At 41.0% G+C, this 144,179-nt stretch overlaps 1 protein-coding gene and 1 pseudogene across 8 annotated transcripts; one reads left to right on the top strand and one right to left on the bottom strand.

Moving 5' to 3' along the window:
• Positions 1 to 30,113: 30,113 nt before the first annotated feature.
• LOC147621876 (vacuolar iron transporter homolog 2.1 pseudogene) lies at positions 30,114 to 31,756 on the bottom strand (annotated as a pseudogene).
• Positions 31,757 to 93,382: 61,626 nt separating this feature from the next.
• LOC147621875 (uncharacterized) lies at positions 93,383 to 143,976 on the top strand. Of its 8 annotated transcripts, none has more exons than XM_086822899.1 (9): positions 93,383 to 93,564; positions 93,679 to 93,764; positions 117,873 to 117,951; positions 118,739 to 118,818; positions 120,695 to 120,761; positions 141,093 to 141,164; positions 141,362 to 141,610; positions 141,767 to 141,953; positions 142,110 to 142,690. In XM_086822899.1, the coding sequence occupies exons 1-8, from the start codon at positions 93,533 to 93,535 to the stop codon at positions 141,951 to 141,953; spliced, it is 852 nt and encodes a 283-aa protein (XP_086679025.1). In that variant the 5' UTR covers positions 93,383 to 93,532; the 3' UTR covers positions 142,110 to 142,690. The 8 variants fall into 8 exon arrangements, 6 of the variants coding, with proteins under 6 accessions (XP_086679025.1, XP_086679024.1, XP_086679023.1 ...); XR_015269613.1 differs by having other exon boundaries at positions 93,389 to 93,564; positions 141,362 to 141,646; positions 141,767 to 142,026; positions 142,171 to 142,690; XR_015269612.1 differs by having other exon boundaries at positions 93,389 to 93,564; positions 141,362 to 141,646; positions 141,767 to 142,026.
• Positions 143,977 to 144,179: the final 203 nt, after the last annotated feature.

The raw sequence follows: 144,179 nt of genomic DNA, 5'->3' as shown, positions 1-144,179 counted from the left end.
TGAATGATATCAAAATAAAAATTTAATAATATATAAATTTTTGGCAGAATCATGAGACGAGAAAATCATGGCCATCAGCCAGACCCTCTCTCTGAAGATGACGAGCTTGACCCTGATGTTCGCAAGGCTCTGCATAGGACTCAGCCAGGACCCTTCAAAGGAGAAGGGGAGAACCTGGGCGAGGCTATGGAGAAATAGGCCATGGAAGAATATTTTGACATCACAGGCTACAATGAACGAAACAAAATGGCTCTTGCCCGGCTAAAAATAGTGGAAACAGCCAGGGTAGCATGGAGGAACCACTGTGACACCAACAGTCTAGACAAAAATACTCAGTCCTGGAAGGACCTAAAAACCTATTTAAGAAAGAGATTTTGTCTCCCTGGATTTTTGGAAATCAAAATGAACGAATTCTTAGAGCTAAAGCAAGAGAGCAAAACCATCAAGGAATATCACCAGGCCTTTGCTCTTCTACTCAAATATTCACCACCTCTAGATGAAGAACAACTCATGGCCAAGTTCATTCGGGGAATGAACGAACCCTTGGACACACTGGTCAAAAATGCCAAGCCAATGTCCATGGCTGAAGCAGTAAGAATGGCAAAGGATTTTGCCAAAGCCTTTGTAGTAAAGGTCCTGCCAAAGCTTACACCCTCTAACTTTAAAAGATTCCAAGCCCATGGAAGTACTTCAGACTTTCCACCCCCGAAGAGGCAGCAAGGCCCGAATCAGAATCAGGATGCAGGAAGATTCCGAAGTGAAGGAAGACCCTTCCCCCGTAATACTTTCTCAGGAGCCCCACCTCTTTCAAGAAATCAGAGGGATGAGCTCAAAAGTGAAAACTGATGTTTTGGATGCCAAGGTTTTGGTCACCAACTGAAAGACTGCCCGACTCCTGCCATGTCAAGGGGACAAGAAAGTCAAGGACCCCGAATTCAGAGACCAACCCCTTCATACCAGTCTAATCAGGATCCGTCTCGCCCAAGCCAGGGAAACCCCAGAAGAACTCCAGCTCAGCCACCATCTGTCTCTGTCCAGAGTAACCTCAAAACTGCTTCCCAGACCTGGGGCAACCAAAGAGAAAGAGTTTCACCTCAGACTTCAGCAGCCAGAGCAGTCACAATTTCAGATGTAGTAGAAGAGGAAAGAGGGCAGATCTATGCTGCAATTGAAAACCAAGGACCTAACCGCCATCAGTTCTCAGTCATCCATACTCCAGGAGAATATCAGGGTAAGCCTTTTAAGCTTTTGATTGATTCAGGTAGTTCTCATTCATTCATTTCCCCTGGATGCTTGTGTAAGCTAGTCTTAGAACAGAAATTAGGGAAACCTATGCAAGTTGAATTGGCCAGTGGGAAGACTCTTTTCACTCACCATGAGACAGATCTTATCCAGTTCAATCTAGATGGTAATGTAACCAACTGTCAGTTCAAAGTCTTACCTCTGGGAGTTTTTGACGCGATCCTTGGAATGGATTGGCTCCACAAAAATCAAGCTGACATACACTGTCACAATGGAACCATTTCCTTCCTTGACCTTCACGGGAACAAAGTTCAAGGAAATAGAGTTTTCGGATCCCCAGACCTTCAGTTAGTAAAAGCTTCTAGGTTGCTCAAAGGACTTAGAAAGAAGCAGCAAATTTATGTTGTCAAAATGAACCGAGTAGACTCAAAGCTTAAGGTTAAAGAACCAGAATGGTTAAATGAATTTGATGATCTATTCCCAACAGAACTAACTGAAATGCCTCCAATTCGGGATGTAGATCATGTGATTGACCCCCGGAGCTCAGCCAGTAGCCCTGCGCATGTACAAAATGCTAGTTCTTGAAGCATCGAACTCAAGGAACAGTTTAGACAACTGTTAGAACAAGGGTTTGTAAGACCCAGTGTTTCACCTTGGGGTGCGCCAGTTCTCTTTCAGAAAAAGAAAGATGGAACGCTTAGACTCTGTGTGGACTATAGAGGCCTAAATCATAGTTAAGAATAAGTATCCTATCCCAAGAATTGATGAGCTTCTGGACAAGCTAAATGAAGCCCAGATCTTCACAAAGATAGATCTCAAATCCAGGTATTACCAGATCAGGATCAATGATCAAGATATACCGAAAACAGCCATCAATACTCGCTATGGGCATTATGAATTTACTATCATGCCGTTCGGATTAACTAATGCCCCAGCTACATTCAATCGCCTAATTCAAGACATCCTCAGAGAATACTTGGATGATTTTGTTCTAGTTTTCTTTGATGACATTTTGATTTACTCAAAGAATGCAGCTGACCATGGGACTCATGTCCGAAAAGTTCTTGAGATTCTAAGGAAGCACCAACTCTTTTCCAAAAAGAGCAAATGCACTTTCTCTGCCAACCACTTTGAATACTTGGGCTTTCTGGTATCCAAAGATGGAATCTCCAGATTCCGTAAAAGTCCAAGCAGTCATAGATTGGCCTGAACCAAAGACAGTGAAAGAAGCCAGAGGATTCTTGGGATTGACTTGTTGGTATAGAATTTTTATAGCTCTCATAGCTTCCCCCTGACTAACCTTCTCAAAAAGAATACCCCATTTTAGTGGTCTGCCAAGTGCCAGAGTGCTTTTGATAAGCTGAAGACCGCCTTGGTAACCAGTCCCGTTCTGAAGCTTCCAAATTTCTCTCTACCCTTTGAGGTAGTAATTGATGCAAGTGGTTTTGCCCTGGGAGGTGCACTCATGCAGGAAGGTCATGCAGTGGCCTATGAATCCCGAAAGCTCAAAACGCATGAGAGGAATTATGCTGTCCCCCCACGACCTGGAATTACTTTCAGTAGTCTGTGCCTTAAAGTTGTGGAGACATTACCTACTACTGGGAAAAAAATTCACTTTGATGATAGACCATCAGAGTTTAAAGTGGATCTTCACTCAGAAGGACCTCAACATGCGCCAAAGAAGGTGGATGCAGACCTTATAGGAGTTTGATTTTGAAATCAAGTACCACCCAGGCAAAGAAAATGTGGTAGCAGATGCCCTCAGAGCAGAAAAGCCTCCTTGCTTGCAATTACTGTAGTATCAAATCCTTTGATTATTGAAGCAAGAGAGAAGATCATGGAGGATAGATTCTTTGGCCCTATTGCTACCCTACTTGTGCAGGAAAGCAAAACTCCTCAAGAGTTGAACAGAGTTCAAGAGTACAGCCTGGATGATGGCATTATGTATTATAATCGCAGGCTATACATTCCCAATGATGAGGGAACCAAGGGTCAAATTTTGAATGAAGCCCATGATAGCCTTATAGCAGGACATCCAGGTTTCATCAAAACCTACATGTCTGTAAAGAAAAGCTTCTTTTGGCCTGGTCTGAAAAAGGATGTACTGAATCATGTACGTCAATGTTTGACATGCCAAAAGTCAAAGCTGAAAGAGTAACAATGCCTAGGAAGTTACATCCATTGGACATCCCCCAGATGAAGTGGGAATGTATCAGTATGGACTTTATTACTGGATTACCTTCAGTGCAATCAGGTTACAACTCCATCTTCGTGTGGTAGTTGACAGACTAACCAAAGTTGCCCATCTGATTCCAGTAAAAGAAACCTACACTGCAGTGGATGTGGCCAGAGTGTTCCTCAAAGAAATCTTTAGATTGCATGGCCTACCCAGGCGAATAGTAAGTGATCGAGATCCCAAGTTTACTTCAAGGTTCTGGACTGCATTTTTCGAAGCAGTGGAAACTTTCTTGGATTTCAGCACAGCTTATCACCCTGAGACCGATGGTCAAACTAAAAGGGTAAACCAAGTAATCGAAGATATACTTCAGTCATGATGTGGCACGGAACCCAAGAAGTGGCTAAGCTATCTGCACCTAGTCGAGTTCGCCTACAATGCTTCTTATCACCGAAGTATCAGGATGAGCCCTTTTAAAGCTCTATATGGACAAGATTGCTTAACTCCATTAACTTGGTCCGACCCATTGATAAGGGTCGAGATGTTCAGACAGATGCTTGACAACATGGAGCAGCACATGCAGTCAATTCGTAAAGATATTAAAGCTGCCCAGGATCAACAGAAGCAGTATGAAAATAAGAAGAGGACAGGCAAAAAGTTTGAAGAAGCAGATATGGTCTTCATTAGAGTATGGCCCAAAAGAAGTTCTCTATCTCTTGGGAAGTACAAGAAATTATCCCCCAGATATTGTGGGCCATATCTGATTACAAAAAAAGTAGGTGACTTAGCCTATGAGCTTCTTCTGCCTCCTCATCTCAAAGTTCATAATGTATTTCATGTAAGCCTTCTAAAGAAATATGTGCCAAGCCCAAATCATGTGCTTGATAATGAAATCCTAACCTCTTCAACCCAAGGACAGATGGAACAACCTAAAGAAATTCTTGATGTTTGAGAAAAGATTCTCAGGAACAGAATTCTCAGAGAATTATTGGTAAAATGGAAGTTCTATCCTTTTGAAGATGCCACCTGGGAGAATGAAGCCGATCTGTTGTTGCGGGATTATCCCCAGTTTGCGAGATGAGGGCATCTCGCGTTTTTCAAGTGGGAGAGAATGTAAGATTCCTCCCTAGCCTTTCAAGATGTCCAGCATCTTCCCCTGTAATCAAATCCCTCTTCAGAAATATAAAAGATCTTGTTTCTACCAGTTTTGGCCTAGAGAGAGAAAATCTTCTAGAGAGTGATAATTCAGTTTTTAAATATTTTTGGATGGAAAAATATCTCATCTTATTAAAATAAGTTCCCTTGAAATAGAAGCTCAAAAAGATTTTCAGAAGGTGCATTAGAAATTAAGTATAATCTGTTCAAGAGGCATTATCCTAGGGGTCAAGATTTTTTTAAAATTTTAAATTAAGGTTCCTATGGACCAATAAGATTCATCCAAATGTAGGGAGGAGATAAATGGAGAAATAAAAGGACAATCTCCCAAAAATGAGTAAATACTCACATAAGATGAAGAGTTGACTAAGGACAAGGTTAATAGTTAAAAAAGAGAGATATTTAGATGAAATGATGCATTCTTGACACCTCAGTATGGGGGAATTCCCCTCATGAAGGAGGTGCCTATTTCACATGTGTGGGAGAGTTTTAAACTCCCAAATAATGAGATATTTTTATCTCTCCTCTCTCCTGTTTCAACTAGATCCAAAAAGTGGACTAAACTGACCCAAAAATGGTCAAATATTGTGACCAAACTGATTTGGAAAATTCTAGAATCAGTTGGCTTGGTTAGAAGCTCACTTTTTCCTATAAATAGAAGCCTTCCCCTTTGTTGAAGCTTAATAGTGTTTTTGCACTATTACCCTACTTCTCCCAAGAGCCAGAAAACTGTGAATTTAATCATAATTCATTAGTTTTTTGACCTTCCCTCTTCTAAAGATTGGTGGCCACTCTTGTTTCAAACAAGAGTAGAACCCTCAAACCATCAAGCCAAAGGAAAGCTCTCAAATCCCTTCGTAAGTTGGAAATTCTCTCTTTTTTCTATTCATTTTATGGTTTTTTATGATTTTTGTCTTCTCTAAATTGAATATGATGTTATGCCTCATTGAAAAAAGGCATTCCCCTCTCTTCTTTAGCAAATCCAACCATTCTATATCCTAGATGAATGATTAATGGATAAAATCAAGTTTTTTATAATGTTTCTCTTTGATAAAGTAGAAAATGTTTATAATAGAATGATTTAACTACTCTTGGTGAACTCTAATTAATTTTAGAGAGTTAAAAATTGAAAAATGGTCAGCCATACAAAGGAGATTATGGGAAATTTTTTCTAAAATTGTGAAAAATAAGTTTTGATTTTTTATTCAAAAAAAGTAATTCCCATCGTATATGTATTCTTAAAGTGTTATTTTTCATCCTAGGTATAGAAAAATGCATACTAAAAATATTTTATTAAAAAAATGTTACTTTCTTTAGAATTAAATTCTATGTATAGAAGGAAGCATATTGAAATTTTTATTCTGATTATAAAAGTGTTATTTTCATCATAAATGATTTTTATGCATAAATATATGCATTAAAAAATTATCAAAAGAGTTATTTTCATCATAAATGATTTGTATGCATAAACATATGCATAAAAGATATTTTTTTATATTAAAAGTGTGATTTTCATCATAAATGATTTTTATGCATAAATGGATGCATAAAAGAAATTCTTTTATATTAAAAGAGTGATTTTTATCATAAATTATTTTTATGCATAAATGGATGCATAAAAGAAATTCTTTTATATTAAAAGAGTGATTTTTATCATAAATGAATTGTATGCATAAACCTATGCATAAAAGATATTTTTTTTATATTAAAAGTGTGATTTTCATCATAAATTATTTTTATGCATAAATGGATGCATAAAAGAAATTCTTTTATACTAAAAGAGTGATTTTCATCATAAATGATTTGTATGCATAAACATATGCATAAAAGATATTTTTTTATATTAAAAGTGTGATTTTCATCATAAATGATTTTTATGCATAAATGGATGCATAAAAGAAATTCTTTTATATTAAAAGAGTGATTTTCATCATAAATGATTTGTATGCGTAAACATATGCATAAAAGATATTCTTTTATATTAAAAGTGTGATTTTCATCATAAATGATTTTTATGCATAAATGGATGCATAAAAGAAATTCTTTTATATTAAAAGAGTGATTTTCATCATAAATGATTTGTATGCATAAACATATGCATAAAAGATATTTTTTATATTAAAAGTGTTATTTTCATCATAAATGATTTTTATGCATAAATGGATGCATAAAAGAAATTCTTTTATATTAAAAGAGTGATTTTCATCATAAATTATTTTTATGCATAAATGGATGCATAAAAGAAATTCTTTCATATTAAAAGAGTGATTTTCATCATAAAGGATTTTTATGATGATAAAAGTGTGACTTTGATCAGAATTAGATTTTATGCATAAATAGATACATACAGAATTTTTATATTTAAATAAGGGTTCTCTTAATCCTGTGTTTAATTTTCGTAAAAATTGGAAAAACGAATAAGTAGATAATCTGTGAGAAGAAATGCTACCGTTTCATATTCACTAAGATCGTAATGAGAAAATTCAATTAAACTATCAAAGTCGGAGATCGAGATAAATGATTATTTTATTCCTCATGGAAAATTCATGTTTTAGAAATCTGTAAGCAAATATTCGACAGACGAAATTTAGAAAAAGAGAAATTGAAATATTACCTTTCGAGAAAGATAGTTTAGGAAGAACCTTTCCAGATCCAAACTCTAATTCAGACTATTGACCAAGACCTAATTCCTTCGCCGTCGTCAGTTCCAATCAATGACGATGTGCCCAGTTCAAGAAGAATACACTCAAATCCCCCACAAAATCTGAAACTCAGTTAAGACTTTTGATTTTGATCTAAGGATCAAGTTAACAGAATTCGAGGAATTCTGTTTGGAATTCAGACCTGGATCTAGAAGTATTGGGATACGGATTTAAGATTTATTCATGGTATTCAAACAAAATCAAAACTGAAAACTTGCATAGAAACATTGTTTTCTTAAAGGACTGTCTTACGCCAGAATGGTGGAGGGAGCATTTGGCATATGTGTTTAACTAAGGGAAGTTTGGTTGCAACAGCTGGCGAGGAGTGTTCAAGGGACAACTCACGCGGCAAAAACCTACCCAGGTCTTGACCAGCCTGGGTATGGTGAAAAATGGTGTGCTTCCGGTACGATGGGCGAGAGCCGACGAAGCGGTCCCTAAGTGAAGTACCAGGATACCTAAGGAGGATCCTGGAGGGTTCTGACCAGGCGATGCACGGGCTCGTGGTGCTTAGGACACCCATGTGTATGTCGTGGAAGATATATATATATGTATGTTGACAAAGTGATTATTGTAATCTGTTACTGGATCTCGTTGTTGACGAGCTGGTCCCAACGGAGAGTCCAGAGTGGTACTGTTTTTGTGAAACAAGGGATTGAATGGAAATTTTGAATTATGAAATCTGTGATCATATCTGTTTTGTCAATGGATTATTTTTATATTAAAGTTTTAAAGAGGAGTGTGTGCGTATCTGTTTTCTAAAGCTAAAGTTAAGAAAGGCATTTCAATTATGGGTGGGTAAGTACTTGTTTGGTTCTACCGATTCCAGTGGTACGGTGGTGGCTAACCCATGGGCCGGATGGGGTTAGGCTAGAATCAGTGGAGTTTTAATAATCAAACTGAAAAATCTTAGGATTACGCTAGGATTCAAGTAGTTAGTTAATTCCCTGATAATTTTCTCAATTGAGTGGATCAATGGCTGTGCCTAATCTTGATTAGGAAAAAGGCGTTGAAATCGCTCAGATGATCAAATTATATTAGTGATAGTTTCCTTCTATCTGGTTTATTCAGGTGAAGGATAGTTTAGATTTGATCTCGTTAGAAAAATTCGTTAAGAAAATTCAAAAAGGTGGAATCGTCCCCGCTTTCCGGGCATGGAAAACTTTCCCAATTTTGGTTTTCGGAGTGACCACCAGCCTAGTCTCATGCCCAGACATTCGAGGGCGAGGCCCCGAGTGAGAAACCCTGCCTCGCGCATGACGGGGCTACTTCCGCTGTGTCAGCTACTACCAGGAGTCCAGTGCGCGGAGGGGGCAGAGGGATCTCACATCAAGGGTGAAACTTCTAAAGTTGAATTCCAAGGGATTGAGCTTCGAGAAAAGGACATTTCTTCCATTCTGGGACTTCCCATATCCTGGGCTTGTTGACCCTTATATCTCTTAGATGGTGGAAGGTTGGAATCACCTTCTGGGCTAAAAATCTTTTGAAAGGTGATGGTACTGGCCTCGGTGGGAGCTTGACATCAAAGGCCTTGGTGAAATCTTTCGCCATCCGCACTGCTTCGGCAATGGAAACTGGCTTGGCATTCTTCACTAGGATATTCAAAGGTTCGTTCAGTCCCCAAATGAACCTGGCCACTATCAGCTGTTCTTCATTAAGCGGTGGCGAGTATTTGAGGAGGAGAGTGAACGCTTGGTGATATACTTCAATAGTTCTGCTCCCCTGGGTTAACTCTAAGAATTCGTTCATCTTTGTTTCCAAAAAGTCGGGAGGACAGAATCTCTTCCTTAGGTAAATTTTGAGATCATTTCATGTCTGAGTGTTTTGATCCACACGGTTTGTCTCGCAGTGGTTTCTCCATGCTACTCTGGCTGTTTCTACTATCTTCAGCCTTGCAAAAGCCATTTTGCTCTTCTCATTGTACCCGGTGACATCATCGAATTACTCTTCCATTGCTTTGATCCACTTCTCCATAAGTCTCGCCCAAGTTTTTCCCTTCACCCTTAAAGGTCCAGACTGCGACGATCTATGAAGTGTTTTACGAACATCCAAGTCGAGCTCTTCCTCATCGAGTTGGGGGTTATCATTACTACCACGACGACCTCAATCCATGATCCTATCAATACAAAAATTCTTGTTAAGTCCTTTTATTTACAATTCAAATCCGACTTTAGATCCAACTGATTCTGGGGTTCTTTAGATTGGTCAGCTCTCCACAGAATCATGGGATAAAGATTCCTTATATAGAACTCATTATCGGATAACAATTCATTCAGAACATATCATTCATATTCTTAACACAATAATGGTCCATCAGATCAAAAATTCCATCTGAACATTCCTCCATGGAAGTGTCAGTTAAGCAGGTTCTTACTTTGTCATCCCTTAACTAGATCCACTAGGTCAAGTGTTAACAGTAGCAATCTGTTAGCACAATCCACTAATCTCGTAGTGATTTACTGAAGTCATTATCATCATTCAAGTCACAAACATCATCACATCGACTCGTCCCATTCATCCTCATTGTGGCTTTGTTCAACTGATCGCTTTTCAACCAAAATTAAGGAATCATCTTTTTTCAAATCAGAATCCAAATCAACTCATCAATTCTCAACCAAAATTCTAAAATCATATCAACCACATTCGAATTCATCATCTGGATAGCATTTTTACTTATAATTTCAAGGTCTTAGATTTACTCGTATATACTGCCAGTAAAGATCTGCAATTATACCCTCGGTATATACGAGTAGTCACGGTCCTTGGAATTATAAGGTAAATCATGACTAGGCCTCAAGCAAGTCAAGGATTTCCATACAATTGCGGTACTTCATCTGAAGTCCCACTTTCAAATTTATGAATCTTTATTCTGAATATCAATTTATATGAATTTCATCACACAATTACAACCTTTTACTGTTACTTCACAAATTTTTCACATTTTTGGCTTTTCAGTTGATCCACTTTAGTCAATTCGCTCTAATACCAGCTAAAAGATCCCTGCTTTCTTCACAGAATGAATTCAAGGGGTGCTAGCAGCGGAAGTAGAACTTCTTGCGCAGGGCAGGATCCCTCACTCGAGGCCTCGCCCACGGATATCTGGACAAGAGACTAATCCCTTGGTTCTTCAAAAACCGAACCCGAAAAAACTTCTCCCTACCAGAAAGCACGGCCGAGTCCTCCAGGATATTTGTACTCTAACATAGTCAGAGTCATTACTGACCAAACTGATCCGACCGAACCTGTGAGTCACTTGGTCAGATGGAAGAAACTTGCACTTGGATCATAGAAACCAACGCTTTTCTCCCCATCGAGAGGCACAGCTGTTGATTCTTTTTCCATAGAACAATTACTATCTGGGATTCACTTCATCTATCGTACTATAACAAAATTGAGTCTCATTTTACGGATCCATCAGTCCAGCCTAACCCCATCTAGTCCCATGGGTTGGCCAACCAGCCCAACCACTGTAGTGATGGGATCCAATTAGGAATTTGGTTAGGTTTTGTCCCGGGCACCAGGGAAAAGAGTTCCCAGGTCCCCTAGCCAGATATTCATGCAAATTTAACGCCAGTCACACCACTTACATACCCACCAATATGATATTGCCTTTTTCACAGATTCAGCTATCTTTAAAACAATCATTTAATGAAACCATAGTGTCACTAATCATAATCCTCCAAAATATCCAGTTGAATCCTGATTTTCAGTCATCAGTGTATCTATGGCATCATTGGCAACCAGAATGCTCACCACGTGTCTACTCAGGAGCCTTTTTGATAGTTCCTTGCTCATAGTACCCGGCAATATATTCACTTATAAAAATCAAGATGGAATCTTCGTTGAAGATCAGCAAGATCAACCAACAGATCCATATAAAAGAGCCATGGACTCATCCGTTGAGGACCAGCAAGGTCAATCAACTAGATCCATGCCCGGTTTCAGAAAACAACTCTTACTCCTTGTTCCAATATCTTCCATCACGTACGTGTGGGTATCTTTGACGACCCATAGCCCGAGCACCGTATGGTCAGCACCCTCTAGGATCCTTCACAGGTGACCTAGCGCTTCACTCATAGGCCACTTCCTTGCTCCCTCATCCACCGTACCAAAAGCTCACCATTTAAATCAAACCGAGGCTGGTCAAGACCTTGGCCGACCTTGCTACGCGAGACGTCCTCCGTTGACTCTCCGTCAAAACTGCTGCAACTTTATCAATTAGGTCTCTACGACCTAATTCTCAAGTCGGTCAAAATACTTCTCCAGCATTATTGACATAAAACAGTCATTTAAAAACAGGTCATAAATACAGTTTCTATAATGAACTCTCGTCTTTCACATTGTTCCACATTGTCCACCTTACTTAATCCATATCCAATTCATATGTATTCCTATTCTCATCCAATCACATCATTTTTCATCTCATCACATCTTTCCTAATTTATCCTCATCACATCTAATCCATTCACATCACATCTCATCCATTCACATTCCATATCATTCATTTACATCCAATTCACATGACATCACATCTCATTCATTCACATCCTGATTCACATCACATTACATCTCATCCATTCACTCACATCAACATCACATCCTTTCACATACACATCCACATCCATTCTTCCACATCCACATACACATCCACATCCACATCCATTCTTTCACATACACATCCACATCCATTCTTCCACATACACAACCATATCCATTCTTCCACATCCATTCTTCCACATACACATCCACATCCATTCTTTCACATACACATCCACATTCATTCTTTCACATGCACATCCACATCCATTCTTCCACACACACATCCACATCCATTCTTCCACACACACATCCACATCCATTCTTTCACATACACATCCACATCCATTCTTTCACATACTATTCCCATTTAGTCGCTTTTTCTAGTTTGATTACGATAATGGGACTTTTTCTAAATTTCTACCAATTGCTTGGCCTAATTAAATGTTCCTTTTCTCGAACGAATATTTTTATATTCCTTCTCAATTCCTCAATTGAATTATATTCAATATTCCTCTTTTGAATAAAAGAATTCATGGGATTTACAGAAATCAATTCTACCCATATTTTCACTTTTGATAAATAATCATAAATTGAATTATACTAAAAATTTCTCTTCTTTCCATTTAATTTCTTGGATCTCAAATACCATGAAAATTTCTCTTTTTTGCATTCCAATGTCATGGGAATTTCTCTTTTATCATCAATATTTCTCATAATAAAATTTCCATTCATTCAATATGCTAGGAATTTCTCTTTTCCCATCTAAATGATGGAATTCCAAATGTCGTAGGAATTCCTCGTTTACCATTTAAATATTTCTCATAGATAAAATAAATTTATATAAAATTTATCTTTGAATTTAAATAAAATACCCATTAATTTCAATATGCTAGGAATTTCTCTTTTCCCATCTAAATGATGGAATTCCAAATGTCATAGGAATTCCTCTTTTACCATTTAAATATTTCTCATAGATAAAATAAATTTATCTAAAATTTATCTTTGAATTTAAATAAAATACCCATTAATTTCAATATGCTAAAAATTATCTCATAATATTACCATAATTTTCAAGCATATAAGTATAAAAATCCATTTTCTTATCCTCTAGCTTTACAAGCCTAGAGTTTGATTTGTGAATTGAGAATTTCTCCATGAGAAGCATCAATTGAATAGAGAATTGTTCATAGGAATTACCATTCTTTGGGGGAGAGAGAGATAAACATAAAAGCATCCTAATTTAAGCATAAATGTAAACTTTTCTTAATTATTCATTACAACTCTTAAGAAAAGCTTGATTTGCATTATAAACACTTAATTAAGAAACTTCCCAAGCTTGAGAGGGGTTGAGAAGTGAAAACATTGAGAATAATATAGAAAAAACCATAAAGTTACACTTTACCTCTTGTTTTTGCTTGCATCTCTATCATGGAAGAAGCCCCCAACCAATCAATTGGTTTATGTGTTGAAAGGAAAGTTCCAAGGATGGTTGAGAGAGAGAGAGGATCCACTCTCTCCAAAAGTAGAGGATTTTTAAGGGATAATAAAAAATATCATTATTTTAATATAATAATGGCATGGTATAGTTCACAGATTTTTTTACAAAAGACTAAGGAACTATTTATAGGTGAGGGAGGCCAACTAGGTTCTAGAATTTTCCAGGTTCAATTTGGCTAAATTTGGACAAGATTTGGACCTAGTTTGGCTCCCTTTTGATTTGGTTTGAACCAGAGAGATGTAAGATTCCTCCCTCCAGCTTTTGAGGTGTACAGGTGTAAGAACCTCCCCTTCTGATCTTATAATAATAAATAAGAACCTCCCCTTTTGATCTTATAATTATTCCCCTCTGAAATAAAAGAAAGATCCTGTTTTACCCTGTTTTGGCCTGTTGAGAGAAAATGTCTAGAGGGAGGTAATCCAAAATTAAGATATTTTTGGATATAAAAATCCTCCTAGTGTCTAAAATGGTTTTCCCTTAAACAGAAATTCAAAAAGAATTTTCTAAAGTGCAATTGGAATTAATTGAAAATAGGTATAAAGGACCTTAGCCTAAGGGTCTAGATTTTTAAAAAAAAATTATATTATGGTCCAATTAAGGTTCCTATGGGCCAATAAGATCAATCCAAGTTTGGGGAGGAGATAAATCCAATTTATAAAAGATAAATGCCCAAAAAATGAGTAAATGCCCACATAAGATGAAGAGTTGACTGAGTACAAGGTTTATTAGTAAAAAAACTATGAATATTACATTAAAAAATGAGATATTTTGGGTATAATGATACATTTTTGACACCTTGGTAAGGATAAGGGGCCTCTTCAAGGAGGTACCTATTTCACATGTGTGGGGAGTTTTAAACTCAAAAATAATAAGATATTTTTATCTCTCCTCTCTCGTGGATCAAACCAAATCAAAAAGGGAGCCAAACTGGTCCAAATCTTGTCCAAATTTAGCCAAACTGAACCTGGAAAATTCTAGAACCTAGTTGGACTTGGTTAGAGGCCTCCCTCACCTATAAATAGATCCTTAGTCTTTTGTAAAAAAATATGTGAACTATACCATGCCAGTATTATACTATAATAACGATATTTTCTATTATCCTCTAAAAATCCTCTACAATTTGGAGAGAATGAAGTTTCTCTCTCTTCAACCTTCTTCGGAGTCTTCATCAATATACTAAACCAATTGATTGGTTGGGGGCCTCTCCTTAGACTAAAGAATCAAGCAAAATAAGAGGTAAAGTGTGATTTATGGTCTTTATAAATCTCGAAATGTTTCTCACTTCTCAACCCCTCTCAAGCTTGAGAAGTATTCAATTGAATGGCTCTTTATTGCAATTGAAGCTCTCTAATGGATTTTAGTGATTAAACACATAAAGTTTTCATTTATGCTTAAATTAAAATATTTTTTTTTAGCATATCTCTCTCTCCCCCAAAGAATGGTCATTCCTATGACCTATTCTATATTCAATTAATGCTTCTTATGGAGGAATTCTCTATTAACAAATCAAACTCTAGGCTTGTGAAGCTAGAGGTTTAAGAAAATGGGTTTTATACTTATATGCTTGAAAAATATGGTAATATTATGGGATAAATCCATAAATTGGATTTAATGCTAAACAATAGTTATATTATCATAATTATTTTACTATCTCTTATTCTTTTCATAAAAATTAAAAATTACCAGTAATAGCAACGGAGCTATGGTAAAATTTTTAAGAAATTGATGCATAATTCATTCTTATGCATAACGTGAAAAGAGGACTTCCTATCATATTCTAGGATTGAATATCCTAGGTTAAAAGAATGGTTTTTGTCACATTCAATGGAAAACTAATTTTTAAGTTTATGTGTAATTAAATAATTAAGAAATGAGAAAATTATGGTAATTATATTTAATTATAAAAGAGAAATTTCTATGACAATTGAAATTCAATCATTTAGATGGAAAAAGAGAAATTCCTAGCATATTGAAATCATTGGATATTTTATTTAAATTCAAAGATGAATTTTAGATAAATTTATTTTATCTATGAGAAATATTTAAATGGTAAAAGAGGAATTTTTGTAACATTTAAAATTCAATCATTTAGATGGAAAAAGAGAAATTCATAGCATATTAGAATTAATGGATATTTTATTTAAATTAAAAGATAAATTTATTTTATCTATGAGAAATATTTAAATGGTAAAAGAGGTATTCCTATGACATTTGGAATTCAATCATTTAAATGGGAAAAGAGAAATTCCTAGCATATTGAATTAATGGGTATTTTATTTTAGATGAATTTTTTTATGAGAAATATTTGATGATAAAAGGAGAATTCCCATGACATTGGAATGAAAATAATTAAATGCAAAAAGAGGAATTCCCATGGTAATTGAGATCCAAGAAATTAAATGGGAAGAAGAGGAATTTTTAGTATAATTCAATTTATGCTTATTTAACAGAAGTGGAAATATGGGTAGAATTGATTTCTGTAGATCCCATGAATTCTTCTATTCCAAAAGAGGAATATTGAATATAATTCATTTGAGGAATTGAGAAAGAATATGGAAATAGTCGTCGAGAAAAAGAACCTTTATCTACGCCAAACAATTGGCAGAAATTTAGAAAAAGTCCCATTATCGATATCAAAGTAGTAAAAACTACTAAATGGGAATAGGATGTGGAATGGATGTGATAAGATGTAAATGGGATGTGATAAGATGTGAATGGATGTGATAAGATGTAAATAGGATGTGATAGGATGTGAATGGATGTGGTGAGATGTAAATGGGATGTGATAGGATGTGAATGGATGTGATAAAATCAAAATGGGATGCGTAAGGATGTGAATGGATATGATAAGATGTGATGTAATGAAAATGGGATGCGATATGATGTAATGAAAATGGATGTGGATGTGAATGATGAGATGAGAGGATATGTGAAGGGTGAGATGAGAAGTACATGGATGTGGATGTGTATGTGAGAATGGATGTGGATGTGTATGTGAGAATGGATGTGGATGTGTATGTGAAAGACTAGATGTGGATGTGGATGTGGATTTGTATGTGAAAGAATGTGATGTAAGAGGATGTGGATGTGTATGTGAAAGAATGTGATGTAAATGGATGTAGATGTGTATGTGAAAGAATGGATGTGGATGTGTATGTGAAAGAATGGATGTGGATGTGTATGTGAGAATGGATGAGGATGTGTATGTAAAGAATGGATGTGGATGTGTATGTGAAGAATGGATGTGGATGTGTATGTGAAAGAATGGATGTGGATGTATGTGAAAGAATGGATGTGGATGGGTATGAATGGATGTGGATGTGAAAGAATATGATGTGGATGGGTATGAATGGATGTGGATGTGTATGTGAAAGAATATGATGTGATGTAAAGAGATGTGATGTGACATGAATATATGTGGATGTGAAGTGATAGATATGAATGTATGGATAGATGTGGGTAATCGTACATGTGAATGATTGGATGGATGTGGATGAACGAGATGTTGCCATATATATAGGCAGTGAAGTGTGTGAACACACTTAGGACCGTCGGGGCACTTTTTCCCTCTTTAGGAGGTTTTTTCCCCCGGCTTGTATATACGCCCATCATTCTAGGGCTAACTTATCTTTTGTACATTGACACAATCTAATACATTGTGTGTTGTGTGCATTCTTGCTTTTTCTTCTCCAAGCTTTGTGTGCTTTCCTGCAACCCTAATTCCAACAATTGGTATCAGAGCAAGCATCAGCTCCTAGGGCTACACCGCCAGCACCCTCCGACTCACGTTCTCCGATTGAGGTGAGCTTTCACGAGCGCTTGCATTCTCAGAAATTGCATCTGAGGTCGTTTCGGGCTCCGCTTTTGCATTTCAAGTTCTGCACGGGTGTTTTCGTCATTTTGTGCATTGACAGTGCAGTTTTCTGCAAAACTGACATACGTATTCTATTGTGGACCGTGCTACACAGCACGAGTTGTTTTCTGTTCAGTCTTTGCTTCATTACAGGTAGCTTTTGCATCAGTTTCAGTCAGTGGCCATGGCTGATAACAGCAATGATGTATTTCGCATGTTGTCTGTTGATGACAAACTGGATGGAGACAGCAACTACCCATTGGCCATGGCTGATAACAGCAATGATGTATTTCGCATGTTGTCTGTTGATGACAAACTGGATGGAGACAGCAACTACCTACTTTGGGCATACATGATGCAGCATGTTTTGGTTGCAAAAGGAGTGTGGAACATTGTGCAGGGTATGGATGTATGTCCAGGTTCTGTGGATGTAGGATCTGTCGAGGATGTTGCAGGTTCTAGCAGCTCTACTGTTGCTACTGTTTTACCCACTGCTGAACAAGCTCGTTGGGATGGTAAAGATACGTCTGCTCATGCCTTGATTGCACTTTCTGTCAAATGTAACATCACCCCACATATTTGTTCAGCTAAAACAGCAAAACAGGCTTGGGATATTCTGGCTGGTTTGTATGCAGGTCGTAAACGAGGCAAAAATCTCTTACCTATGTAAAGAGCTAGAATCGAAGATTATGCAGGAAGATGATGACATGAATGTTTTTCTTGCTGAGATTAAAGATCTCAAGGAGCAGTTGATTTTTGCAGGTGAGATTATTCCTTATCATTCTCTTTTGCAGACTATTCTTGATACTTTACCTGAGTCATATCAGACTTTTGCTTCCACGTGGAGACTTGTTACTGAGGACAGACCTGATGTTGTCAAGTATGATACTTTAGTCAACAAGCTCTTGCAAGAAGCGGAGTCTAGGCAAAACAGGGCTAGGTAGCGTGCAGTTGATCAGGCATTTATTGCTGCCCACAGCAGAGAAGAAGTGGTAAGGCAGCCCCTTCCACTGTTTCTTCTCCTATTAATAGGTCTGCAACTTCTTCTCCTTCCACAGGTAGCAACAATAAGTCTGAGAAGGCTCTTGATAAAGGCAAGAAAAAGATCAGGTGCAACTATTGTAAGGCAACTGATCATGTCATTAAGAATTGCCCTAAGCTAAATGCTAAAGAGGCAAAGAAGAAAGAGTCAAATGCAGCCACAATAGCGGATGCTTCTACAAATGCAGATTCTGCAAATGTTGTGCAGGATACAGAATGGGCGTTTAGCGTGTATTGCCAGTATGACCCATCTGTACATGATGCATGTTTGGCAGTTTCTGTTGACTCTAATGTATGGTATTTTGATAGTGGTGCTACAAAGCACATTACCTCACATCGTGATATGTTCACTTGTCTTGAGGCTCTCTAATGGGAATACTGTCACATATGCCAATAATGCTTCTTACTCAGTGAAGGGCGTTGGTAAAATTATGCTTACTGCTGCAAATGGCAGCGCTTTCACACTTTCAGATGCTTTGTATGTGCCAGGGATAAAGAAGAATCTATTGTCTGTCTCTGCGCTTGCTAGACTTGGATTTGTAGTCAAATTTGTGGATGACAGATATACTGTTCATGATTTGACTTCTGGTGATACGATTATTGCATCTGGCACCTTGTTTCGTGGGCTGTATAGGCTCAATTATTATGATAAGTGTGTGAAAGATTCAGCAAATGCAGTTTCTGATGAAAAGGCAGTTTCAGATACAAAACTATGGCATGCTCGTTTTGGTCATCTGAACTTTGCTAGTTTGCTGCGTTTGCAGAAATTTGATATGGTTGCTTCATTGCCCCCTCTTGAGGCACCATTGAAACATGTTTGTGAAGGCTGTATTTTGGGCAAAATGCAGCATTCTGTGTTTTCAAAGGATGGTTCTGTGCGGGCCACTCGCAAAGTGCAACTTGCACATAGTGATGTATGTGGGCCTATGCAAACTCATCATTCGTACTTCGTGACTTTCATTGATGATTACTCAAGGCATGCATGGGTATATCCACTGAAGGCAAAGTCCGAAGTGTTTTTGTGCTTCAAACAGTTTATGCTTATGGTTGAAAATGTATCCAATTGTACTGTGGACACCCTCCATTCTGATCGAGGGGGGGAGTACATGTCTAAAGAGTTTGATGCATTCTGGCTAGTCATGGGATAAAACACCAATGTACAGTGCCGTATACCCCTCAGCAAAATGGTATTGCTAAGAGGAAAAACATGTCACTTATGGAGATGGCACGATGTATGGTCAAGAGCCAAGCTTTGCCACATGCGTTTTGGCTTGAGGCTGTCATGTGTGCTGCATACTCAATAGGTGTCCCACTAAGGCCTTGCAGTCTATTACTCCATATAAAGCCTGGCATGGCAGGAAGCCTTCTATTGGTCACTTGCATGTCTTTGGCTACTTGGCCTATGCTTTAGTGCCTGTGCAACAACGTAGAAAATTGGATGATAAGGCTGTCAAATGCATTTTTGTTGGTTACAGTGTGCTGAGAGCAAGGGTTACAGATTGTATCATCCGCAGTCAAAGCGTATCTTGATTAGTCGAGATGTTGTTTTTGTGGAAGATGCTGTGCAGCCTTTGTTATCATGTACCAAAGAGACAGGTGTGAGCTCACGGGATGTATTTGATACGTTGTTGCCGCTATTTACAGGCGGGAATTCAAATGTAAGTCCTAATGAGGCAAATACTCAACCTATGCAGATTTCAAACGACATCATAGATCAGCCTATTTCTGATGCAGATTTACAGGATGTAATTCATATGGATAGGGCTGAACATGAGCAGGCTAGAGGTATGCCTAAATGGCTGGTGCAAACCTTGTGTGATAGTAAAATTGATGCACCTATATCTAGTCGTACTCATTCAGGTTTTCAGCATGCCTCTTATGCATCAGATTGTTATGCTTTGGCTGTGTCTAGTATGTGTGAAGAGGAAGAACCTCTTTCATTTGATGAGGCACAAAAATCAAAAAATTGGTTGGCTGCAATGCAAAGTGAATATGATGCTATAATGAAGAATGGTACATGGTCTTTGTGTGATTTGCCTATTGGAAAAAAGGCCATTGGATGTAAGTGGGTTTTTAAGTTGAAACAAAAGCCAGATGGCAGTGTTGATCGCTATAAAGCTAGACTTGTTGCAAAGGGTTATGCTCAAGAAAAGGGCATTGATTTTGATGAGACCTTTGCTCCCACTTGTCGTATGACTACCATTCGTAGCATTTGTGCATTGGCAGCTCATAATGGTTGGAATGTACATCAGTTGGACATAAAGACTGCGTTCTTGAATGGAGATTTGCAAGAGGAGGTGTATGTATCGCAGCCTCGTGGTTTTGTTCAAAGAGGGTAGAAAAACAAAGTGTGCAAGTTGAAAAAGGCTTTATATGGTTTAAAGCAAGCTCCACGAGCTTGGTATGAAAAGATACATGCATATTTGACTACACATGGTTTTCAGAATAGTCCAACAGAAAGCACTTTGTATGTTAAATGTGTGGATGATGTATATCTAATCATTGCTCTCTATGTCGATGACATGCTGCTCACAGGACCAAATGAGAGTCATATTGCTGATTTTAAGGCTGATTTGAATGCCTCTTTTGAGATGTCAGATTTGGGGCATTTGCATTATTATTTGGGAATACAATTTAAGCAGTGTGATGGAGGTATTGCTTTGTGTCAGACAAAATATATTAAGACATTGTTGCGGAGATTTGGCCTTGAAGACTGCAAGCCTATTGCTACTCCAATGGAGACAGGTTTGAAGTTGAGTCTTCATGATGCTAGAGATCACTTTGATGTCACACTCTATCAGACAGCTGTTTGTTGCCCATTTATGTATGCATTACGAGGCTGGACATTCAGTTTGCAGTCTCACAAGTGAGCAGGTTTATGCATAGCCCAGGGTCTCAGCATTGGAAGGCAGTTAAACGCATCTTTCGCTACTTGAGTGGCACCATACATCTTGGGTTGTTTTATCCCAAGGGGGGATCGTTGCCGCTAGATTTGCATGCTTTTTCGGACTCAAATTGGGGTGGTTGCTATGACACAAGAGTGTCCACAAGTGGTTTTTGTTTCATGCTCGGTAGCTCATGTATATCTTGGTTGAGTAAGAAGCAACCTACTGTGGCCACTTCTAGTTGTGAAGCTGAGTACAGGGCAGCTTTCACAGCTACGGTTGAGTGTGTGTGGCTCAGACGGCTTATGGCTGACTTGGGTGTTGGACAGGAGTCTGCCACCTCTATCTTCACTGACAGTCAGAGCGCATTGGTAGTTACGAGAAACCCAGTTTTTCATGCTCGCACAAAGCACATTGAGATGCATTATCACTATGTCAGGGAGAGACTCTCAGCAGGAGAGATCAGCTTGGCCTATGTGCCAACACAGGACAACCTCGTCGATCTTTTCAGAAAGGTGCTTCCTCGTGAGAAGTTTGAAGCTTTCCGCAAAGCTTTGGGCTTGCTCCCCTTTGTGGATTGATCTACTTTGGGCATGGCACTCCCCTATACATGAGTGCTAGGTCTCGTTCACACCATCACTCCCAGGGGGATTTGTTGCCATATATATAGGTAGTGATGTGTGTGAACACACTTAGGGCTGCCGGGGCACTTTTTCCCTCTTTAGGAGGTTTTTTCCCCCGGCTTGTATATACGCCCATCATTCTAGGGCTAACTTATCTTTTGTACATTGACACAATCTAATACATTGTGTGTTGTGTGCATTCTTGCTTCTTCTTCTCCAAGCTTTGTGTGCTTTCCTGCACCCCTAATTCCAACACGAGATGAGATATATATGAATGAGATATGATGTGGATGTGATGTAATGTGGATAGAATGTATGTGATGGGATGGTGATGAGAATGAATGTGATAGATATGAATGAATGTGATGTAATGGATGTGAATGGATGGATGTGATGTGATGGATGTAAATGGATGTGATGCAAATGAATGTGATGGACGTGAATGGATGTGATGTGATGTGATGTGAATCGGATAGATGTGAATGAATGAGATGTGATGTGAAATGGATGTGAGGAGATGTGATGTAAATTGGGATAGATGTGAAAGGATGATATGTGATGTGAATGAATGTGATGTGATGTGATGACACTTGGGATAAATATGGATGAATGAGATGTGATGTGAATTGATGAGATGTGATGGGATGTGAATCGGGATAGATGTGAATGAATGAGATATGTGGTGAAATGGATGTGATGTGGATATGGGTAGATGCGAGTGGATGAGATGTGATAAGGATAAATGAGGAAAGATGTGATGAGATGGAAAATGATGTGATTGGATGAGAATGGGAATACATATGAATTGGATGTGGATTAAGTAATGTGGATTAATGTGGAACAATGTGGAAAGACGAGAGTTCGTTATAGAAACTGTATTTATGACCTGTTTTTAAATTACTATTTTATGTCAAGAATGCTGGGGATACATTTTGACCGTCTTGTGAATGAGGTCGTGGAGACCTAACTGATAAAGTTGCAACAGCCTGACGGAGAGTCAACGCCAAGGTCTTGACCACCCTCCGTTCGATTTAAATGATGAGCTTCTGGTACCGTGGATGAGGGACCAAGAAGAAGCAGCCTATGAGTGAAGCGCTAGGTGACCTGCGCAGGATCCTAGAGGATGCTAACCATACGGTGCTTGGGCTCTAGGTCGCCAAAGATACCCACACGTGCATCGTGAAAGATATTGGAACAAGGAGTAAGAGTTGTTTTCTAAAACCGGGCATGGATCTGGTTGATTGACCTTGCTGGTCCTCAACAGATAAGTCCATGGCTCTTTTATATGGATCTATTGGTTGATCTTGCTGATCTTCAACAGAGATTCTATTTTGATTTTTATAAGTGAATATATTGCCGGGTACTATGAGCTAGGAACTATCGAAAAGGCCCCTGATGAGTGGACACGTGGTGAGCGTTCTAGTTACTAATGATGCCATAGGTACACCGATGAGAATTCAACCGGATATTTTGGAGAATTATGATCAGTGATACTATGGTTTCATTAAAATATTATTTTAAAGTCAGTTGAATCTGTGAAAAAGGTAATTTTATATTAGGTGTATAACTGGTGTGACTAGCTTTAAGTTTGCATGAGTATCCGATTAGGGGACCTGGGAACTCTTTTCCCTGGTACCCGGGACAAAACCTAACCAAATTCCTAATTGGATCCCATCACTACAATGGTTGGGTGGTTGGCTAACCCATGGGACTGATGGATCTCTGAAATGAGACTCAATTCTGTTATGGTACGATAGATAAAGTAAATCCCGGATAGAAATTGTTCTATGGAAAAGAATCAATGGCTGTGCCTCGCAAATGAGGAAAAAAGCATTGGTCTCTATGATCCAAGTGCAAGTCTTTTCCTTGATCTGACCAAGGGACTTACGAGTTCGGTCATATCAGTTCAGATAGTTAAGGTTCTTGACTCTATTAGAGTAAAAATATCCTAGAGGTATCGCCCGTGCTTTCTGGGTGGGGGAAGTTTTTTCGGGTTTGATTTTGGAAGAGCTGAGGGATTAGTCTCTTGTCCGCATATCCGTGGTTGGGCGAGGCCCCGAGTAGTGAGGGACCCTACCCCGTGCAAGGAGTGCTACTTCCACTGCTAGCACCCCCGAGGGGGCAGGGATTTTTTAGCTGGTATCAGAGCAAATTGGCTAAAGTGGATCAACCATGAAGCCAGAAATGTGAAAAATTTATGTAGCAGCAAAAGGTTGCAATTGTGTGATGAAATTCATACAAATTGATATTCAGAATTTGAAATTCATAAATTGATAATTGGGTCTTCAGATGGAAGTACCACAATTGTATGGAATCCGTGACTTGTTTGAGGCCTAGACATGATGGTAATTACCTTATAACTCCAAGGATCGTGACTACGCGTATATATCGAGGGTATAACTACAGCTCTTTACTGGCAGTATATACGAGTAAATCTAAGACCTTGAAATTATAAGCAAAAATGCTATCCAAATGATGAATTCAAATGTGGTTGATATGAGTTGGTTTGGATTCTGATTGAAAAATGATGATTCCTGAATTTTGATTGAAAAGCGATAAGCTGAGCAAAACCACAATGAGGATGAATGGGACGAGCTCCTGTGATGATGTTCGTAAACTAGAATGTCGATAATGACTTCAGCAAATCACTATGAGATTAGTGGATTGTACTGATAGATTGGTCCTATTTTAACACTTGACCCAGTGGATCAAGTTAAGGGATGACAAATTAAAAACCCGTATAATTGAAATTCCCATGGAGGACTGTTCAGATGGCAATTTCGATCTAATGGACCATTATTGTGTTAAGGATATGAATGATATGATATGAATGAATTATTATCTGATGAAGAGTTCTATATAAGGGATCTTTATCCTAGGATTCTGTTGGATTGACCAGACTATAAGGAACTCCAGAATCAATTGGATCTTAAGAGAGTTGTCCTCTAGTTTGCGAGATGAGGACATCTTGCATTTTTTAACTGGGATAGGATGTAAGATTCCTCCCTCCAGCTTTTGAGGTATACAGGTGTAAGAACCTCCCCTTCTGATCTTATAATTATTCCCCTCTCTGAAATAAAAGAAAGATCCTGTTTTACCCTTTTTGGCCTGGAGAGAGAAAATGTCTAGAGGGAGGTAATCCAAAATTGAGATATTTTTTGATATAAAAATCCTCCTAGTGTCTAAAATGGTTTCCCCTTAAACAAAAATTCAAAAAGAACTTTCCAATGTGCAATTGGAATTCATTGAAAATAGGTATAAAGGACCTTAGCCTAAGGGTCTAGATTTTTGAAAAAAAATGGATTATGGTCCAATTAAGGTTCCTATGGACCAATAGGATCAATCCAAGTTTGGGGAGGAGATACATCCAATTTATAAAAGAAAAATACCCAAAAATGAGTAAATGTCCACATAAGATGAAGAGTTGATTGAGTACAAGGTTTATTAGTAAAAAACTATGAATATTACTAAAAAATGAGATATTTTGGTTATAATGATACATTTTTGACACCTTGGTAAGGAGAAGGGGGCTCTTCAAGGAGGCACCTATTTCACATGTGTGGAGGAGTTTTAAACTCAAAAATAATAAGATATTTTTATCTCTCCTCTCTCCTAGATCAAACCAAATCAAAAAGGAAGCCAAACTGGTCCAAATCTTGTCCAAATTTAGCCAAACTGAACCTGGAAATTCTAGAACCTAGTTGGTCTTGGTTAGCGGCCTCCCTCACCTATAAATAGATCCTTAGTCTTTTGTAAAAAAATATGTGAACTATACCATGCCAGTATTATACCGAAATAATGATATTTTCTATTATCCTCTAAAAATCCTCTACAATTTGGAGAGAATAGAGTTTATCTCTCTTCAACCTTTTTTGGAGTCTTCATCAACATACTAAACCAATTGATTGGTTGGGGGCCTCTCCTTAGGCTAAAGAATCAAGCAAAATAAGAGGTAAAGTGTGATTTATGGTCTTTATAAATCTCTAAATGTTTCTCACTTCTCAACCCCTCTCAAGCTTGAGAAGTATTCAATTGAATGGCTCTTTATTGCAATTGAAGCTCTCTAATGGATTTTAGTGATTAAACACATAAAGTTTTCATTTATGCTTAAATTAAAATGTTTTTTTAAGCATATCTCTCTCTCCCCAAAAGAATGGTCATTCCTATGACCTATTCTATATTCAATTAATGCTTCTCATGGAGAAATTCTCTATTCACAAATCAAACTCTAGGCTTGTGAAGCTAGAGGTTTAAGAAAAATGAGTTTTATACTTATATGCTTGAAAAATATGGTAATATTATGGGATAAATCCATAAATTGGATTTAATGCTAAAAGATAGTTATACTATCATAATTATTTTACTATGTCTTATTCTTTTCATAAAAATTAAAAATTACCAGTAATAGCAGCAGATTGATGCATAATTCATTCTTATGTATAACGTGAAAAGAGGACTTTCTATCATATTCTAGGATTGAATATCCTAGGTTACAAGAATGGTTTTTGTCACATTCAATGGAAACCTAATTTTTAAGTTTATGTGTAATTAAATAATTAAGAAATAAGAAAATTATTAAAATTATATTTAATGATAAAACAGAAATTCCTATGACAATTGGAATTCAATCAATTAGATGGAAAAAAAGAAATTCCTAGCATATTGGAATCATTGGATATTTTATTTAAATTCAAAGATAAATTTTAGATAAATTTATTTTATCTATGAGAAATATTTAAATGGTAAAAGAGGAATTCCTATGAGATTTGGAATTCAATCATTTAGATGGGAAGAAAAGAGAAATTCCTAGCATATTGGAATTAATGGATATTTTGGTTAAATTCAAAGATGAATTTTAGATAAATTTATTTTATCTATGAGAAATATTTAAATTGTAAAAGAGGAATTCCTATGACATTTGGAATTCAATTATTTAAATGGAAAAAGAGAAATTCCTAGCATATTGAATTAATGGGTATTTTATTTTAGATGAATTTATTTTATGAGAAATATTTGATGATAAAAGAGGAATTCCCATGACATTGGAATGCAAATAATTAAATGCAAAAAGAGGAATCCCATGGTAATTGAGATCCAAGAAATTAAATGGGAAGAAGAGGAATTTTTAGTATAATTCAATTTATGCTTATTTATCAAAAGTGGAAATATGGGTAGAATTGATTTCTATAAATCCCATGAATTCTTCTATTCCAAACGAGGAATATGGAATATAATTCATTTGAGGAATTGAGAAAGAATATGGAAATAGTCTTCGAGAAAAAGAACCTTTATCTATGCCAAGCAATTGGCAGAAATTTAGAAAAAGTTCCATTATCGGTATCAAAGTAGTAAAAACTACTAAATGGGAATAGGATGTGGAACGGATGTGATAAGATGTAAATGGGATGTGATAGGATGTAAATGGATGTGATAGGATGTAAATGGGATGTGATAGGATGTGAATGAGAGGATATGTGAAAGGGTGAGATGAAAAGTACATGGATGTGGGTGTGGATGTGGATGTGGATGTGGATGTGTATGTGTATGTGTATGTGTATGTGAAAGAATGTGATGTAAGAGGATGTGGATGTGTATGTGAAAGAATGTGATGTAAATGGATGTAGATGTGTATGTGAAAGAATGGATGTGGATATGTATGTGAACGAATGTGATGAAAATGGATGTGGATGTGTATGTGAGAATGGATGAGGATGTGTATGTAAAGAATGGATGTGGATGTGTATGTGAAAGAATGGATGTGGATGGATGTGGATGTATGTGGATGAATGGATGTGGATGTGTATGAATGGATGTGGATGTGTATGTGAAAGAATATGATGTGATGTAAAGAGATGTGATGTGATATGAATATATGTGGATGTGAAGTGATAGATATGAATGTATGGATAGATGTGGGTAATTGTACATGTGAATGATTGGATGGATGTGGATGAATGAGATGAGATATGTATGAACGAGATATGATGTGGATGTGATGTAATGTGGATAGAATGTATGTGATGAGATGGTGATGAGAATGAATGTGATAGATATGAATGAATGTGATGTAATAGATGTGAATGGATGGATGTGTATGTGAAAGAATGGATGTGGATGTATGTGAAAGAATGGATGTGGATGTGTATGAATGGATGTGGATGTGTATGTGAAAGAATATGATGTGATGTAAAGAGATGTGATGTGACATGAATATACATGGATGTGAAGTGATAGATATGAATGTATGGATGGATGTGGGTAATTGTACATGTGAATGATTGGATGGATATGGATGAATGAGATGAGATATGTATAAACGAGATATGATGTGGATGTGATGTAATGTGGATAGAATGTATGTGATGGGATGGTGATGAGAATGAATGTGATAGATATAAATGAATGTGATGTAATGGATGTAAATGGATGTGATATAAATGAATGTGATGGATGTGAATGAATGTGATGTCATGTGATGTGAATTGAATAGATGTGAATGAATGAGATGTGATGTGAAATGGATGTGAGGAGATGTGATGTAAATTGGGATAGATGTGAAAGGATGATATGTGATGTGAATGACAATCAAGATGAATGTGATGGACGTGAATGGATGTGATGTGAATCGGATAGATGTCAATGAATGAGATGTGATGTGAAATGGATGTGAGGAGATGTGATGTAAATTGGGATAGATGTAAAAGGATGATATGTGATGTGAATGAATGTGATGTGATGTGATGACAATCGGGATAAATGTGGATAAATGATATGTGATGTGAATGGATGAGATGTGATGGGATGTGAATCGGGATAGATGTGAATGAATGAGATATGTGGTGAAATGGATGTGATGTGGATATGGGTAGATGCGAGTGGATGAGATGTGATGAGGATAAATGAGGAAAGATCTGATGAGATGGAAAATGATGTGATTGGATGAGAATGGGAATACATATGAATTGGATGTGGATTAAGTAATGTGGATTGATGTGGAACAATGTGGAAAGACGAGAGTTTGTTATAGAAACTGTATTTATGACCAATTTTTAAATGACTGTTTTATGTCAAGAATGCTAGGGAAGCATTTTGACCATCTTGTGAATGAGGTCGTGGATACCTAACTAATAAAGTTGCAACAGCTGAAACGGAGAGTCAACGGATGACGTCCCTCGTAGCAAGGTCGGTCGAGGTCTTGACCACCCTCCATTTGATTTAAATGGTGAGCTTCCAGTACTGTGGATGAGGGACCAAGGAAGCAGCCTATGAGTGAAGCGCTAGGTAACCTGCGCAGGATTCTAGAGGGTGCTGACCATACGGTGCTCGGGCTCTGGGTTGCCAAGGATACCCACACGTGCGTCGTGGAAGATATTGGAACAAGGAGTAAGAGTTGTTTTCTAAAACCGGGCATGGATCTGGTTGATTGACCTTGCTGGTCCTCAACGGTGGATAAGTCTATGGCTCTTTTATATGGATCTGTTGGTTGATCTTGCTGATCTTCAACAGACATTCCATTTTGATTTTTATAAGTGAATATATTGCCAGGTACTATGAGCTAGGAACTATCGAAAAGGCCCCTGAGTGGACACGTGGTGAGCGTTCTAGTTACCAATGATGCCATAGGTACACCGATGAAGGAATGATTGGAAATGAGAATTCAACCGGATATTTTGGAGGATTATGATCAGTGATACTATGGTTTCATTAAAAGATTGTTTTAAAGTCAGCTGAATCTGTGAAAAAGGCAATTTCATATTGGGTGTGTAAGTGGTGTGACTAGCTTTAAGTTTGCATGAGTATCCGATTAGGGGGCTTGGGAACTCTTTTCCCTAGTACTCGGGACAAAACCTAACCAAATTCCTAATTGGATCCCATCACTACAGTGCATGGGACTAGATGGGGTTAGGCTGGACTGATGGATCCCATCACTATAGCGGTTGCTAACCCATGGGACTGGATGGGGTTAGGTTGGACTGATGGATCCCTGAAATGAGACTCAATTTTGTTATGGTACGATAGATAAAGTAAATCCTGAATAGAAATTGTTCTATAGAAAAAATCAACGGTTGTGTCTCTCAAATGAGGAAGAAAGCATTGGTCTCTATGATCCAAGTGCAAGTCTTTTCCTTGAAGTGACAAGGGACTTACGAGTTTGGTCAATAACACCTTACATAGTATCTTTAATTTTTATACGATCTCATAAAATTATATAATAGTATTTTCCTTGTCCTAGCTAATATAACGTTAAAACTTGCAATAATAAAGAGTTATTTTGTACCAAAGAATTAAAACCCGATTACCTTTAAACATTAAACATTACAGTTATTTCCTTGAAAATAAGCCTCCAAAGACCATGAATAAAAAACATTACAAACAATATCTAACAAGGTAATTTGATGTCACACTTCACATTGAAGCTCTCTATCTCCTTTTTTTTTTCTCCAACACTATCATAAACACATCCTTTGTTCTAAGAACTAAAGACGAGAGAGAGAGAGAGAGAGAGAGAGAGAGAGAGTGTGTTTTCCATGGCAATGCCAGAAATGAGTGTAGAAAGTAATCAAGGGCTCCTACATCTCAAACTAAAATAGCATCATCAAGTAAATGCTTCTGTAATGGCTCATTTTTCAATTTATTAATAGACGAAAAGGCTTTGAAAGTTGAAGGGTTAGCACCAACGTTGGAATTCACTCGGAGTTTGGTATAAGGGTAGAAATTAGTTGTTAATTAATTAATAGTTAAAGCCTGTCACATGCCGACCGTCTTTCCGAAGAGGCGGAGCACGCCGAAGGTGACGAGCATGGCCGCCCATCCACCCACCAAGACTCTGGCGCCGCCCTTGGCGACGCTTCCTGCAGACAGCTTGGCTCCGATGGCGCCCATGCAAACGAGTGCGGCGCTGCAGACGCCCACCATGACTCCCAGCCGGGCCATCTCACGCTGTATGAAACCGGCCGACAGAAGGGGCACCATGGCCCCGAGTGCAAAGGAGAGCCCTGAAGCCCCCGCGGCCTCCCAAGGGCTGGGTCCTATGGAGCTTCGCACCTCCTCTACCCCACTCTTCTTGTCACCCTCTTTCCTTGTTTGCGTCATGTTGCCCTCCACATCATTATCGGCCACCTCTTTGTTTGATTTCTTCTCCCCTCCTCCCTCCTCCTGGCCCTCTCTCCTCTTCTTCTCATACTTCTCTGCATCTCTTTGTGAATACACAGACACAAACTCACCTATGGCCATGCTGCATGCACCCCCCACTAGCCCTGCAAGGCCTGAAATCACCATGGCTTTTGCATCATCATCTTTCAGTGCACCCACACCCATCATCAAGGAGGCTGTTGACACCAAGCCATCATTGGCACCCAATATAGCTGCCCTCACCCATTGCCCTCTATGCACATAGTCCACATTACCCTTATCCACCTCCTTAATTGCCTTCTTCCCTTCATGTGCTTTCTTCTGCTCACTTGCTTTCTTCTCATCACCATGTCCAACACCCCGTCTTGCTTTCTTCTCATCACCATGACCAACACTCCCTCTTGCTTTCATCTCATCACCATGTCCAACACTCCCTGTTGCAGCTTTCTTCTCATCACCTGCATGTCCAACACTCCCTCTTGCTTTCTTCTCATCACAATCTCCAATACCTCCTCTTGCTTTCCTCTCATCACCACGCCCAATACCTCTTGTCTTGCCCTCAGCAGATTTCTCTTTAACTTTCTTCTGATCAAGAGAGCTTCTTGCCCTACCAAGGGCTACTTCTACATCAAGAGTTGCATGGATTGGAGTAGATGGTCTGGTTGCAGGCTTGTGGCTTGCAGGAGCTTGCAAAGATCCCATGTTATGAAACTATATTGCAGGCAAATGCAAGCAAAGATAGAGTGCAAGATCCTATGTAATGATACTATATTGCAGGCAAATTAAGCAAGCAAAGATAGAGAGGACTGCAGAGTGTTTGAAGTAAGTTACAGGGCAGGATGCATGTACTAGAAGGACAACTGTAGGGTTCAATAATTGTGCCTAACAATGCATTGCCTAGTTGCCTGCCTCAAATTAATAAAAGAGAGAGAGGTTGATCAGCATTAGAGAAGAAGGATGGTACTTAGGGCAGCTAATGAAAACTCATGAAGGGCTAATTACGTGGTCTCTTTCAAAGCCCTAATTTAACTTTTCCAGAAATGGGTCCCGGGTTCTTGTGCCATCCACTCTCTTCCCACGTGCCCAATCATGTCGATGAGCCTAAGAGATTACGCCCATATATAAAAACACAAACTGCACATGAGTGAAGGTTAGGCAGGCTAATCACCTAAAGCGGGTAGGATAATTAAGTGGGTAGGCTAATCACGCAAGTGGGTAGGATAATGAAGTGAACACAATCGAGTAGATTTGCGAAACAGCCAAATAAAATATGTATTCGGGCAATAAAGTCATGCGGGAGATAAAAAGGCGTCCTCTGATAATGCGCCTGGAAAGCTAGTCGAGGTTGAATCAACAGGAATATTGAGTAATAACGTTATCCCTGCATTTTGGGACGCTTTGTCGGACGTTATCCTGCAGTGCCAAACGTATTCGGACGGCGGCGGACCCGACGAAGGGTGGCGACCCAATTAGTCATTTATTTTCTTCATATTCAAAACCCCAACTTTAAAAAACAAACCCTTCTTACCTTAATCATTTATTTCTAGCTATATTCAAAACCCTACCCTTTCAATTTTAAACCTTTTAAAGCCCCCTTTGTTCTCTTACAACTTTTAAACACATGTCAAGATAGTAACGACACAACCACACAAGACAAGTTTGCTTCATAGGTTCATTCATTCCTAAGACCTTAGACACAAACATACCTCAACACAAGGAAGATCTACACCAACCTCCTATCTTGAGATGATAAGAAGCCAAGCCACCTACCCTAACAAAAATAAAAACCAAGAAGTAATGTATATTCCATGCATCTCTAGCATTCTATACCTCAAGATTCAGTATATATGTCATTGTCAAGAATATCATAGCTCTCTAGTTTAATAACACCTTACATAGTACCTTTAATAATAAATTTTTATGCGCTCTCATAAAATTATATAACGGTATTTTCTTTGTCCTAGCTACACTTAAAACTTGCAATGATAAAGAGTTATTTTTTTCTCTATGTATGGAATGATCCTTGAATTCTTATCACTTATAACTGTAATATCGCATTATTGCTTTCATGTTATCCTTTATTTTTCCTTACATTAGCTACGTGGATATTACATCTTCTCAAGAAATGAGGAATAGATTATTTGAAATTCAAGGTAACTTTGTGATACCTAAAAATAGGCTACCTTTATCTTAAACCATTACAATTCGTACAAACAATGCTTGATCAATAATGTATTATAAACGAGAATATATGGTGGAAAGCTTGATTTAGGGGCCTCTTTTATTTTCATCACTTATTAAATAGCTTTGTAGAGTCGCCTATTACCTAGCTTTATAGTCACTTTTAGAGGTTCTTCCTTCCCAAGGAAGCCCATATAAGACCAGACTTCCTAGACTACCTCAATATGCTAGGATTTGTGACACTTGCATCATAAGGTTCACTTTAAGTCAAGAGTTCTGCCGAGGAGACCACGGATGCAATGTTTTTGATGCAAAGTCCCACACCGTATTGCAAAGCTCCCTCATACATACCCTGTACCAAATCCCTTGAGTGCTCCATGCATCCTATATCCCATGCCTAATCCCAATGTAATTCCTTATGGAGGCACAATTTATAAACATAAATCCTTGTAAGCATGGTTGAATTTGCACTTATACATCGTCATGCTATAAGTGCAAATTCAACCATGCTTATAAGGAGTTTTCCAACATACATAGTGAGAATCACCCTTGTAGGTAGAAGCATCTGCTAACACTTTCACAAGCCTTAACTTATTAAGCATACAAGGAGAACTCATACACACAATCCCCCTTAATGCCATCACAAGGATCTAAGCCAAGATGAGAGCAGCAACCAAAGGAACATCCCAAGGCTACCAATAAAGAGAAAAGCCAAGCTTTAACTTTGAAGCAAGCAACTAGAGAGCCATGGGTGCAAACCCCAAAGGCTGTAATAGCCCGTAAAAAGGGTAATGAAGTAGAACCAAAGGTCCAAAAAGAAGAAGATATCCAAGAGCACATAAAGGCAATGCATGATCAAGTGTTGTGAGGATGTTGTGACCATTGAAAGTGGTTCAGACGAGTGGTTCTGCCAAGAGCTTTGAAGATGCCTCCCTTTGGAGATAGATAGCAATCTTCGACTCTCCTTCTGCTCAAACCCAATCTTCCGAAGAAAACAAAACCCATAGACTATAAATAACATTGAGAAGAAACTCAAGGAGTACCCCAACCTCATGTTGGAGAAAGAGAGAATGAAGCAAGCCTAAGAGCTTGTGAGGAAGGTACATGCTAAACTAAAGCCTCCTAGATCAAGTGGTCGAGTACGGATAACTTCCCTTGCCTAAGCATATCCTCGACCCTATCCCAGAGCTAAAATAGAATCAGTTTTGGATCCTCTACCCCTGGAGTCAATCCATCGAAGCCTCACATTGCTCGATGCAATAAGGGAGGACTTGGTGGGAGGTGAAACTTGGCCTTCCATGGATCGCCATAGACAATGCCACTTTTTGGAGCCATGAGAAGCCTCGGTGATTCATCTAGCCAAGGACTCCTCCAAAGAAGTACCAACTTATATGTCGCCTATAGTCATTCAACCCAAGAAGAAGAAAATCACATAGAAATCCTAAGAAATATCCTCTCCCCATGGAGACAGATCTTTACTGGCTTCGCTATCTAGAGGTCATGGATACACATGAAACCTACACTTGATAATAGTGGGAAGCTAACCTAAACAAGGTCACTATTCAAACCAAGACAATGGTTTATCAAAGTGATGAAGAGCAGCCCACGGGCTCCAAAAAAAGACAATGTCTGTCAAGTTGCCTATTGAAAGCTCAATAGGGTTAAGGCCGATGCAAAGAAGGAAGCAAAACTCAAAGATCTCACACCGAGCCTTAAAAAGAAAATCTCAAGCAAGTGCATGAGTACTTTAACATCAAGAAATTATTAATACATGGTGAGAAGGCTCTAAGAAGCCTGGGAAGAGGGCCACATTCTTCATACAACGGCTTGCTGAAGGTTTGCCATAGTCCATGAGAAGGACCGAATGCCCCTAACCCTAGTAATTTCATAATAACCATTTGAAAATAGGGTTTAAGTTTTGTCGATCCCATTGGCCTAGCTACACTAAGGGAACCCAAAGCATGTTTTATCATCATTGGGCCTATTGTTGCAATACCGTTTACAATCGGCCTCAATTTTGTTAGTAGGAGATACACTAGAAAAGGGATTTAATAACTTACTGGCGATGGAAGAGAACACTGGATAAGTAAAATAAGCGGAGGTTCCTCGTGTTTCTTCTTGACTCTCTCCGGAACTTAGGGGTGGTAATATAGGCTTGTTAGTTTTCATAAATTCTTGGAGGTCAAGTATATATGTTGTGGCTATATTAGGGTATTCTATATGCTCCTTATCAAAATTATCAACCATGTTAGTGAGCATAGCCTCCAAATGCTTATGGATATTTCAATAAAGTTTTATAATTCCAAAAGGATGATATAATATGGATTCTGAGAGGTTTAGATGCTAATGGGTATTATAAACTTATGTCCAACAGTGGTTAATAACCCATTGGTAGCTACGTGTAACAACTTCGTAGTTGGTCGATGCTATTGGGATATCATCTGGTGGAAATAGGTTGAGTTTATCGACACTATCATCCAGGATGTCTATTGATTGTTACAGCACTCAACACCAACTATGAAGGTTTAGCACTCAACACCAACTATGAAGGTTTAGCACTATGGGATGTAAGGGGAAGAAGAAAATATCAGCTAGGTCGGTAATGATTATATCCCCTCAAAGTATGCCGTGTTCTAATGAATTAAAGTTAGGTCTCCTAAACTGAGGTCTTCAGTTAGGTTAATCTCATATTGAAGAAGAGATAGGGTTAACGTTGATAAAAATAATGTTAGAGTCTGAGGAGGGGCCCAAGGCAACGATCCTATCTCCAAGGCATGTTCAATGAGTTGGCATAATTCATCCCTGTAAGATCCCTGTTCCCACCGAGCAACAGATTCGGGATACTAGCAGCGGAAGTAGCACTTCTCGCACGGGACAGGGGTCCCACATTCGGGGCCTCACCCACGGATATCCGGATAAGAGACTAATCCGTCGATTGTTCCAAAAACCGAACCCGAAAAAACTTCCTTTACCGGAAAGCACGGGCGATTCCACCAGGATAACTTTTTACTCTAACGTAGTCAAGATCATTTCTGATCGAACTGATCCAATTACATCTATAAGATACTTGGTCAGATCAAGGGAGAAACTTGCACTTGGATCATTGGGATCAACGCTTTTTTCCCCATTCAAGAGGCACAGCCGTTGATTCCTATCCATTTAACAGTTACTGTCCGGGATTTATTTTATCTATCGTAAAAATAAAAGTTTGCGTCTCGATTTACGGATCCATCAATCCAACCTAACCCCATCCAATCCCATGGGTTAGCCAACCGCCCAACCACTGTAGTGATGGGATCCAATTAAGAATTTGGTTAGGTTTTGTCCCGGGTACCAAGGAAAAGAGTTCCAAGGCCCCCTAGCCAGATGTTCATGCAAAATAAAACTAGTCACACCACTCACACACCCAATATGAAATTGCCTTTTCACAGATTCAACCAGTTTAAAACAATCCTTTAATAAAACCATAGTATCACTGATCATCATCTTCCAATTTATCCAGTTGATTCTCAATTTTCCCATCATTCCTTCATCAGAGTATCTATGGCATCATTGGTAACTAGGACGCTCACCACCTGTCCACTCAGGGGCCGTTTCCTAATCCCTAGCCCATAATACTCGGCAATATAATCACTTATCAAGATGGACTCTCGTTGAAGATCAGCAAGATCAACCAACAAATCCATATAAAGAGCCATGGACTCATCCATTGAAGACCAGCAAGGTCAATCAACCAGATCCATGCCCGATTTCAGAAAACAACTCCAACTCTGTTCCAATATCTTCCTCGACGCACGCGTGGGTATCCTAGGCGACCCAGAGCCCGAGCACCGTATGGTCAGCACCCTCTAGGATCCTTCGCAGGTGACCTAGCGCTTCACTCATAGGCAGCTTCCTTGGCCCCTCATCCACCGTACCGGAAGCTCACCATTTTAATCGCACCGAGGCTGGTCAAGACCTCGGCCGACCTTGCTACGCGAGACGTCCTTCATTGACTCTCCGTCAGCAGTTGCAACATTATCAGTTAGGTCTCACGACCTTAATCACAAGATAGTCACAATGCTCCCCCAGCAATCTTGACATAAAACAGTCATTTACAAATAGCATTTACAAACAGTTTACAATACAGTTTCTATTTTTACTTTCATTTTTTCACATTATCCCTCATCAATCCACATTACTTATTCCATATTTCATTTATATGTATACTCATCCCATCACATCATTTTCCATCTCAACACTTCATATTCCTTCACATCACATATCGTATATTCACATCCATACATATATCCACATCCACATCCACATTCACATCCACACATCCACATCTACATCCATACATCTAATTTCACATCCACATCTACATACACATTCATGCATCCACATCCATACATCCACATCTACATGCACATTCACATCCATACATCCACATCTATATGCGTACATTCTCATCTACATGCATACATCCACATCTCTATGCATACATCCACATCCACATCCACATTCACATTCTCCTCATACACCTACATCTACATGCATACATCCACCTCCACATTCACATCCACATCTATACATCTACATCTACATGCATACATCCACCTCCACATCCACATCCACATCTACATCTACATGCATACATCCACCTCCACATCCACATCCACATCTATACATCTACATCTACATGCATACATCCACATCCACATCTATACATCTACATCTACATGCATACATCTACATCTCCATTCACATCCACATCTATACATCTACATCTACATGCATCCATCCACATCTCTATTTACATCCTCATCTATACATCTACTTCTACATGCATACATCCACATCTCCATGCATACATCCACCTCCACATTCACACTCACATCCATTCATCTACATCTACATGCAACATCCACATCTCCATGCATAATAAAATTCTTTTAATTAATCTAGGATGATAGTTCCTAGAATATGGTAGGAAGTCCTCTTTTTATGCTTTGAATGAATTTATTTTATGCGTAATTTCTATAAAAATTTTGCCATAGCTCCGCTACTATGACTGATAAATCTCAATTTTTTTTTTCTAAGGGATAAAGCTTATCATTAAGGATATAATTAGAATGGTCTCTAATTGGGTCATCAATCCATAAGGGATTGAATCATCAATGTGCATAAACTAAAAGTATAGAAAAAAGCCATTAATTTGGCCTCAAGCATAGCTTAATCTTGGATTAAGGAAAAGCTTTATGAAAAGCTTCATTTGGATTGAGAATGGGTCATGAGTATGACCATTTCTTGAGTGAGAGAGAGAAATTACATAAAAACCATTAGAATTTAAACATAAATGGGAATTAACTTCAATAACATTTATTAAATTATGTAACTCTTCACTACTATTCACCAATTAACTTCAATAGCATTTAAAAAACCATACCAATTAAGCTTCTCAAGCTTGAGAGGGGTTGAGAAGAGAGAATCATTGAGAAATTATAGAAAAGATCAAAATTCAATATACTTACCTTATGATTTGCTTGATTCTTTATTCACGGTAGAGGCCCCCAACCAATCAATTGGTTTAGGATGTTGATGGAGCCACCAATGGGGATTGAAGAAAGAGAGAAGTATCAAAAACTAGTGAATTATTAAAGAATTCACAGTTCTTGGCTTAGGTAGAGTAGAGTAACAATGCATAAGACACTCTATATTTTGGCTTAGGTGGAGTAGAGTAACAAAGCATAAGACACTATATATTTTGGCTTCGGTGGAGTAGAGTAACAAAGCATAAGACACTATATATTTTGGCTTAGGTGGAGTAGAGTAACAAAGCATAAGACACTATCTATTTTGGCTTAGGTGGAGTAGAGTAACAAAGCATAAGACACTATATATTTTGGCTTAGGTGGAGTAGAGTAACAAAGCATAAGACACTATATTTTTTTCAACAAGGGGAGGCTTCTATTTATAGGAAAATTTGAGCTCCTAACCAAACAAACTGATTCTAGAATTTTCCAAGTCAGTTAGGTCATTTTTTGACCATTTTTAGGTCAGTTAAGCTAACTTTTTGGAACTAGACTTGAATGAGGAGAGAGGAGAGATGAAATATCTCAATTTTTATGAGTTTAAAACTCATTCAAGCATGTGAAATATGCACCTCCTTTAAAGAACTCTCCTTCCTTACATATGTGTCATAGTTTTTTTTATTAATAAACCTTGTACATTTTCAACTCTTCATCTTATGTGAAATATGCACCTCCTTTAAAAAACTCCCCTTCCTTACATATGTGTTTTTTTACTAATAAACCTTGTACATTTTCAACTCTTCATCTTATGTGAGCATTTACTCCTTTTTGGATACCCAAAATATCTCATATTTTTAATATTGCTCATAGTTTTTTACTAATAAACCTTGTACATTTTCAACTCTTCATCTTATGTGAGCATTTACTCCTTTTTGGATACCCAAAATATCTCATATTTTTAATATTGCTCATAGTTTTTTACTAATAAACCTTGTACATTTTCAACTCTTCACCTTATGTGAGCATTTACTCATTTTTGGATACCCAAAATATCTCATATTTTTAATATTGCTCATAGTTTTTTTACTAATAAACCTTGTACATTTTCAACTCTTCACCTTATGTGAGCATTTACTCATTTTTGGGTATCTTCTTTTTACAAATAGGATTTATCTCCTCCCTACACATGTATTGATGCTATTGGCCCATAGGAACTTTAATTGGACCATAGTCTAAAGATTTCTGAAAATCTATACCCTTAGACTAAGGTTCTTTATACCTATTTCCAATTAATTCCAATTGCACATTGGAAAATTCTTTTTGAATTTCTGTTTCAGGGGAATTCATCTTAATTATATGAGATATTTTTCTATCTAAAAATATTCAAAATCTGAATATTCTCTCTCTAGAATATTTTCTCTCTCTAGGTTAAAACAGTTAGAAACAAGGTCTTTATATTTCTGAAGAGGGATTGATTACAGGGGAAGATACTAGACATCAAAAAGGGGTTGGGGGAGGAATCTTACATTCTACCCCACTTAAAAAACGCGAGATGTCCTCATCTCGCAACTTGGGATAATTTCGCAAGATGCACGAATATGAGACTTAGAGAAAAATTTTAATCAAGATTAACCACCAAGAAAAGTCTTAAAGAGGGCAAGATAAGAACAAGATTTAAACTTTATTCATTCTCGGAACTTATACAGTAAAGATAGAAGAACTCTTTACACTTCCATAAGCCCGTCCATCATATGGTCACAAAAGCAGTCCTCACAAGCTGCACAAGTATAGGGTAACTCATCTATGGGAATGATTCTGCTGGTTATTGCCGCACCTATCTCAGTGGTATGAGGTGATCCAACAAAAGGACCTCTGAGAGGTAAGCCAAAAACGGGGTAAAGGCATATCTTCTCATGAGGAAGAAAACACGCCAGTAAGAAGACTCGCTCAGAAAACCCAAGATGCCTTGATCTCATGACGCAGTAGTATCGGGGACCCAAACCCAAGGCTTCAATAACCATGGCCAAGCGGACATTGTTACGAAAGTGCTGCTGACCCTAGGGTGTTACCCTAGTTATGTTTTGATAGGTCCGCCATTTGGTCTGCGCTAAAGAAGTTCCTAGGTGAGGAAAAAGTGAGCGCTCATACTGTTCTATAAAATCCTTCTTCACAGACTCTCTTGCATCTTGAAGGTGAGAAATCATCATGGATAAAACTAGTTCTTGTTGCCAAGCCATGAAGGAGATTAAGAAAGAAAGGAGATTGATGGGAGTAAGATTACTGTGAGCGACAAGTAAAAGTTACGACTTATATAAAGGAAGGAGCTAGCGTAACCTAGAAGCCATCGGTAACTTGCCACTGAAGTTTTACCGTCTTTCCATGATTTGAGTTTGACACATTTTTCTATAGAAGGCATTAAGAATTTTGAGATGAGGAGATAAAAGAAACTTGTAGGCTAAGTCACCTACTTTCATTGAATTTAGATATAAGGATCCCAATATCTGGGGGATAACTTCTTATACTCCCCAAGAGATAAAGAACTTCTTTTGGGCCGTACTCGAATGAAAACCAAAACCTTGGTATCCAAAACACCGATTTTCACTTCTGAACTCATTGTTTTGAATCCTTAAAATAGGCGTGACTCCTGAGAAGTATTCTAGGAAAAGGGTCTTCCTTTTTTTAAACAGAAACTTTCTTTTATTTTAGAGAGGGAATAATTATAAGATCAGAAAGGGAGATTCTTACCCCTGTATACCTCGAAGGCTGGGGAAGAATCTTACATCCTACCCCACTTAAAAAGTGCGAGATGTCCTCATCTCGCAAGGTAGAGGACAACTCTTTTTCTTAAGATCCAATTTTATTCTGGGGTTCCTTATATTCTGGTCAACCCAACAGAACACTGGAATAAATATCCCTTATATAGAACTCATCATTAAATAACAATTCATTCAGATCATATCATTCATATCTTTAACATGATAATGGTCCATTAGACCGCAAAGTTTCCTTCGAAACATTCCTCCACGGAATTTTCAATCAAGCAAGTTCTCAATTTGACATTCTACCGGTCAAGTATTAACAGTAGCAATCTGACAACACAACCCACTAATCTCATAGTGATTTGCTGAATTCATTATCATCATTCTAGTTATGAATATCACCACAGGGACTCGTCCCATTCCCCCTCATTGTGGTTTCATTATATTTCAACTAATTTTTTAAAAAATCATCATTTTTCAATCAGAATTTTCAATCAGAATCCAATTCAATTCATCAATTCTCAAACAGAATTAAAAATCATATTAATCACATTCGAAATTATCATCTGGATAGCATTAACGCTTATAATTTCAAGTCTTAGATTTACTCGTATATACTGTCAGTAAAGAGCTGCAGTATACTCTCGGTATATACGGGTAGTCACGGCCCTTGGAATTATAAGGTAAATACTATCATGTCTAGGCCTCAAGCAAGTCAGGGATTCTATATAATTGCGGTACTTCCATCTGAAGACCCAATTACCAAATTACGAGTTTCAGTTTGAATATCAAATTGTATGAATTATATCACACAATTATAACCTTTTTGTCTTTCTAGATAAATTTTTGACATATTTGTCTTCTCAGTTGATCTTTATTAACCAAATGCTCTGATACCAACTGTAAGATCCCTGTTCCCACCGAGCAACAGATTCGGGATACTAGCAGCGGAAGTAGCACTTCTCGCGCGCGACAGGGGTCCCACATTCGGGGCCTCACCCACGGATATCCAGATAAGAGACTAATCCGTCGATTGTTCCAAAAACCGAACCCGAAAAAACTTCCTTTACCGGAAAGCACGGGCGATTCCACCAGGATAACTTTTTACTCTAACGTAGTCAAGATCATTTCTGATCGAACTGATCCAATTACATCTATAAGATACTTGGTCAGATCAAGGGAGAAACTTGCACTTGGATCATTGGGATCAACGCTTTTTTCCCCATTCAAGAGGCACAGCCGTTGATTCCTATCCATTTAACAGTTACTGTCCGGGATTTATTTTATCTATCGTAAAAATAAAAGTTTGCGTCTCGATTTACGGATCCATCAATCCAACCTAACCCCATCCAATCCCATGGGTTAGCCAACCGCCCAACCACTGTAGTGATGGGATCCAATTAAGAATTTGGTTAGGTTTTGTCCCGGGTACCAAGGAAAAGAGTTCCAAGGCCCCCTAGCCGGATGTTCATGCAAAATAAAACTAGTCACACCACTCACACACCCAATATGAAATTGCCTTTTCACAGATTCAACCAGTTTAAAACAATCCTTTAATAAAACCATAGTATCACTGATCACCATCTTCCAATTTATCCAGTTGATTCTCAATTTTCCCATCATTCCTTCATCAGAGTATCTATGGCATCATTGGTAACTAGGACGCTCACCACCTGTCCACTCAGGGGCCGTTTCCTAATCCCTAGCCCATAATACTCGGCAATATAATCACTTATCAAGATGGACTCTCGTTGAAGATCAGCAAGATCAACCAACAGATCCATATAAAGAGCCATGGACTCATCCATTGAAGACCAGCAAGGTCAATCAACCAGATCCATGCCCGATTTCAGAAAACAACTCCAACTCTGTTCCAATATCTTCCTCGACGCACGCGTGGGTATCCTAGGCGACCCAGAGCCCGAGCACCGTATGGTCAGCACCCTCTAGGATCCTTCGCAGGTGACCTAGCGCTTCACTCATAGGCCGCTTCCTTGGCCCCTCATCCACCGTACCGGAAGCTCACCATTTTAATCGCACCGAGGCTGGTCAAGACCTCGGCCGACCTTGCTACGCGAGACGTCCTTCATTGACTCTCCGTCAGCAGTTGCAACATTATCAGTTAGGTCTCACGACCTTAATCACAAGATAGTCACAATGCTCCCCCAGCAATCTTGACATAAAACAGTCATTTACAAATAGCATTTACAAACAGTTTACAATACAGTTTCTATTTTTACTTTCATTTTTTCACATTATCCCTCATCAATCCACATTACTTATTCCATATTTCATTTATATGTATACTCATCCCATCACATCATTTTCCATCTCAACACTTCATATTCCTTCACATCACATATCGTATATTCACATCCATACATATATCCACATCCACATCCACATTCACATCCACACATCCACATCTACATCCATACATCTAATTTCACATCCACATCTACATACACATTCATGCATCCACATCCATACATCCACATCTACATGCACATTCACATCCATACATCCACATCTATATGCGTACATTCTCATCTACATGCATACATCCACATCTCTATGCATACATCCACATCCACATCCACATTCACATTCTCCTCATACATCTACATCTACATGCATACATCCACCTCCACATTCACATCCACATCTATACATCTACATCTACATGCATACATCCACCTCCACATCCACATCCACATCTACATCTACATGCATACATCCACCTCCACATCCACATCCACATCTATACATCTACATCTACATGCATACATCCACATCCACATCTATACATCTACATCTACATGCATACATCTACATCTCCATTCACATCCACATCTATACATCTACATCTACATGCATCCATCCACATCTCTATTTACATCCTCATCTATACATCTACTTCTACATGCATACATCCACATCTCCATGCATACATCCACCTCCACATTCACACTCACATCCATTCATCTACATCTACATGCAACATCCACATCTCCATGCATAATAAAATTCTTTTAATTAATCTAGGATGATAGTTCCTAGAATATGGTAGGAAGTCCTCTTTTTATGCTTTGAATGAATTTATTTTATGCGTAATTTCTATAAAAATTTTGCCATAGCTCCGCTACTATGACTGATAAATCTCAATTTTTTTTTTCTAAGGGATAAAGCTTATCATTAAGGATATAATTAGAATGGTCTCTAATTGGGTCATCAATCCATAAGGGATTGAATCATCAATGTGCATAAACTAAAAGTATAGAAAAAAGCCATTAATTTGGCCTCAAGCATAGCTTAATCTTGGATTAAGGAAAAGCTTTATGAAAAGCTTCATTTGGATTGAGAATGGGTCATGAGTATGACCATTTCTTGAGTGAGAGAGAGAAATTACATAAAAACCATTAGAATTTAAACATAAATGGGAATTAACTTCAATAACATTTATTAAATTATGTAACTCTTCACTACTATTCACCAATTAACTTCAATAGCATTTAAAAAACCATACCAATTAAGCTTCTCAAGCTTGAGAGGGGTTGAGAAGAGAGAATCATTGAGAAATTATAGAAAAGATCAAAATTCAATATACTTACCTTATGATTTGCTTGATTCTTTATTCACGGTAGAGGCCCCCAACCAATCAATTGGTTTAGTATGTTGATGGAGCCACCAATGGGGATTGAAGAAAGAGAGAAGTATCAAAAACTAGTGAATTATTAAAGAATTCACAGTTCTTGGCTTAGGTAGAGTAGAGTAACAATGCATAAGACACTCTATATTTTGGCTTAGGTGGAGTAGAGTAACAAAGCATAAGACACTATATATTTTGGCTTAGGTGGAGTAGAGTAACAAGGCATAAGACACTATATATTTTGGCTTAGGTGGAGTAGAGTAACAAGGCATAAGACACTATATATTTTGGCTTAGGTGGAGTAGAGTAACAAGGCATAAGACACTATATATTTTGGCTTAGGTGGAGTAGAGTAACAAGGCATAAGACACTATATATTTTAGCTTAGGTGGAGTAGAGTAACAAAGCATAAGACACTATATTTTTTTCAACAAGGGGAGGCTTCTATTTATAGGAAAATTTGAGCTCCTAACCAAACAAACTGATTCTAGAATTTTCCAAGTCAGTTAGGTCATTTTTTGACCATTTTTAGGTCAGTTAAGCTAACGTTTTGGAACTAGACTTGAATGAGGAGAGAGGAGAGATGAAATATCTCAATTTTTATGAGTTTAAAACTCATTCAAGCATGTGAAATATGCACCTCCTTTAAAGAACTCTCCTTCCTTGCATATGTGTCATAGTTTTTTTTATTAATAAACCTTGTACATTTTCAACTCTTCATCTTATGTGAAATATGCACCTCCTTTAAAAAACTCCCCTTCCTTACATATGTGTTTTTTTACTAATAAACCTTGTACATTTTCAACTCTTCATCTTATGTGAGCATTTACTCCTTTTTGGATACCCAAAATATCTCATATTTTTAATATTGCTCATAGTTTTTTACTAATAAACCTTGTACATTTTCAACTCTTCACCTTATGTGAGCATTTACTCATTTTTGGATACCCAAAATATCTCATATTTTTAATATTGCTCATAGTTTTTTTACTAATAAACCTTGTACATTTTCAACTCTTCACCTTATGTGAGCATTTACTCATTTTTGGGTATCTTCTTTTTACAAATAGGATTTATCTCCTCCCTACACATGTATTGATGCTATTGGCCCATAGGAACTTTAATTGGACCATAGTCTAACGATTTCTGAAAATCTATACCCTTAGACTAAGGTTCTTTATACCTATTTCCAATTAATTCCAATTGCACATTGGAAAATTCTTTTTGAATTTCTGTTTCAGGGGAATTCATCTTAATTATATGAGATATTTTTCTATCTAAAAATATTCAAAATCTGAATATTCTCTCTCTAGAATATTTTCTCTCTCTAGGTTAAAACAGTTAGAAACAAGGTCTTTATATTTCTGAAGAGGGATTGATTACAGGGGAAGATACTAGACATCAAAAAGGGGTTGGGGGAGGAATCTTACAATCCGGTTGATCGGTCCTTTGAGATCTTTATTGGAGGGTGAGCTAGCATTCCAGTTCCTGAATCCTAGAATCTTTGGTGGTAAGTAGTGTGGAGATGGTTGCTTCACGCACATCTCACGTAGTGGTCAACTCTTTATATCTTCTTGCAGCCTCCTCCTTTACCATCCTGGAAGTGGTGGCTTGAGTGTTAGCTTCATCAACCTACTTTAGCCGCTCCTCTGCCAAGATTGACTGCTAGTTAGTTGCTAGTGTACATGTTCAAGCACATGTTAATGGGGGCTGACCAGCATCTGATCTACCTCCATCGTCCTTGCAATGATCACCTCATTGAGGCCTTTCAGCTTCTCACAGCATGGGCTTTGTTGAGTTGCTTTCTTTTGGTTTGAAGGCTTACCACTTTTTGTTCTGCTTTAGAAATGGCTTCATTCATTGAGTGCGTTGATCTACCCTATATATCCTACTTTCTTAGATTAGAATGTGGCATGGGATTCCTTTAGATAATGTGTATGTTGCTCCTCTTTCTCCTTGGTATGTGCTACTTTCTTTTGAAATTGTGCCATTTCTTGGTCTACCTGTGCCTTGAACTCTGCATTTTCCTGCAGACTATCATCTTTGATCAACCTGTTATTGACCTCCAAGGTTTAGAGCCGTGCCTCCTATTCTTTAGCTACCTTTAAACTCTTTAGGATTACCTCTCTGTGTGTGGCATCTGCTGTGCAGCTAATTGCTCCTTAAGTGCCTTCACCTATTCAGTGGAATCCTGGACCTATTTCTAGAGTTCGACATTCCTCTCATGCAGCATATGAGCAGTAAGAAAATGACATTGCCATACCCTTTGCTCTTGGGACCAAATATTTGCACTTCGAGAGGTTGTGCCTTCTGTTTGGTGTTGCAACAGTCTGTCGGGACCTTCCTTGGTCTCTTCTAGGAAGCGATCAGCCTCGAGATTGTGCAAGAAGGATCCTTCTCCTATTTTGTCCTCGGCGTCCATTTGCCTTCGCTTACTGGGACTTGGAGTCTCGTGGGCTCTCTTTCTCTTCTCAACTTATTGAGTTTCCTTTGGTTGGTCTAAGGTGGCCTCTTCATTCCTTTCGCCCACATTTGTTTGTGGCAATTGTTGTTCCGCTCAAGCCTGTGTTGCACCAATCTCCGCTGAGGTGGGCTGATCTGAGATTACTGAATCGCGAAGTGGGGAGAGGATTTTAAAGACTAACTGGGCAGGTCTAGAAGGTGGTGCGTGTAGTGTTGACTCTGGAGGGGCACTTGCTGTCAAGATTATATGCTCCCTTTCTTTTGATTTCTCTTGCTCTAGAACCTGTTGAAAGGATGCAATGTCTTGGCCTACCTCTTCTTCCAGATGAAGCATCTCTGATTCTACCTGTTGGAAGTTTCCCCGCATCTTTTTACTTTTCTTTGACTTCTTATTACCACCCTTCAGTTCTTGAACTAGATCCTTAGTCTCCTTCAGGAATGCTTGTCCTTGCTGCAGCTCTTCTAAAATAAGGGCAGATGACTCCATGGTTCCTTTAGCCTGAGGTACCTCTGCCTCTCCTGAGTTCCTTGGGGGGAATGGGGTGATTTGCTGCATGGCTGAGTACTTTGGTCAGGAGGTATGGATTACACACCTTTGATTGGTGCAATTTCAAGTAATTCTCCATTTGCTTGTGTATATACCAAGCCCGATCCTCCTGTTTCTCCTCATGTACCTTTGTTATACAATTGAGAGGGATCCTATTATATCTATCCACTAGCTTTACTTGCATGAGCATTGACATTGCTCTGCAAGCTCTCTCATCTACTTTATCCCTTATATTCTTGTACTCTGCCCCATTCAAGTTATAGGAAACTCTCTTCAGCATGTCCTCCATGGGCATTTGATCAATTGTATAGACATGTGTCGGTATGGGGGGGAAACTGTAGAGCTTCATGTATCATCTCCTCTGTGATGAGAACTTACTCAGTTGATCCATCAAACTTCGTGATTGTACCTTACTTGGTATTTCTATTGTGTGTAAGACTTCAGAAATTTCGCACATAAGGTTGGGTTGATGGTACGAGGGACCTCTCTGCCATTCTACCAAGTCCTACCTTCTCTAGATTATACTTGACATCTATATCTTCCAAGATCTTCAGACACACTGGGATGTGATACTGGAACATGATCTTCCCTTGAGTTGTTTGAACGTCGGAGTGGATCATTGTCCCTTGTAGTTCCTATGCATACGGACCAAGGTAAATGAGATTGGTACCGTGTGGTGGTGCTCTTTTCCTTTTTTTGCTGGTGACCCTATGGCACTCGCGTGAGTTACAGCCGAGTTTCCCTCAACCTCTAGTTTGGAAGTAGTGGAGGAGGCCATCTATAACATTTGAAAAGAAAATCAGTCATTGTGATTGTAGTGTAACATGCCCATCTTCAATAATAATATATGCCCATGAATTTATGATCTTTTGTGGTGTAAAAATGAACAATTTTAATAAACGAGCTGTTTCCACTTAGAATCTTAGGATTTTGAGTCCAAATTTGGAATCTATACATGATTTTACCTTAATATAAGATTTTATAGCATCCAAAACGGACACCGGATCGAGCCCATACGTAAATTTTTAGTTATTTTCAACAAAAATACGATAAACTTAAACCTTAATAAATGCATGACTGGGTGTCCGATTGACGGACGGTCTACACCCCCATGACTAGGGAGACACCCCAAACATTTTCATCAAAAAAACAATTCCGCACCGTCAGGCACTCCGGTACGTATAATATCAAGGCCAACACCCCAAATTAGGGTCCCCACCCCAAAAAGATGTCGTATACACACTCGAGCGCTCGTACAACACTCGTGTAAGAACCAAAAGCTTACCGCCCTAGCGTATGGTCCACACAGACCGCCACATGGATGCCCATGCTATCTGACCAGGAAAGTACATGCGTACCGTAGCTTTTGCCCATGCATAGACACCATTCCTTTCCCCAGGCCCATGCAAGCCATAGGTCGGTGTACTTTCACCGTACACCATCCTTTGCACCCATGCTTTGGTCTTCCTTTCCCTGCTCCTGTACCCATACATGTATCTATATAAACCCCCTCAGCACCCTGTGGTCCGAGACAACCAACACCCTTCTCTGCCCGTGATTGACACTCTGCACAATGACTATACCCGATAGTCCGTACCTGACACTCCCTGCGGGAGTGTACCCAACAGCCCTCTACACCCCTCTTCTAGCAAGCCATTTTTGCCCATCTCCAAGTAATCCCTTTGCAAAAAAAAATTTGCCACCTCTCACCCTTGTGGGTAGAGTGTACTTAGCTGTCCTTCCTCCTGTTAAATTTGTAGCAATGTGATGAGCTATGGTGGATCAAATGCTAGAATCAACATCATTAACAAAGAGATTAAATGATGATTAAGATGTGATTAGTGAGAAATTAACTGATAGCTTAATGTAGACATGGTCTCTTTGACCTTGGTCTCTTTCTCTAGAGCTCCTTCTATCTCGTGCAGCTTCAATTCAAGTACATTCTTTAGGGTTGCTACAATGTTTTCATATTCACCTTTGTCCACACTCTTCAGAAGCACTGCTGCTAGTGCCTTATCATCTTCTACCTTCTTGCCAATGGCTGCCAGTTGTTGCTTAATGCTTTTATATTTGTTCAAGTGTGTGATTAAAGGTTCACTTTCCTTCATATCTAGTTTGTAGAATTGCATTAACAGATTTATCTTTGAATTTTTTGCTTGAGTGCCAAATAATTTATTGAGTTCATCCCATGCATCTTTTGCCCATTATATCCCAGTGATGTGATGAATGATTTCATCATTTAAAATGAGTGCGATAAGTCCTAATGCTTTCTCATTCCTACTCTTCCACTCATTTTTCCCACTCACCTTTGGGCATTTGTCTCTTCCCTCAACTAGCCCCCACAGATTTTTCCTCATGAGCAAATACATGGTTTTTGTTTGCCATGTATAAAACTGCTCCCCATTAAATTTGGCTATCTCTTGTGCCGTGCTCATGATGATAATGTGAAGGGGGTCTTACCTTTTGATCCAATTTCAAGATTCAAGGGCAGTGTCTACCCTTTTACAACTCAATCTGGTGTTTAGGTGATGATTACAACAGATTTATCAGCATAAATTTACCAACAAAAATTACATAAAACCAAGGGTAACAAATCTATACTGAATAATTGGAGTATCAAACCATCTCCGAATTATAATCTGAAGTTATAGTGATCTGTATATCAGATACCCAATGGTTAATTTGAATCCTCAATTGTACCAAAATACAGTGATTAGTACTGATTAATCACTTATTAGCAAAATAATCCTATGTTTTGTGTGCAGAAAACAGAGTATGCGGGGAGTCCAGATCTGGGGCCTTAGAGTTCAAATGAGCTCAGCTCCTTTTAAAGCCATTAATATCAGTTAGTCTAGTAGAGGAGTAAGCCAAGAAACACAAGATTTCACCAAACATTGAATGCTTAATCTCTATTTTACCAAAGTCACATGCAGATTTGATGGAGAGCTTGGATCTCACCGTAGACTTGATGAAATCAAAAACTGTCTTCACCAACTTGTAGAGCACCCTTGAAAACTTCTAGGGCCAAGAGGAATTAGATCCATTGTATCTGTGGAAGATAAGATCTCAATTTTGCTTCAGAAAAAAGGCGCCTGAGAAATCGCGATTTGTAGCAGTAGCAACTGACGGTTTGACAAATTGATTAGATGGGCTGGTGCGTGGGGAGTATGGCTATGTGGGGCTAGAGGCTTGAAGCCTATTGTTAAGCCTGGAGAGGGAGATCAAGCCCCTCCACCACCTGGGGGTACAGAAGCTATTTGAAAGAAGAGGTAAAAACTTGATTATTTTCTAATCCTAATTAACTAGGTGATTAGCAAGATAATGGGCTCATAAATTTGATAGATTCTAAGCTAGGCTCTGATACCATGTTAAATTTGCAGCAATGTGATGAGCTATGGTGGATCAAATGCTAGAATCAACATCATTAACAAAGAGATTAGATGATGATTAAGATGTGATTAGTGAGCAATTAATTGATAGCTTAATGTAGGCATGGATAATCAAAAACTAGCAAATTCTCATTAGGCCAATGCCTCAATTTATAGAGTTTACATCCAAGCATCTAATCCCACTCATCTCTCCTTGATTCACTCCACCTCTTTTGCTTCATTCTCTCCACCTCTTCCCAGAATATCTCCACACATCCTAAATCTTCTCATGCTACCCTTTATTCTCTCCTAGTAGATACGTCTCACCTTTTCACAGCTTCTCACTCATTTACAGATTCTCTTTTACAGCCTCTTGCTAAGGGCTTGTTCCCGCACACACCCTATTCACTTGTATATTTCAACACCTCCCCCCCCCTCCCCCCCATTAGCGGCGACTTAGTAAGGGCTTTTGGGCTCTTAGAGGTGGTTCCCACCTAGGAGTTTTTTGCTCATAACTTGAGCAAAACGAGCTCTGATTTGTGATCCGACTGAAGCGTTGGAATTATGGAAACGTAGAATACAAGAAGGTGGGTAGAATGGCTCCTTCATGGAAGAGCCAAAATATCACCTCAAGAGACGCGCACAACAACGAGCCTAGTGAGGTTACTCCAGATGCATTTCCAACTCTCCCCTTGGGAGCCCCACAAGGAATTAATGGCCAGGTTAGCTTGGTCATTGTTTAAAAAGAGATTTTTGATTAATCTTTAATGTTAACTTTAAGAAATTAAGAAAGAAGATGCCACTTTCCTTTATACAAAAAATTCGTTGAAATTGTTGTTTTCTCAAGAAAGTGATGTTATATATCTTATTCTATGGTTTAGTTTAGAAATTGTTCTCTTGATTAAGTTAAGAAGTACAAGCACATCTTCTCCCCACCTTGACGCTAACCCCGTTTTCATGCTTGTGTAGCCAGGTGCGACATTAGTAAGGCCCAGAGTCAACCCAAGGTATCCCTCATACCATTGGGAGAATGAGGTTTTGCCAATGGAAGCGAGTATTATGATGCTGCCTAGTTCTGCAAGCCCAGGCTAGTAGTGCAGTGAATAGGCTCTCCCTAGCGCGTAGACATTCCTTTTTGAGGGGCAGGAGGATCAAGCGATGGAGCTTGAGAGGGCGACATGTCATCTTGAGTCCTCTCAGCATCCCGTGAGTGACGATGAGGTGTATGGTCCCATAGAGATTGCCTAATCTATAGAGGCTGGAAGGCCGAATTCTAGATCGTCGCGACAAGAATAAAGTAAAGAGCTTGAATAATTTTGAACATTGTATCTATTTTTTTTATGAAATCCTTTGTTTGTAAGCATTATTGTATCATTGATAAAGACTGTTTAAAATGAATAATGTGTAAGGCCTTTAATTAAGAAACTTGTTTATTTATGCCAAACAATGTGGTAGGATTAATTAGAAAACAAATTGACACCTGAGTTGGGCAGAAAGCAGGATGATGGAATGCCTTGATGACAACATCCTATGGATGGGTGGACTCGATCAGTTGGGTAGCTTTTCAATAAATTAATTGAAGCTTCTACGTTAGATAAATAAGTCCTTGGGGTGGCAACCCTACTCTCTAGAGGACTAGGCCAACGGCTGTGCCTTGCATAGATGAGAAAAAAAGCATTGTTTCTAGAAGTCAAGAATAGAGGTTGCCCGAGTTAAGGTCGATCACTCTATGAGTGGTTTGATTTTAAGAATCCTTTAGAAAGACCATGCTCCCCCTGCGGGCGATAGAAGTAGCCCTTGCCTACTAATCGTATCATTGTATCTTACATGGTCAAGGTGTCAACGAGTAGGAAATTATCCCAAGTTAGACTTAGTAGACTATCTTAAGGTTACCCCTAATTAGGAAGGGGGGGACCTTACAGGTAGGAGCTCGTTGCCCCTTTTCTTTCAATTTTTTCTTCTTTTTTTTTTGTGTGTGTGCATGGATGTATGATGGGAAGAGTGTTAGCGTGGTGAGCAATAAATAAAGAGAAGGGATGTGTGAATGAGTGTTTGCCATGAATTAGTCTTATTCCGTGAAGTGTTAACCCATAAAGTAGAAGTGCGTGAGGTAGCAATGTGTGAGAGCTTAACCCGTGATGAAGGCTTAGTACATGAAGGGTTAAAGCGTGAATGTTAGTACGTGAAGGGTTAAAGCATGAATGCTTAACCCGTGTGAAGGGTTAACCTGTGAAAGGTTAACCCATGAACTAGCAATCCATTAATCCATGAAATAGCAGATTGTGGTGTCATGATAAACAGTGTGGAATAAGCGTTAGTGGTTTGCGCTTGGTGTGAGAGCAACCAAACTTTAGCGATCGGTGCACTATTATCCAAACTGAGTTTTTAGTTTAGACTCCGTGAAATAGCAGAATACTATTTCATGGATTAGTTTCTTAATGCCTTTGTGAGGGGATTTGATGGGAGATGTTACTTTGAAGAATGCAGATGTAATGATGATGATGAAAATGACAAGATTCAGTTTTCACAACACAGAGATGTGTTCAATGTTTCAAAAGAGCTTCAACAATGTGCTATGCTTAACGATTGAAAAAAGTGAAAGTGTGCGTTGAGCTCCTACCTAAGAACCAATGGTCACACACACGCCATCGATGATGGAGAAGAGCAGGGCAAAAGGCACACCGATGATGGAGAAGTGCAAGAAGACAATGGTGGTGGAGAAGTGCAAGAAGACAATGGTGGTGGAGAAGCTCGTGAAGAAAGCCAACAAAAAATGCACAAAAAAGGAAAAAAATAAGTATTTATGATCTAGCCGTCGGCACCAACAACCATCTTAATTGGGTATGCCACGTGTCCACCTACGATTCATGGAGGTTTTTTGACCATTTCAGGATGATGTGAACTGGCATGAGTCGGTTCACGTCATGAACTAGGTTGAAGTGTTTCACAACGTGAAATAGCCTTGAGCGTTTCACAACGTGAACTAGCCCGAACCGGTTCACAACGTGAAATAGATTGTACCCTTATGCATGCAAATATTGATACCCTATGGTTTCCTATTTGCTCAAACATTCCAAGGCCACATGTTATGCATTCAAAGGAGTAGAAGTGTACACATGAAACGAATGAACATGTTTCACGGCATGAAAAGCATACCCCTTTACCTTGTACTCAGTTGCTTGGAGCTGGTTACACCTCATCATCCTCCTTCCTTTTATTGCCACGAGAACCAATGTTGTACTTTGGAGCCTGTGGGTATGTGTTTTTGCAACCGCTTAAGTTTTGAGTGAGAACTTTTGATTTTTCCTTCCATCCAACCTTTTTTGCTTCTTGTACATGTGAGTGCATGTCTGCTCTCACCCTAGTCCACAGCTTGGTTCAGCTTTTCCTCATTGGTGGATGACATTGGCGGTGTCGCACTCCCTTTTTTACTTGGTTGAACTTGGTTTCTTTCTCTAGACCAATTTTGGTGCTTCCTTAGCACTTGATTTAGCTGGGTCTTGGTCCTATCTATGCTTATGGCTCTCTTTTCAGTTCTTCTGGAGGTACATGCAAAATTGGGTTTTGGATTGATTTTTGGCACCCATACTGTTTCATTTCCTTGATAATAGCCATGTACTACTAGTAAGTATTTTTGGACCCACCACTATTAAATGCTGAGTTATGTGCGGGCTTGCTTGGAATACAGTTTCCTGTCCTTGCTTGGATTTCCTTATCTCTTGCCTGTACCATAGCTTTTTTGCCTTGATACCCATGAGGTTTTGTCTATATCATAATATCCTTGTGTTTGAAGCTGGGCTTTTGGAAACCGCTGTTGTGTGACTGGATACATTTGCTACCTTTGTTTTGGCTCCCTTGAAGAGGGATGATTTTTTGATGTGGATGCTTGTTCTGTTAAACCCTCTATTTTCTTGCAATTGGAGACTCTATGTCGCATGCCACTTCCTGTTTTCCCTTATTCAATGGACTCCATAATGGCACAGTGATGGTGTCTTTGCCATCATTGAGTTATACTTCCCATTTTGCCCATTGGATGTGACAGTTTACTGGTGCAAATCCAGGATCGTCCAAGAAGCATCTCCTCTTCCATGGCTCCTGCAGGCATAACAAACACCTACCCAACCAATGTATTATTTTTTATTGAGATGTTTATACTCAAAAGTCCTATTGCTTATGTAACAGAGGGATGTACACTCCCAACCTATGCATTAGTTGCCTCTAGGGGGGTTTGTTTAAGGCTACCCATGCCTCATAGGAATCAAGTTATGACTTGACCCCGTATCAATTAATGTGATGCTTGTCATGTGACTACCCCTTGTAGAGACTTTTACACTGAGTCATTCATGTTCAATATCCAAGTCATCCTTATCAATCAAGGTGAGTGAAGCCATGTTTACATGTAGTGTTATCCCTTGGAGTCTTTGTTTGCTTTGGCTTCCCTCGCTTGGATTCCTCTTCAGCTTGTTTGATATTTTCCTTGGCTAGCTCTTTCTTTTATTTCAAGAGATGCTCTTGTGTAAGCATTTCCTGGGTTAGGGGGGTCCATAATATTTCTTGAGTTTTCTTCTGTTGATATACCCTTCCATTTCCACCCATTCGATAGTTTCAAGTTGGACTAACCCTTGTGAGAGGTGATTTTCAGACACTCTAAAAGGCCCTAACCCTCAGTATTTTAGTTTCTTTTTCTTAGTGCTTCCCACACCATACATGAGGATGAGGTCCCTCGTTTCCAGTACTTTGTGTTTCGGGTTATGGTCAAACTAGTGTTTTCTTCGTAGTTTTTCGACCATAAGCCAATGTAATGCAATCAACCAGGTTTCATCGAGTTTCTCTAAGTCAACCAACCTCTCAGTTAATGCATTTTCTATGATCCTTTCCTATACGGCAATTCGCATGCTTAGAACTAAAAATTCCATAGGCATTACCATAAGCTAGACAAAAGGGAGTGTGTCCTGTTGCTACCTTATATGATGTACGATAGGCCCATAGTGTTGCAATCAGCTTGTGCTCCTAATCCGTGCAACTGGCTTCTAAGGTTTTAGTCAGGATAACACATAAAATCTTGTTTGTGCTCTTTGCTTGGCCATTTGCCTATGGGTAATAAGGTGATGATTTGTGATGGACTACAAGGAATTTTGTAAAGTAATTGAGAGAGTTTCTAATCCAGATAGGGATTCTGAGTCGGTCCATCCTGCCTTTGAGTCAACTATCTGAGGCAATTTTCTATCAGTCTTTTTGTCGACATGGGATCAAAAGGAGGTCAACGAAGAGTTGGGTAAGGCTCTAGGATTGTGACTTGAAGGTTTGCTGAAGCTGGAGGGTTATAAAGGACCCAGAAATACGCATTTTGGACTGGAAACATAAAGGACCCAGAAATACCCATTTTGGGCTGGAAACATAAAGGGGGATTTTGGAGTCAGTTTTCTTTCATTTTTACCTCAATTGAACTAAATTTTGGTCATCAAAAGGATGCTAATGAGTGCTATGGAGTTCTGAAGTAAGTTTTTAAGGTGTTCTGACATTGGCGGGATAAAATTTTTTGGCCTAGGGTCATCAATTAGTGTCTGTTTTGGGTAACATTTGATATTTGATCTAGCTGGGATAACTGAGAGAGATTTAGGTCAGCTACATGTTAGTTGAGATTAGATACCTATCTTTTGGGTAAAAGGTATAAAGTCTTGGAGGTTAGGTATGACGGTGGAGGACAGTTGGAAGTAACAGCCCAGTCAAATTGAAAGTGTAGAGGTGACTATTTATGTCAGCCAGAGGACAAGGGATAGTTAGGTATGACTGTGGAGGACAGTTGGAAGTAACAACCCAGTCAAATTGAAAGTGTAGAGGTGACTATTTATGTCAGCCAGAGGACAAGGGATAGTTAGGTATGACAGTGGAGGATAGTTGGAAGTAATAGCCCAGTCAAATTGAAAGTGTAGAGGTGACTATTTATATGTCAGCCAAGAGGACAAGGAATAGAGTATGAGTTGACTGGTGCCATTTGAGCTGGGATCCTAGTATCCCTAAGTTCTGATCCGCCTACATATTATTCTTGTGTGTCTACTATTGGTGGTGTTATAGAGGCCCCAACCACCACACATGCTTTGGTGCCCTCACTAAGGAGTAAAAAACTCTTGTTTGAAGCTTTGATTTGCAGGTTGGAGATCACTTGTAGAAAAACTGAGGATAAGTGGTTGATTCTACATAGAATGTGTTCATCAGTGGTGAGAGAAGGAAATATGTCTCTCTATTTTTGAGAATGGTAGAGTTGACAACCTTAAGAAATAACAGAGATAATGATGTGTATAAGGCTAGGATGATGGGGTTGCTTCAAGAAGTCAGGATGGATTGCATCAAGAAATCCAGAGGTTGATAGAGCAGATTATGAATCTAAACCTTGCTGTGCATGGCATTCAAAATCAAGTTGGAAGACCACGGGGGCTGAGAGACCATTAAGGAACATAATGGAGAATTTTTAGTGTTTTAACTCTAGGGAAAGGGGGCATATTGATCCACAATGTACATAGCCAAGAAGGGATCCAAGGGGTGTATACCCCATGAATCTTGGGACTTGGATTTAATTTTCTACTCAGCTGGATTTTGGAATGCTAGACATGGAATTTTCAAAAATCACATGATTATGTTGTACATATGCCATATGTCATCTTTTGCTTTGTGAGTCGTTGGAATCTGAAAGCAGGTTTTCACGAGATCAAGAGACACCTTGAAATGATGGAATTGGTCATGCTCTTGACACACAATTTATGTGCAATCATCAAGCTGAATTTGGGGATGTATTGAAGTGAATTGGTACATGTACATGTCATCAAAAATGGAGATGTCTTATGCTCCTTGGAGAGTTATGTGTGTGTGTTTCCTTGTTGGGATTAGAAGCTACTCTCACAGCTAGAAGTCTCGCACTTTCCCAGCGACACCGTCCATGTCACGACAGCTTTTTGGTGAACCCGACATGAAACTGCTGGGGTGAGAGCGTGGTGAAATACACAGGGAAGCTATGGCTGAGAATCCTGAGGGACAGGGGGTTCATTTTGACCCCGGGGTTATGCAAATGTTTCAGATGTTTACTATGTATATGCAACAGCAGCAAGCTGCTGAGAGGGGGTAAATTTCCACGACTAAAGCACTGCAGTCAATTGTGAAAAAGGTGGATCAATTTGATGGTAAGGACATCACAAAGTACCTGCGCAATTACACAAAGGAAATGGAGCTAAACAGGGTGACTGAGGAGGATATGGTTCGAAGCTTTGAGCTGGTATGTGTTCCTGAAATAAGAGAGCGCATAAGAGGATTACAGGCAGCACATGGTGGCAGAAATTGGGAGGAGTTCAAGCTTGCTTTGAAGGATGATTATTTCATGGAGGATTCTGAGCGCGGGTGACCAAACGAACTTTCTTGGAATGGGTCACAAAACCCAAAATGGGAATTTCTGCCACAGAGTTGCTAAGAGAGTTTGAGAAGCGCTATGCCCAGCTGTCAAGGATAGAGCGAACAACCTTGGACAGGGAAAAAATAGAGCTTTTCTTACAAGCAGCTGGGAAAGATCTCCAAGAAAAACTGGAAATTCTCCTTGAGGATAAGGATACAGAGCAGGGGCTAAAGAATGATTGGAATGATGTCGAGGATGCGGTCACCATGCTAGCAAAGCGGCAGCGAAGGAGAGATAAAATGGTGATGAGCTCGGCAACTCTTATAACTGCTGTTACCCCTGAGAATCTACCAAAACCAGCTGCAATCCCAAAGGTAGAAGGGCCGATGGAAGAACTTATTAAGGGCATGAGAGACCTAAAATTGAAGATGTCCAGGATTGAAGAAAAGGGGCTACCATTAGGGCAGGCTTCTATGCAAAGGCCTCAAAGCAAAGAAGGGTTTACATTCAGATGCATATGGTGTGATGACCCAGAACATGCAAAGAAAGACTGTGCTAGCTATAAAGAAGCCCTCAGAAATCAACTTGTGTTTTTCAAAGATGGGAAAATTCACCTTACAGAGACTGGTCTTCCATTAAGCACAAACTTTGGAAAAGGAGGGATGAAAAAGCTGGTTGAAGACATGGTCGCTAGACATGCCATCTCCATGGTTGAGGCAGCAACCTATGGGTTAAAGGTTGGTCAATCAAAGCAGGAATCTGAGAATGATGAAGATTATGAGAATGAAGATTTTTGGCCATCAACAATGGAGCTAATTGCATCAAAGAAGGTGTCTAAGCAGGCTTTGCATGAGGCAGGTGACTGTATACGTCTTGAGACTGGCTGGGAAGAGCCTGTGGATTCTTTATTTGTTCATGCCTACATTGCAAAATGCCAGAATAATGAGGCACAGGTAGAGGAGAAGCGTAAAAGGGAAAATGAGGAAGGAGGGCCATCAAAAAGAGTTACCCGTGGAAGTGAAAAGAAGGATCCTGGGCCATCACATATGCCTCCACTGCATAGCAGACCTCCACAGGAAGTATCAATGGAAGAAGTGCCAGCAAAAATGAAGCATGAGAAGGAAAAGGGTAAAGGGAAAAGTCCACTCTACAAGCTTCAATTTGATATTGAAGCCGCAACAGACCTCAAAAAGGTGCTTGAAGAGAGGATTCTAAACAGTAGGGTGGAATTTACACTAGAGTCTTGGGGATTGCAAAGAAAGAATTCCATGATGAGATAATTGATATTATAAAAGGAAGAGAGAGAGAATGTGGTGGAATGTAATCACTCTGCTGAAGGGGCACGACAAGTGCGCTTTGTGGAAGAGGATGATGAAAAAGAAGTTCTTACAAAGAGTCATTACTCCAGGAGCCATTGGGCAAGGGCCACCACTGAAACCCTTGTCAAGATAGGTGACTTGGAAGAGCCGTATGTCGCTCTAATCGATCATGGGTCTGAAATAAATCTTATGGCTAAAAATCTCTACAACAAATGTAAGTGGCCAATGGATGTAGATCATGGGTGGATGATTAAAGCAGCTAATAACTCATCTGGAGAGCTCTATGCAACCTGTCCAAATGTAAGGGTAACTATAGGGGATGTGAAAGATGATCATAACTTCTTTGTTCAGGAGATGTCATCGTATCCCCTCATCCTTGGGCAACCCTACATTACAGTTGTGAGGATGGAAACAAAGGTTTTGGATGATGGCTCGGCATATGCAAGAATAAGGAGTAAAGATGGTAAGAAAGCTGTTCAGTTCTTGACAGTTTGCATTAACCATGAAAGGAACCGTGAGTCTCTTCGAGCACAGTCACTCCCAAAGATAAACAGAGAATTCATGAACTACAAGGAGATGAGGGATTTTGGCCAGGTGCCATTGTAAAGCGGGATTCCAATGGTACAAGGGAAAATGAGTTCTCGCAGGACTCAATCAATGTAAATAACTTTTCAGCAAATTTTCAGGGATTTTCTAGCTATGGGTCACTGGTCTTTGTAAAAAGCAAGGATTTGAAGCATGGTATGCGTCGACATGTACAAAATGAACAAAAAAGTCTTGAGCAGTGTGGTCTTTTGGAGAAGAATGAGTTTATTTCAGGGGTGCTTGATGAGGTGTCATTTGTGGATACTATGGATGTGCTTTTTGCTATGGGAAGAGCATGCTTACAGGGTGGAAATGAGATGATAGAGGTGTCATCTGTGGGGATGTATGATATAATCCGGGAATTTGAGGGGATGGAATGTAAGAACATGAATTGTGAGATGGATGCTCATGTTGATACAAAGTACAAAACAGTTGCAAAGAAGGTGAAACCAGTTGCCTTGCCCTTGCCACCAGGAAGCAAGGAGAAAATAGATGAAGCCTCTATGCAACCAAATCTCAGAGATCCGAAGAAAATTGGGCATAAGTTTACACAGGAAACCCTAAAAGAGCTGAAGATTGGTGAAAAGGATTTTCTGTTGCCAGTTGAAAGGGAATGCTTTGAGGAGATGCTTGTAAAACATGGGAAAGCCTTTGTTTTTCAGCCGCATGAGATAGGCTGTGTTGATCCAAGTGTAACAGCACCAATGGTGATCTTCACTGTACCACATGTGCCCTGGAACCTGCGGCCGATTCCAGTACCAAAGGCTCTCTTGCCAAAGCTAATGGAATTACTAAAAGAAAAGATCAGGATGGGAATTTTGGAGCCATCATGTGCTCCATACTCGAACAGATGGTTTACCGTGCCAAAGAAAAATGGAACATTGCGCTTCATTCAAGACATGCAGCTTGTAAAACAAGGTCACAATCAGGAATGTGGGAGCAGGTCCGATTGTGGACGAGTTTACAGAAGCATTTACAGGGAAAGCTATATACTCTATGGGTGATCTGTATTCAGGATATGATCAGTTCCAGCTGGATATACAAAGCAGGGACTTGACCACAATGAAAACTCCTTTGGGATTGGTAAGGATGTGTACCTTACCACAGGGAGCCACCAACTCAGTGGCGCATATGATGAATGGAATGAATAAAGTCTTGCGAGACTTCATACCACAAATAACTATGCCTTTTCTGGATGATGTGCCAATAAAAGGTTGTGATGAGAAAGATAAAGATGGGGATTTGGATTCGAGGGGGTGCCGCAAGTTTGTGGCAAATCATATAAAAGATTGTGATATGATTCTATCTAGGCTTGAAGAGGTGAATCTTACTTTGTCTGGATTGAAATCAGTGTTTTGGGGTTGGTGAAGTGCTAATCGTGGGGCATCTTTGTAGTACTAATGGACGCCGACCTTGTACAGCCAAGATAGATGCAATACAAAGAATGAAAGCGATATGCATTAATGTTACAGAGCTGAGGAGATTTCTTGGTGCATGTGTCTTTTATGTTATATGGATCCCGCATTATGCACATGTAGCAGATCCTCTTTATCAACTTTTGAGGAAAAATCAAAAATTTTTGTGGAGTGCAGCACATATTAAAGCTATGCGGAAGCTGAAATATCTACTTCAATCATCACCTACTCTAAGGAAGGCAGATTATGAGTGTGGCAGACCTATGATTGTTACAGTTGATACTAGTCCTACTGGGATAGGATGGGCAGTAGGACAAGATGATGAGGATGATCACAGGTATGTAATCAGATTTGGAGCAAAGGTATTAAGCATTCGTCAGCGAAAATATCCGCAGATCAAGAGGGAGTTATGGGGAATAGTCACTGCTCTAAAATGTGAAAAAGAATATCTTATTGGGGCATTTGTACTTGTGGAAACTGATTGCTTGCCACTCCTTGGGATGATTGCAAGCTGCACCACTCCAGATATCGCTATGCTTAGGTGGATTGCCTATATCAAGTCACTAAATCCTGAGTTTAAGCATATTGCAGGAAAAGATAACCCAGTTGCAGATATGCTATCAAGAGCCAGGTATGAAGATGAAGAAGGGATGATTAGTGACATTGATGATGTAGGTACAAAGTTCTATACTACTGCATATGCAAAAGGGCACCATACTTGCTTATCAAATGCACTTGAGTCTTTTACTGAGGAAATGTATGAAGGAGATTGGTTGCTTATTGGTCAATACTTGAGTACTTTGACAAGACAGGAAAATTGGTCTGAATTAGAATTTAAGAGGATCCGCAGAAAGGCATATGGGTATTTTCTAAAGGATGGGTACCTGTGGAAGCATCCTAAGCAGAGGAATGCTATGCCACAGAGAGTCATATGTGATAAAGAGACTCAAGGGAAGCTCATGAAAGAATTCCATGAAAGTCTCTGGGCTGGACATCGAAGTGTGTGGGCCACCTTTACCAAAATAAAGGAAAGATATTGGTGGAAAGGAATGTACAAGGATGTTTCCCAATATGTGGAAACATGCATGGTATGTCAAATGTACTCAAATGTGCGACATCGTGATGGCTTGCAACCAACCTACCCACCTGCCATGCACTACAAATGGTGGGTAGTGGATTTAGTTACAATGCCTTTGGGAATTTGGCAGATGCGGTACATAGCACTTGCAAGAGAAGATTTGACAAATCAGGTGGAAGGGCGTGCTCTTAGAACAAAGAGTACGGAAACAGTATGCAAATTTCTCTTGGAAGATGTGATTTGCCGGTATGGTTGTGTTGGGAAAATAACAGCTGACAGGGGTGAGCTAGATGTTAAAGAAGCAAGGGAATTCTTCTCTAGAATTGGCATCAAATTGGCCCTAACATGTGCTTACAACCCTGAGGGCAATGGTAAAAGTGAGAGAGGACATCCTCCAATCATTAAAGCTTTGGCTAAGGCATGCAAAGGAAGAATGCGAGAGTGGCCAAGGCTGCTACTATGATAGAAGACACAGACTCCGGCCAAAACCTATTGAAGAAGGTGATTGGGTCCTAATGTATGATAGTAGCCTTGACAGCCAGTTCTCTGTTCAAAGAAAGTTTGCAAAAAGATGGTTTGGCCCTTACATTGTCAAGCATGTGCATGGAAATGCCGCGTATACCCTATGTGAGCTTGATGGAACAGAGATAAAGAATCTTGTAGGGCAGGCAAAAGGATCAAGATGTTTAAAAGAAGGCATGACAGTGATCCTTTTGATTCACAGGAGACTCAGGATGAGAGGCTTGACAGTGATAGTATGAATATGGTTGAAGAGGAAGAGGATGATCTTCCTGGTTATGTAGAAGATGAAGACGACATCCAGTTATATGTGGATCTTGATGATGATTTGGCACATACCAGAGGATGTGCAAGTTTAGAGGGGGTGGATGTCGTGCCATGGCACGTCTATGGTGTGAAACCATGCATATGAGGCCATTAAATGCAAATCCAGATGCATGGGATTAAGTGCCATGACTTGAGTCATTATATGATGCCTAAGTACATATGTTCATATTGTAAATGAGGTTCAATAAGACGAGCTGAGACTGAGTCAGGTCTCAAAGCCTGTGTACATAATGGGTGTAGTAGGTGTTTTAACACTTGGATAGTGTGATGTTTTTAGTGGGGGAAAAGGGCAGTCTTTTGCTGTGCAGATGCATGCTTGAAGGCCAGGCAAACAGTGGAGAAATGTGTGAGTTTTTGTGAAGTGCACAGGCTGATAAGGAGCCATTTTGGAGGGCAGATAGCAGGAGCTGGGAGTGCCTGATGGGTATGTGATGAACTGAAGAGTTGTTGTCAGACATGCTATGAACAACTTCCTAGAAGGAAATTTTTGCAGAGGAGCTACAGTTTGAGATCTTTTTAGCACCCAAGGTGGGTACTTTTCATTCGGAATAGCTACAGATGATAGATGGCTAGTTTGAAGCGGCTTTTGTATGCACATGATGAGCATACTGTGGTGAGATCTAGGTGTCTGGACATAGGTGGTCATATGGAATTCAAGGCCATGAAGCTGGATTGATGATCGGGTGCGTGAGCGGTGAGATATGGACACACCAACTGGGGCACCTTTCATGATGTGCAGGGAAGAGCTAGATTTTTTGTAACTGTTGAGTACGTGGATGGCTTTTGAAGATAGGAGCGGTGAGTGGCTGCGAGCGTTTCAGCTCTGTGTCTGTCTCTCTTCCTGTGTTTGCCAAAGGATTGTGTTTGCTTTGAAGGGAGCAGCCGTGTCTTGCTAGGATTTTGTTGGGCACAAGTACAGAGTCCATCGCCATGTCTACTGAAGCCGAGTATCGCTGTTTTATTGGAGGTCTTTCCTGGGAAACTACTGACAGAGATCTGGAAGAGGCATTTCAACCATATGGCAACATTCTCGAAGCAAAGGTAGTGATCAATAGAGATACTGGGCGTTCGAAAGGCTTTGGCTTTGTGACATTTCGCGAAGAGCGGGAGTTGCAGAAGGCGATTGATCAGATGCATGGCATGAAACTAGATGGCAGACCCATTACTATTGACAAGGCTCAGGGAAAGGCTCAGGAAGGTGACGCAAGGTGGCAGCTTGCGTGGCATGCGAAAGAGTCTTTTTTTTTTAAGGAAATTTCCGATTAATAAGCTAAAATAATGGAGGCGCAGTGTATTCGAATCGGGGGAAACTCGAGATTTTAGCTGCAAAAGTGAAGGGCTCCCGAATCTCTTGCGGGAAAAGAGAGAAAAACCAGAAGCAACGCATATCGAAAGGGGGAGGTGTGCAAAAATAAGAACCAGAGCTGTATACGACCAGAGTTTTAAAATTCATGAGGGTGGCAACTGTATGGGGCATCTTGGATTTTGACTTAAAGAGGAAATGAAGTGCTATCTAGGGATATGATCTTCAACAAATCTCACAATACGTGAAGAAATCAGAATCCAGCGCATACCGCAGTGAAGCAAATAATGAGAAAAGCGAAAGCCATAAATTCGCTTCTTTTTTTCTGAGATAAGTGAATTTTTTTTGTTGTTTATCACTTACGATTTTCAAAATCGTAAAGCCCTTAAATAATTACACTATCTTTTAAAGCTTTTGGATAAGGCTTTGGGTAAGCTTTTTCTTGTTGTTTTGGAGAATCTTGGGACTTGGATTTAATTTTCTACTCAGCTGGATTTTGGAAAGCTAGACATGGAATTTTCAAAAATCACATGATTATGTTGTACATATGCCATATGTCATCTTTTGCTTTGTGAGTCGTTGGAATCTGAAAGCAGGTTTTCACGAGATCAAGAGACACCTTGAAATGATGGAATTGGTCATGCTCTTGACACACAATTTATGTGCAATCATCAAGCTGAATTTGGGGATGTATTGAAGTGAATTGGTACATGTACATGTCATCAAAAATGGAGATGTCTTATGCTCCTTGGAGAGTTATGTGTGTGTGTTTCCTTGTTGGGATTAGAAGCTACTCTCACAGCTAGAAGTCTCGCACTTTCCTAGCGACACCCTCCACGTCACGACGACAGCGCGTTCGTGAACTATTAGAGCTCTAGTCAGAGTTGTAGGGTCTCCACACAATGGGCTATCAAAGCCCTAAGGAGGCTTGCTTTATTGTGGTCTACAGCCAAGCAATGGCTGTATGACCGACGCAGCAGGCAGAAAACGCAGGTGGGTTACTGCAGTCCAAATGCTGCGACGCCGTAGGGAGGAAACACGAAATCGCATGTACGAATTGATGCGTCTACTCCTTCTCTACATCTCCCATGAAGAATTCGTGGAGTGATACGCCCTCTACAAGCTTGTGGAAGGCCTCCAAGTGCTGGGGGTTGAGCTCCACAAAAGAAGATGAGAAAAAAGTGGATATTTTTGACCTAATCTACACCACAAATGGTTCAAATCACCTAGGCTCTAGATACCATGATGAGAAAACGTAGTGCTCATGCTAGATCAAGTGTGTGGAGAGGAGAGACTCACAAAATACAAGAATAATATCTTGCTTATTAAGTTGCTTATACATACAACTAGGCCTTGCTCTCATACAAAATGCCTCATGGCCTCACCTTTAAATAGGTGAACAAGTGGACCTCAAGTCCATTCACACTCACACCCTTCTCTCACCCTTCTACTCAACCTTAGTCTCTTAATAATCCACTCTCGCCGTAGAGGTTGTAGTGTAGGCATTCGACCCAGCTATACCTCAAGATAGGTAGACAATGATGAGAAGTATGAGGAAGGGTCAACAAAACACCAAGAACTCCTCAGAGAATTTCTCAAAGGGAGAGAAGCTCACCTAAGAAAGCCAAAAAAAAAAACCAATCCAAATTAGAAGTAGGGACCCACCAAGCCTCGATGATGAAGAGCACTATTTGTAGTACATCAAAGCATTAAGAGACAGTTCAGTTTTAGCCAAAATAATCTCATGAAGGCATCAAGTTTTGATGCCTTGAAAATAGATCTTAATATTGTTAAAATAGTTAATGATAATCTCAAGGATTCAACCTCAAATGGATCCAAAAAGACACATCCAAGTCTAGATGGAGAAGACAAAACAAAGCCATATGAGAGGGACCAAACAAAGAAGAATCCCAAAAGGTCCACTCAAATTTTAGGAGCTACAAGGTGGAAAATAGAAAGGTGTGTGCACCTAGATCAAAAAGAGAGAGACCAAAGGAACCAAGTGTGTCTTACGAGATTGGCTGAAAGGATAATACTAAATAGATTCTCAATAAGAACCTAAAAATATTTGGATCCCTCTACAGACTTGATCCCTAAGGAGGATATTGAATTAACATAGTTACTCGTCATGTTCCATATGCATATTGATGCATCATCTTATTGTATAGGAGGATGCATATTAGCTCAACTATGAGAAAGGAACATTGATTTTCTTGTCTACTATGCCAATAGACTACCACTAAGAGGGAAGGATTATGGACAAGTTTTACCATTATTTATTGGAAAAGGTTGTATTTTATGTTGAGCATCGAGCCTTGCTCTATCTCGTGACAAACCATGTATCACAAGGTAGCTATTACTTCTTCTTGATTTGATTTCATCGTCGATGTGAGAAAAGGGTCAACCCATGTAAGAGCTAACCATTTATTAAGAATCTTGAGTGGATAACTAGTGAGACAGGACTTGAGGATGATCTTCTAGACACTCCTCTCTTCCAAATCAATCATGTTCCAAGATGGAGCTTTAAAATTGCTCAATTCGTGAGCCATGGATTCCCACTGGTGGAGGAATCAATGTCCCTAAAAATGAAAAGACAACTTGTGAAGGTAGCAATCCTTTACAAACTTATTTTGGGGCATATGTGAGGACGAGTACGTAGATTTTTTGACACAAGATTCAGTAGAGGACATTTTGGAGGCAAAATCACTGCATAGGAAAGTCCTCTACACTAAGATGAAATTCTCCCTATGAAATTCATGATCCCAACCTTGAGGGTAGCCAAGCAAATGTAATGCATTAGCCATGAGTTGTCTAAACGCCTCATCGATCTTGAAAAACTAGAAGAGGCTAGGATACCCTCTTTGGTGAAGGGGGCATATATGCTAAAAAGAAAAGGAGGAAAAGATGGTTCAATTTGAACATCAAAACCAAGAAGTTTAAAGAAGGGGACCTGGTCCACTCTACAAACTCATAATTAAAACAGAAGAAAGCTCAAGTTTAAAGAAGGGGACCTGGTCCACTCTACAAACTCATAATTAAAACAGAAGAAAGCTCAAGTTTAAAGAAGGGGGCCTGGTCCACTCTACAAACTCACAATTAAAATAAAAGAAAGCTCAAGTTTAAGGGAATGGGTTACCTAAAGCTGAAATTTGGTAGTGAGGTTTCTTCTTAACTCTAAACCATCCTGTCTCTTGCACTCGATTAAAGTTCGGCCCACGATTACGCTTTAGCAAAGGAGGGCTGGAGACATTTCTTGAAACTAAGGATCTATTGGGAAATGATGGCATGGGCTTTTTGCATATAGTTATGACTAGAAGATCCTTGGCAAAATCTTCGGCCATCGATATTGCTTCTGAAATGAAAGAGGGCTTTGCACTTTTGACTAGGCCTTACATTTTTTACTAGGCTATCAAGAGGTTTATTGAGATTCCAAACAAACATGAAAGAGGGCTTTACATTTTTGACTACTTCTTCTAAAATGAAAGAGGGCTTTCCATTTTTTACTACTACTTCTGAAACAAAAGAGGGCTTTACATTTTTGACTAGGCTGTCAAGGTTTATTGAGCTTCTAAACAAACCTATGTAGTAAGGTTGCCTCATACATTTACAGTGGCAAACCTATGTAGTAAGGTTGCCTCATACATTTACAGTGGCAAACCTGAGGCTGGTGATACTCCTCTATGGTTCTTCCTTCCTATGATAGCTCTAAAAATTCATTCATTTTATTTTCTTAGAACCCTGGGGACAATCTTAATTATCCCTACTCTCAGCTGATTGGACTCACAATAATTCTTCCATCCTACATGAGCTACTCCAAATCCCTTGAGTTTTGAAAGTGCCATCTTACTCCTTTCATTATACTTGGTTGGCTCAAAGTATTTTTCCATAGAACCAATCCAAGTCTATGCTATTTCTTTGAATTTTTTTCTCTTCACCTTTGAAAAGAATGGGTTGGGACCTGTGAAGTCCATCTTTAATATCCCTATCAAGTTCTTCCTCTAAGGGTAGTGTAGCTTGTCTACCTCAACGATTCATGAAGTCCTAAGAAAAACCATTGGTTTTTCTCAAATTCTACTAACATCTTTCCATATTTAATTTACTTGTTTATAATACTTCTCTTACTAAACCCCATCTTGCATTTTAAGGTCTAGGCAAAAGACATGCTTATCTATTGTTGTAATCAAATTCATGTGTATGCACTAACGCAGTTCACTAAAGCATAATAACATTGTGGTTATCCTCCTACTAGCACTAGGTCTATTTTTATATTCTCTTGGTCTTGCTCAAGAGAATTTGTCATAAAGCGGTAAGATCTATGAATTTCCCTTTTCTATTGCCACAAACAATTGCCATAATGACATAGATTAAGGTGAGCATGTGACGTGGTGCTAGTAGGTGCAACAAAAGTTCTTCCTTGAGGTTGAATATACGTAGAATAGTCAGGTACTGCTCTATTTCTCTCACTAGCCCCTCTTCAATATTTTCATTATGATTATTATTATTCTTAGTCATCTTAGCTCTTGGAGTTTTATAGGAGATATTTTTAATTATTTGATTTTCTCTTAGTAGTCCAAGGTTTTAGACAAAATATTATCAAATCAAAACATCTCTTTATTCCATTTGTCTTTTCTTTTATACAACAAGGTAGAGAGGTTATATAAGCTTAAACTCTTCCTTTTATGGTGCAATGATATGTAGATACAAACATGGTATGATAGGATATGATACTCACCTAGGGACCATAATCCTTTAATAAGGGATAAAACGACTAATGAGCCTACACATCCAACAATGAGCTCTAATGTTATGGGGTTGGGGACGATAAAGTGCAAGCTCCCTCAAAGCCTCTAGTATCATGAATATTGAGGCAAGAGACATGTTTTCCCTCATCCTCTGATTCAATATTGAGGCAAGTGACCTGTTTTCCCTCATCCTCTAATTCAATATTAAGGCAAGAGACATGTTTTCCCTCATCCTTTGATTCAATATTAAGGCAAGAGATATGTTTTTGAGTCCATTGTGGATGAAGCGAGACACTTTTTACTATCATGGTCAAAGGTTTTACAATATGTGCAGTATAGAAGAACAGGTACCTTGTATGCACAATGAGGATTGGGATGGTCGTATTGATTGCATTCAACATAAGGCATTTCGCTCCTCACTATTAGAGGCATTAAGGATGTCGGGTTTTGAAGGTTTTCATCATGTCTTATAGATGTCTGATGTAGTGTTTTAAGCAAGGCTACATAAAATTATGGGAATGTCAATTCTGAGATCGATCTTTCTTTTGCCATTGCTTCACTTGGTTTAGATGAGGAACATCTCGTAGCATGATCATCTTCTAGCATGTTGTCATCTAAACGTATTACTTCTACAACATTGATCAAATGTTTCTGGATTGGTTACAATGATCAAGTTGCGTAAGCTGTTATTCTTCAAGCCCATCATGAAACATCTCCTCAATTGAACATTGTTTAATTTTTCCCATGACTCACAACGTAAGTCCAAGAGTTTTATCGAAGAATAAAATCTCTAATGGATTCATTGGGTTGATGCTCAATTGAATAGAGTTCTGTTACCGCACTCCACCGATCACCTTGTCTGGAAAAGCCATGTATAAAGGCTGATTTCAAGATTTTGAAGTTGGCCTTGATCATCGGCATTAATGTGATGAACCATTGACTAGCTTTTCCCTCTAAGCATAAGTTCAACGCATGTAACTTAGTGGGGCAATTGGGATTTCCAAAGGCTTCACATCTCTATTCAAACATTTGAATGAATTGAACAGGGTCTATTGTTCCATCATATTTGCCCATAATTTTAGAAATTTGTACGGTCGTATTTCTGTATAAATCATTAAGGCCGTATTTCTGTATAAATCATTAAGGCCGTATGTGAGTGCTCTTGTTGTTGAAAGAGACTCATTGAGTCCTTGGGCCACCCCCCTTCCTAGACTAGTCTCAGTATGTCCAATGTGTGGGCATCTAGGGAAGAGTTAGTACTCGTAGGATTTGCAAGAATGTTAGACAAGGGACCAAAGCCAGGTTGAATCGAAGTGACAGGGGGTGTAAACCCCGATGACAGGCTTGTTATAGGCATGGCCAATGGTATTGGGAGGTGAATTAGTGGCATAGATCTCAATGGCTCGAAGATGTCAGCCATTGGGTTGAGTCCTTGTGTGATCCCTCTGGCAATCCCTCTATCGTGGCCATATCAGAGTGCCTAAATGCTCCTTAATGAGCAATAACAGTTTTTTTTTTAGCTTTTTATACTTTCCCATAGCCCGTTATACAGCCTCAATAGGCTTGGCGTACTCTTCGTTGGATCAAACGGGTGTCCGTTTGCCCTAATTAGCTTAGGTGCTATACACACGTGTGACCTCTTAGTTCCGAAAAAAGCGTATGCTAGGAACTTCCCAGATGGAAGAGGTTCTAAAACTTATTTTCCATCACTGTCTCAAGATGAAAAAAAAATCTCAAGAAATTTTTCCTTGTTTCGCACAGACGTTTTTTAGGGTGTTTCAAAAGGAATATTGAAAACTCTATATGAGGGAGTTGTAGTATTTTTGGAGTACTACAACTTTGTTTCCCTGAGTCGTCCGTGGTTTTGTCGTCTAGAACCTCAAAAAGTAGCCCAAATATGACTCGTCGTCGTGTTCGTGCTGTTTTTTACGATTTTTTATGGTTTTTGGGTTGTTTTTTGCCTCGATTTTCAGGTCGAATTTTGAGGCTGCTGGTCGAAGACCAAAATGATCGATTTTGACTTCGGACGACCGAGTCCAAAGTCAAAGAGCTCGATGTCAGCTTTTTGATAAGCCCTAGAGCGCATTCATCAGATATATGGTTTAGGAGATACAGGCCTCCAAACAGAAGTGTTTTTTTCCAGAGTCTTTTTTTTCACGTGAACTGCTGTTTCACGCCGTCGTGTGAACCAGACTTCACGTGGAAATTAAATTTTGATTTTTTATTTTATTTATTAATTTTTTTTCATGTGAACTGCTGTTTCACGCCGTCCACCCGTGAATCGGACTTCACGTGGGAATTAAATTTCATTATTTATTTTTTTCCACGTCAGATTTTCGTTCATGTCATTTTTCCATTCATGTGATTTTTTCGTTTAAGTCGTTTTTTTTTCTCTCATGAATTAGTGTTTCATGCCGTGAAACGGTTTTCACACGTGAACTGAACTTCACGTGGAAATTTAAATTTTAAATTTTTTTTTTAATCTTGTGGAAAATATGAATCTCCCTTTTGGGGGGGGATATTTTTTGAATTTAAAATGAAAGGGATATGGGCATTTTTCCAAAAAAGGTAAGTAGAATCAAAGAAGTCAACCTTTTAATGACACCCCTTACACCCTTCATAAATGACCCCCAAAATGGACAAATTGACAACTCATGAGCATCTTCTTATGGAATGCTCATTAGCCTTAATGAGTTATGTAAAAAAGTGATTAAGTATTAATCTAAGATTAATCCTTTCACTGATCTTTTTCTCTTTTACACTAATCAAGGACTCTAATTAACCATTAATCTCTAATTAATTCACACAATTGAGCACAACATCATTGGATACAGTAAGGAAAAACTAATCTTTGTGCATCAATAATTGTGTAAATTAATCTAAATTAGGAGATTAATTAGACTCTTAATTATAGTCTCCTCTTTAAGGTAAAATTAAGCAAAGAGAGTCAAGATCAAAAAATTGATGTGATTAGGTATTTTGATGCATCTAGATGCTTTCAAAACACTCAAAAATCCCAATTTCAACTGCTCATATGGTCAATTTAGACCCCAATTAACATATTTTCTATTTTTTAGTCTCTTAAACAAGATTAATCACCCTTAATGATAAAAACCAATCCATTAAGAGAAATTAGTCAAATTCAAGGATTTTTTGATGGTTTTAAGAAATTTTTTCAAAGATTAAGTTACTCCTAATACTTGCTAACACTCTAATCTAAAAAATTTCAATAAAAAACACACAGTTAAACTAGAATTAATGATCTTAGATCTATGTTTAAACTAAAGAGAGCTAACGTTCACTAAGAAATGCATTCTCTTGCATTGTTTGATACAATGGATGCAAACTAAGCCTAATACAAACTATGTGCAAGCTCCAAGAACATGAAAATCACAAAAACAACAAATTAATCTAAAAATTAAGTAAAAAGCATTCTTTTCAAAAACAAAAAAGAGAGCTATTCTACACCAAATCTCACACAAATCACCATCAAATCCACATCTTTTTCATGGAAAACTATTAATCAAGATAATGGGCAATGGGTTATGTGTAGATTAGAGACAAAACGATGGAAAAAGCTAAGGGATGGCTCCTCGGTAGTAGTAGGCGGTGCCAAAAATGTTAAGGCTCACCCTAACCCTCCTTGAAACACATCCACCAAAAAGAGATTACCTGATGAATCGCAACTATCGTGAGGATCTTTCCAATGGCCGAGCTCATAACCCTTGAGGTCTCCAAGCTCTGTAACTCCTTGAGAAGCAATTCCACCGCATTTGTGAAGCGTTGTCACACCGTCGCGTTGCACTACGGGTCCTCGTCCCTCCTCTCACCTCACTTCACTCACACACACTCCTTAGTATGTATTAGGGAGAGAGATTAGCAAGAGGATTAACAAGAGCAAGACTCAATTACACAATGGAAGAGTATGTTCTATTATGAGAGAAATTGACTTATATACATGGCCATAAGTATTCACACTCACTTAAACTATGGCCGACCGAGCACTTTAGGCTCATAAGAGTCCTAATGCTATTACAATGACTACTCTCATAATATATCCATGAACTACATCACCTACTCTCATAATATATCCATGAACTACCAATCGCTCTTAAAGTGGTAGCAAGTTAGGACTTCATCCTAACTTGCTACCACACGCTCTTAAAGTGGGAATCGCCATAACTACTCCGTCACACCATTACGAGCGCCTATCCAAGTTGTAGCTTTGGACACTATTGCTTGATATCTTGACTGTATGACCCTTTGGTGTATCTACTGTGACTCCTTAATGTAAGATAATGGCGGTAGCTCTTGTTAATCCTAGAATTGGATACATCCTTCTACAATGAATATGGCCAAGTCCTCACCTTGTAATAAGATTTTGAGATTACAAACCATTCCGAGAGCAGCTACACTATTCGTTGAATCGACCATTTTCAGTTTGAATTGTGCTTATTGTAGTTTCTTAATTCTTAGCTTCCTTTAAGTAGTCTCGCTCATTATGTTGACTTGAGCCCCACCATATATTATTACATTGGAAATGTTGAGGCCTTTGTATTCAATTTCCACCTTAAGAACATCATTAGGGTACCTTGTGGCCTGCCCCTCCTCATATAAAAAGAGGCATTTTCAAGCAATGAATACAAGCAGCTCTCAAGCCTCTCTCTATGAGTAAAGGTTTCCATCTTGTAACCTAATTGTGCTTGACTCAAGCTTGATTAAGTCATTAGGATTATCATTATGTTGTTAATTAAGTTATAACCATCCCCATGAAGAAGAGTTTTGAGTCTTTTGAAAGTTGAACCCATATTCTTACAGGGTCTTTTGGGTGAATTTGGGATTTTTCGAGGACATTACACTACCGAGTAATAAGGAGTTGTTAACCCATTCCTAGGGTTAATAAGAGCTACCACCATTATCTTACATCAAGGAGTCAAGGTAGATACACCAAAGGGTCATCTATTCAAGATATGAAGCAATGGTATCCAAAGCTACAACTTGGACAAGCGTCTGTAATGGTCCACTGCTAGAATACTTATGGCGATTCCCGCTTCAAGAGCATGTAGAATGAAGTCCCAAGTGATATACTTCATGGATATATTATGAGAGTAGTCATTGTAATAGCATTAGGCCTCTTATGAGCCTAAAGTGCCCGGCCAGCCGCACCGTCAAACAACCATCTTCATGGCCAGCTAGCTGTTATTACAAGGTCAGCTTGTCTAGGACTGGATCTTGCCCAAGGAAAGGATCTTAGCGATATCCCGAGGATGGGAGCGAGCGATCGAATTGCGCAAGGCACTGATGGATTTGATGCAGAGAATATTCAGTATTAAGAAGTAGATCTGTGTTTGTAAGAGGTAAACCTGTGTCAACACGAATAACCTTCTCACTTCAAGATTGCGAGCAAGGCGATCCTAGCAGGGATGCCTGGATTATCGCTGATCGTATCGTATTCTCAAAGCTGCAGCTGTGGTAATCGAGGCTTTGCTTCGTATTCTCGAAGTTGTTGCTTAGCGTTGATCGCTTCGTATTCTCAAAGAAGCTGCTGCTTAGCGCTTGGCGTTATCTATGGCCATGATCATATCGCTAGGAAATCAAATCACGGAGACACTTCTCACGGGAGTTATTTAGACTGTTTCTCTAGTCAATTTCACCCAAGTGACCATAAGATGCAATTATGCATAGTTTAAGTCAGTGTGAACATTTATGGCCATGTATATAAGTAAATTTCTCTCATAATACATCATACTCTCCCATTGTGCAATTGAATGTTGCTCTTTGCTAATCTCTCTCTCTCTAATTCATGCTAGTGAGTATGTGTCAGTGTGACAACGCTTGTAGAAGGTGGGGTGGAATTGTTTCTCAAGGAGTTGTAGAGCTTGGAGACCTCAAGGGTTATGAGCTCGGCCCTTGGAAAGATCCTCACGACAATTGTGGTTCACCAAGTAATCTCTTGTTGGATGTATTTCAAGAGGGGTTCGGGTGAGCCATAACATTTTTTGCGCCATTTGCCGCCGTCGGGGAGCCATCCCTTGGCTTTTTCCATCATTTTTCCTCTAATCTATGCATTACCCATTGCCCATTATCTTGATTGATGGTTTCCCATGAAAATATGTGGATTTAATAGAGATTTGTGTGTGATTTTGTGAGAAATAACTCTCTTTTTTGTTTTGTAGAATGATTTTTTGCTTAACTTTTAGCTTAATTTGTTGGTTTTATTATTGTTAATGTGGTTTTTAATATTCTTCAGGCTTGCACATAGTTTGTATTAGGCTTAGTTTACATCCACTGCATCAAACAATGCAATAAAATGTAATTTTTAGTGAATGTTAGCTCTCTGTAGTGGTAAACATAGAACTAAAATCATTAATTTTAGCTTAATTTTTGTGTTTTTATTAAAATTGTTTGCATTAAAGTGTTAGCAAGCATTAGTAGTATGTTAATCCTTTTAAAAATTTCTCAAAACCATCAAAAAATCCTTGAATTTAACTAATTTCTCTTAATGGACTGGTTTTTGTCATTAAGGGTGATTAATCTTGTTCAAGAGGTTAAAAAAATTTAGAAAATATATTAATTGGGGTCCAAATTGATCAAGTAAGTAGTCGAAATTAGTCTTTTTGAGTGTTTTGAGAGCATACAGATGCATCAAAACACCTAATTACATCAATTTCTTCATTAATTGGAGAAATTTGACTCTCTTTTGCTTAATTTTGCCTTAAAAGAAGAGACCAAAATTAAGAGCTTAATTAATCTCTAATTATAAATTAATTTACACATTAGTTGATGCACATAGCTAGCAATTCCTTGCTCTATCCACCAATGATGTACTCAATTATGTGAATTAATTAGAGATTAATGGTTAATTATAGCCCTTAATTAGTGTAAAAAAGAAAAAGATTAGTGAAAAAATTAATCCTTAATTAATTTTTAATCACCTTTTTATATAACTCATTAAGGCTGATGAGCATTCAATGAGTAGATTCCCATGAGTTGTCAAATTGTCCATTTTGGGGATCATTTATGAGGGTGTCATAAAAAGTTGACTTGTTTTATTCCCACTTACCTTTTTGGAAAAATGCCCATATCTCCTTAATTTAAAATTCAAAAATAATCCCCCCAAACAAGAAAATTTGAATTTCCCACTAGACTCCAAATAAAAAATAAAAAAATGGTTTCTACACTCTCACGCCCTAAGCATTCACGGCCTAGGGGTCCGTGCCCAAAAAAAAACCGAAAAATGGTTCACACATGAACCATTTTCTGCACACTCACGCCCTAAGTCTCACGTCCTAGGGGTCCGTGCCCAAAAAATATACATATCAAAAATCGGTTCACGTCCTGCGATTCACGCCGTGAACCCTTAAGTGTTTCACGTCATTTTGGGGATTTTGGGGATCATTTATGAGGGTGTCATAAAAAGATGACTTGTTTTATTCCCACTTACCTTTTTGGAAAAATGCCCATATCTCCTTAATTTAAAATTCAAAAATAATCCCCCCAAACAAGGAAATTTGAATTTCCCACTAGACTCCAAAAAAAAAACAAAAAAATGGTTTCTACACTCTCACGCCCTAAGGATTCACGGCCTAGGGGTCCGTGCCCAAAAAAAATTAAAAAATGATTCACACATGAACCATTTTCTGCACACTCACGCCCTAAGTCTCACGTCCTAGGAGTCCGTGCCCAAAAAATATACATATCAAAAATCGGTTCACGTCCTGCGATTCACGCCGTGAACCCTTAAGTGTTTCACGTCATGAAACAGTCCCTGTGCAAAAAAACAAACAAATTTAATTTTTTTGTGAAGTCCGATTCACGACGTGAAACCCTAAGCATTTCACGGCGTGAACCCCTACGTATCTCATGGCGTGAAACAGTTCCAAAAAAAAAATCAATTTGATAAAATCAAAGAAGTTCGCTTCACGCCATGAATTGCACTACTGGTTCACAACGTGAAACGTCGGTAAAAAAAAAACTCTTGAAAACACTCCTATTTGGAGACCCGTATCTCCTAAACTGTGAATCCAATGAAGGTTCTCTAGTGCTCATCGGAAAGCTACATCGAGCTCTTCAAATTCGGGCTTGGCCATCCGAAGTCAAAATCGATCGTTTTGGCCTCTAACCAGCAGCCTCAAAATTTGACCCGAAAATTGAGGCAAAAACAGCCCGAAAAGCACTACTAAAAATCATTAAAAAAAATAGTGCGAAAAAGACTTCGAACCATATTCAGACTACTTTTGAAGAGTCTAAACGACTCAAAATCATGAACGACTCAGAGAGACAAAGTTGTAGTACTCCAAAAATACTCCAACTATTTCATATAGAGTTTTTCCAAATTCTTTTTAAAACACCCTTTAAAAAAAACAGGTTGCGAAACAAGGAAAAAAATCTCAGAAAAAAAATTCATTTTAAGATAGTGATGGAAAATAGGTTTTAGGACCTCCTCTTCCATCCGAGACGTTACTAGAATGCACTTTTTTTAGAAAAATATCCCTAAGAGGTCGTTCACGTGCATGTCACATCTAAGCTAAAATGAACACTCTTTAACACAATGAAGAGTACGCCATGCCTCTTAAGGCTATAACGGCTATGAGAAAATATAAATAACAAAAACACACACACTCGTGCTTACTCATCAAGAAGCAATTAGGCAATCAGACATGGCAATAATAAAGGGACTACGTGGGCCGACACTCTCACTAAACCCAATGGCTGTGACAGCTTTGAGCCATTGAGATCCATGTCCCAAATGCACCTCTCCCAATACCATTTGTCATGCCAACAACAAGAGTGTCATTAGTTTTTGCACTCCCTGTCACTTCAATCCCACCGGCGGGCTTTGGTCCTTTACCTAACATTTCCAAGGTACCAACCCTTTCCAACCCCTGTGGTGGATGCCCACATCTTGGACATACTGACTAGTCTAAGAAGAGGGGTAGCCCAAGGACTCAGTGAGTCCCTACCATCAAGAGCACTCACATACGGCCTCAGTGACTCATACAAAAAACACGACTCTACATATCTCCAAAATTATGGAAAAATACGACGGAACAAATGATCATGTTCAATTCATTCAAATGTTTGAACGGAGATATGAAGCCTTTGGAAATCCAAACTGTCCCACCAAGGTACATGCGTTGAACCTATGCTTAGAGGGAAAGGCTAGTCGATGGCTCATCACATTGATGCCGACAATCAAGACCAACTTCAGAACCTTGATCCATGGCTTTTCAAGACAAGGTGATCGGTGGAGTGCAGTAAAAGAACTCTATTCAATTGAGCGTCAACCGAATGAAACCATTAGACTTTATCCTTCAGATAAAACTCTTGGACTCACAATATGAGTCATGATGGGCTTAAACGATAACAGCTTACATAACTTGATCATTGTATCCAATCTAGAAACATTTGATCAATGTTGTAAAGAAGCAATACGTTTAGATAACAATATAATGGAAGATGATCATGCTACGAGATGTTCTTCATCTAAACCAAGTGAAGCAATGGCAAAAGAAAGATTGATCTTGGAATTGTCATTCCTTGAATTCTATGCATACTTGCTTAAAAGCTTTCAATCGACATCTCTAAGAGAGGATGAAATTCTTCAAAGCCAAACATCCTACAAGTGAGGAGTGAAATGCCTCTTCAAAGCTAAACATCCTTAATGCCTCTACAAGTGAGGAGTGAAATGCCTTGTGTTCAGTGAAATCACTATGACCATCCCAATCTCCATTGTGCATACAAGGCACCTATTTTTCTATACTACATATATTGTAAATCCTTTGGTCATGATACTACAAAGTGTCCCAATTCATCAACAATTAACTCAAAACCTCCATCTCCCATGCAACAAGCAAAAATAGTCAAAAGGGTAAAAATCGCTCAAGAAGAAATTAATCGAACACTTCAATATTTCTATTGTCGTGGACCTCACAAAGTGGCAGGCTGCACAATTTGGAATACTTCCTTGCCCATAATCACTAACACTTTGCAACCCATGTGTGAACGATGTGGCATTGATCACATGTTCCAAGATTGCCCAAGACGAGTTACTTCAATGCAACTTGTCTCACAAAATACAACCCTTAATATCTTAAGTGTACAAAACAGGCAATTATCCACAGTACCCTTGAATGTGCTTACATGCTTACAAGCCAAGGCACGAGAGATAGTAAAAAAGAATGCAAAAGATAATACTTCGAAATGGGTAGAAGAACATGCCTTAAAGCAGAAACCAAAAGAGAAAACAAAACCTTCTAAACCCAATAAAAACAAGGGATAACAAACTATCGAAACCAAGGTTGAATTAAACCCAAAAGGAGACATAAATCCAAAAGAGCCAAAAGCTACACATGATGTAGAAGCATCCACCTCAAAGGCCACCACACAAATCACAAAACCCATATGTGCAACACAGGATACAAAAGCCCAAAAGAGAATTTGATCTCATCGCATGGGCAAACATAAAGAAAACCTAACGATCCAAAGAAAGTCAGAAGATGAAACAAGTTCTAGTATGTCACTTAGTGAGGATGAAACAAGTTCTGATTCATCACTTAGTGCACTTAATAGACCAATCAAGAAACTAGAACCCACCAATCACCCCAAATTAAAAATCATGATTATATGACATATGTGGAACGCAAAAAGCAAGCTCACGAGAGCATGCTTAGCATGGTTGAGTGTCTTATAGGATCATCGGTTATGATTGAACCTAATAATTCCAATCCTAAAAAAGAAACCAAAATACAAAACCCAGAGGAGTACTACTTCCCCTTTTAAGAGGAAGACATACTCTCTACATAGAAGAGTCATTAGAGACAGATTGCACGAATTATGCGATTGAGAAAGCACGTGAGGAATTCGATGAATCCCTTATGAAATTAAAGCAGTCTCTCAAAACCTCATTTGGAGGAATGCACTTCTCTCATGTGGGTGACGTCAGCATAACATTAGCACTTGCACCTTTTTAAGATCTCAACATGAGTTATACCAAGACATAAAGAGCTCCATAGAACAGGACTGTGAGGATTCACAAGCTTCCAAACATACCTCATTTAGAATTGTAGGACCAAGTGTGCCATTATACACATTGGTTACTCTTAAAAAAAAGCTGAGAGCCAAAAAGAGGACGAAAGTGAATGGGAATATGAAACACAAACGAGATCTGAAGCTAAAGCACAAACTGAAATATCCATGGTTCCTCTTGAAGATTCTATCATGGTATGGTTAGATTTCCCTTCAAGCAATGATGTTAAGCGCAAACGCACATTGATTAGCCCTCAAGCGAGTCATAATATCATGACAATAGACACTTGGGTGTCATTGTGGGACAACCTGAACTCATCCCTACAGATAATGGTCTTACAAGAGGAGCCAATGGACAAAACATCGAAGTTCTTTGTTACTTTAGCTATGCTACTCAAACAATCAGTGGAGATGTGGAATTTACATTCCATGTTACCCTAGATTCCCTTAAGTATGATGTCATCCTGGTGAAACTTGGATACGTGACTCATTATATTCAATTGATGAATCAATGTAAACAGTCACCTTAAACACTCATGCAGGCATTATACAATTGTTATTACATGAGGAAGAGACCTTGGAGGAGCTGGAACTTCCAACATATCTTACTAAAAAGATCCGTAGGATTCTAGTTGGATTGGAACTTTTCAATAAAATCACCACAGCTCAAGCACAACTTTATCCGACACGAGAACACAATCTCATGACCCTCGAGTTATGGGATTTGTTAGGTCAACCAACACTCATGGATCATCCTAAAATAATCCCCTTTACACAAGACTTGAACATGCCATGTTTGGGGTACTTTGAACATACAATAATGTATATTGAAACTAACCCCCTTACTTGCAAGTTTTTTGTGGTTGAGTATGTGTTGGAAGCAGATTTAATCTTTGGGGCATAAATGGACTATTACTACCCAAGCACCACTGTGCTTTTCTAGCGATAGGGTCATCATCATAATGGTCAACAGCACAAAGTTGACAATACCATACTGCAAGGAAGAGGATCCAATCCTAATGGATTTTTGTGATGTTGAACACAAAAAGTTACAAGCCTCTTCCAACAAGAGCCCCTCTACACAATGACCTACCATCTACGTCAAAGAACAACTCCGATAAAGCATCTACTCCTTCAATCCCATCCTCACCAACAAATTTCAATACCAAAACCTTGCAACAGTTATTCTGAAGAAGTTCCCCCCATGCAACCATCTATCTCTAACAAGGAACTAAAAAAAAATCCCCGGAGCCAACGCCTCTTTATCAACAAACCTCACCAAAGGAGATGGCAATATGCTCAAAAGCCTCATCATCGAGAATGCCACTCTACAAGAGACTCAAACCTCGTCGTCAACAATGCCCATGAGTCTCAAACCTGCAACCTCAGCACCAATGTGAAGGAGGGCTCACAACCTTCCACTTCAACCAAAAAGAAAAATCCACCAAGATAACAAAAATCAAGGTATCTTAATGGTATCAAAATGTGGGTGGAGAAACAGCTACTTGTTGCTCAAGGCTACGACGAAAGTGCCAATCAAATTTGGGTGCCTCGATAGTCAAAGCCTCTTCCTCAACGTAGCACTCAAGGGCCAAGGAAAAAGAAAAGTACTCCATAACACCGTCCACAAAAGCCTATGCAAGTTCCTTAGCGAACTCAAACATAACAGGTACCAAAAAGATTACTCTGCAAGCACAAGGGTACTACCAAGGTGATACCAAAGCTGGATTCCCAAGCACATCAAAAAGTTTCCTAAGCTTGCATAAAGAAGGAAGCCTCAGCACCAAAAGCATCAGCCACCAATTTATAATGTTCATCAAAGATGGGTGCCTTAGCACATGCTTCAACAACAAGAATATTGTGAAGATAATACCATCATATGGTTGCCAAAATCGAACAACGTGAAGGAAGCCTCACCACCAATTTCAACCCCAATAGCTTCACCTAAAGTTCAACAAGAATGGAAACCCAAGCGACACCAAGCAAGTCACTCAACCACTCTCGTACATTCCACACCTACACAAGAGCTTGTGTGTTCAAGTAACCCCAATGGTAGCCAACCCCAGTTGTCTTATCTACCGCCTCCTCGACAACATTTGAGCCAAAAAATCAAGAATCAATTCCCACGTCCTGCAATGGAGACTTATGAGCGCATCAAAGACAAACTCACAATTCACCCCTCTAGATGTGAAACGTAAGTGCATAAGCTATGCAGCAGATATAAGAACCTATTGTCTCAAAAAGGAGAGTAGCCACAAGAACCTGTTGCTTGCAAGGTAATAGTTTTAAAAAAAACACAAACACAAGGGAGTCACACATATGGCCTACCTAGAAGTGGTAGAATATCACAAGCAACTCCCAAAGTTCTTCAATAGCCATTATATTTTGTTAAGCTTATCGCTTACTATTCTTTTGGCTATGTTAATGTAGTAGCTACTCCATGAGTACATATCCATACTCATGCACTGGAGAACATTTGCACCCAAGCCTCACCATCGACAACTTCTAAGTACATCTCTAGATGGGGAAGCCATGGTGGATAAAAGCCTAGTCAATGGTACAACCCATCGCCTGAAATTTTCCTTCAAATTATAAATCTCTCCAAACGATGATACCATCTTCACAAATCAATGATCTCCAATCCTTAGTGAGGATATTTATATTAGCCTCGCAAGTCAACATAATTCTTTCAATCCTCACTCACTAACCAGTGGCTACTTTAACACACAGAGCAATTCAATAAGAGTCTATATGACTTACTTCTTGTACTTCATGTATCTTTGCTTCATAAGAGCACTTAAATATACATAAAATCATAAAAAGCACATGAGAAGAAGCATGCAAGAACAAGTCCTACTACTCAACAACATTTGACAAGAATCCTACCACACAAAGGGACTTTATCGAAGGCCAATTTCTTCAAATGATGAATGTCACTTTCAATGAATCAAATGAGGAATTGAAAATCACCATCTCATTATGATAATTATGTCTACGTTCTTACGGATCCTTCCCTCTCCTCTCCCATTATTAACATCTCTTAGCGTCCCCACACTAACAAAAATCACATGTAACCTTGCTTATTATTGCCAAAAACAAAGTGAGCCAAAAAAATGCTCACAAAATAATAAAAATGCAATTACTCGCAAAAATGCAATCACTCACAAAATAAAAAAATGCAATCACTCGCAAAACCCCACGCCCCATCCCATTAGGAATTCCCAATAAACCACTAACCTTTTCATTCACTAACTAGCCCTTCTCATTCCTTCCAGAGTAACAAGGACCATTGAACATCACTCAACATCAAGCTTGTCAATTCTCCCCACACAAAGGTCTTCAACGCGATCACGAGGATGCGATGGCCATCAGGAAGGGGGGAATGTTAACCCATTCCTAGGGTTAACAAGAGCTACCACCATTATCTTATATCAAGGAGTCAAGGTAGATACACCAAAGGGTCATACATTCAAGATGATATGAAGCAATGGTGTCCAAAGCTACAACTTAGACGAGCACCCGCTGTAATGGTTTGCTCTAGAATGGCAATTCCCGCTTCAAGAGCATGTGGTAGCATGTAGGATGAAGTCCCAAGTGATGTACTTTATGGATATATTGTGAGAGTAGTCATTGCAATAGCATTAGGCCTCTTATGAGCTTAAAGTGCACTAGGAAATGATATTGTTGTCTCATATATTAAGTCTCCAAAACAATACTCTCGAGTTGTGTAATATTTTTATAGTATCTTTGAATTGCCTTCAGCATAACTGCCTCAACTCTATATGCTTCTCCAATTTCATGCTAAGGTGATAGATTAACATCTTTTTATAGCCTTCAAGCTCTCTCTTTGTTAGTCTATTTATTTTACCTCCATTTAGGTAAGTCTTTCCTCTTTTCCACTGGTTCCTCAAGTATTGGTCCTTTGGAACATCACATAGATTGATGGTTCTTATTCTATAATCACCACATTTATTACTTGATTATTTCTTGCTAGATCTGGCCAAAGTTATTATGCAATTCTTGGGGGTTAGAATGCTAGTACCCTAAGTATCGTCTTCCTCCATAGCCTCAACTTGGTGCTAGCCAAGGTAGCCCTTGCTAATGGCATAGTTCATGAGGCTCTGCATAAGTCTCCGGAATCCGAGTATCCTGCTAGCAACTACCGTGCTTAGGACTAAGTTAAGACAGGGAGGAGGGCATGGTGGGCAGAGCTTATGTAGGACTTTTCTATCTACATAGATTCAATAAATCAAAAATGGGATTAACTCTCACAAAGTCATAAGGCAACCCATATAATCTGAACAACTAATGCTCATAGCCAAAATAGTTTCTCTCACGATTGACCTTGTCGCTAAAAACCTTGCCATCTTTGTCAGTTTGTCTACCACCACCCAGATAGCATCATGCCCTCTTGTCGTTTTGTGGTAATCTCATAATAAAATCCACGAAAATACTTTCCAACTTTCCAAAAGGGTAGAGGATATAACAACCTTCTAGCTCTAAGACACTTAACCTTATTAACCTGACATTCATGACACTTCACCACATAGTTCTAGACTTCTGCCTTCATCTTAGGCCAATAAATGTATGTTTTACTTAATCATAAGTTCGATGTAGCCTTGATAACCTATTGTAGGAGAGTCATTATATTCATAAAGAATATTCTTCCTAATCCTAGCACAATCTCGCATATACATACTCTATCATCTCAAGACAATAATCTACTCCAAATCAAGTATTGCCACCCTAAGAGGTGATAAAATCTTTGCGTCCTGGTCTAAAACTATGGAGCTCCCTGCCTGAACGTGTTGCTAATACAAATTGAAATGTCCATCGGCTCAACATAGCCCTTTCAAGGAATCATACAAATCAGCACTAATCTCAGTGAAACTCAAGAGATTCACCTATCCAATCCAACTCAAAGCATCTGCTACCCGGTTCAAACTGCCCTTTCTTATGCTCCTCCAATTGAGGACATTAATAAGTGTCATGAAAAGACACTATAAAAGTTGTACATTATGAGATATTGGCCACCCAAGGCCTTAGTTAAGTAAGTTTTGGGTGCCCAAGTGTGAATAAGGGCCAAATGTATATAAGGCATTTTCTCATAATGAAAAGACACAATTCCCCTTTGTGCTATTGAGAGCTCTTCTTTGTGTCTTCTTGAGAGAGATTGAGAGAAAGCATTATGACATTTGTGCCTCTTCTATTGAGAGCTCTTCTTTGTGTCTTCTTGTGAGAGAGGTTGAGAGAAAGCATTATGACATTTGTGCCTCTTCTATACTAGTATGTTGCTTGTGTGGGAGAGTGAGAGAGAGTGATTTCCTTATGCGACAATGTGAGCGACTCTATGGTGACAGCCTGGAGGTGGAGCTTGGAGGTTTGGAGCTTAACAAGTGAGCTTGGAGGCCTCAAGGGACTCAAATTCGAAGCATTGGTAAGTGCCCTACCATAGTTGTGTTCTATTGCTCTTCCTTTAGGTGAATGCATTGAGTTCCCTCTTGGAAGTGTGGTAGCCCATAACATTTTTGGTGCCGCTACCAAGGAAACACCTTTGTTTCTTCCTTCCTCTTGGAATTTTCAGCTCCCATTGCATAAGATTCATGATTGCCTTTGCATTCTAGTAGTGCATTGTGTAGAAAATGAATGGATAAGATTTGTGTGAGAGTAAAAAATCGTTTGAGAAATTGGTTGTGTTTGTTGTGTTTATATGTGGTGGTGGAGTGGTCGTGGAAGAGAGCTTCACTGTTTTTTCAACTTAATTTTGATATTTACATCACTGAAATCATTAACGTGAATGAGCAGGTTGGTGTTTTGTTTTTCTTTCTTTTAAAAAATTTACAAAAATTAAAAAAATAAGGAGCCATTGACTATGCCTTGAACTTGTATTACACTCCTTAGGCATGGCACAATCATTTTGGAAATAATTGGATAAGTATTTTGCACCCAGAATCACATTAGTTGACGCGGGCGTGAAACTACAAGAAAATCGTTCACGACATGAACCGTTTTCTGCAACTTCACATCGTGAACTACTCCTGGCATCAATGCCACAATTCTCGAGATTACCTTGCCAAAAATAGGTAACCTTATCCTGACACCTCTGACACCACAAGATCTGACAAAATTAAGAATCGTGAACGTGCAGAAAATCGTTCAGGATGTGAACTATTTCTGAACTTTTCACGGCATGAACCATTGTTAGTTCACGACATGAACTATTTTAGAACCCTTTTCACGGCATGAACTATTTTTTGGTTCACGACATGAACCAATTACTTTTCATGACGTGAAATCTTATCTCTTCATAGAGTGAACTTTGTTATGCAATCTCACGCCTTAATCAAATCAAACTCAATCACGAACTTGGTATAGTTAGGTTAAGGCTAAGGAAGTCTTGAAAAAATTATCACCCATAACAAGGTAACGCGGAATTCTGATCCCAAAAGCAAAAATTTTAAACACATGAAAGTGCAAAAAATTATTTACGACGTGAACTATTTTACGACACTTCACGCCGCCTTAAACTGTTCTCTATAATCTCACAGCCTCAGAAACATGTCGATAGAGTATGATCAAAACTTAATTGGGACAACAAAATAGCTTATCAAATCATACATACATGCACTTAATGTTTAGAAAGCTCATCGGAGACGATCTTACACCTGATGAAAGTGCATCAAATCACCCAAGATATTCCTATCAAAAAAGTGTGGGTTCAGGCCACTCAGTAAGCACTCACTTGAGTGTCTTAAGAAATATGACCACGCTAAAATTAGTAGTGAAGAATCCATGGAAGAAGGACTGTGATACTCTGGGTTTGGGGAAGAGGAGAAACCACCCTCCCCAACCAGATGATCTAGTGGTATCATTGATATCGCATGGGGATTTTTTGGTCTCCAAACTAGTGATGTAACGAAGAAGCGCAATCTGCGAGCATGGGTCCGTCAACCAGCACCGGACTTGGTCCAAGAAGGCAAGAAGTGCCCATCCAAACGTGAAATTTGAGGCTGTCAAACATCGGCACCCCCCGAATGAGAAGAGACATGGAAAGTGCGGCTTGGACAGGTCAAGTATTCTTCCCAACCTTAGAGGAAGTAGAGTTAGATCTAAAAAGGATCGAGGTGGAACGACGGCTATGAGAGTTAAGCTTAAGGAAACAAGAGCTCGATACTCGAAGGACGAGAGTCGAACAAAAGGAGATGGGAAGTGTAAACTTACTCCAATCACAAGGTAAGGAGCCAGAACTAGTCATGGAAAAAAGAAGTGAGGAGAGAAGGGAGAAATTCCAAACTTAGAACCCATAAATGAAGAGCCCAAAGTAGAGGAAGAGTTTGTAACCCTAGAAGAAGAGGATAACCTAGCAAGAGCGGCGGGCAAGACGGAGGACCATCTCTACACCAAAAATGACATCGAGCAGATAATCAATCATCCTACATTCCTACAGGACATGGAACTCTTAATTCTACAAAGGTGTACAAAGGCAACTAATGATGAGCCATTCCAAAGTGCAGTGGCAGGACCATCCCATGGACCGGAGATGCCTAGAAGAGCCAACACAGGAAGAGGACGAGGTCTAGGTATGAGGGGAGCAATACCTCAGAGACTAAGGGTGGATCCAACTATTGATCTTAATGGAACCACATGATGGATTTGTTGAATATGGCTGCAGAAATGGGCCGAGGAATGGCAGGGGAACTAGGCACTTCTCTAGAATCCCGACCCTCTCAAATGAAGCCACACATCATTTCTAAGCTCGTTTAAAAATTCTATGGGGATGGGGATCTTATTCAACATGTAGAGATTTTTGAATCCACATGCGAAACTTACGAGCCAGTCACAGTGATGCGACAATGATTCATGCTTTCTCACTGACCCTAGAAGGGAAAGCGTACTAGTGGTTCGAACCCTCAAACCCAAGGATAAGGTTAACTTCACACAACTCAAGAATGTGTTTGTGCCCAGCTTTTCTAGAAGTGGACAGATAGAGCCCTGTGGCACAGCTGCACAATATCAAACAAAAGGAAATGGAGTCGATGAGAGACTATGTGTCTCGACTAAAGCACTTAAATTCAATGTGCAAACTACGGGAGAGGCTAACTGACAATAACTACGAGGTGGTAGCACAAAGTTATCAATGGATTATAAGCCATGGGTGGCTAGAAGTCTACAATTCTCACCAACACTCAAACTTATGTGAGTCTTTTTCATATCACTCTTTCGGTATTCTAAAACTATACCATAATATCTACAAACATTTAGAATCCATGTTAACCAACGTCCTTTACACTTTTGATACCACACCCATATTGAATATCCTAACGTAAGTCCTGAGAATATCCTTGAACTTCAAGATTTTAGGTCAAGAAGAGACACCATCTTCATCTTCCATCTCCACTTACCCAGTATATTCTAATGTCGCTCGCTAGTAAACTACTTAATCCATATCCTAATGCTCCACCTACTAACAAGTCTCAAGCCGACTGCATCTTTTCTACTCTCATTCCTTAACATATGGATTTTTCCACTAACCCTCTCGCCCCCGAGGAGATACTGGCACCTCACCCATCTCCCCCACGACAAACTCAGGAGGTACGCCATACTCTCCCCCAAGACAATATTGAAGCTTTTACTGATGATACAATTTTGGAGTCATTATCTAGTGCAGAGTATGCTTCATTTGAGCTGGCAATCCACTATTAAAGCCAAAGCTAATGTTCAAGGTGTTAATGCAAATAACACCATTTGAGCCGACTCGAAGGATTCTACCCGATGCCTACTCCGAGGTCAACAAAAAAAAAACATTATGTACCATACCCTCTACGAGCACCACACCCAGATTTAGAAGAACTACTACCTTTGGCTGGAGAGGGTACATTGTGGTCTAATGTGGCACGACAGACAAAATTAGCCAATCCACAACTAGCCGACCTGCTAGAAATATGAGTGGTTATATTCATGATCAGTTATTGCTTTCCCAAGTGGAGGAAAGCTCACCCAGTCCACACACGAGGGGGCTATGCAACAATCATCACAGATGATGCACATCCCAAGCTAGATGATTTTGGAATACAGCCGGACTGGAGAAAGGGATTCTTAACAATTCCAAAATACATCCATGTCTATATGTGTGCGCCACCAACTCAACGACTTGACCCATTGTACATGCCACTAAAGAGAAGATGGACTTCGCTGGAATTTCAAGAGGCCAAGCAGCGTGACTCACATGTCTGTTATAACTTCCCAATCTTCATGCCAGTAACCTTTACAAACATATACGGGAGCAAAGAAAACAAATGCTCACTTGGATACAAGCATGGCACCGTATCCTGGACCCAACAATAGTGGTCAGTGTTAGATTCTTAAAATTGCTCGTGGTCCTGATTGATCAACCCAAGGAGCCTTATGATGGATATGAAGCTGAACAACTGCAATTCAACATGAATCAAAGTCCATCTGATAGGGGCATGATGTTGTACTATCATCACCCATGCGATGTCTTCCTGCCTACATGCATGTCACATTCGAGAACATGGCGGACATAGGGTTCTAGTGATCACACTCGGCATTTAGAAGAACCCTCAAAAGGCTTCAATCACGCCGAAACTTTTACCGTCTCGTGAGTTCGGTGACCAGGTCTTTCGACCTCGGTAACAAGTTCTGAGGACAAAACCTACATCAGGTAGGGGGGGATGTTAATCCCATATTAGATTAACAAGTATGCTCCTCCAATTGAGGACATTAATAAGTTGTACATTATTAGATATTGGCCACCCAAGGCCTTAGTTAAGTAAGTTTTGGGCGCCTAAGTGTTAATAAAGCCCAAATGTATATAAGGCATTTTCTCATGAAAAGACACAATTTCCCTTTGTGCTATTAAGAGCTCTTCTTTGTGTCTTGAGAGAGATTGAGAGAGAGCATTCTAGCATTTGTGCCTCTTCTATACTTGTCTGTTTCACGCTTGTGTGGGAGAGTGAGAGAGAGTGATTGTCTTATGCGACGGTGTGAGCGACTCTATGGTGACAGCGTGGCGGTGGAGCTTGGAGGTTTAGAGCTTAACAAGTGAGCTTGGAGCCCTCAAGGGACTCAAGTTCGAAGCATTGGTAAGTGCCCTATGACAGTTGTGTTCTGTTGCTCTTCCTTTAGGTGAATGCATTGAGTTCCCTCTTGGGGGTGTGGTAGCCCATAACATTGTTGGTGCCGTTTGCCGGGGATTAACGGTGAGTGATAGGGACTCGAAGTTTTCAGAACACTTTTGACAGCTAATTTTCAAGAAATTAGAGACTATGCTAAGTGTGAGTTCATCTGATCATCCTCAATCAAATGGAGAGGGTGACTTAGGTTTTTGGAGGAATTGCTTCATGTGCATACATCTTATGCTGATGTGCGGTTACCAACATAGATCTACGATAACTATTTTGGGACTTAAAGATTAATGTGGCTAGAGATTTCTTTAGCGGATTGTAGGAATCTATTAGAATTGCTCAGGATAGGTCACGGTTTTATGTTGATAGGAAGCGTTCGGTGAGGGAGCTTTAGGACGGAATGCTTGTTTATCTATGGATACCCAAGACTTCTAAGACGTTGAGAATGGGGAAGGTTGGAAAGTTTTCCCCTAGGTACTGTGGACCTTATCGGATCCTAAAAAGGGTTTGGTGAGGTGGCTTATAAGCTAGAATTACCTCCTAATGTATAAGCTCATCCAATTTTTCATGTGAGGAGACTTAAGGAAGAACTGGGGGTTGAGGATAATGTTGTTACATGTCAAGAGTTGGTAGAGGAGGACTTGTCCTTTGTTCCACATGAGCCATATCTTATATTGGATTTTAAGGAGAGGAAGTTTAGAAATAAGTTGATCCCTGAGTATAAGATCAAGTGGAAAGATAAAACAGTGGAGGACTCGACTTGGGATACGATTGCTAGTTTAGAGCAGAGATTAGAGGGGAAGTATGCTATGTACCTAACACTAATCCTTAGGATTAGTTCCCGATCTGGACATGGTTGGGGAGCCCTAAGATTAGGGAAAAGGTTATGATTCATTATTATTGATAATCCATGATTACTGGCTATTTATGACCATCAATTATTTATAGCAGTAGTAGTCACTATATAAGTGACTTATGGGTTATTGAGATTCATTCAATCATACTTGCTCTCTGATGGTTTGTGCATGGACCGGACCCCTGCCATGGACATGGAAATCTTGCCGAAGGTCCCTTAGGATAGTCTCTCATGAGATGAGACGTTAGCGTTAACTGGCTTGACCTATGGGGAGTGGAACCTTAGTCCTTGGCTCATGGGAGATTCTTGATGGAATCTACAGTTGGGAGATGAGTTTTCCTGCACCCTTCTATGTGTTCTAAACTTGTGTGTTTAGCTTGTGTATCAGGTGGTCCTATGGGAGCTTTTCAGGGATTTTCTTAGAGAGAGTTAAGAAAAATGATATGTTGAAGTTTGGAGCCAAAGCCAAGGGTAAACCCTAACACTATTTTTGGGAAAAGCCTTCTTACTAAGTCAACTCCCTCCCTCCCTTTATGGTAGGTCTTGATTTGGCTACTGGTAACATGCTCCTAAGGACAACAAGTTTGGTGCAATTGGCATTAGGTTCGACGTGGACACTCTCACCAACACCGTCAAAGGGGCTTGTAGTCGATATGTATGTGCATCATGAGGAGATTTAGGTTATCAATGAGCAAGCTGAAGAAGATGTGGAATGTATATAGCGGTCAATGCTATGTGAACAAGTCCAAAATAGGCAAGACAAATGTAAGCACAAGTCCTCCACTTTCTGCAATGAAGGCAATCATCTAAACACGAAATGACATATTCCCCTTCCCCCATGATTTAAGGGGAGACTTGTGTTACCTCCCCAACCACCATACCTTCTTTTTCTTTCCTTTTTCCCTCTCTCTCACACATATGCATAAAAAAGCATTGTTTCAATCAAAACAATTAAATTAATTTTGATTAACATGTTATTGAAAGGATTATGTGAGGGGCTTCTTCTATATTACGATTAGAGAGCATTTGCCTTCTTCCTAACAAATGCTCTCAAAATTCTAACATGTGTTCTTTTTATATCATCCTTATTTTTCTGTTGATGAGCAAACAAAATCAAAATTTCTTATTGTGTTATTATATCATCTCATTAGTTGTATGTGTGTCTTCGAAACAATACCAAGAATGAATCATTGACATGTTAGTGTCGTGTTGATATGGATAGATTAATGAAGGCTTGAGTGATTTCCAAACGTAATGAGATTAAACACCAAAGCCTTATTGTCTCAATTTGTAATTTCATTGACTAGGCTAGCCATGTCCTCGCTTACTACAAGCATAAGCATTAAAGTTTTTCTTACCTCCTTATCAAAGGAGCCTTTATCAATCCCAACAATATCTACAGAAGCTACATCCCATTGAACAACGAAGGAGGGCCGTACGATGGATTGCATCGACGGTCAGAAAGCGTCACAAACGGTTAAAGAGCGCATTTCAGCGAGCGAGATGAAATGAAATTCACAAGCGGCATCATCTTAGCCAGGTTTTCGCCATAGCCAGAGCAAGCTGTGAGAGAAAGCTCCAAACATTGTAATTTTTTCAAAATTTTTTTTTTGGGAGGCGGGGGAAGTTCTTTCTGCTTTTTGCTTTTCGCCAGGTCAGGAGCCATGTCTCACTTTGGGCGCTCAGGGCCTCCAGACATTCGCGACACCTACTCGCTCCTCGTTCTCAACATCAGTTTCAGTAAGTGTACGCTTTTTAGGTTTTCTTTTTTCCCTTTTTTTTTGCGTTTCTTTTTCTGCTGTTTTCTTTGCTTTTTAGGGGTTCTTTTTCTTCATTTTTCTTCGTGAAAACCCTAGTTTTTGAATGTTGTTGTAACTAAGAGCATCACCAAGAGGTGAAACCCGTAGATTTTTCATGGTTGTTGACGGTAGAAGAGCTTGAGCTTCTTGCCACGACCCTGCACTTGCTGTTGGTTTACTGCCAGTTCGAGATGCATTGCTCTATCAGAATCCATGCCATTTTTCAAGTTGTGCATTCTTTTCTTAAGTTTCCAGTGCATTTTACTTTCCCTACCTTTTTCATAGCTTGCATTGACCTATGGGCCACTTCTGACAAACCACCTGCTCATACCTTTTGTACTGCTGGCCCACAAACAAGAGTAGAGAGGCAGTGCAAAAGAGTGAGGTTCCGTGTGTACTGATAAGCATTCACTGGCCTGGACAGCCATTATCTTTTGAAGCCCTTCCAACAGCAAACACAATGTCATAAGCACTGATTATTTTTAAATCCCTTTCTCTTTGGGCTAAGATTTCCACTAAATAAAGTGTGTCTTACCTTAGGACGAAACCCATAGAAATTATGTGTTTAGAGCATGCCATTAGATAGTTGATGAGATTTCGCTTGTACACCTTGTAGGTGATACAATGAACCGAATACCTTGGATGCTTTGTCATTATTGAGGAAACCTTGGCTGACTCCTATTTCATCACATCCCATTATTGTGAGACAACGGGCATGTTCCATGACTAGTAAGGGCTAGGCTTTATTAGAAAGGACATGAAACTTGAAGGGATAAGGATCATCTTTCTTTTACCATCTATGAATTATGAGGATCAATCCAACCAACTTCAGCGTGTGCACCATTGAGCTATTTTTCTCTTAAGCTGATGGCTAATGCCATCACCTTTTATTTTTACGATTCACGAGAGTTGCAACTAGGGTTAGAATTTGGCTTGTGCTCTTTGCGAGGCTGGGTTGTTACTACTTGGGCTAGAGCTCGGGTTTGGCTAGAACCACTGACGTTACAATGTTAAATCACTCAAGGAGGGGTTTGGCTAACTCACCACTCAACCATAGAGCTCCCCCAAGGTTGACACTCGAGCAACACCACTCCAAGACTCTTCACGCATTTGGTGCCATGACCAACCATATTGGAGAACATCGTGGAGGGTCCTTCTCCTCCTACTGGAGAACAATGTAAGTGGGATTCTCAAGATGCCTGGGGGATGTCCATGATTGCTCTCTAAGTCAAGTGGTCCATCATACCTCACATTTGATCTTGCACTTTTGCTAGAGCTACCTTGGTGGTCCTTGAGACCATGTTCTAGTCTCATAATGAAGTACGAGTCATGCTCCTGATGCGGGAGCTATTGGAGAACAAGCCTTATCCAAGTACAAAAGGATAAAAGTGTGTGAACAGCCTCGAAAAGAGCAACATGTGTGTGCGTGTGTGAGCCCACTCTTAGAGTGGTTCACTTAAATATCTAGATATTATACCTATAATGACCTAAGCAGTGATGTATAGGAGAGGCCACAGACCTATAAAAGCATTGTACTTGATTGAAGTAATACAACACAAGTTACATCATTTGAGTCGTGCAATTCTGTAAGAACAAAGGCAAAGTGGACTCGTCACAGTGTGACACCAAGAAGAAAGAAAAGGGTCATTACTGCCACAAGCTTGGGCACTACATCGAAGAGTGTCAGAGAGACTTGCAAAGTAGAAAGCTGATGAAGACCGTGCAAACTCTGCCACTTCTACTCCGACAACTAAAAGCAGTAGTTAGAAGCGAAAGCAAACCTAGTCAATGATAACTGGGCTTTCTAGCCACATTACCACTATTGGGGGGGAATGCTAAATATTAATAGTGATTAACGTGGGAATAAACCAGTGCTAGGTGGATGTAGCATTTAAAGTCAACATCAAATGCTAAGAGATGGCATTAAATGCTTTTTTTAAAGCAGTCGTGGGACTTTTCTCATGGCTGACAACAACATCATAACATCGACCAGCTGCAAAATCTCATATATAACATGCCGAGCTCTGGGAGTCTTCTTTCAGCCCTAAGCATCGCATAGGAACTCTTGATGGAAGAACAATCAACATATATATATATATATATATATATATATATATATATATGTGTATGTGTATGTGTATGTGTATGTGTATGTGTATGTGTATGTGTATGTGTATATATATATATATATATATATATATATATATATATATATATATATATATATATAGAGAGAGAGAGAGAGAGAGAGAGAGAGAGAGAGAGAGAGAGAGAGAGAGAGAGAGTTACATGCAAAAGCTCTGAGATGCTTCTTTCAGCCCTAAACACCATCTAGAACATGCTGATGCAAAAACGTAGACAGAAGGGAGAGTAGAGAGAGAGAGAGAGCTGGAAATTCAGTATTTCATATGGTTCAAAAAGGTATATAAATCCTTGCAGCCATGGGTTGCCTTGAAAAGGTAGTAAAATACCTAACAAACTCCTAGTACTATGACCTAGCCAACAAGGGGCTGAATGGTCACAACAATGAGCACATAAGCCTTATATAGGCTGGAGATTATCTCATGGACTGGCCGATTGCTGGTTGGCCAGCTCTTGAACAAATAACTCACATAAATGCTGCAGCCGACAGGAATATTCCCTGTGTTCCTCCACAAGATACTCCCCACAGTATATGCTCTAAAATCTGGTTCTGTTCTGATCTTTTCTTCTTTATCTTGTTGCCTCCTTAGGGTTAGCCTCTGAGCTCAGCCGGTGCATGTCTTGCACATGACATCCCCCTCTGCTAAACTTGATGACGGGATTCCAATGTGCTTCTTGGATGACTGTCATCAGCTGGTCGGCCAGCTCCTTGGTAAGTATTACCATTTTGGCCCTTCTAAAGTGTAAAATTCATAAACATTAGTTAACTTAATGTTTATAAGTAAATGTGTTCACACATTTAAATAAAGGCTGGACATTTATTTTCTAGTGTGGGTGCCCATGAGGTAACCTTTGATTAAAAGATTATAAATAATTAAAGCATGTATTGCATGGGAAAACAATCACTCTATACATGTGGGTGGTTGATGGAAGGGGGGGTGCCCATTGGATTGGAGAACTGGATTGGATTCAAGAAGAACAGGCGGCTGCTGTACGTGTGCTGTACTTGCCTCCAACCTATACCCATCTCCAACCTGTACTCGTGTCCTGTACTGCTGTACCTGCCTGCAAACAGTACACGGCTGTCTACATCTGTACCTGGTTGCAGCAATTGTACCCGCCTGTAGCACTATACCCGGCTGTCTACACCTGTGCTTGCTTGTAGACTGTGCCTGTACTTGATTGTATCCTGTTGTACCAGCCTGCATTAGATTGTACCTTGCTGTACTAGATTACATCCTCCTGTACCTGATTGTACCTTGCAAGTTGTTTTTCCTGAACTATACCAGGCCGTACTAGGCTTGAACTTGCTGTACTAGGATATGTACTTATAGTCTTATTGTACTAGGTGGACCTAACTGCATGGTGAAAGGAATGTATCTCCATTGACTCGTGTTACAAGCTATTTCAGTTGCCTTGTATTTCTTATTTGTGTAAAACTAAAATATGCTAAATTGAGTTCAAAGATTTCTTTAAGTTTTGTGCAGAGCAAGAACAAAGCATGTTTATGCTAACCATACTTAGGAAACTTTCCTAGTTTGGTTTGTTTTTTCCTTGAGTGGTAGTGCTAATTGCGCCCTCAGAATTCTGAGAGCCAGTGAAGGTTAGAAACACTTGGAAGTCTGGGAGCAAAGCTTATCTGGGAGAACCAGGTAATGTTCCCTCCGCGGTGTACCTGTCACTCCAGCTATTGTGTGGCTCTTATAGTCACAGGGGACGGAGGGGACGGCTGCTTGGAACGCGGGGACGGCGATTCGGGATGGAACAGCGACGGGGACGGACGGATGTCCCCCATGGCACGTTTCTCACAGGGGACGGCGACGGGGACGGCGCAGGGACGGGGACGGCGACGGGACGGGGACGGCAGAGAGCCGTTGCTCGCCGTTTTTTGCCATTGCGCTCGCCGTTTTCGGTCGTTGCGCTGTCTGTTTCTAGCCGTTTATGGCTGTTGGCTTGGCCTTGGGCCTTGGCCCTTGAGCCTTGAGCCTTTGAGGCTTGGCCCTCTCTCTCTCTCTTGCCCTTGAGGCTTTCCTCTCTCTCTCTTTCTTGCCTATCTATATAAGAACAAGCCTCTACAAGGCTACAAGCGCACACAACTCTCAAGGCTCAAGCTTTCAAGGCTCAAGCTTCTTCTAGCTTCCAGCTTCCAAGTTCCAAGCCTCTAGGCTCTCACACAAGGCCCGCGGGCCGCCGCCCTACTAGATTCTAGAATCTAGACTCTCTCTCTCTCTCTCACCTCTCCCTCAAGCCTCTTGAGTCTTCCAACTTCCAAGACTCTAGGCTCTAGGCCTCTCTCTCTCTCTCTCTCTCTCTCATGGTTCACCTCTCCCTCAACTTTCAAGCCTCTTGAGTCTTCCAACTTCCAAGCCTCTAGAGTCTAGGCTCTAGGCCTCTAGCCTCAAGGCTCTCTCTCTCTCTCTCTCTCTCTCTCTTTCTCTCTCTCTCTCATTCCTCAAGGCTCAAGAGTCAAGCCATCTTCAACCATGGCATCCTCCTCACGTGCCGGGGCTTCTCGTAGAAGGACAACGGGATGGACATGGTGGGTGGAGGTTAACTAACCACATCCGTTCATGGAGGCGGTTCTCGGCCATGGGTATGCAAGCTTTGCCCGTACCGGCAAACGGGTGGCGCCGACAAAGTGCGAGCCCACCTCTTGCATGAGAGTGGGCATGAGGTGAGGTTTTGCACGAATGTCACGCCCGAGAAGAGACGGGAACTTCTTGACAAGCTTAGCGTCTACGAAGCGGTTGAAGCGACAAGGACACCACGAGTGGCCGTGGATCTCGCGACGATGGGGAGAGGAACTCAAGCCTCTACAATGGAGTCATGTGGTGGATCGGGATCATGCACACCATCACCTTCACCATTAAGTCGGAATGTTACTCCATCCACGATGCCGGCACCCTCCATCTCCATGGCCTCTCAATCATTACGTGGCCCATGGCGACAATCTACACTTGGGGAGAATTGGAACCCCAAGTTGAAGGAGGAGGTGGATATGGCGGTGGCCCGCTTCTTCTTTCACGACCACATTGCCTTTCAAGCGGCTAGGTAAGTGCAATCGATCATTGCCAATTCATCATTCATGTTTTCATCATCCTAGTCCCCTTCTCATTAGTAAATTACTTTCTTGAATAGGTCGGAATACTTCAAGGTCATGGTTAAGAATATTGGGGAGTATGGCTCAACCTATACGTCCCCCTCATCCGAGCCCCCTCATCCAAGAGCTTGTGCACTACATTGCTCGAGAAGGAGAAGCGCATTGTAGAGCAAGCGGCCGACAACACAAAGCGGCAATGGGAGAGGAACGGAGTCTCCCTCATTGTGGATGGATGGAGTGACACCCGCAAGAGGAGTATTCACGGCATGGTTGCATATTCCCGCGGAGAGATGTACTTCATCTCATCTCATGATGCATCCGGCACTGTGAAGAGCGCGGATGTGCTTGCGGCGGAGTGGGCTACCACCATGGAGATCGTTGGCCCCGAGCATGTAGTGGGATTTGTTGCGGATGGGGAGCCTTCCAATAGGGCGGTGGGAGCTATTCTCCAAGGTATGTATGGACATGTCACGGTGTCCTTTTGTATGGCTCATTGCCTAAACAACCTCCTCAAGGACATCGGGGCATTACCATGGATCAGGCCGCTCATTGAGGAGGCCAACACCATGGTCTCCTTTGTCCTCAACCACCAAAGACTTCGGCATGAGTTCAACAAGAGGTCCTGTCTCTCTCTCCTCAAATATTTCGACACCCGGTTTGCCTACAACTTTCTCGTGTTGGGCCGGTTGAAGGATTGTAGCGGTGCTTTGAGGGGGCTTTTCCTTAGCGACGAGTTTGTCGCCATGCAAGAGTCCCATACAAACACTGGCCAAGAGTGTAGGCTACGGGCGGATGACGCCTCTTGGTGGGAGCGTGTGAAGACCACAGATGCTACGGTGAGGCCCATAGTCCACCTATTGAGGATTGTAGACGCTATGCAACCATGCATAGGCAAGGTCTACGAGGCCATGGATCGCATGATAGAGAAGTTGAAAGACTTCGTGCCTGACGAAGACAGATACGAGGAGATCCATGCCTTTTGTCTAGGAAGGTGGAATTCCTACTACTCTCCATTGCATGCAGTAGCTTATGTGGTGGACCCAGAATTCCAAGGCAACAAGTAGGAGAGCGACCGGGAGGTGAGCGCTGGATGGAGGATCATCTTGGATCGTCTTGTGCCTGATGCATTGGTTAGGTGCAAGATCAGGGACCAGCTTTCGATGTACAGGTCATTTCATGGCTCCTATGGCTGTCATGATGCACAGGTTGACTGTTCCAAAGTTGGTGCTCCTCTATGGTGGGAGGACTTTGGTTCAGATGGACCGGAGCTGCAGCAGCAGCTTGCCATCCGCATACTTAGCTAGGCCGTCAGCTCCTCTTGCTTGGAGCAACTTTGGAGTACCTACAGCCACATTGCCCCTAGGAAGAGGAACCGACTCGGGGTAGAGCGTGCCAATGACCTTGTCTTCGTCAGCGCGAACTTGCGAATGCTTTGCAAGAGCGTGACCAAGAAGGCAGATTCCTTCACCGAGTGGGAGATGAGTCAACAAGAAGAGCAACAAGAGGATGAGGTGCAGGAGCAGCATGCAAGTGAGGATGAGATTGAGGATGAGCTTGATGCTTCTTTGGCACAAGCTACCCATGACCATGAGGCGAGCACTTCACGTGGATGAACATTCATGGATCATGATTCATGGGCCTTACTACTTAGCTCTAGCCTCTAGCCTCTAGTCTTCAGCACTTTTTTGTCATTGACTCATTTGAGTCCGTCCATGTATTCTGCCTCCTTAAGGCTTAGTCCCGACTCTTGAATGACTCATTTTGTATCTACTTAATTATTAATATGACTCAAAAGCTTACCATTTTAGTGTAAATTTGTGCTCATTTTGATGTACTTCCAAAGTAGAATAAGTGTAGAGTAGAAAAATAAAAAAAAAGAAGTTTTTTTTGAGTGCCGTTCCCTCCCCCGTCCCCGTTCCCTACTTATGACCCCGCCCCGTCCCCGTCCCCGTCCCCGTCCCCGTCCCCCGTCACCGTCCCCCGTCCCTTGTGACTATGGTGGGCCGTGGCTCTCCACTTGTCATTGTAGCCTTCTCTTGCCATTTTAGCTCATGGGAGGCCCAAATCTATAAATTGGAGCCCTCTCTCTTCATTAATAGAGGCTCTCTTGCTGCACACTAGCCTTTGCCACCGTTACAGGCTGCCCTAAGGATGGCTACTCTCTCTCTCTCTCTCTCTCTCTTGAAGGCTGCCCATGAAGAATACCGGCTGTTGGGGACTGTTTTGGAGGCTTCCATCGCGAAAAAATACTGAAGGCAAGGGTATTTATTCATTTATTATGATTTCTAGCCATTGTACTTGTTGTACCAGCCCCTATACTTGCTATACCAACCACTGTATTGGCTGTACAAGCCCTTGTACCTGCTGTACCAACCACTGTATTGGCTGTACCAGCCCTTGTACTTGCTGTACCAGCCACTGTACCAATTGTACCAATCATTGTTTTGGCTGTACCAGCCATTGTACCGGCTGTACCAGCCATTGTACCTGTTGTACCGGCTGAATGGAGAGCTGAACTTGCTGTACCAGCTCTATTGCATGAAGACTCGTGGTTTTTTTGGGGAAGAATCAGTATCCACACGGAGGTATATGGATTATGTTGTTGGCTCGGCATTTTCCTTGGAGTGCTCCATAAAAACTTCTGGGGCAGTCCAACTGGCTACCAACTATCATGAAACCCTTCCCTTGGGTTTGTGTGACACCAACCAGCTTTTGGGGGTCATAACACATTTGCATCTCTCCAGGGACTTGTGCACTTCTTTTGGGACACCAACATCATTTAGCATAGCTGAGCCTGATGCTGATACATGGTCACCACACCACCAAAAGATCAAGACACGGGTGATTGGCTATTTTATACATTTTCTCCTATTTATTTTTCCAGGGCCAGTCGGCCAGCCCTAGAGGCAGTTGGTCAGGTCCCTATTGCACTATATAAGGAGTTCCCCATTATTCTCTCCATCATCCACTTCCCTTGCACATTGTTCAACACTCAGTTGCTGGCTATTGCCATTGTAAGCTTTACTACTATTATAAAAGGTGATCTTGTCCAACTCTCTCAATCTCCTTTGCACTCTCTCAATCTCCTTTGCACTCTCTCATAAGTTTACTGTTTATGCTTCCGCCTATGCTATCTCCTTCAGGTTATTGTCTGAACACACTTCGCTGGACATTATTATTAGGAATGCTCAAGTTGATAGTAACTCACCAACATTATGCAAAAGTCTACGCCTTAGTCATATTCATTCATTGATTAGTCAATCATCATTGTGTCATTGAGAGCTCAGGAGCAGTGCTACCATTGTGTTTCTCTATTCAGCATTGTATATTCATGTTAGTAATACATGGTAGATTAGGTCATCTCTCTCTACTATGTATTGACCATGAAGAAAAAACAAATTGTTGTGCATGGGTTTAAATCTCTAATTATGCCCAATTGCAATCAATCAATCATAAACACACTTTCCCAAGTACCCATGTTACATTGGTACCTCAGGAGAGGCATTGCCCAAGATGCATGTGCCAGAACCAGAACTACAACCCATCTCAAAGTGCATTCCAAATTATGTGGACAAGAAGTCGTCATCAAGTGAGTTTCTCACTTCTCTCTCCAAACAAGGAGGATGAGATGAGCCATTTAACCGTGGTGTCTACCATGCTAGCTGAGCATCCAGAGGCAAAGAGGCTCGTTCCAGTCCCTGTAGTTCCTAAGGAGGGAATGGCAGAGACATCATTGGATACAAGTAGTCCGGTAGCCATGCTATTGGAATTCTGACCGGTTAGAGAGCGAGTCGCCCCAAAAGATCCATACCGGGTTGGGGCGGTGGAGGATCATGCATTCGCAACCGTGCTCCAAGTTATAAGCACGAGAGGATGTCACATGCCTGCTCTCCCAAGTGTGACATGGACATGCTTCTACCCATTGGCCAACTCAAAGATCGAGTGTATAGCAAGATTCATGTGTTTGTAAGGGCCATTGTGCTAGCTCATTGCAACAGCACCCAATCAGCATCCCAGTGTGGACAAAGTTATTGGGTTTTGTGTGAACTCACTTAAGTGGACATCATTATTACGAATGCTAGAGTTGGTAGCCAACTCACCAACATTAGACAATATAAACAGGAGTCTACGCCTTAGTCATATTCATTCATTGATCAATCAGTCATCAGTGAGTCATTGAGAGCTCGAAAGCAGTGCTACCATTAAGTATCTCTATTCACAGACCCTGTGAAAATGGAACAGCACAAGTGTGGGCATGGTGGTTGGTGAGCAAAATAAATATTAAATGGTTCATATTTGGGGTGCCCGGACAAATGATATGATGTGTGGACATCTTCAAATGTGAAGGGGGACCAAGAACATTAATATTTTTAATGTTTTAACCTTGGGTGGCCCCTAGGCATAAGTGGCCCTTAGGAACTTTAATGAACATTAAAGAAAGGGGCCTAGGATATTATTGGAAGGGGGGTAACTCCACTTTTGGGAGTTACACGCCTCTCTCATCTCTCTCTCTCTCTCTCTCTCTCTCTTGGTTTACTCTCCTGGACTGGCTTTGTTGTACTCAGTTATACATTTCATTGAATTTGAATAAAGAAATACCGAAAGGGGCGCCAAGCTTTGGGGTCAACAGGTGTCGATTTCCTTTCAGTTCTGGAGCATTCTAGCTCCTGTTAATTTTGTTATTTATTTGGACTACAAGTGGAAGGGTGACTGCTAGTCTACCGCACTTTGGTTTCTACCAGAGGCCGGTTTCACTAACACCCCCTCTGCAGCTCACAGTGTGCAAGAGTCGGAAGAAGATAAGTTGATGAAGATGCAACCATGGACCCTCCAGCACTGGGAATACTGGAATCACCTCGAAGAGAGCACCCGTCAATCTGTTTCCTCGAAACAAGATGCCACCACGAACAGCAAGGAACTTTGCTTGGCCATGAATTCCTACACAAGTGTGCAGTGGACTCCAAGAATAGATGATGAGCTGTTGGACACACCGCGCCCATAATCCCCAACAGTGGACGGAACACATCATGTCCCAAAAGCCTCGAACAATGAACTTGGAACAGATCAAGTTCATAATCTCTGCTATACCAAAGATAACCATGCATTGCCAGATGTCTAATGCTTGGAACTCCGAATCACGGTCCCGATGCACCAGTAAATGGAGCTGCAATCAGCCCCCTCTCCCGCCCACAAGCCTTTTCTCGTTGGAAGCACATGGGGAGAAACTGCATGTGTACTAGAGAAGTACACCATCGGGGTTCTCTTGAGCCGGAAGTGCCCTGGGAGCCCTAGAAGTGGTATTAGAATTTGTATCACTATCTTGTGTCTTGTCTTTGCCTTTTCTCTGAGATGAAGCCTTGCCCTTGGTCTTGTCCTTCTTCTTGGACAAACAATCTTTGGACAGATGGCCTCTTTTTCCACAAGTAAAGCAATGACACCGACCTTTCTTTTGAACCGAGGAAAGTACCTGGTCAGAACTGTTGTCTGACACCTTCAACTTACCCTGTGAGATGAGAACGGACTCCTCCTCCAAAAGTAGGGAGCTAAGATCATCAAAATCCAATTGAGTGGATGTGACTTGGCACCGCAAAGATCGAGAAATCACACCATAGTCTGGAGGAAGCTTGGTGAGCATAAGAGCAGCCGGTTGAGAAGAGGACAAAGCAGTACCCATAGCCAGTAACTGGTCATGGATAACCTTGGCCTTCATGAGAACAGACTGCATGGAATTGTTTTTAGGGAATAACAAACCGTAGAGCTACCGTTGCAAGGTAACTACCCTCATTGATGAATCTCGTGCAAAGAGATCCTCCAATTTTGACCATACGTGATGAGCATTGGTGAGAGTTTGCATGGCCGGTGAGACCTCCTCTGCGATGGTCCGCACAAGCAGAGAATGCGCCTTTGAGTCCCGATTCTCCTAGTCTTGTAATTCCGCAGCAAATTCATCCTCCTGATCCTAAGTCCACCTCCTAGAGTTTTGAGGACGCTCGGGCTTGCTTTCAGTGCCCTGAACAATGTCCCACAAACCCTTGTGGATGAACCAGATCCGCATCTGAAGCTTCCAACGAGCATAGTTGGGTCCTTTCAACTTGTCATCCTTGTTCGTAAGGGGGGAGCCATATCCAGAGCAACAAAGAACAATTCTCAGCTCTCAAACTCTTCTCTCAAGTGCTTTCCAACAAAGCGAGGCACCAGGAACCCCCTCTCAAAACGTGAGAGAGAAAGAGGTTGAACAGCAGCAAAACAGTCCAAGATCCACCGGAAACCTCCTACCGGAAGGGCAGGGACTCGTGGAGGAAGAAGACAATGTAGGGCCACTTGTCTGGCGGAACCAAATGCAAAGAACTCACCAAAAACAGATGCTGGTGTAGAAAACACAGCCACAACTCCACCTTTTGCCTCTGTAGAAGAAAACGCAGCCAAGTACCTAGCGGGCTTGCCTCTGTAGGAGAAAACGCAGCCAAGTACCTAGCGGGCTTGCCTCTGTAGGAGAAAACGCAGCCACCAAACTGATAGAATGTGCAGTGGAAGAAGGGAAAGTGGAAACACATGAGTGAAATATGCAGCGGAAGTCTTCGTATTGGAGGATCCTGTCACACAAATGCTCACACCGTCTTCTGTATCCTGAGTTTCATGAGTTTAGCAATCCACTTTAATACTTCAAACTTTAGAGAGATATGAGAGAGAGATGAGAATTGTACACCGTATGGGGTCCCGAATTACCCACTGAAGGGCCCCCCTATCCCGTTACCAAGATAGTATTTGCTTTATTATCTTTAAAGAGACTGACGGTGTGACTGACAATAAGCCAAACGCAAGACCTCTGAAGACCAAGTGTTGGGCTGAACTGTGCACTGCTGTAGAAGTACCAAAGATGTCCAATCTTGAGCCTATGCACTCTTCCCAATGGTATGAGGGAGGGATGCAAAGCTAGGGCTGAGAGAGGGCTGTTTGGGACTGTTCTAGACTGTATATGAATGCTATAAATGAATGAGAATGTTGCGTTTTACCTTCACCAAGTGGCTGGAGCAAAACGATGAATGAATGAATGCTGAAAACTGTATGGATGCAGAAAACGCAAGATGGACTGAAGGCTGAATGCTGAACTGCTGCATTTTACTGATGTAGATGGCTGAATGCTTATGCGTTTGAGGCGCCTAGGGCTGTAGGAGACAAACGCTGAAGAGAGATGGCTGAAACTGCAATCGCCTATGCTCCTGGGACCACTGAGGATGGTAAGCGCTTGATGGCTCTCTTGCTGAATATGATGAATGACTAAATGATTATGCCAAGCCTCTACTTATATGGACAAGATGTGCCAGTCGGCTGGCTATAGAGTTGGCCGACTGCACATGTCCAAATAAAATGTCTCACTGATGTATAAAATGCTAAAAATGATGGGAAAATTACCAGAAAAATCCTAGATAAATCTTGGATGCTATCTGAGGTTCCTGCAATGGTCTAGATGTTATGCATGAATAATGTGCAATATGCAGGATGCTTTCTGATGCAAACCCTAAGGTTTCTACTGATTGTATATGCATGAATGCGTCTCTTTAAGTGGGTTAAGGGACTTAGATTGATTGAGTGACTGACTATGGCTGAGAATGACGTACGTAGCTCGTGCCTGACTTATCCTGGACTGAGGATATACAATGGGGTCACAGCGTACGACAAATATTATCCTAAATGGAACTAATACTGTACAAATGTTGCACTGCTGATGATGAGCCAGTTTGTCACCATGCACTACAGTGCAGAGTGCATGTGACAAGGAGAGAGTGAGAGAGAGAGAGATGGAGAGGAAACACAGGTGAGAATCTGCTCTCAATGTCATCATCCCAAAGGAATAAATGTCCCGAGCAAGAGAGGAGAAAACCTCGTATGTAAGGGACTGCAGCAAACAATGCTAAGCAAGCACCGAGTAATGAGGGAGGCAAGCCAGCTATATATATGCCCATGAGTAGGCAGCCGACTGGTGATAAAATCCTCCATGACTGGGAAAATACCCAAGACTCCATAAAATGGGAAATAAAGTGGGAAAATATATGAGGGGTGACCAGCCCCTCATAACTAACATGGTCAGCCCTAGAGCACGGTTAGCAACCACAGATCCAAAGCATCCCACTAGGTCCCAAAAACCATCCTCCAAAACAACAAGCATGCAGAACTGGTTGGGGGAGGGGCATCCTCAGAAGCATCACAAAGAGAGGCAGAGGTAGACTCGTCACAATGAGGAAGGGAAGTGGAATATAAACTGCAGTGGTAACAAAGTCCTCAAAAGCATCATAGATAGCAGAAGATTGTTCCAGAAGTAGAATCAGATCCCAAGAATTAGCAACAAATAAATGATCCATGTGAAAGGATCACACCTCAAAGGGCAAAACACCCTCCTTGGAGAAAAGCCCCCTTTGAGTGTAGAAAACTCCTGTGGGAAGCAAAACGCAGCCAAAACACTGCTATCCAGCAAAAAAATAGCACTCCACCGCCAACAGAAGGCAAGGACCATGAAGAAACCGGGAAACCGTGTAAGCCAGGAACAAAACACAGGTATAGATGCTCCAAAATCAGCAAAACGCTAACTGAAATCAGAAATTCAGAATCCTCCTCAAGTACCAAACTGCCTCCAAAGCCACAACCCAAACAAGAAACCCCCTCTGCAAGTGATCTGTGTCCACTGGAGAAGAAAATGCAGCCAAACAAGGGCTACAAATTTGAAAATTCAGGCCAACCAGTGTCCACACCTCCTATGAGGAAAAACGCTGAAGAGAAGGTACCTTCGGGTCCTACAGATGAAGACCCAAGTGAAGGTAGAGCTACCAGCAAGATTAGTTTAGAAAAATGCAGCAACCATGGCTGCAAATCTGAAAATGCAGAGGTATTCAGGGCAACAGAAAGGGCTGAATCTGGAAACGCAGAAGAAATAGGTACACTCAAGCCTCAGATCAGCAAATCAGCATCAGAAACCTGTAGAAGAAAAAAACGCAGCAAATATGCTGTTGCTGGCCTGCACAAAACAGGTGACCAGCACTAAGGGGGGGTATGAATGCTGAGAACTGCTGTAGACAGCCACCTGTAGAAAAACGCAGCACACTAGGTGCTGCTGCCCTGAAAACAGTGCATAAAACAGGTGTGAGGGAAGTCCCAAGGGGTCAAACCGGCTATGGATGACCACATGCTGCTGAGAAGAAACGCCTAGAAGAGGCAGGCGACCAGCAGCACTTCTGAGAAAAAAACGCAAATCTGTCCACCTTGCGGGGGGGGGGGGGGGGGGGGGGGGGGCATCCAACACTGAAGATCACCGGCGCTTTGATACCATGATAGAATGTGCAGCGGAAGAAGGGAAAGTGGAAACATAAGAGAGAGAGTGAGAGAGAGAGATGGAGAGGAAACACAGGTGAGAACCTGCTCTCAATATCATCATCTAAAGGAATACATGTCCCGAGCAAGAGTGGAGAAAACCTCGTATGTGAGGGACTGCAGCAAACAATGCTAAGCAACCAGTGAGTAATGAGGGAGGCAAGCCAGCTATATATATGCCCATGAGTAGGCAGCCGACTGGTGATAAAATCCTCCATGACTGGGAAAATACCCGACTCCATAAAATGGGAAAATATATGTGAGGGGTGACCAGCCCCTCTAACTAACATGGTCATCCCTAGAGGCTATAATAGGACACCAAATAGGAAGCCAACAAGAAGGGGATGATGTCTAACACAAACTGGCCGACAGCAGACAGCAAGCTGGTTGGACCTGAATACGCAGCACAGTTCGGAAACGTAGCCACTTGTTGTCACGGATCTACAGCTGGGAGAGATATGGAGGAAAACGCACAGCAAAGGAGGGAAAGGTGGGCAGACTTGCAGAGTTTGGAGCAGCCTGGACCTAAGCGTATGATACCATGAAGGAGATAGCACAGGCGGAAGCATAAACAGTAAACTTATGAGAGAGTGCAAAGGAGATTGAGAGAGTTGGACAAGATTACCTTTTATAACAGTAGTAAAGCTTTACAATGGCAATAGCTAGCAACTGAGTGTTGAACAATGTGCAAGGGAAGTGGATGATGGAGAGAATAATGGGGAACTTCTTATATAGTGAAATAGGGACTTGGCCGACTCCCTCTAGGGCTGGCCGATTGGCTCTGGAAAAAATAATTAGGAGAAAATGTATAAAATACCCAACAATAGGTATAGCCCCAAAGTAGAGAGATGCACAAATTCTAACATAACCTAATAACGCTGTCTACACTGGGACGCTAATTAGGTGCTATTACAATGAATTAGCACAATAGCCCTCAAGGTTGCATCCGTACGTATGTACCTTATGATAAGGTACGTTTTAGTGTACAGTACGGTGCGGTATTGTACGGTACGGATCCGTACGTGGCAGTTTTTTTTGTTCCCCCCCCCCCCCCTCCCTCCCTTTCCTCCCTATTGACCTTTGGCCCAAGATCCTCTCGTAGTTACTGATTTGTCACCGCCCGTAGGTGCCCGCACGTAGCCGCTTATTTATCCACCTGTAGGTGATGCCGTAGAGGAAGCACCAAGGGGGGTTTTGAACCCAAGACCTCTTGGTCCTAGGCAAACACCTTCACCACTTGAGCTATCACCTCATCGGCAAGTACGTGACAGTTTTTAAAAACATTTTGGACCAAAAAGAACCCTAGGCCGGTCGTTGTCATTGATTTATGCAAATTGCGAACATAGCCATTCCTCTCATTGATATAGACATTGCAGTGAGAGATGATGATTATGCGGTGCCACCCACTGCGGTCACCGCCATTGTAGAGCTAGAGCTGAGAGTATGAGAGCGAAGGAAACATGTTGACAGATGGAGATCTTGAATCTTCATCTTCATCATCTGATAGTGATGAAGCGGATTGATCATTGAGTGGTCTGCAATGTGTAGTGATAGTGACACTAGTGACTAGAACTATTATTTTTTGGCTTCCTTACTCTAGATAGTAAACTGTATTTTAACTTTTAAATTTTGATTGATTGCTTATAGTATGTAACCCGTGGCATTTGAGTCATGGGTACTGAACGTTTCGGTGATTCCATTTCGTGAAACCTATTTATCCTTTTGTTTATTGATAGCTCTCATTTTGGTAATTGTGTTGTTCAGAAATGATTTGTTTTCCAAATTTAAAGTTTGCAGTTTTTCATTCATTTTTCTGTATATATATACACTATATAGTATATTTTTAATGTTTTTACGTACCTTATGTATTTAACGTACCTCAAAATCTCAACCCGTCCGTGAATGCGTTCCTTACGTACTCGTACCGTACCTTACGTACCTTTCCACCTTGATAGCTTTTACAAACACATGAATTTGGCCACTTAATCAACCTTTGAGTTGGCCAATGGGTAGAAGCATGCCGATGTCACACTCCGGAGAGTGTATATGTGACGTCCCCACCCGCTTAACTTGGAGCATGGGCACAAATGATGCTCCACCACTCCAACCTGGTATGGATCTTTTGGGGCGAACTCACTCTCTGCTCCACATAGTCAAAACTCCAATAGCATGGCTACCGGACTTGCTTTATCCAATGATGTCTCCGCCATTGCTTCCTTGAGAAATGTAGGCACTGGAATGAGCCTCTCTGCCTCTGAATGCTCAGCTAGCATGGTAGACATGATAGAATGTGCAGTGGAAGAAGGAAAAGTGGAAACACAGGAGAGAGAGAGAGAGAGAGAGAGAGAGAGAGAGAGAGAGAGAGAGAGAGAGAGAGAGATGGAGAGGAAACACAGGTGAGAACTTGCTCTCAATATCATCATCAAAAGGAATACATGTTCCGAGTAAGAGGGGAGAACATCGTATGTGAGGGACTGCAGCTAGACAAGATAGGCAAGCAATGAATATGTGAGGGAGGCATGCCAGCTATATATACACCTATATGTAGGTAGCCGACTAGAGAAAAAGAACCTCCACGACTGGGAAAAATACCCAGGACCATAAATGGGGACTAAATATGGGTAAAATATATGTGAGGGGTGACCAGCCCCTCAGATTAACATGGTCAGCCCTAGAGGCTAAAATAGGACACCAAATAGGAAGCCAGCAAGTAGGGGATGATGTCTAACACCCCCTCTCAGCACCAGATGCTGAGCAAGCTCCAAGAAGCCAGAGATGCCGTCCTCGATCAAAGATGAAAGACTGCAGAAATAGGTACCAAGAAAGCTCCACAAGCAATCTCCTCAGCAACTCAGCTACAAAAGTAACAGAACAAGCTGCCAGGTACACCACTCCTCTGGAAGAAAACAACCATGTAGGCTGCGACGTGTTGCTCCAAATAATGGTTCCAAACCCAAGTGTAAGAACACTCCCCGAAGTCGTGTGTCGTGTATCCAGCCTGGAGAAGGTATGAAAAACCTCATAACCAACCAAGATCAGTCCCTGTAGATAATCAATCCTGGGAGAAGTAAACTCCTCCTCACTGGAACCCTCAAAAGAAATAGAGTCAATCTACTCCAACTCTGTACCAAGAGTAGCCAAATGTTGTATATTTTATCTTGGAAGTGTGAAGTTGGCTTTATGTGCACACGTTTAGCACTCTTTCCATATGGATATTGTGGATTATATTATCAAGCTTACAGGCAAGCTATATGGAGATATATCTCAGGATATCTTAAGGATATGGTGACGAGATCTTTCTTTTGGCTTCATGACTAACCTGGCAAAGAAAAGCCAAGTATACTTTGAGTTTGCAAAGTTGGTGCTTTTGCTATTTACTATGAAGTGTTTTTGATGTTTACTAACCCTTGCATAGCCATGCAAGGAGAAAGGTGGTGTTGTTTGCCTTGAGATGGTTTCAGGGAAACATTGTTTATGGCTTCCTTTATTGGGATGGATTATATCTATGGAGATTTCTTTCTTGGACGAGATTTATATAGATATTGGGCTTCACAAGCAATTTCTATGGACGAATTTGTTGGAGTTTGTAAAGAAGAAATCTTTGGATATCTCATGGATATGATGCTTTTATGGATAAAGTCCACCGCTACTCCAAGGTGTGTGGTTAGCACGGAGTATGTGGTAAGAGTTATGGTATACAGGTCTATGGATTCCTGGACTTCCTTTCTAGGGATTTGGATCCATCCTTAGTTTATGGATTATGTTTATGACTCCCTTTTACTATGGATTATTCTTTATATCTCCCTTTATTTGGGATGCATTGGACTTATGAAACTCATGGTTCACATACCCTGTGTAGTGTGCTCTTATCCTACGTGCTCTCTTGAAGATTGTTTCTACCATGTGTGGGTGGAACAATAGAGAGCAGATGGAAGGGAACATGGACACTTCAGAGGGTAGTGTTGAGCACAACATGCTGTGTGTAGTGTTCTCTTGTCCTACGTGCTCTCTTTAAGATTGTTTCTACCATATCTGGGTGGAACAATAGAGAGCAGATGGAAGGGAACATGGGCACTTGAAAGGGTAGTGTGAGTTGGTGGCCGAAATGCCTACAAACTATTGGTGACCGAAATGCCTATAAACTATGTGTAGCAGAAATGCTTATGGAACACCAGGCTATCTATGCCTGCGAGTGATTGTTTTATCTTGTTACTTGAGCCCACCTCTCATCCAAGGTGTGTGGTCAGAGTACCAACACGGAGTGCAAGTGGTAAAGTGGACATGATACTTGGTTGGCAAGGGACTTATATGTACGCCAAGGGTCATGTGGATTGGCACATGTTTGTGTGCTTTGAGCTTGGATTATGATATCTCGACTTATGGGACTGTTTTGTCTCGCCCATTTATTTGGGACATGGATTTATTTATCTTTATGCCATATTAGAATCACTATCTCCCCATGCAGAGGCCAAGAGGTTCATTATTCATCTCACCATGCATGTGGATTCATGTTGGGATTGTGAGAGGGCAATTCAATGAACACTCTACCATACACATGGATTCGTGTTGCGATTATGGTGTGAGTGTTTCATTGTTTCCACACCATGCTTATTGATCAGAGTTGGGATTGTATGGGAGAACATGGGAACTGTTGGGATTGGGAGAAAGGATTGCCAGAACTATGGAGAACCAGGTTTTCTGTCATCATGGTTTGTGCTCTTGAATGGCACCAGTTTGTGTGCATAGCATATGTTTCTGTGCGAGGCACTAGTTTCTTGTGCATGACACTTATTTAAGTGTCTTAGCACTTGGTTGGTGATTTTCATTGGCATATGATTATCTCATTGATATTGGTGATTGAGACACAATTGGCTCTTGTGCCTGTGTCTAGCATATCTTCCATGGAATTCTCGCCCATTTATTTTGAGACATGATTTTGATAGGGGTATTATGGAGACTTATTTAGTCTCACCCATTTCTTTGGGACATGGATTCTTCAGACATATTGGATTTTTGAGATTGTCTTGTCTCGCCCACTTGATGAGACATGATTATATCTTAAATATATATGGCTTAGAGCTTAAAGTTGCGGACAACTTTTAAGAAGCTGGGGAGGATGTCACCAGCTTGGACATTTCCCAGTATGAAAGGGGTTTGGTGGACTCCAGGATGTCTAAATATTTGGAAAGTACAAGCTTTGGGAATGGGGGATTATCCTAGAATACAAAGGTCCACACTCCTAAAATTTAGGAGTTGCTATTTTTGGCCCGACTCCGATGGAAATTCTGTTCGCGTCATTACATCTAGAATTGAGCAGATACCAACCGTTGGCAAAGTGCCTATGACAGAATGTCTACTAGTTGGGATATTTTTAGGGATAAAGTTTATGGAAGGACCCATCTCTTAGATTGGGACATGTGGCAAGAAAGTGGACCAAAGTGAGACAAGTGGCCTGACACTTGTTAGAAAGTGGATCAAAGTGAGACAAGTGGCCTCACACTTGTCACTTCAGCTATTGTGTGGCTCTCCACTTGTCATTGTAGCCTTCTCTTGCCATTTTAGCTTATGGGAGGCCCAAATCTATAAATTGGAGCCCTCTCTCTTCATTAATAGAGGCTTTCTTGCTGCACACTAGCCTCTACCACCGTTGAAGGCTGCCCTAATGATGGCTACTCTCTTTCTCTCTCTCTTGAAGGTTGCCCATGAAGAATACCGGCTGTTGGGGATTAATTTGGAGGCTTCCATCGCAAAGGAATACTGAAGGCAAGGGTATTTAATCATTTATTATGATTTCTAGCCATTGTACTTGTTGTACTAGCCTTTGTACCTGCTATACCAGCCATTGTATTGGTTGTACCAGAGCTTGTACTTGTTGTACCACCCATTGTACCAGTTGTTCTAGCTTCTGTACTTGCTATACCAGCCACTGTACTTGCTGTACTAGTCACTATACATGTTGTACCGGCATTCGTACTTATTGTACTTGTACTAGCCATCGTACCGGTTGTACCAACCATTGTACCTACTGTACCGGTTGAATGGAGAGTTGTACTTGCTGTACCAGCTGAAGACCCGTGGTTTTTTTGGGGAAGAATCAGTATCCACACAGAGTTATATGGATTATGTTGTTGGCTCGGCATTTCTACAACCTGTGTTCCGTCTTGGTTGCCTCATGTTGGGCTGTGTTATGGCATTTGTATATGGATAATCCGGCATCTCTTGTGGGGAGAGTAAGGCCCTCAAAGCTTGTACATGATATTATTCTCCTTGGGTGATAAAATACTCCAAGGGAGGGGGTCAGCCCATTCCGGTCTTTGTGTGGTGTCACATGTGCAAGCTCCATTTTCAGCATTTGTGGATGATTTGTCCAGCTTTATGTTTTATGCAAAGTGATGATGAATGTGTTAAGGCTATGGCCATGTTTAAGTGTTTTAATATGCATTGATTGTATCAACAAGTGTGTCAAAGACCCTAGTCCCCCGGGCACCCGCCGCGAGTTACAACAACAAGCTTGCAGAACTGGCAGGGGGAGGGGCATCCTCAGAAGCATCATAGACTCCTCACAATGAGGAAGGGAAGCTTGAATATAAACTGTTGTGGTAACAAAGTCCTCAAAAGCATCACAGATAGCAGAAGACTGTTCCAGAAGTACAACCAGATCCCAAGAATCAGCAACAAATAAAGGATCCATGTGAAAGGATCACACCGCAAAGGGCAAAACACCCTTCTTGTTCTGCAAATACTGCAAAGAACACAAGCTCGGACAAAATAAACTCTGCTCAAGATCTCTGAAAAGATCACTGCTCTCCTCCAGAAAACTGGAAACTCCTGTCAAAGAAAGTCTCCACAGATGCAAAACAGCTCCCGAAACTGATCCTCAAGTGAAGTAGCTGGAGAAAGGCCCCCTCTAAGTGTAGAAAACTCCTGTGGGAAGCAAAACGCAGCCAAAACACTGCTATCCAGCAAAAAATAGCACTCCGCCGCCAACAGAAGGCCAGGAACATGTAGAAACCGGGAAACCGTGTAAGCCAGGAACAAAACACAGGTATAGATGCTCCAAAATCAACAAAACGCTGACTGAAATCAGGAATTCAAAATCCTCCTCAAGTACCAAACTGCCTCCAAAGCCACAATCCAAACAAGAAACCCCCTGTGTAAGTGATCTGTGTCCTCTAGAGAAGAAAACGCAGCCAAGCAAGGGCTACAAACCTGAAAATTCAGGTCAACCAGTGTCCACACCTCCTATGAGGAAAAATGCTGAAGAGAAGTTGCCTTCAGGTCCAATAGATGAAGCCCAGGTGAAGGTAGAGCTACCAGCAAGATCAGTTCAGAAAAAACGCAGTAACCATGGCTACAAATCTGAAAACGGAGAGGTATTCGGGGCAGTAGAAAGGGCTGAATCTGTAAACGCATAAGAAATAGGTACACTCAAGCCTCATATCAGCAAATCAGCATCAGAAACCTTTAGAAGAAAGAAAGGCAGAAAATATGCTGCTGCTGGCCTGTACAAAATAGGCGACCAGCACTAAGAGGGGGTATGAATGCTGAGAACTGCTGCAAACTGCTGTAGACAGCCACCCGTAGAAAAACACAGCACACTAGGTGCTGCTGCCCTGAAAACAGTGCATAAAATAGGTGTGAAGGAAGTCTCAGGAGGTCAAACCGGCTATAAATGACCACTGGCTGCTGAGAAGAAACGCCTGAAGAGAAACGTAGATCTGTCCACCTTGTTGAAAGCGCAAAAACGCAGGAGGGAGAGGAGGGAGCATCCAACACTGAAGATCACCGGCGCTCTGATACCATGATAGAATGTGCAGCGGAAGAAGGGAAAGTGGAAACACAGGAGAGAGTGAGAGAGAGATGGAGAGGAAACACAGGTGAGAACCTGCTCTCAATATCATCATCAAAAGGAATACATGTCCCGAGCAAGAGGGGAGAACCTCGTATGTGAGGGACTGCAGCTAGACAAGCTAGGCAAGCAATGAATATGGGAGGGAGGCATGCCAGCTATATATACACCTATATGTAGGCAGCCGACTGGAGCAAAAGAACCTCCATGACTGGGAAAAATACCCAGGACCATAAATGGGGAATAAATATGGGTAAAATAATTGTGAGGGGTGACCAGCCCCTCAAACTAACATGGTCAGCCCTAGAGGCTAAAATAGGACACCAAATAGGAAGCCAGCAAGTAGGGGATGATGTCTAACAAGACACCACTGCTGAATGGCTCATTTCATCCTCCTTTTTATGGATTTAGATAGAAAAGTTAGAACTCACTTGATGACCTCTCCTTGTCCTTGGAAACTGGAATGGACTCTGGGATGGTTTTGGTTTTGGCACATGCATCTCGACCAACGCCTTCTTGGGTACCAATGTAACGTGGTTGCTTGTGGAAGCGTGTTTATGATTGATTGATTGCAATTAGTGCGCACAACAATGAGTTAATATAACTAAGGCCTAGACTCCTATTTATTGTGAATCCATAGTTAATATAACTAAGGCCTAGCCTCCTATTTATAGTGTCTTATGTTGGTGAGTTGGCTACCAACTCTACTAACCATCCTACTAAGTGTGTTCACACATAACCCAATAATTCTGTCCACATTGGGCTGCACATTGGGCGCCCGGACATTTTACAATGAGCTAGCACAATAGCCCTTGCAAATGCATGAAGCCGGCCACATACTCGACCTTTCAAGTTGGCCAATGGGTAGAAACATGTCCACATCACACTCGGGAGAGCGTGCATACAACATACATCATGTCCGCCCACACCTTAATGAAGTGTGTGCGTGCCCAAAATGCTGCCCATTCTGTCCATGCTTGCCCTTGGACCTAGTCCTTTAGGTGGTTGCAGCTGGAAGTTATGTCTGTGTGCAATCCAATTAGGGCATACATGTGACATTCCTTTTGCCTATTTTGTAACAATCGGAAACTAGCTATTGTTCAACTTAGCCTTAGTGTCCGAGCCCACTTGAGATTTTACTTCGGCGGTAAATGAGGGTCTTCTTCGGCTTTATCGTGCTACAATTGATGGGCTTCCTCAGCTCTATCAGAATTGCTACATCATCATTTACTTTCTGCTCTTAGGGTTTTTGAAGTCTCAATGTACATATTTTTGAAGTAATCTGAGCTTAATTATTTTGCGACCATCTTTTTGGTGTGCTTTTCTATACTTGCTTGTTCAAATCCTAACAAGAGAGCCTGTATTCATATGCAATGCTAGATTGCGTGTTTACAATTGTGTACTTGCTTCTCAATCAATTACAGCTTGCCTTGACTTTCTGTCTCACTTGATTGTTAATAAGTGTCTACTTTGTTGCAGCCTCAGAACCCAACAATATCAGAGCATATTCATAAGCGATGTCACAATCTTAAACAAAGTGTTTTCAGCTTTATGTTAGCAGGTAGTTGAGGGTTTAATTGTTTGTGTAAAAACAGGGACAAGTGCAGATGATCTTTTTCCACTGTTTGATAGATATGGGAAGGTGGTGGATATTTTCATCCCAAGAGACAGAAGGTCAGTTCCATTCTGTTTCCTACTTTGATAACAATGATAGGCACTAAAACATACCCTGTATACATGCACATGCACCACAGTTGCATGAAACGGCCGTTTGCAGGGGCTTGCATCACAGACACGCCATTTCCTAGGCGTGGCTTGTCGGAAATGGCTAATGTCATCCTGGCCATTGCGTAACGGCACGGAAATGGCTAGGAAATGACGAGATCCATTGCACAGCTCTGTTCCCTTCAAAAGTGCAAACAAACAAACTTCTCTCTCCCCGCCCACCCCTCTCTCCCCCCTTCCCTCTCTCCTCTCTCCCTGCGTCTCCTCCTCTCCCTCTCCTCAGTTTTATATTTTTCCCAAAATTTTGAAATTTCCCCTCAAATTTTTAATTCCTTCCTAGTTTATCATTCCTGCAAAAGTTACCATTTCCTAGCCTAAATTTCCCTCAATATGTTTTCCTTCTCCTCAATTATTTTATATTGCCTCCTTTGGATTTTATATTTCCCCTCCAATTTTACATTTCCTCAAGATTTTACCATTCCCTACCAATTTTCTTTTCCTATTTTTGAGCCGTTGCCATTTCCTTGAGGCTGCCGATGTCGTTTCTGTTTCTGTTGCATGCAACTATGACATGTTTACATGCACATGCCACACTCTCTGTACACGTACATGGTCTTATTCGTCATGAATTTTAACAGCCTGCAAGCTTTATTGGAGACAATTGTTGAGGTTTTTCAGTTGAGTCGCTTTGAGTATTGGTTCCATATAGAGTTACAGTTTTGGTTGGCCAGTGCAGAAGTGGGGACTCTCGAGGATTTGCCTTTGTTAGGTACAAGCATTCGAATGAGGCCCAGAAGGCTGTTGAACGACTTGACGGTAATAATCTTTTTGTATGTGATATAAAAATGCACTTAGTCATATGTGTGATTTTGTGTTTCGCTCATATTTTAACACTTGTCACCAGTTTGCTTCCCCTTTTCAACTCATGCCTAGCATACAAAAGAATTTAGTGTAGATGTGCAAGGCGAATCATGTAGAGAGTATTTGTGCAGAATCAAGGCCTGTTTTTTTGGGTTATGTATTGGATTTTCTCTTCCACAACTTCTCTTACTTCACTTGCATAATATATCCACATTTTCCCTTATCTTCGTGGTGGTCTATGCAGCCTTCACAATCTACGTTTCAGGTTTTATGGGACCCTAAAAAGCTACATTATTATCTCAGTGCACAAACCGAGGGCCAAGGCATTGAACTCCATGGGGTTTCTTTTTGAAGCTTGCAACTAGTCACAATCAATGTCCATTTCAATAAGGTCCATTTGGATTCTTGTGGAGTGACAATTTCCCTTTTAATATCAAACCTTTGCAAGATAAGAACATGACAATAACACGTCTCCAATTTGCCATAGCACACCTTATGAAGTGAATCTAGTATCGGCCATAAATTACTGGTTGCAACACAATAACGTTGGCACCACTGCGGAAGCAACCTAGTGATGATACATGACATGAATGACGAGACAAGCATAGCATGACTGGGGAATACTGCCCTCTAGGGGCCTTCAATAAATGCTGGGATGTTTCCCTCCCTCTAGTTCTGCATCTTGATATGTTATCACTGAAATTCATGTCTGAAAAGTATCTGAAAATGGGCTTGTTTCAATTATAGAAGGTATTAAACTAATGTCCAACTAAAGACGGAACCCTCATGCCTATAAGAGTGAGCCATTATCGGTGTCGTCAAACATCACCACGTGTGAGAGCACAAAGCAGAACAGTTCCCTTTTAAAATTTGTGGGACGATTCTTCAAGAAGAAAGAGAAGTTATAACATGATAGACATGAGAGAGCTTAAATTGGAGAGAGAAACTCCAAGTCCAAATCTACAAAATTAGGTAGTTCTAGTAGGAGCAAGTGCAGGTATTATCATTCATGAGAAAATGTGTGCCACAAAAATGTGTTTTTATACAGGATAAAATGGGAGACCTAGGCTTGGCTCTGTCTCATTAATGACTTAGCCAAAACAACAAGGATGCAAGTAGAGTGTGTGCACAATTTTATACATTGGATGTTGTAGTTTGTGTTCTCATTACAGTGCACTGGGGATGGGCGGGTCCCCTTGTCTGTATATTCTTTTACTATTAAACGTTGATACGGTACTTTGTGGAAGGCCGGTGAAACCTATAACTGAGTGGCACCACAGAAGTTCATCAGTGTATGTTGACAAAAACAGTTCACAATTTAAGCATATGCTCTTCACAGTATGTGGGCTTTTCCTCTAATTATGTTTGCTTTCTAAGACATGTGTTGGCCTTTTTTTTGAGAGTATATTATCTGTAGTAGTCATAGGCATTATCGTATCCCTGTGGCATTCCTTTCACCTCTATGCATTATTTAATGCCTTGGGCATCCTCTGACATTTTATCTTCTTGGGTGCCACCTCAAGCACTACCCGAAGCTCTCTAGAGTTCCTAGTTACACACTTGTCCATAAAAGAAACCCATATATACAAGACATGTATGTGTTTTTTCAAACTCTAGTAAGAATTGGTTGTGATTTTTTTTTCCTCTCACCTACTTTACAGTTCTCTTGTTTTTTTATGGTGGTTCAATTGAAAGTATTTCCAAGTTTAATATTATTTGATCTTATGAATGTAGATTGTGCAAAGATCTGTTATATTGGGGGAGCCCTAAGGGTAGCTCTAAGTCTACCCAGTCTATTGATGCTGTTTGAGGCATGGTCTGGATGTTGCAGGCAAGAATGTGGATGGACGAAACATATCAGTCCAATTCGCAAAATATGGACGAGACATGGAAACCATGTAAGATTTTAATTAGCTTGTGCCTTGTATTAAATGGATTTTAATGGAAAAGTAAAATTTAAAAGGACTTCTTTAAAAATGTCACAAAAGTGATTGAAGAATCTTTTTTTGGGAGAAAATTTACTCACAATATCTCAGTTAGTGTAGCAGAACGTATCTATACTCGTTTTTTCACTATTTAAGGCTGAGACCCTTATTATTGTCTAAATGCAAGAAGTCAATTTTTTTGTGCAATGAGGGTACAGAACCCTTGAAAGGGGTAAGCTTTGTGAAAACTACTCATGACCAAGGGTTAAGCACATATGCTAATCGAGTATCAGCTAAGGTTGAGGGTTAGTATTAAAAGCTAACCCATGATTATGGTTAGGGCTCAGCCGGGCTTGGGGGTTGATAGGACTAGATCAAGAGGCTAAGGGCTAGAAAGGTTACGGTCTTAATTAACCTTGGGTTACTTTAAAAGCATATCAGCTAAGGTTGAGGGTTAGTATTAAAAGCTAACTCATGATTATGGTTAGGGCTCAGCCGGGCTTGGGGGTTGATAGGACTAGATCAAGAGGCTAAGGGCTAGAAAGGTTACGGTCTTAATTAACCTTGGGTTACTTTAAAAGCATACGAGTGGCTAAAACAACAAGTAATAGCCAGGACTAGACTTTAAAAGAGTACCTTAGGCTCACTTATGATCATTCAGGAATCCTCGTGGTATCTGAGTAGCTCTAGGAGGCAAGGAGACTTGGTGGTATGGGATGCCATGGCACGCACACACACACACACACACATACAAACACACACACTCGGCCCTCGGGTATAAGGTGGACACACACACGAGACTGGCACACACATGAGGACTCCGAAATACCCAACAACCCCCCTTTCAGAGTTAAGGAGGTGTTATGAGGATAAGCCTTCATGCACATGGTCATTTGGGTCCACCGGCACCACGTGATGCGGAAGATCACAGTGACCATACCTGACATGATACACCATATCACAGTCAAGCTTGCAAAGGGAGCAACACATGTGATTCTTCAGCCTGATGAACTAGCCCCCCATGACTTAAAACAGGGACATGAGAAAATTATAGAGCCTTTTATAGCACCAGGCGGTACAAACACAGATGGATAAACACACAATGTGACATACATTTATTCCATCTCATTTTGGGAGACATCCTAGGTAGAGGACCCAACTCAAACACACAAAATGAAGTGGGCTGTCGGTATTCTATCTTTGTAAGGGATAGATTTGAGAATTCAGCAGTAAAGGCTTTTCAGGTACTACTGTAGAAGTCTCTGTATCTTCTTCTCCTGCCACCAAGTTTGCATGGTTCTTTTCTTGTTTCTTGGCCATTTTCTTGAAGCACTTGTCTTTAGTATGGCCCAGCTTTCTGCAATTGGTGCACTTGCCTTTGAATTTCCTTCTTTTGTTTTGAGAAGAAGCCTTTCTCCATGTTGAGCACCACTTTATTTTCGTCTTGTAACCTCCTGACCTCATTAAGGAGTGCTATTATGCTGTCATAAGTCATCTCTCTAGACACTCTAATGTTAGACATCATCCCCTACTTGCTGGCTTCCTATTTGGTGTCCTATTTTAGCCTCTAGGGCTGACCATGTTAGTCTAAGGGGCTGGTCACCCCTCACATATATTTTCCCATATTTTTCTTCATTTTATGGAGTCCTGGGTATTTTCCCAGTCGTGTAGGTGCTTTAGCTCCAGTCGGTTGCCTTCATGTAGAGGTATATATAGCTGGCATGCCTCCCTCATATTTTCACTGCTTGCATTGCTTGCCTAGCTTGTCTAGCTGCAGTCCCTCACATACGAGGTTCTCCCCTCTTGCTCGGGACATGTATTACTTTTGGTAATGATATTGAGAGCAGGTTCTCACCTGTGTTTTCTCTCCATCTCTCTCTCTCACTCTCTCTCCTGTGTTTCCACTTTCCCTTCTTCTGCTGCACATTCTATCATGGTATCAGAGCGCCGGTGATTGTCAGCGTTGGATGCTCCCTCCTCTACCTCTTCAGATCTGCGTTTTTCTACCCATGGACAGATCTGCGTTTTTCCTTGCGTTGAAGCTTTTCAAGGGCTGATTGATCCCCATTCAGTGGGTTGCAGTTCCTCCTCTCTTCAGGGCATCAGTTTGCAGCTTCTAGACAGCTTGACAGGGGCGTTTTTCTAGACAGCATACCTGCCCTTCTTTGTGGCACCTTCCAGGGGTTCTGAGGCGTTTTTTTTCATGAGTGGACAGCAACATAGCTGTCCCAAACAGGCTGCGTTTCTGGCCTGTTGGGCTTGCTTTCCCAGCCTTGATCTTGGAGCTCTTTGGGCTCCCTTTTGCCTGTCCCTTCTGGTTATCTTGTGCCATCCCTCCCCCCCTGATTGTTCTTTTTCTTTGCAGCAGTTCTTGATCTGAGGCTTCAGCGTTTCCATATTCATCCTATTCTACAGCCCCTTTTACCTCTGCGTTTTCACATTTGCAGCCATGGTTGCTGCGTTTTTTCTGAACCGATCTTGCTGGTAGCTCTACCTTCACCTGGGCTTCCATCTATTGGACCCAAAGGCACCTTCTCTTCAGCATTTTTCCTCATAGGAGGTGTGGACACTGGGTGACTTGAATTCTCAGTTTTGTAGTCCTTGTTTGGTTGCGTTTTCTTCTCCAGTGGACACATATCACTTGCAGAGGGGGTTTCTTGTTTGGATTGTGGCTTTGGAGGCAGTTTGGTACTTGAGGAGGATTCTGAATTTCAGATTTTAGTCTGCGTTTTGTTGATTTTGGAGCATCTATACTTGTGTTTTGTTCCTGGCCTACACGGTTCCCGGTTTCCTTGCCTTCTGTTGGCGGTGGAGTGCTATTTTTTGCTGGATAGCAGTGTTTTGGCTGCGTTTTGCTTCCCACAAGAGTTTTCTACACTCAGAGGGGGCCTTTCTCCAGCTACTTCACTCGAGGATTAGTTTCGGGAGCTGTTTTGTATCTATGGAGACTTTCTTCGTTGACAGGAGTTTCTAGTTTTCTGGAGGAGAGCAGTGCTCTTTTCAGAGATCTTGAGCAGAGTTTATTTTGTCCGAGCTTGTTGCTGATTCTTGGGATCTGGTTCTACTTCTGGAACAGTCTTCTGCTATCTGTGATGCTTTTGAGGACTTTGTTACCACAACAGTTTATATTCAAGCTTCCCTTTTCATTGTGAGGAGTCTATCTCTGCATCTCTTTGTGATGCTTCGAGGATGCCCCTACCCCTGCCAATTTTGCAGGTTTGTTGTTTCATGTACAACATTGGGCAACTCATGTTATGGAGTTTGAGGAGATGGACTCCATCTTTTCTACAGAGTCTTTACATCTTGCGATGCCGACCTTTTCAGAGGATGCTTTTGTACAGCATTTGGCTACTCTTGGTACAGAGTTGGAGCAGATTGACTCTTTCTTTTGAGGGGTTCTAGTGAGGAGCAATTTGCTTCTCCCAGGATTGATTATATACAGGATCCGATCTTGGTTGGTTATGAGGTTTTTCATACCTTCTCGAGGTTGGATACACGACATTTGACTTCGGGGAGTGTTCTTACACTTGGGTTTGGAACCATTATTTGGAGCAGCACGTCACAGCCTATATGGTTGTTTTCTTCTAGAGGAGCGGTGTACTTGGTAGCTTGTTCTATTGCTTTTGTAGCTGAGTTGCTGAGGAGATTGCTTGTGGAGCTTTCTTGGTACTTGTTTCTACAGTCTTTCATCTTTGATCGAGGATGGCGTCTCTGGCTTCTTGGAGTTTGCTTAGCATCCGTTTTGTTGAGAGCGGGTGTTAGACATCATCCCCTACTACCTAGCTTTCTATTTGGTGTTCTATTTTAGCCTCTAGGACTGACCAAGTTAGTCTGAGGGGCTGGTCACCCCTCACATATATTTTCCCATATATTTTCCCATTTTATGGAGACTTGGGTATTTTCTGAGTCGTGTAGGTATTTTAGCTCCAGTCGGTTGCCTTCATGTAGAGGTATATATAGCCGGTATGCCTCCCTCGTATTTTCAATGCTTGCATTGCTTGCCTAGCTTGTCTAGCTGTAGTCTCTCACATATGAGGTTCTCCCCTCTTGCTCGGGACATGTATTCCTTTTGGTGATGATATTGGGAGCAGCTTCTCACCTTTGTTTTCTCTCCATCTCTCTCTCTCTCTCACTCTCTCTCCTGCGTTTCCACTTTCCCTTCTTCCGCCGCACATTCTATCATCTAAGTGTAGAGAGGACTTTCTTGTATTAGACATCATCTCCTTGCTGGCTTCTTGTTTGGTGTCCTATTTTAGCCTTTAGGGCTGACCATGTGAGCTAGAGGGGTTGGTCACCCCTCACATATTTTTCCCCCTATTTTATCCCCAATTTTATGGGGGCTTGGATATTTTCCCTAGTTGTGATCTGGTCGGCTGCCTACATTTGGGCATATATATAGCCGGGCATACCCTCGCTCTTTTTCATTGCTTAGCATTGTTTGTTGTAGTCCCTCACATACGATGTCTTCTCCCCTCTTGCTCGGGACATGTATTCTTGGTTGATGATATTGAGAGCAAGTCTATACCTGCAGATTGCAACGTTTTTCAGCATCTACCTCCTTGTAGTGTTTGGCGGCCTGTTTTGTACAGGACATCAGCAGCATACATGTTGCGGTTTTTTTCTACATGTTGTTTCTTTTGATGCTGTTTGCTGATCTGAGGACTTGATGGTACCATATCTCTTCTGCTTTTTCTAGAATTTGCCCTATCTCCTGTCCCAAACACTTCTGCGTTTTCAGATTTGCAGCCATGGTTGCTATGTTTTTTTGAGTCGTTTCTATTGGTAGCTCTACCTTCACTTGGGCTCCTCCCGTTAGACCCGAAGGTACCTTCTCTTCATTGTTTTTCCTTATAGGAGGTGTGGACAGTGGTTGGCTTGAATTTTTTAGGTTTGTAGCCCTTGTTTGGTTGCGTTTTCTTCTCTAGTGGACACAGATCACTTCCAGAGGGGGTTTTGTTTGGATTGTGGCTTCGGAAGTAGTTTGGTACTTGAGAAGGATACTGAATTTTTTTGATTTTGGAGCATCTATACTTGTGTTTTGTTCATGGCCTTTGCAGTTCCTCGGTTTCTTCATGTTCCTTGCCTTCTGTTGGCAGTGGAGTGCTGTTTTTTTCTGGACAGCAGCGTTTTGGCTGCGTTTTGCTTCCCACAGGAGTTCTCTATACTTGGAGGGGCCCCATCTCCAGCTACTTCACTTGAGGATCAGTTTCGAGAGCTGTTTTGTATTTGTGGAGACTCTCTTTTGTGATTGGAGTTTACAGATTTTGGAGGAGAGTAGTGATCTTTTCAGAGATCGTGAGTAGAGTTTATTTTGTTTGAGCTTGTGTTCTTTATAGTGTTTGCAGAGAAAGGAGGGTGTTTTGCTTGTGAGGTGTGATCCTTTCACATGGATCATTTGTTTGTTGCTGATTCTTGGGATATGATTCTACTTATGGAACAGTCTTCTGCTCTCGGTGATACTTTTGAGGACTTTGTTACCACTACAGTTTATGTTCTTGCTTTCCTTCCTTATTGTGAGGAGTCTACCTCTGCCTCTCTTTGTGATGCTTCTGAGAATGCCCCTCCCCCTGCCTATTCTGCATTTGGTTTGCTGCAGTGTGCAAGTTTGTTGTTTTGGAGGGTGGTTTTTTGAACCCGGGGGGATGCTTTGGATTTGTGGTTGCTAACTGTGCTTGGGGCACAGTGGTACTTCTAGAGTTTTTTGGATTTGGATTAGAATCAGGTTGGGCTTGTACCAATCCGACGACATCTTTTTTCAGATTGGGATGTGGAGTCCTTTCATCTGGTGATGCCCACCTCAGTGGAGTGTGCTTATGTACAACATTGGGCAACTCATGGTATGGAGTTTGAGTAGATGGACCCCATCTTTTCTACAGTCTTTACATCTTGCGATGCCGATCTTTTGTATCAATACATCATACATCTGTCACAGGCATCATAAACATATACATTGTGAAACCACATAAGATAAACATGCACGACACATCACTAGGGGCTGAAGTTGGGCCAGCCACCCCCCCCCCCCCCCCCCCCCCCCCCGAGGTATCTTTATTACCAACAGAGTATTCTCTCGTACAAGATGCGGGTGCTCGGGAGATACACTCCTCTGCCAGCACCAGATTTATCCAAATCAATGAAAACAAAGAAACACAAGCCAACCAAAGCAAAGCGGTCACCAACTGCTCTCCAAAGAAAACAAGCCCTTGGTCACTAACCAGGGCAAAGCAGTCTCCAACTGCCTTCCAATGAAACCAAGCCCTCGGTCACCAACCAGGGCATAACATTCACCAACTGTTTTCTTGGTCTCACGGCTGTCCACACAATTGTGCAATCCGACAGCCCCAAATAGGCACTTTGTCCAAATTGATTAGCAGTGAGAGAGTAGGGTTGAAGCCTGGCACAAACCGTATCGGTTCCGACCCAAGAAACCCTTGATATCTTTCGGAATTATGCTGCAAAACAGCACAGCCAGCCTGTAAAGAAGCAAGAAGAGTTGTCGACCAGCCATCAAGATCTTGTATGCAACTCGACTGGCTCCCTATGGCCTGTATACAACTCGGCCAGCATAAGAAAGGAGAGAAATCGCTGTCAACCAGCCCTAAGCACATGTTTTGGTAGTCGACCAGCCATGCAGCACATATTCATGAAGTTGACCAACTATCTGGCATCAGTAGGAGCGGTCATTCTCTTTGCTGTCCAACAGCCCTATGCTCTCCCAAGAAGAAGTCGACTTGCTCTTTTTGGCTGCCCTAGCTTGTTTAGCACACCATGCTCCTAGAAAAGCAACTCGTGTACTTCAAAAATACCTCCTCAGCCTTTTTCAGCAACTCGTGGGTTTTTGGTCCAGTGCCAAGGTGCCCATCACTTATAACTGGTCCCGGTACATTAATAAAGTCCAGCCCCATGTGAACTCTTTTAGCTGTAAATGTAGGCTTATCAGTAGATATATGTATGTTGTGGGGAGTGGATAAGCCTTAGTAAAGATGAGGCATAAGCAATATATTGGAGGTACTGATGATAATGATAATTTGCTACTACAGGTACACGTGGGGTGAGGAGCATCAGTGTTGACGAGCGGTAGCTATGGGCTGTGTAGGACTGAGTTGATGGAGAGTAGGCGGCGACTGTGATGGACTGCGACGATAGGATTTACAGAGAGAACCGGCGAAGCATAGGCTCAAGGTAGACGTCGGGAGAGGTGGCGGAAGGGGTTGATGAGTAGGTGGCGGAAGGGAAAGGTCCGCAGGCCAAAAAAAAAAAAAGGGGTCAAGGTCGAAAACAAGAAAATGTGCTGGTGGGGGGTGAATAAGACTTGGCTCGGTAAGGGTGCATTGAGGCTAGCGCCGCTTGGGAGGTGGCTGGCTCAACTGGGGTCCTTGCCCCACTTGGTCCCCCCAGCTGGATGAGGCAATGGCACTCACTTCAGTCCCTTTGGCACCCTATCATGGGGTCCGCTAGTTTGGGCGACGGAAATGGGCGGAGACCGTGGTGGAAGGCAGCAACAACGGTGTAACTATTTGACCCTCCTAGCTCTATTTCACATGATAGAATCCTTACCTGGACAACAGATAGGTGGAAGAAGGCATGGGGATAGGGACCGTAAAGTTTGCTCAAGAAAAAGCACTAGTCTTGGTCAAAAAGCAAAAAAGTCAAACTCGATTGACTGTGAGCCAAGCACACCACTGGCAAGAGGAGACTGAGCTGGACCAAAAAGCTAAAAGCCGCTTTTTCAAAAAGTAGCTACAGGACCGAAAAGCAAGGCCCTGAAGTTAGAAAAGCAAAGTTATAGAACTTTGACAAAAGTGAGTAATATTTTATTATAAAGTGGAAAGCAAAGGGAAAAACACAAAAGCAAAAGCTTGGTTAAGCTTTTGGCAAAAAGCAGAGCCCTCTTCAAGTATAAAAAGGCTTGAAACTCTCTTGTAGCATCATGAAGGAGATCATGGAGTGTGTGGGCATCATTATGATCGTGGAGGAGAGCTTCTTCTTCGCCATCAATACCTTCCCCAACGTGCTTTTCAGCTATACAGTCAGTCCTAGACTTGTATAGACATATGCATGGGTGTTACGGACGCGCGTATGGAGCTGTACGGACTGAAAATTTCAAAAACCCTATAACTGCTCAAAAAACCCTAAAAGTTGCTTGTTGGAGGTTTTATCCTTAGAAAACCATTAAAACAGATTGTATATAAGTTTCTTGCCAGAATGAGCTTTTCCATGGTATTCTGCATCGACAAGGTTGTAGGAGTTGTGGAGATTACTCATGGGATGAGGTAGTGATTCTTGGACTTGAACTTGGACTAGAATCTGGACTTGGATCTGGACCTGGAACTTGGACTTGGACTTGGACTTCGATTTGGATCTGGTACTAGCCCGGTGAGAGATTCTTGTGGATCATCCCCGTGGTGTACTCGGCATCAGAGATCTCGTGCCTTGACACCGACTTTGACTAGAAGCAGTCTCCGGAGGAGCTTTAGAGGCATCGTTTACAGTCATCCCAGATTCCTTCGCCTTCTCTTTGGCAATCCTCGTCCTACACTCTGTGATGTAGTGACCTGGCTTCTTACAGTAATGGCATTTGCCCTTTTTCTTGGGCTGTGCATCACCTTTCTTGGTATCCTGAGATGAACCACCATCACCTGAATTCTGATTTGAACTCTTTGGCTGAGACTTGCCTTTCCCTTTTTGACCTGTCACAAATGCTTGCTCAGCGCTTGTGTTCATGTTCATGTTCTTCCTGATTTGCTCTTCCTATAACAAGAGAGCAACAAGTTCCTGATACTTTAGGGCCTCAATAGCATTCCTCATGCTGAGGTTCAAAGAGGTATGAAAAGCCAAGTAGGATCTTGGCAAAGAGTTTAAGATGGTGGATACAAGCTGTGTCTCAGGAATAATCTCATCCACATTGATGAGTTGCTCTCTCAAATCCTGCAGCTTGTTCAAGTGGCTAGACATATCATCTCCTTCATGCATCTTCTTATTTTCCAGCTCTCTTTTCAAAAATGAGATCCGTGCCTCATTACGAGCAGCATACATTTGCTCCAAAGTCACCCATGCATTCCGTGAAGAGCCAGCTGAACAAATATGAGGTATAATAGACCTCTGTACTGACAATGCAATAAGTGATAAGGCTTGTGCATCTTTGGCATCCCATGTCTTCTGAGCATTTGTTCTTTGAACAGGCAGTGGTTGACCTGGTGCCTGTGCCTGTTGTCCTCTTCCACGAGCACCCCCTTGGGGAGGAGTCTCTGGAGCCAATGGACCTGGACATGGTTCATCACCACTAACAAAATCCCAAAGACCTTTTGCCACGAGCACATTTGTCAGCATAAAACTCCACAAGGAGTAGTTCATGCCATCCAACTTGTCTTCCTTAGACAAGTACGTGAACACATCACTCTGCTGTTGATTTGCGCACAATGTTGTACCTGTGTATCAAAAAACCCAAAAGCAACAACCCTGAAAGCAACTGTACTGCACTGAGTACAACTAACCCAAATATGCTTGCACTCTCAATCCTCTGAATGTGCAAAACAATGCACCACTGACTGAGTAGAGCAACAAAAGTGGCTCACACTGTGCCAAAATGCCCAAAATTTTTGCACCCCAAAGCCTTGCAAAAAGCCTGTAGAGGTTTCTTTGCAAGAAAACCTCCCTGTATCTGCCAGAAAAACTCTCACAGAGAAAATGCCCAAATTTCAAAACATGTAAAGCTGTAAATTTTTACCCAAAAGATTTTGCAGGTACACTCGGCTGTAGGTTGTACGGAACAACAGCAGCAAGTACTGGTTTGGTGTAGGCTGTACGGAACAGCTGTCAGGTACTGGTCTGGTGTAGGCTGTACGGAACAGCTGTCAGGTACAGGTCGACTGTTGTCTGCTGTACGGAGTAGACTGTGTACTGAACAGCTGTACGAAAGAGGGCAGGCACCTGTACGGAGCAGGGCAGGTGCTGGTCTGCTCTGCAGGATTTTACGGGCAGTTAACTGCAAGCTGTACGGACAGCTGCAGGGTATGGAACAGAACATGCGAAGGGCCTGTATGTACAGGGCAGCTGATGGCGAACCAGTATGGGCAGTGGTGGCAGGCGAACTTGTACGGGCAGTTGCAGGCGAACCAGTACGGGCAGTATACGGAACAACTGTCTGTGCAGCTGAAGGCGACTGTTTGTACGTGCACTGATGGCGAGTGACTGAGTGGCTGCAGCTGAACTGAAAGCAGGCGAACTGATGGCTATGGCCTGTACGGACAGCTAGGCGAACCTGCTGTGATACCAATTGTAGGGTTTGAGCTGTTAGGGTTAGGGTTTGGAAGGCACTTCAACAGGAGGCGTGAGTGAGAGAGAGGAACACGACTGCTCATATATTGATTGTGAAAAAATGAAATACAATAGCCACATAAAAGATGTGACCTAATAGTGTGTTCACATGGTCCGGCCATAAATAGTGCCAGGTGGACCAAACCACTTATAAACCTTTATAAGTGAAACTAAGCTAAACTGGGGGAAAAAACCTCCACTAACTGAAGTAAAAAGTGCCCCAGTAACCTACTGATGATCACTAGCACTCCCCTGGGTGCATACACAGCATAAAACCCAACATTTACATGGCGGGACCAAAAACATTGGAAGAAGCACAAGACAAAGCTTTGCTAGCTCAGGCCTTGTACATGCCTTGGATGAACGGTAAGACAAAGAACGACAATCAGGGTCCATCTCAAAGGAAGAAGTTTAAAGATCGATCCCCATCAAGAGCCGATTCTCATGAGAAGGATGGGAGCAGGGACAAACCTCCACTCTTTCGAAGAAGATTGTCTCTCGAGCAACGTGAAGAATATGCCAAAGAAGGGAAGTGTTCCCAATGTGGAAACAAGGGACATATGGCTGCAAATTGTCCTGACAAGCCAAAGCAAGAAGCCAGACAGATCGAAAGAGCATTAGATTGACATCCTGCCAGGAAGTTTGTCAAGAGGAGATTGCGTCTTGAAACATGAGGGCCATGGTGTGGCCAATGAAAGTCTTAGATGAGGATTTCAAGGATTGTATTGGAATTGTCACGATTGTGACGTGTTTATATATCAGATTCTCTCTTCATTGCTGATTACTGTTGCAGATACAAAGAGTTACCAGCCAAAGGGAACCCCTACCCTCGACTGGTTGCGACTCTTCGTCAAAGGATGTACCTCTTCATCGAATAGCCACATCTCTTCGACGAATGGTTGTATCCCTTAGTGAATGGTTGTGCCTCTACATCGACTGGACACATCCCTTAGCCTAAAAGTTGTACCCTTTCGTCTAAGGTCATGTCCTTTCATCAAAGGACATGCCTCTTCAAATGTGTCTCTTCATCTTCTATATAAGAGACCTATTGTACTCAGTTTAACAACAACAAGTCAATTCAATCTTATCTCAAGTGTTCTCCTGAAGGTTCTTGTTCTAAGTTAATTACTTAAGTAGTAATTAGTACACAATATGCAGGATTAACAACATAATCCTCACAGTGGTATCAGAGCAAAATTTTTTCCCGGGCCTACGGTTGTGAGCCTCTCACCCTCTCCGCTCTACTCTCCTCTCGGTGTTGTATGGAAGAAGCAGAGCGATGGTGGACTTGGCGTGAATCCTTGCTCGCAGTAATGTAAACAAGCAGCAAACTTTTTTCCGCCCTGTGAGATGCCCAAACCCAAACCCTAAAATCAGTCCAAACCCTAACCCTAAAATCAGCCCGTCCAAACCCTAAAATTGGGTGTAGCAAGTGTTGAATGGAAGAGCAGGAGAGAATGCCCCATTTAATTCTACCCAATTTTGCCAATTTTGCTTGATTAAGCATTTTCCCAATTTTCTATCAAAAAAAAAACGATGGGAAGCAGAGAAGCAGAGAAGCACAAACTCACATCAAAGTGCTTGTAGTATGCCTGTATTCTACTGGAGGCCCTCATCGCGTCTTTTCGGGCTGCATTTCTCTCCACGCAGGGTCGCCACCCTTCGATCTTGCCTCTTCACGTTTTCTTTTAAAACGTGACGTTTCATATATTTTAAAAAAAAAATCAAAAGCCTTATAACTTAAGGCTTATATTAAGCCTTATTACACGTGGCTTCACCAGCCACGTGAAGCGACCGGCAGCCAGCACCTAACGGCGAGCGCCAGCGCACGCAAGGAAACCGCCAGCGAGGAACAGCAGCGCACACATTAAAAAAACAAAAAAAGCAGGAGAACCCGACGGCCAGCCAGCGACCTGCGATTTTTTTAAAAAAAGGGGGCCAACGGCAGCATGTGGCTTCATCTACGAATTCTGTTAGCCACTTCCCAGGTTCGCTCTCTCTCCTCCAGCGCTGGCCCATTTGCAAGTACCATCTTGCGCGAGCAATGGCAGACGCAGTTTTCGATGTGCCCGTTCCGTATCTCTCGTATGTAGACGAGGTTCCCAAAGACGAGCTGCCGGCGAATCCTCTCCCCTCACAGGAGATTATTGTCATCCCGGATTCACCCCTGTCTGAGCCAGAGGTGATCATTATTCCCGATTCCCCGAACCAGTTCTTGCACCAGTTCCAATTCCTACACCACAGGCAGCACATTTACCCCAGGATTATCTGAGTGCCGGATAGATGCGGTGAACACTGTTATGATCAAGAGATGGCCTCCATATTGATGGCTATAAACAAATCCTTGGAGCAGCAAAATGCACAGCAACAAGCTGCATTCCAGCGGTTTGAAGCCATGTTCCATCAACAACCAAAAGCTCGTATCGATGAGCTTCAACATGTTTCTCAACAAAAATTCTCTCAGCATGGTTCTTCAGAGACAACTAGACACAAAGTATCTTCGTGCGAGCAACGCAAGCCTCAGCATGGATATTCTTGGAAATGTTACAGTTCTAAGCAACCAACTTCTTATTGGAATCATCAGCAACAGAAGCAGCAACATGAAGCTTCCAAAGGATCACATCTTGGAAAGAAATCAGCCATATCAAGATGGGCTTACTTAGTGGCACGTGTGTCCGACCCTAGTCGAGTACTCGGTCGTGAACGCCGCGACGTTGGACAAGTTTCCCCTCGCGAGCAATGCCCTACATTCAAGTCCTTGCAAGCTCTTGGTGGCAGTGTTGAAGACTTACTCATTCTCACGTTGTGCAAGAGGATCCTTGGGAGGTCTAAGAGGCGCAAACAACCTCAACCTCCCCCTTCTACATTGGAAGCCTTAATACCTGCTGAGAAAGCTGAAGATTCAGAAGATTCTGGTACATGTGTGACAAATACAATGTCCACAACCCCTTTTCTTGCCGTGACCCAGGCAGAAGCAATAGCCTCGTCACCGCCCGTGCAAAACGGAGTCTTTGCCTCTGACCAGATACCTGACGCCGTGGTGAATGATGATTCTTCTTCAAAAATGAAGACTCCAGTCCTTACCTTCAGTGGTGCAAATGAATCTTTGGACATAACTTGTCCCGAGAACAACTTTATGAGCAAAGAAAAGCATATGGAAGATATTTCTTCTCAACCTACGACAACACTTGAAGACTTTTGTGTTCCAGAAAAATCAGTGGAATCCCTTTCAGACATCCAACAGGTGGTTGTCGCCTCTCAGCCGGAAGCAGATAAAGATTCAATCTTTTCTTGGACAAAGCTCGAAGTTACCAATGATGTTAACAAAAGTTCTACTCAAGTTACAGATATGATTCTCATGCTTTTGGTAAAGATGAGACAAGTTGCAGATGCAGTTAATATTCAGTTTGGTATGTGCAAGATTGTTATGGTCAACAATAATGCCATGACATGGGATCTAGCAGCTAGAGCTTTGGATGCAGAAGCAATTCAATCTTTTCCCTTCTTCCAGAGTCTCAACAACCACCCCTGGGTTTTATTTTAAATGGGAGGGAATGTCACGATTGTGACGTGTTTATATATCAGATTCTCTCTTCATTGCTGATTACTGTTGCAGATACAAAGAGTTACCAGCCAAAGGGAACCCCTACCCTCGACTGGTTGCGACTCTTCGTCAAAGGATGTACCTCTTCATCGAATAGCCACATCTCTTCGACGAATGGTTGTATCCCTTAGTGAATGGTTGTGCCTCTACATCGACTGGACACATCCCTTAGCCTAAAAGTTGTACCCTTTCGTCTAAGGTCATGTCCTTTCATCAAAGGACATGCCTCTTCAAATGTGTCTCTTCATCTTCTATATAAGAGACCTATTGTACTCAGTTTAACAACAACAAGTCAATTCAATCTTATCTCAAGTGTTCTCCTGAAGGTTCTTGTTCTAAGTTAATTACTTAAGTAGTAATTAGTACACAATATGCAGGATTAACAACATAATCCTCACAGGAATAGATTGTAGAATTGAAATTTTGCGACTTTTCTTGTCATCAAGAAAGACTCTTTTATGAAGTAAACCTGTTTATGTGTAACAAAGGACTTGAAGCCAAAAGTGACTACAACTCAAGCTTTGGGAGAAGCTATTACTATTGGCCTAGTAGAAAGAACATTAAGTCTTATGTTCGAGAATGTTTTGTCAGAAGGTCAAAGTTTGATCAACAAAAGTTGGCAGGATTATTGCACCCATTGAATGTTCTATGGAAGAGTATTGTTATGAATTTTATCTTTGGATTGCGAAAGTCAAGGAATGATAGTATATAGACCTCTTTAGGAAACTACTAAGATCAACCGTGTATGTTATTGGTTGGACCTTTCAGATCACTAGAGGATATATTATGCCTTCCCATGACAGTTTATGGAAACCATGTACAGGGGTACCCCTAGAGGAGCCTATATTAAAGGATCCATCAGGGATGGAAGAGCCATAACAGATTGTGTTTCATTTTGTGAGAAAAAGAGGAAAGACGTGGTTAGAAAGTTTCTCTTGGAATTTGTCAATTATTTGCTATTTGATGTGAAATGGATGCGAGAGAAGTACTTCAAGGACTATCCAGATATACTTCAAGCTTATAAGGATGTCTCATGCACCTGCACTGTAGTGCATGGTGACAAGATGGTTCATCATCATTAGTACAACATTGTACATTATTAGTACCTTTTAGGATGATAATTGTCGTACGCCGTGACCCCATTGTAATCTTTAGTCCAGGATAAGTCAGGCACGAGCTATGTAGGTCATTCTCAGCCTTAGATAGTCAGTCAGTCGGTCCAAGTCCCTTAACCCACTGGAAGAGATGCATTCATGCATGTAGAGTCAGTAGAAGCCTTAGAGTTTGCCTCAGGACATGTGTGCATTTATGCATAGCATTCATCCCATATGCATGTAGGCCATCTAGACCATTGCAGAAGCCTTCAGATATCATCTAGCAGTCATCACAATTTATCTAGTATTGTTCCCATAATTTACAGCATTTATTTGGCATTTTTACATCCTTTATATATTTTTGCCTGGACAAGTGCAGTCGGCCAGCTCTGTAGCCAGTCGACCAGCATATCTTGTCCATATAAATAGTTGAGCTTTGCATCATTCCATTCATTCATATCTCTTTGAGCCTTGAAGCACTCATCGCTTGGAGCCTTCAACACAAGGAGCATAAGCGATTGCAGAATTCAGCACCTTATCCTTCGGCGTTTTCCTCATCAGCATATAGGAGCATCAACGCTTGAGCAATTCAGCCTTCATTCAGTAAAACGCAGCATCTACAGCATTCAGCCTTCAGTACCCCTTGCGTTTTCAGCATCCTCATAGGCATCGTTTTGCTACAGCCACTTGGTGAAGGTAAAACTCAGCACTCATACTCATTTTTAGCATTCATACATAGTCTAGAACAGTCCCAATCAACCCCTTCTCTTAGCCTCAGATTTGCAGCCTTCCTACATCCATTGGGAAGAGTGCATAGGCTCGAGATTGGTCATCATTGGTGCTTCTAAAGGTGTGTACAGTTCAGCCTGACTCTTGGTCCTCATAGATCTTGTGTTTGGCTTATCGTTAATCCACCGTCGGTCTCTTCAAAGTAATAAAGCAAATACTATTCCAGTAACGGGATAGGGCGCCCTTCAGTGGGTAATTCGGGACTCCACACGGTGTACAATTTCTCTCTCTCTCTCTCTCTCTCTCTCTCTCTCTCTCCACTGTTTCGCCCGCCTCTCTCCCGCCTGGGCTGGCCCGTCCCTCTGCCTCCTTGTTCCCACCCACCCTTACTCAGGTCCCCAATGCAGCCTCGCTGCCCTTGTCGCCGCCCGCAACTGTTCGCCCTCACCTCTGCCCTCGCCGCCCGCTTTTCGCTGTTCGCTACTGGTCGCCGCCCGCTTTTCGCTGCATTGCTCGCTGCTTGCTTCACTTCGATGTTCCCTATGCCCTTCGCGCCTCTGTGCGTAGCTGCCCTCTCTGTTCGCCACTGGCGCCCACTACTGTTGGCGCTATGTTGGCCCGCCTGCAAGTCCGGTAAGCCCTGCACCCCCCTTTTCCCTCCCACCCTTGCTCAGGCCCCCAAGGTAGCAACATAACTCTCTCTCTCTCCTCAATCTCGAGGAATGGCCCCGAGTCTCCAAGAGAAACTCGAGGCCCTCGAGACGGCAATGAAGGCACTAATCAAGGAGAATAAGAAGACATCCGATTCCAACCTCAATGAGGTGGAGAACAAACTACACCGGCACATCATGGCCCTTGAAGCACGGGTCACGGACCTTGAACAAGAGAACACAGCACTCAAGGCGGAGGTGAGTGCATTGAAAGTGGAACTAGTAGCCGTCAAGAACACCGAGAAGGAATGCCCATGACATAGATGTCTACAAATCCCCTTGGAGTGATGCTATGAACATGTACAGGGATCAGGAAGATCAATCCCCTAAAGGCAACAAGCTTAGAGCTTTGCAGAAAGCATCAGGTTTTTCACAAGGAAGAGCCTTCATGAATTGGTCTGCCACATTGTCATATGCAGAGACATAAACCAAGCTGAGCTATTTGTTAGCTCGTATGGCTATGAAGAGCTTGCTGTAGGTGGATATGACACACACAGATAGAGCAGAGAACTTGACGAGCATAGAGAGAGCTTAGAGTTGGCAGTGGAAATTCACACATTAGTATATGTGCCATCAATTAAACTAAAAGCCCCGAAATCAAAGGTTCAAAGGGGTCCAACCATAATGTGCCATGTGTCTCTATAAAGGTGTAAGGTTGGTTTAAAAACCAATGTATCTAAAATGGTATAAGTCCTAGTGTGTGTGACACTATTACCTCCTAACCCTTGCATACAATTACACTACAAATGTGCATATCTTCTACAAATGTATATGTACACAGTAGATCAATCTCCAAAAGGAATCAAGCCCGAAGCTTTGAGAAAAGCTTCAAACTTCTCACGAGAAAGCACCTTGGTGAAAAGATATGCCAGGTTGTCTTGTGATGGACAATAAATGAGGCTAATCTCACCTGCATAAAACTTCTCCTGCACATAATGATAATGTACCTCTGTGTACTTGGTCTGTGTGTGGAAAACTGGATTTCGCGCAATAGCCATAGCACGCTGACTGTCTTTAAGTAGGGGAGTATTACCCTGTTGATGGCATGCATGCAGGTCATCAAGTAACCTCCTCAGCCATATGCACTCAATTGTTGCTTTGAAGACCGCTCTATACTCAACCGTGGCTGTGAAGATTGCTATGTACTTAGCTTCACATGAAGATGTTGCTATTGTAGGTTGCTTTTTGCTAAGCCATGAGATGAAAGGATTCCCCAGCAAAAAGAAAAACCACTATTCGACTGTCATTGTGTATTAGGTTGTCAGCCCAATCTAAATTACTATTAAGCGCAGAGCTGAAAACCCCATCCCTCCCCTCAAAAAAAAAAATAAAAATCCCTAAGTATGTGCACCTTGAAGGTATCTGAAAATGCGCTTAACAGCCTAGCAATGTTTACTCTCTAGGCTATACATAAATTTGCTCAACAGGGAAACACCATAAGCTATATTTGGCCGTGTCAAACACAAATATATAAGGCATCCCATAGCTTGGCTAAGTGAGTTGCCCGATGGCCACCCAGTTGTGCTTGCTCGATCCTACCGCTTTCGTCTTTGGTTTTATCGCCGTCGTCTCGGGCTCGTGTCGCTCTTGCTGTTGCTGCCGACTAGTTTGCTAGGATGCCGTCTGAATAAATCCAACTTGGTGCCTTCTCGCAAGTACCACTGTCATGGAGTTCAATGTTTTCTCGGGGCTCCCCACAAATCATGTGACATATGTCTAGTTACCCACTTTGAAATTTATGATATAAGGGTCCTTTTTCAAGTAAAGCATTATGGAGACGAACAGAGCGAGCATGGCGATTGAAAAATTGAATGGGAGCAACTTCTCAACATGGCAAATAAAGATGCGTCTCTTGATGATGAGAGATGGTGCTTGGAATGTGGTCAATGGTACAGATTTCAAACCAAGCAATGGAGTGGAAAAGATTCACACGTGGAATGATCGTAATGACAAGGCCATGGCGCTCATCAAGCTCGTGTTGTTCCACAACCTGATTCATCACGTGGACTTCACCAAGAGCTCAAAGGAGATATGGGACAAGTTGGAAAACTTGTTTAGTAATAAATTCATTAAGTGCAAAGTCTTCCTTGAGCAAAATTCTTCCGCTTAAAAACGAATGAAAGAGAAACCTTGGGAGAACATTTGAGCAACCTAGGCTCGCCGCTCAGTAATACAACTCCTCTCTAGCTTAGGAGTTGCTATGGATGAAGATGACAAGAAAGCTGCGCTTCTATCAAGTATAGAAGAGCCTTATCTAGTAGCTTTGGGACAGCTAGGCATGACCACATATCAACATATAAAAATCAAGTGTAATTCTATGCAATCTATACAAGAATACAAAAACATATAATCCCTTTAGACAACTGCAATACATTATAAAACAATGGAAAGGTTTGCGGTATTTCCCAAACTTAACAAAAACTAAGGTACCATCCTGAGTCCATGAGAGTGAAGGAAAACTCATATTGGTAGTGCTAGGTGTGAACATGGGCTTATAAGGGACACTTTTTACCTTCTATATTGAAGGGTTTTTTCCCCCTAACCACCCCGTGTGCAAGGACACCATATGGACAGCATTTTATTACTAGGCTTTGTGCTTGTGGTTGTGTGTACATTCTAATACATTCAGCATGTTGCTCTCTCTCTCTCTCTCTCTCTCTTCTCTCTTCCATTTTTTGCCCCCATTCTTGCACATTAGGGTTAAGCCCAATGTTCGTTTTACATGGTGGGTTGCTATGCAGACAACGAGGAATTATAGAAGAGACAAAGAGAGAGATAAATAGAGAGAGAAAGAGAGTATTGCACGACTGAATGTCGGTTTCATTGGATTAATTTCTTACACCAAGTACATGCCTTTTTGTAGGTTTACAACCTTATCTTTTGACCCAAAGAAATCACACTCACAGACACGTACATGACACATGTCACACTTATCTTATCCAGATGTAAGGGGTGTTAACACCTAAGAAGGTGTACACGCACACGTATACATGAATAAGTTTACACACATAAGGCTCCGAATCCTCACAAACTGCCCTTTGGAGCGAAGGTGGAGATGCTTGAAAAACCTTCAATAGTCATCGTGGTTTGGACTCTAGATTGCACCATATGCTCAATGGAGACACAATGGCTCCGACATCTAAACTCTCATGTCACGCCTAATATAAGAGTTTGACTACAAATGACAGCCTACATCATGACCCCCCCTTGACCTAGACAGGGGTATGAATTAAAATGGAGCCTTTTATAAGATTCAAGGCTTATTACACACATAGAAGGAAACACACAACATTTATTACAAACAATTTTGGGGGTACCAACCAGGCAGAGAACCCATGACCCACACATATTGGCTTTTAGAATACCCAATTATTTTCTTCCTCTCTTGAGAAAGATTATCCATAACAGTAGTTGCATGTTCCACTCCTCAGGCTTCTGCTTCTTGGACTTCTTCTTCATTTTGTGCCACCAAGTTTGCATGTACCTTTTCTTGCTCTTTGGCCATGTTTTTGAAGCATATGTACTTTCTATGTCCGAGCTTTTTGCAGAAGTTTCATCAGATAGTTCTTTTTCCTTTCCCCTTTGTGCACATGGCTCTATCTGCCTCAAAGGATATCACAGGTTGCTCTTTGCGGCGGTCTTTGTCTATGACAACTGCAATCATCTCATCATAGGCCATTTCCTGAGCTACCTTGAGTACAGCCTTGGTTTCAAAGAATTTTGAAACCTTGAAACATAATCCTAGAATACAAGTGTTTATAGATGTGCTTGAAATAAAATTTTAAGGGTGCGTTTGGAGTTTGCCAGATCACTGTTGAGCTGTACATTTATGCATCCTTCCTTTTTACAGTCAGAGGGGAAGGATCACTCAAGAGAATATCAATTGGAAAAGATCTCGAAGCCGGAGTCCAAGGCAGCCAAGGTTAGCCAGAATTTGTCCACAAGCATTTTATGATTAGCAGTGCTTTTAGCATGTTAAAAATAAAATAAAAAATCTATGTTTTTTTATAAGGACGTGTGTGTGGCAGTATCATTGTTGTTTGTGTGATAAAGTAGTGTAGTATCAGCACTGTTTGTGTGGTGACTGACATGGATGGTTGGCTGCTTGGTATTTTGTAGTCGCAGATATAGGGAGGATTACAAGGAAAGCGACCACCATCGAGGCAGTCACAGCGGTGATAGATATGAGCAAGATCGACATTCCAAGCATGACAGGGGCTATCGCAAGCGATACCGCAGTCGGAGCCGGAGTGCTAGCAGAAGTCGCAGTCCAGCACAAACAAGGGAGAGTGATGGAATGAGGGAGGATGATCGGAGGAATCCTCGCGGCAGGACTCCTGACAGAAAAGCATCACCGTATAGTGGCAGGTCTCCCAACAGGAGAGCATCACCGTATAGTGGCAGGTCAGCTTTCGAGGTTTTGACTTCTTAAACCACGTCCACAGCATTTGCAGTGGCAGCCCATTGGATGCAACTGCAGTGGAGTTATCTGTTAACACTCTTCTTTTAAACTTTTTGCTGTAGAGATACCCCTCCGAGAAAGTGGAGTTTATCCCCCGTCCCTGGTAGCCCCTCTCCTGAGGGTTCTATTTCACCAGTTAAAAGGGGCTCCTCTCCAAAGGTGCACAATGGGAGTCAGCAGGCTGATCGGAGTAGGAGTGGAACACCAGAACCGCGTTCTCAAAGCTTATCCCAAAACTCAGATGCATAGGTCAGAAACCAGTAAAATTTTCATAATTTAAACTGTTTGTTCTCAAAGGTTATCCCAAAACTCAGATGCATAGGTCAGATTTAAAGAAACCAGTCAAGTTTTGATAATTTTAACTGTTTGTTAGACCTATTACTTATCCTTTTGTCATTTGAACAGGATCAATGACACGTTAAAGTTTGCACAATTGCATTGAATGGTTTTCATTCAATTGTTGCAGGATTCAAATAACCTTGGGTTGTTTATATGATGGGTAGAAACTTGAACCTCTGAAACATTTCATAATTGACTGGTTACTAAAATGGTCAGTTTGTCCAAGAAAATCCTGATCATGCCATGATGGGACGGGAGGTTTTTAACAGCCGCTGGTGTAACATATTTGTCATATTCTCGCTACTCAGTCCAATAAGGTTTGATCCAATCATTGGATTAGAGGAGAGGCTTATAATCTCTGTGGGTACAGAGGCGTCCCTAAAATTGCCATCATGTTGGTTTGTCTTGAACAAAATCTGGGACTGGCAGTTGAAGATTTTGAGGAGCTCTGGTGTGGCCAAAGATGCTGTTGGTGGTTGGGGGCGGTGGTGCTTTTAATTTGCTGTTGTTTCTTATGTGGCTAAGCTGCAAAAGGTAGAGCTGTTAAGATGGTAAGTCCTAGGAATGCATGTATTGGAATTTGGCAGTTTTTTGGGGTTTCTAGCGCGACTGAGTGGAGGTGCATCTTAATGGAGGTTCATTGATGTCTCAGTGCAGCATTTATTTATCTTTGCCACTTGGTGTGTGAAAAGTTTAACTAAAGTGTTCATTGCTAGTGTCACCGAATCGAGTACACAAAATGTTCTCTATCATGACCATGGGCATATTTTTCTTGAGGGGTTACTGTTTTGTTTTGCCAGGCATTGAGTATCGTTGCTTCCCAAAACACATACAAGGAGTTCCACACGGGGATGAAGCTGTGGAAAGGTGTGTGACGTAGTGGTTTAGTAGCCAAAGTACTGAGCTCTCTTCTCCTAGTTGAATGCCATGCTTCCCCAGAGACTCTTGAGGGAAGTAGCTAGGTGACGAGTCAATACGTCCCTTGTCATGGATTGTTGTCCTCTCTGAGAGAGAGAGAGAGAGAGAGAGAGAGAGATTGATTTTATCAATGTCTACTCTACTAAAGACACGAAGTGTTTATGAGACCAAAAAGGTGTTAGATGAGATCCATGTGTAGGTTGGATGTAAGAAATAAAAAAAGAAAGATGCGGCCTACATACTGGATAGGTCCCTATGGACACAATAGAATAATAGGCATCAAAAACTCGAAAGCTAAAATGTCTGCCAGAGTAAAGCGTCCAGATGTCCATCTTGTGGCATGCCTCCCTAAGGTTTTTTTTCAATTTGGAGCTAAATGTCTGAGGTTGAGGGCGTTTGATCCTCTGGAGGGAGGCTGCCTGGTGTCTGACGAACTTATTATTTTGACGATAAATATATAGGACCAATGGACAAATGTGGTAAATGGAAGCTGCAAGAATATTTTCCCAATAGAAAAAGCATATCCTTATTTAAAGAGAGGAATATGCTACAACCACCAAAGAATGAAGCCCTCAAAAGACACTCCAAGATGCCAAAAACTTTGTAGAGCCTAAACCATACCCCAAGATGCCAGTGTTCCATGGTTCTTATCTTCATGCCAAGTGGTCCCTGGTTGCACACAAGGCCCATTTGTAATGGTCATTAAAAATCTCACAATGAAAGTGATGGAATAACTTTAGTCTAACCGATCACCTTGTGCATTCACACATTCTATTACTTCAATTATGAACTCGAATGTATAGGGATGGGCATTTCAGTTTTTCCATTATAAATATTGAGTACATGCAGACTCTAAACTTGTGAGGCGAGAGTTTTTGATTCTTACCCTGTTAATTTTTATCATATTTCAAGGATACCTCCAGTGTGAACACTTATGTTTACGAATAGAGGAAAACTTGTGTATCTTTTTGATTTGAGTTTTTCCCTCTCTTTCGTGAAGTAGCAACATTTACCACAACTTTTGACTCGCGTATTTATCATATAAGAAGATATGGCTATCACTTCACAAAGTTTTGGTTTGCTAAAAAGAAAAGGCACAATTACAGTTTCTGCAGTTTCCCCTTCCGTGGAAATCTCTCTTCTTGAAGAAAGTTTAATGCCTAGATGGACATAGGAAGCATGATTGGGCCTAAGTAACCCCCATCCAACAATATAATT

Source organism: Cibotium barometz, chromosome 29 (assembly GCF_041138505.1).
Source record: "Cibotium barometz isolate CiBa-2024 chromosome 29, ASM4113850v1, whole genome shotgun sequence".
Lineage (NCBI taxonomy): Eukaryota > Viridiplantae > Streptophyta > Polypodiopsida > Cyatheales > Cibotiaceae > Cibotium > Cibotium barometz.
The sequence above is the reverse complement of the archived record's forward strand: the minus strand, read 5'-3'. Positions and strand labels throughout refer to the sequence as shown.

Coding starts and splice junctions, on each gene's coding strand:
- LOC147621875 (XM_086822898.1), top strand. CDS start 93,533: ATGAAATTCACAAGCGGCATCATCTTAGCCAG. Junction 93,765..117,872: donor CGTTCTCAACATCAGTTTCA/GTAAGTGTACGC, acceptor GTGTAAAAACAG/GGACAAGTGCAGATGATCTT. Junction 117,952..118,738: donor TTCATCCCAAGAGACAGAAG/GTCAGTTCCATT, acceptor TGGCCAGTGCAG/AAGTGGGGACTCTCGAGGAT.